Below are 131301 nucleotides of genomic sequence, written 5' to 3'. Positions count from 1 at the left end.
TTGAAATTTTAAGATGCTATGTTGAAATTTTAAGATGCTATGTTGAAATTTCAAGTTAATAAGTTGAAATTTTAACATACCACTAACGTAATATCTTGAAACTTCAAGATTTTTTACGCTATCATTGTTTGACATTCAAGTAAAATAACTTGAAATTTCAACTTAATAACTTGAATTTTTAAGATCGACATCTTGAAATCTCAACTTTCAAGCCAATCTTGAAATTTCAAGAAAAAACAACAAAAACAGATGGCCCCATTATTCCACCGTAACTTAGCATCTTAAAATATTAAGAAAAAAAATACGTTGTACGGAAGCCTTTCGGTCATGAGTTTTAAAGAAAATTCTTGAAATTTCAAGATACCAATTTGAAATTTCAAGATAATGATGTTGGAATTTCAAGATAATTAACTTCAAATATATTTTCATGTCGTATGATAACACCACATTATCTTGAAATTCAAGAAAAAAGGAAAAAGCATGGCCCTAAAACGCTTCCGAAGGTAACGGTGTAAACCGATCGCAAATGAATATCAAGGAAACCAGTAAGTTTTCCCGTTACAAATACTTTCTGTGGAGTAATGATCTCCTTTGCTCTAATTTCACTTTTTGGAGGTGGACCTTGGTAGGCGCCACATCAATTCGCATACATCAAATGTTATGACGGCTCGAACATTAACCTGTATTCATTACCGCCATGTGACGTACGACAAGGGAACGTCAACTGTATGTTAAACTGGCACTACATGTTGTCAAAGTTTCAGATCAAGTTTTGAGTGCCACATAAATCTCTAAATAAAAGTTCTAATAATAGTTCTAGTTGACAAAGTGTTGAGAGATCTGAATGAATTTTTTTCACTATGAGTGAGTTTAGTTTTACGCAGCTTTTAGCAATATTTCAGCAATAACACAGCTGGGGGCACTAGAAATGGGCTCCGCACATTGTATCCATGCGGGGAATCGAACCATGGCCTGTTGCATGAAGAACTATCGCTTTAACTACTAGGCTACCCCACCAGCCCTTTTTGCTGTGAACCATTACCCGTAAAAGGTATAAGTTTAACAGAGTTTGTATCAAATAATGTTCACCTCCTTTTTGTCTTTCACTTGCAAACGTAATCCAGATCGGCGGATAAGGGAGAATGGCCATACATTCATGCACAACCACATGTCTAATAACCTCTGTCTTCATCAAAAACCCAATTGCGTAGATTGATGCTCATACTGTTGACCACAGGAATGTCTGGTCCAGACTCACTATTTACAGACCGCCGCCATATAGCTGGAATATTGCTGCGTGCGGCGTAAAACTAAACTCACTCACTCACTTCATCAAACACCCACGTCGTGGTAGAACAATGTGGGGAGAAACAATAAACAACAATAAAACAACCCCAAAACCAATGTCCCTACCCTCCCCAAAAAGATAACCCAACAAAAAAACAAACAAAACAACCCCCCAAAAAACCAAAACCAAACAAAACCAAAACAACCTCAACAAAACCACCGAACACCTCAACACAACAGCTGTGAAAGAAAAAACAAATCAAGACAAAGAAAATCCTGACCACCATGTATATGTGTATATATATACATATATATATTATATATGCATATATATATACACACACACACACACACACACAAACACACACACATTACATAAATATTCTGAAGGTGTATAAGCAATAAATATTTAAAATATGAGTCCAGGTATTTCTTCTTGCCAAAAGTCCCTTATCTAAACAAGAACTTTCGCCTTTCAACGGCTCCTCAGGTGTACAGGTGTCGTCATAGGCGGCGCATTACGGTATACAATATGAAAACATGCTCAGCTAATAATCTGTACATATTGAATGATATGGATATTAGCAAAGCAATATATTCATATACAGACCTTGGACTTCCTGTAGCGCCAGGCATACGACAATCGCTGCTGGGATTATAATAGAAACTGCGTGTTTCAGCATGGTGTTAGGCAAGGTTGTATTTTCCTAGCCTGCGTCTTGCTCTCCAGCTCTGCCTCCGCTCCCTACACCCGCAGGACTGTTCTGTGATGATGCTGTGGTGGCTGGCTGTTACGTCTCCTTATAATACGTAGGTATCCTCAGTGACCTGCTGATCGTGTTCATTAAAAGTCCGCAAGCTTAACGCTATTTGACAAGGTATTAGTGCGGAAAACGCCCGGAGCGCGTCGAGGGCTTGCCGATTTGTTTGTTTTATCTACGTCATCCGTGACATCCGTCTTTACTATCCATCAACTTACACGCGTGCATCCGGGTGCAAACGTGTTTGTGTACACCCATAGGTCATGATGCCTTTCTGGTCACTGTACCCGTAGAGATCCGGGTTAGAAGTGGTCTTCAGTAACCCATGCTTGTCGAAGAGGCAACTAACGGGATCGGGTGGTATGGCTGGCTGACTTGGTTGACACATGCCATCGTATTCCAGTTGCGTAGATCGATGCTCATGATGTTGATCACGTGATTATCTGGTCCAGGGTTGATAATTTACAGACTGCCGCCATATAACTGGAATATTGCTGAGTGCGGCATTAAACAACAAGCGAACAAACAAATCTGGTTATTGTGATCTGGATGTCATTTGCCGCAAAAGTCACAGCAAGCATGATCATTTTTAAGTCATCTTTTTCACACCAGAAAACATGTTATGTAAAGAACTCGTCATTACGAGTGAAGGCATAACATTAAGCTGTCAACGTGTGGTTTGCTTGATCAGCAGTTTTCTGTATTATCTAAATTGCTGATTGGTATTTGTGATTAAAGTCTCTGGTCCAGTGTTGTGACTACTATATGTCATATATGAGTTACAATCAATGTATATGCTCAGTATTGGAGTGAGTTAAATTTTAAGTCGCATCGGCGCTACATCAGCCATATATCGACGAGGCAAAGAACAGGAAACATACTGGCAAACAAGGATAAGTTGAGCACCGACCTGACAATTGACCTGTATTAGCATGTATGAATGTCGCCCACTGGCGCTTGCTATTGTCAGCGAAGGGGCCCCAGGTTGTCCGCGACTTGCTACACCGACCACGTGAGAGTCTTATGAGCAAAGGCGTGGCAGCTACGCGCGGAATCAGTTTCATCGTCTAGCCTACATCTGCTCTACCTTTCACAAACCAAATGGGTTTGCTCATTGCCGTGCGCCGCCTACTTCTCGTAAACGTGTTTTCAGCGCCGGTCCAACTTATCCTTGTTTGCCAGTAAGGTGTATATATGGTGAGTGTTTAATAACCTGATAATGCATTAAGGTTATTGTTGTACACATAAATACTACTCATAAATGCTCTGTTTACCTCGTTATTACAGTCAGCTGTTTAAGTAAGTTGTCTGTATATAGTTAGGTCAACGTGAGATATAGGTTGAAATATATATATAGTAAGATTCGACAGACAGATTATGAGATTAAGGTATCATCAGAAATGATTTGCCGTCTTCTATTCCACCCCTTTGATCTTTGAGTATGGTCTTAATATATTCAAATAAAAATTTCGCAGAGTTCGGTGGAATATGATAATGTTTCAGTGAGCCGATATTGTGGTTAGGTTTTCTTATTTTGCCAACTCAGCTCTTAAAGTATCGTCTCAATAAATTAAGGGAAATGCGCAGAATAGGCTGGAATATACCATTTTACTGAGCAGTTAATGTGGAGAAAAAAGTTATTGTAAAAAATCGCTTTTTTATTCATTAATGTGATGTGGTTTTGGGGAGGACATTTCTAAGTTGTGGTATTTTGTGCACGATTCGTATAAACTCCAAAGACAAGAAAATAATTTATGTAGTAAGTATAAAGATACTTGTTGGAATGTGTGTGTGAAAATTACACTGTTACGATGATGTTGTGTCCAAAGACACATGCCAATTAGATTTTATTTAGAATGTTGACATTTCGTTAAACATGATCCCGATTCTAAGATACATATTCAAAATACAGAATTGATCTGCAATAAAATATATCAGTTACAATTCATTTTGCATAGGCTGTACCCTTACACTTTGTGAACTTCCTTTGAATTTATTCTGTAAGAAATGTTCAACTGGTGGCTCAGATTGTCACTTATGATTCATTTAGCACTGAATTTATCATTCATGAATCTCACAATGATATGTATGTGTAACAGCGTCACTGATGAGCCGGGGCGGTGGGTAGCCTAATGGTTAAAGCGTTCGCTCGTCACGCTGAAGACCCGGGTTCGATTCCCCACGTGGGTACGCTGTGTGAAGCCCATTTCTCGTATCCCCTGCCGTGATATTGCTGGAGTATTGCTAAAAGCGGCGTAAAACTAAACTCACCCACTCACTCACTCACATTGCTGAGTTGACGTTTTCCTATAGCAGAGGTAGGTCAACCTACAGCAACACTGTACGTCACATACAAACGTTACTGATGAATTCATCCTGAATCACACAGAGTTGAGCTGTCACGACAAATTAGGCTATTGTTCCATGTTTCGTGGCCGTCAGTCAAATAGAGGGAAATCCGGTCCGATGTTAACTTTCCCATCCGAACATTCGGATCCTCCTAGTGACAGTCCCTGGTGGTTGTCTGTAGCCATAGTAACCGTCAATCAAAAAGAGGGAAATCCGGTTGGTGTTAGCTTTCCTCTCCAACACCGAACCTCCTGGTGACAGTTCCTGGTTGTTGTCTGTACCCATGGTAACCGTCAGCACGTTCTCTTCATGTCTGACTTGCCCCAAGGCGACGTAAGTATATGTACATATAGACAGGTGTCAGGCAGGTTACCACGTCGACAAGAGATGGCGTGGGTTGACACAGAGCTGTATACATGTATATATGTTACAGAGAATGTGTGAAACCAGGGATTTCACGTAATCCCTAAAAGATTAATTGATTTCGTGAAATCACTGCGACCCTCGGGGATTTCATGTATTCCCTAAAATTTCAAGGGATTTCATGAAATTACTGATTTTCATGGTGTTCCATTGCACACATTCCCTGTTTGGATATCAGTGAATGTGTGAAATTAATGTATGTAGCTTTAAACTTTACTGTTGAGTCTCATTTCATCCCTTAGTTCTCTGGAGCTGAAAACTTTGACAATTTACCGATGACACTTTTGGCTTATTACTACCCTAAGTCGTGGTACCAAGTTAATTTACTCACGGCTTTACTGTTTAGTCTCATTTCATCCCTTAGGTCTTTGGAGTCGAAAACTTTACTATTTACTGATGGCACTAAGTCAAGCTAAGAGAGGGAAATCACCGGGTTTCGATACTATTCCAGTTGATGTTTTGACAAATGACATCTGTATAGATTATCTTCATAACTGTTTTCTACATGTTATGAGACTGGTCATGTACCCTCCAACTGGGCCCAGGGGATCATTACGACTATCCCTAAGTCTAGAGATGACAGCCCGAGAGACCCAATGTCTTATCGAGGCATCACACTTGCTACTGCATCTTATTGTTATGATTAATAATTTATCGTTGGATGTTGATACAAGGATATCAACGTTGTGTATCAATATTCCTTTTGTCTGACTGACCTAGTATGGTTTTACGCCGCTTTTAGCTATATTCCAGCAACAGCACGGCCGGGGGCACCAGAAATGGGCTTCACACATCATACCCCTGTGGGGATTCGAACCCGGGATCTTCGGCGTGACGAGCCAACGATTAGGATATCAGTTTTAATAAAAAAAGAAACGATTTGAAAAAATGACATTAAATGAAATGAAAAGATGAAATCAAATGAAATCAAATGAAGAGATGAAATGAAATGAATTGGAGAAATGATTTGAAATGAACTAATGAGATTAACTGAAATGAACTAAAGATTTGAATTGTAATGAATTGTAGAAATGAAAAGAAATCAAATGGAGAGATGAAATTAATTAATGAAATGAATTGAAATGAATTTAATGAATTGTAGAAATTAAATGAAATGAAATCAAATGAAAAATAAAATAAAAGAGATGAAAAGAAAAGAAATGAAATGACGAGAAATGACCCGTAAATGAAATCAAATTAAAATAAGGGAGGAGACAAACAAACAAATAAATAAGGGTGGGTTGATAAAAATTAAACGTCACTGGTAACGTAACGATAACACGGCTGCATGCACACGCTTAGGATATGTAAAGATATAAAAAGGAAACTGCACACAATGCTATTCAACCACTGCACCTAGTGACGCTTTGTCGTGACCTTTGATATCGCTGTAGTCATTGTTTGATCGGCATTCTAGAAGTTGGTGAGTCAACAAATGAAACATACAACTTAATGGATGACAACTTCTGGTTTATTTGCGTTGAGCGACGTTTCGATGTAGATTCTTACATCGTTATCAAGCTAAAAGTGAGTACAACCAAATGGTGAGGAGCCTATATACATGGTATGTTGTGACAAGCAGCAGATTAACATTAACAACAGCATGTGATAGAAATAACAAGTGGTATATAATTTGCAGAGGCCAGTAGGGAGAAAAAGAACACTAGTGATGAAGCCAATGAACAGGGGGATTAAGTAGTAACAACAAATAGACAGGGTGCTATTGATGGTCTATAGTTTGATTAATTCTTCAGAGGCTGATGGGATGTAGTATCCTTGGTCACGGTTGATCAAAGGTTTGTGGCGGCGGATTTCGATGGCTTCCAACAGTTTTCTTTTCGTGAAGTCCTGATTATTGGTTGATAGGATTTCGATTTCGTCAAACTTGATTTGATGGGTAGGTAACTTTTGCTGGTGATCTGAGAGGGCTTGTACAACCCCAGTATGTAACAACTAATGCAATATGTAAAACCTTAACGCAATAACGGAATATGTAAAATATTAACGCAATATGCAAAATATGTCTTTAACGCAAAAAGTTTAACACCTAACGCAAAATGTAATAATTAGTTTTAACTTAATATGTAAAAAAATAACGCAATATGTAAAATCCAGTTTTAGGTTTGAATATTAGGGGTAGCAATCGAAATCCACTTTAAGTTGGAAAACATTGACTTAATGTACAAAAACTAAGCTATCGCAATGTTTCTTACAAAATATACACCAAAATTTACCTAGTTCAGTATACATATAAGCATAGTCGATAAACATATCATTTAATTGTATATAGGGATATTTTAATCGATCTTTTAGTCTATTTTCGAAAGTTTTAAAGGATTAATTTTATTCTTCAAACTTGTTTTCATAAATGGTATTTTGAGTTATATTCATTATGTCTTATTCAAGAAGGTTTTATCTTTCCTTCAAACTGTCCATTCCTTTGTTGACAATCTGTGATTAGCGAATTGGGTTTTTAAAGAAAACCACTTATTGATCCTTCTTAATTTGGTTTGAAATAACATGCATGTTGTAGTAATGTTTCCAATTTTAAATCATTGTGTATGGGGCTTCGAATTAATTGCAAATGGTACTTAGCATCGAGATGGTAGCTCTGACCATTGGACTTCGGTCCTAGCAACTGATCTAGGAGAGAGTGCCAATAGTTATGATTTGACTATGTACATGAACGATGGGTGGTTTAAGGGAATACCAGAATATTTCCTAGATGCGTGCATCTTGAACCGCCACAGCTTCTTTTGCGGGTGGGAAAGAACTTAAAGTAAATCAACTGAGAATATGAAACCAGCTATTCAAATGTGTATATTTGGTGTAAACATATTTTATTCAAAATAAATTGAACTAGGATTGGTAAACAAGCCGTAAGGGCTTATTTGAATACCTCTCCATTTCATTGATACATGAATAAAACAAATATTAAATAATATATATACGTGTATATTTATTAAATGACTCTCATTTTCAGAAAAGTAGCCAAGATATATCACTGGACTCTGTCCGGGTAGAATCTCTTTTGGGTGAACTTGTGTCACTGTTCCGTTTATATCAAAGATTCTGGCCTCTATCATAAGATTCTTAATACAACCGTGAGCACCAGGTGACCACCATATGTCCCGCGAGTGAGTGAGTGAGTGAGTGAGTTAATGAGATAATAAGGTTAAACACCCCTTCAGCAATTTTTCGGATATTGAAAACTTTAATTACACTTAGATGTCTCCATTTAGATAAACAATAGAATAACTGGTTCCATTTGTACTAATGTTTGATACTAAGTCCAATATTCACAGGAATATCACATAATACACAGCGAATGGCAATCTATGTGATCAAATGGTGAATTACGATTATAATTTCTCAGGTGTGGTTTGTGATTTGGCATTGGCATGTTTGATGGATTCAGTTTTCTGAAACCTTGAACAACAAGTCATGTTACCCTTTTACATCAATTGTCCATGTTACTTAAATTGCATCAAATACAATAACTTTATTTCATTAGATTTGAGCGATTCACATCGGGATCCAATCTCAAATGTGTCTGGTATTACTCGATTTCACTGACAGCAATATTACCTGTGACTTGATTGAAGGAAATCAGATATGACTGGAATGGGAATACCCGAATCACTGCGATGCATCTTGCATGTCCATTATACCTGAAACTTCAAGATGGATTTACCATTTCTAAATCAAAGATGTTTGTATATATCCACACATTTACACTGAAACAGTAAATTTCACATTTTGGAGTACTATAATATTTGCTAATACATCATCATAAATATGATATTTTCTCCAAAATTCATTAAAAGTGTTTCTGAAACAAATTACCAAGTCTCTCGTAATTCTTATGGAATGGCTCACACTTTTATCGGGATTTGTTGCATTTCATTTGTGCATTTTGAGGTGAGATTAAAAAACACACTACCAGGAAAAGTAACTAACACATCAATTCTATAAAGGAAACTGTTTTGCAATTAATTCACCACTACATAGGACAAATCTGAAAACAATGACTGGACTCTCAACAAAAACAATAAAAAGAAAAAGAAAAAAAATACACAAAAAAAATATATCTGCAGAATTCCAAGTTGAACCTTGGTAACCGTACTCAATGCGGAGGGTAATTTTATGTCCCCAACTTTGCGCTACATGCGCGTTGTGGGGTAAAAAAGGCCAAAAGGTAAAACCTCCTTGAATAGGACATAATGAATACAACCCATATGACCATTTATGTAAAAATACCACGGAGAATAAAATGATTTCCTTGGATACTGCCGAATATCGATTATGATATCATGTATCAGTACACATGTATATTACACAATTATCGGCTTTACTTTGATGTTAAACGACCCAAAAGATTAGATATCAATTAAGTTAGAAATGAGGTTAATTTTGTCAGAAATATTGCAATAGCTTAGCTATTTTTGAAACAAAATAAAGTAAAGTTTCTAAAAAAATAATTTCAGTGGCCAAAACAATAAACAACAATAAAGCTGCATTTTACAGATTCCGTTAATCTTTTACAAATTGCGTTAAATATTGTTTTTACATTTTACGATAGGTGTTCACACATTGCGTTAAAGACATCTTTTACATTTGGTGTTAATCTTTTACATATTGCGTTATATTTTACATTTTGCGTTAATTTTTACATATTGCGTTTGTTTTAACATGTTGACTTGATTTTACATATTGGGGTTGTACAGATCTGATTTGCTGTCTGTCTTAGCTGTAGAAGTTTTATGTTAAACCTCTACAGTTCAGGCAGACAGTCCTGATTATTGGTTGATAGGACTTCGACTTGATTTGATGGGTAGGGAACTTTTGCTGGTGATCTGAGAGGGCCGATTTGACGTGTTTACTTGCCGTCCATTGAAAGTGCCCATGTTATTCCGTAACTTGTACTGATTTGTAAACTTAGGAAATTTTACAAACGGCAAATATATAACATTTCTTTCACACGTGGATGTCTCGGTCACCTTGTTTAAACAGAGGCGGTGGGGTAGCCTAGTGGTTAAAGCGTCTGATCATTACGCCGAAGACCCGGGTTCGATTCCCCATCTGGGTACAGTGCGTTAAGCCCATTTCTTGGGTCCCCCATCGTGATATTGCTGGAATATTGCAGAAAGCAATAAAACTCAACTCACTCACTCACTCTTGTTTTAACTTGGAAATGGACAGGTAACAAAGCACTGGAAATGAGGCGAAACCATTTATTCACTGACAATCTCAAATACATAAAGTTGAACATACTACCTAAACCATTAGCTTACAGTAAACGTATGACACAAACGACAGTTGAAATAGAGTCAGAGAACATGACATATGGTGATGTTATTGTTGCAGTAGAATATGGTCACATCTATATGCTGGTGAAATGACTGAAAAATAAAATGTTCAGTCTCATCAATATGCTAGTGAAATGAGTGAAAATAAAATAAAATGTTCAGTCACATCAATATGCTAGTGAAATGATTGAAAAATAGAATAAAATGTTCAGTCTCATCAATATGCTAGTGAAATGATTGAAAAATAAAATAAAATGTTCAGTCTCATCAATATGCTAGTGAGATGATTGAAAAGTAGAATACAATGTTCAGTCTCATCAAAATGCTAGTGAAATGATTGAAAAATGGAATAAAATGTTCAGTCTCATCAATATGCTAGTGAAATGATTGAAAAATAGAATAAAATGTTCAGTCTCATCAATATGCTAGTGAAATGACTGAAAAATAAAATGTTCAGTCACATCAATTGATATGCTAGGGTAATGGTTGAAAACTAAAATACAATGTTCAGTCACGCCAATATGCTAGTGAAATGGATGAAAAATACAATATAATTCTCAGGGTACATACAAACAATAATCAATTACATAAACTACCGGCAAAGAGCGTATACATCCAGGTATGATGGTGGCTACAAATCAAACAGATATAAAATGCTTATTCGACAGTGATAAATTTTATCACAGGTATCATAGTTAAGATTTAGACCTTAGATTTGTAGTGCTTCGGCGACTGTTCTCAGCCGAGTAAATCAAATATAAGGTTGTGGTGAAATCCAATTTTCTAGGGTATACATTTTTTTGCTTGTAGTTTTTGTAGGGTAGTATTGAGTACAGGCAGAGTATCAAACCGTGGAATATGTAACATTATGCTATTAAAAAGTGGTTACACTTTACGTAAATAATACAACTAACAATATATTCATAGGATCAGTACTTCCTTCATATGAGTACAACATTTCATAAAGACTGGCAAAATATACTTTGCGAATCTCTTCAATACATTAGAAACAACATTTGAAGCTTTTCATAGCTGGAAAACATATAACCAATAGCCTTTGAATCAAGAAGAATAATATTTCTTGAACTAGAAAAAAGATGGCATCCAAGACAGCTTTGATATACAGAATCAACACATAGTATTATTCAACATGGTCAGATTCATTTTCATGTGTATACTCTCCTTGACTCTGTTGTGTGTTGGGGGTAGTATTGAGTACATCTGACTATCAAACAGTGGCACATGTAACGCACATTATTATGTATAAAATGATTACACTATATATAACAAACAATGCATTCGTAGTTTCAACACTTTCCGAGATGGGTGCTCACATTGTACCCGTGTAAGGAAACGAACCCATGTTTTCTGTTTTAACCACTAGGCTACCCCATCAGTAAGGTAACACTTTGTGGTCAACCGATCCTCACTTGAGTCAGCTCTCACAATGAACAGGTGTTGAGGTCCAACTCTGGCTAAGGATTCTGGCACTGGTACATCATACATGATTTCTGTATCACACTTTTTGGTTTTCGTGGACGACATCACACTCGTGAAATGGTCAGTCATGGATGATATTATCGGGTAGCTGTAAACATTTCTTGGAACCATATTTGAGTTAGTCAGTGAGTGAGTGTATAACACACACTTACTACTCTAGACTTTAGACAAAATCTTCTTTCTTGAACGAATGAACAAAATCCTCAAACATCCACTTTAACGAAAATCTCGGGTTCCTAAGAATACTAAAGTCAGGCCAGAAATGCTTTGAAAATGCTTTTTGGCAATTATTTAATAATGGTTGATATTTCAGATTCAAAACTCATATATAATCATTCATACCACCTCGACCTAATATGGCATGTGAGTAATCACGATGTACCATTCCCTAATCATAATGATTACTCGTAAAATATCGAAAAACTATACTGTGACCCACCTGGCAGGCATACCGGGTGACAGTGTTATGTAAACACACGGGCAGTGCATGTCAGTATCACTGCTGGTGGAGGACTCTAGTGGAATTACGACATGACATTTATTGTATCTTTGATATCATCTTGTATTTTAGCACACGTCGGTGGGATTTTGCGTTCATACAGTTTACAAACTGCACGGCATATGACACCCTTGTCAAAGCTATCCAGTATGTGTTTCCTACCTGGTTTTGATTTCGACACGACCCCTGAGGTAACTGATTTGTTTACAACTTTGTAAATCTGACTATCTGTCAAATTCCGGGCTTTACACATTTTATAGTAAACCCTGTCATTGCTGACGAGGGGTTTCTCCCTTTGTTTCTCCAGTATGAAATACTGGTATAAATTTGAAATTAATTGTTCTGCAGGGGTATCAAGTCGCATGTTGCCAGTTCAATGCTCATACATGAAGTGAAACTTCTATGGGTAAACAAGATTATCTATTTGATTTGAATTAAGACTTTTTTACGTAATTATTTTGAATATAACTACTACAAGAGTTCCATCATTTTCACATATAGATGTTAAAAAAAACACCAAAACGTTTTACAATCATTTATGTAATTTTATTAGTTGAGGCAATATGAATAATTATAGTCTGTATTTCAAAACTACAGTTGTACTTAGAATATTTGCAAATGTTGTTAAAACGTCAAAAATCCCTCCTGTGAAGTCACCCCTCAAGTGCATTTTTTCACCTGAGCTTTAATATCCAACTAGGTAGAGTCGTACATGTATCATATATGTGCTTTTATCTTGTGTCAATTTCATCATATTGATAATCAAACCATAAAGCATTTTCCAAGAATTTCTGGCCTTATTTTAGGTCGTCGATTCCTCACTGTCGCGTTCACTCAAAGGCTTCCTCAATCCATTTTCTAAAGGGCAGTCGAACACATTTGTCCCCTTCAATTGTATACGATTCGGGTCCTTCAGGGTCGTAGAACACACAGCCATTGACATGTCCCACAGCGATCTCTATAATGCAGCCTCCAGTTTCCGTATCTTTGGATAATTCTATGTAAAACACATCAGAGACTTGAAGTAAATGCTTTGAATGTTTGTTTTTCTGAATACGGAACTTCTCCATCATTGCTTGCATCAGATGATCCTTTATACGCTTTTGTAGATCCAGAGGAATCTCATCAAACTTGAGCTCGGAGTAAACAACGTGTATTGTTCCGCCGTTCTTTTTCTTTGAGAGGGCCGATACATGTTCAGGAACAGATAGTCTAGTCATCTCACTCACTAGGGTATGTAAGAGCCCAGGTTGCATAGGAGACACGGCATAGTCTTTCTGACAGTTCAACCTCAAAGCTCCTCGATTTTGATGCTGGGAGAAAATACCCCTCAAATCAGCATTTGAACTCTCTGATATACGCGAAGAAAACAGGCGGCGCCGGACTTTCTCGTTTGAGGCATTTCTCAATTTGTCCTCAGAAAACTTTGTTTTGTAATCAAGCGTGAGAAAAATATCTGATGGCTCGACGTCTATTCTCAACATATACTTATACTTTCCGATCTTTTGTGTTTTAAATACTTCACATTGATCTATTTCCTGCGTGAAGATTGAACCAATAATTCGATTAATATACTCCTGAAAATCCAAGGAACCAGGTATGTTGGACCCATGAAGTATAAGAACACCACCATGGGAATTTCCAATAGCAGTCAGTATCTTAGAGAATTGAAGCTTGAAAGTGCTCCCAGTCATGGGTGTCTTAGGATGGTCCACATGAGTGAAGAATACGTTTTCCAACCTTGACAGGTCATCTTCACAATCATGACGCACACCCAAGCATATTTTACAGTCAGCTGGGGAAAATATAAACAAAATATCAAAACTACATATAATGTAAATAAGCAGCCTCTAATTTTACATTTTCTGTTTTGCCAGAACCATTTAGTCACATGACATATGCCAAACCACTCGGAATGAATAATATATCTAATAATATGTTAATCAGATTCAATATTTACAATTATTATTATTATTGGTTTTACGTTATCTGGATTGATTTGATAGGATTTTCTTAAAGAGTTTACCTGATAATAGCGCACTAAGAGTAAATAATCATATCATGTTTTTTCTTCTTCTGAGAAGTGAAGTTGAAATAAGATTAACAAAACTTTCTGCATGATCTATTAAACGATTCCAAAGAGTCACACCCGTGTATCCAATTATGAGAATGCGTTTGAGCATTAAACAAAAATGTTATCTCGTACACTTAAACCTTGCTTATCCGGACAATTGCATGTTCTGAAATATTGCCCGGATTAACGAATATCCAGTAGACTGAATGACTTACGCCTAAGCTTCGCTAACACAATTCAATGGAGAATAGATATCAGAAACTAAGACTAATAATATAATTAGAATTTCATCTGTAAGCACTTACAAAACTCCATCACTCTCATTACTCAAAGGTCTTTATAATACAAAGCATTACACAACATGGCAAAGCTGTAAGCATGATAAACGTTACCACAAACATGATATAAATTTACATTGACATAACCCTGCATAAAGTTAAAGTTTTAACAGTCATGTATCCGTTTACCAGAAACGGTCTGAAAGCACTCCAGGTACTCTACCAGTTTGCATCCTGAACGTTTCTGGCCTGGATACCGTCCGGGTATTTTTTATCAACGTAAAATGTTTGGAAGTGAATGTTTTGGAAGTGAAACACCACATATAAAACATCTGAAAATTGGCATGAATCATTTCACAAATACCATAGGTCTGTCTCACTCACAATAGTTTAGCCTATCAACTTGTGATAGCGGAACTGGGACAGGAACTGCAAATGTGTAAAACATAACATATTATTTATAGATTGTGTATACTATAGGAAACAGTTAGTTTCATTCATACCAGTTATGTCTCAGAATGAATTGGACTGTTTCCGGTCACATTTCAAATATAGTTATGTCATGTTGTAAAATGGAACGATCTTGGCTTGTCACTCTGTCGTGTCAAATGACAATATCAATCCCCTTAAATCTAATTGTTGCTCTATTGCCTAATGACATAAGAAAAGGCAGCCTCCAGCCTCAACAACATTCTCTATGCCAATGGAAGAAAACAGGCCACCGTAAAAAACAACCACCCGACACGTGTCATCTACAAAATTAACTGTGATTGTTGATTTAACATCTTCACATGCATCTAAAAGACAACACGAGAGCATGTGTTCGACAGGCTTTACTCAGCAAAATTCATGCGAGATCTAGGTCATGTCTAAAAATAGAACATACTATTTTCGTGAGGGTTGAACATAATGTCTGCACCTAATCTAAAGAACTTCTGTTGGATATTACATATCCCCCCTTTTGCTTGAGATAATCTCTAAAATATAAAAGTTTTCAAATAAATGAAACATTAATAAAAATTCTTGAATTATTAAATAACTAAAATGTTCATTATCGCCCTGAAACTTAAAAACTAAAAATAATCTTATCTGAAACTACCAGATATAGATTCAATCAATTTACTTATAAAATGTTCATTTCAAATTGTCTCTATTGTGTACTATTTTAAACTTATAAAGTCTTTGTCTCTGGTGAGTATCATTTTACACTTTGACTAGATAAACAGTGATTCACATTTTATATCTCTGGTTTCACAGTTCATAGTCTTTCAAGTAGCCTGGTATTTTTCTGTCTCTGTGCGGTCTCACTCTGGTACTACAGTTCGGTGATGTGTGTTTAGTGGTTGTAGTAGATTCTCGATTCACAACTCTGGTTTGCTCAAGTTTCTGTAGATTCTCTCCTGGTGAATCTTGTGTTGTATTTACCTCTTCACAGCCTGCAGATGATAACACAGTTTTTCTCATCAGACCCACTCTCATGTTTGATTCCTTGTAGAATATCTGTGACTTTAGATCTTAACTCACTCACTTGTAGAATATCACACAGCTTGTATTCTAGCACATTGTTGATGCACTTGAAGTGAGTAGAATTTCTTGTCACTTTTCTCCCATCGGTCACCCTGGCTGCTGTTACAGCTGATCCACAGATGTCTCTAACTTTGTAACACCCTCGTTCATAAGCAGTTGGCCATTTGTTTGTTTTCTTCTGTTTGGATAAAACATAGTCTCCTACCTTTAAGTCATATTTCATAGTCTGATTGTTTTCTGCTAGGATTTTTATTCTTTCTTTGTATTGTCGGTCTCCTTCGTTCATTGAAATGTCTCTTTCTTTCCTTTGTTCTGTTCTGTTTCAGTTCCTGGATGATCCAACCTATTTCCCACTTGTCTGTTCATCAGAGGATATACCTGTAGCTGGATGTGGTGTAGCTCTATATCCCACTAACATATCTGACAGAGCTAAACTGTTATCTCTACCTTCCAGGTGAGCGATCTGTTCCACCTTATTCAAGACCTTCATGGAACTCTCAGCCTCTCCGTTGGCTCTTGGATGCGCTGGTGTCACACGGTGATGATAGAATCCCTCTTTGTTTGCAAACAGCTGGAACTCATAGGAGTTAAATGGGGGTCCATTGTCACTTTCAGTTCTTCTTGGCGTCCCATGATTGGCAAACGTTTTCTTCAGTTTGTCTCTAATAGGTTTGAATGCTGTGGAATCTACTCTCTCGACTTCTGGGTATCTTGTTCTCTTGTCTGCTGCAACAAGATCACAGTGTCCATTTGGATACGGTCCAACAAAATCTATGGCGATAGTTTCCCATGGTTTGTCAAGTATTTCCGTCATTTCTACAGGTTCTCGTCGATATTCTTTTGTCCTTACTTGACAATCAAAACATTTCCCGATGATGTCTTCTACTACTTGATTCATCCTTGTAAACCAATACTTCTCTCTCAGCATGTTTTTGGTTCTGGTGATGCCGAAGTGTCCTGGACTGTGTGCAGCTTTCACAACCTTTCTCTATAGTGATGTCGGAATCACAATTCTATGCAGTCTGAAAATCAGTCCTGGTATGATACTTAAGTCTTCCCTCACCAGATAGAATGGATTGATTTCTTCATCTTTTCTGCAGGATTCCCAATCTCCTTTTCGCACTCTCTCCTCAACTTTTCTCAGCTGTTCATCACATCTGGTTTCTCTTTTGATGTCATCGAGAAAAACGGCATGCTCATTCGGGACAACATATTTCACAACTCTTTCGGCAGGATCATAACCAATTGTTGGTGATGGGTGTCTCCAGAGAAAGTCGAATGGATCTACTTCATCTTTCCCTGATTCATATACCAACTCGAAATCCACATTCTGCATTTCTATTACCCACTTTTCTATCCTTGGTGGCAACGGTGCTGTAGCACGGTTGAATAGGGGTAACAATGGTTTGTGAGCCGTAATTATCTTGAAGTTTGGTGCACCCAGCAAGTAGATACTGAATCTTTTCTTGACCCATGCAAAAGACAATGCATATTTTTCTGTGTTGCTGTACCGTTTCTCTGTTTCTGTCATGGTACGGCATATGAAATGAACTGGTTGTAGTCCCTTCTGCGTTTTCTGGAATAATCCTGCTGATAGTCCCTCGTTGAAACTGGCTTCTGTTCGACAGATGATTGGTTTGGTAGGGTCAACATATGCAATAGTGTCTTGACTTGTGATACTGTTTTTCAGGATTCTTAAAGTGTCTTCCTCAGTCTTCCTCCATCTGAACTTTACATCTTTCTTGGTCAATTCTCTCAACGGTGCAGTCAATGAAGCGTAGCGAGGAATGAACTTGGACAGGTATCCGATCATTCCCAGAAAACTTCTCACAGCTGTTTTGGATTTTGGTGCTTGACTTTCTTTCACGGCTCTGAACTTTTCTTCAGTCGGTCTGAGTCCATCTTTTTGTGAAGAGATATCCATAGAATTCCAATTCTTTCACTCCAAACTTACATTTCTCTCTTGCTCTTTGTAGAACAGTTTCTAACACTTGGTTGTGTTCCTCTAGATTTCCTCCTCCAATCAGAATATCATCTCTCTGGTTTAGACACTTTGAGATATCTCCAAATATTTTGTATATCACCTCATCAAAAAGATCTTGAGATGCTTTTGCTCCAGACACTATTCTTTTTGGTGTCATGTTTCCCCATGGAGTTGAGAAAGTGGCAGTCTCTCTGGATTTCTGATCTAATTCTGATCTGATTTGATCTGGATTTCTGATCTGATTGATGATATCCTTGTCTCATGTCCATCTTCGAAAAGATTTTGCAGTCTCTGAATTTGTAAGTAAAATGTTCCACCACTGTAGCTTGCATTATTCGGCTTCTTTCCATATATTTGTTGGGAACTTTCAGATCTACATATGCTCTGACCATGTTGGACTCCAGCTTCTTGCCTTCCACGTCGTGAATCTTGGCTTTGCTTGAACTACTAAAGGTGAGCACCATGTGACAAGTTCACCTTGCGGTACTTCTTCAAAGATATCTTCTTTCCGACCCACCTTGAGCCATTTCTTCAATGGTCCTTGTAAGTAATGAGGAACATGACGACCCTTCTGTGCCACTGGAATGAAATCTTCTTCCATATATAATGTAACATATCTCTCTCCGTAGTTCTTTATGTCTCTGATATAACCGATCCCTTCGAAAACTTGGTCATACTTGTGTAGGATTGCAGCAATCTGTTTCTTCTCTGTGGTGTGATTCTGGACAGCTGTTATTTCTAATTCTTCTTCTTTGATCCTGAGGTTGTTCTTCTGAGCTAAAGATCCGTCTTTCCTTATGTCCAGCATTCCTAACTCTGTAAGTGATGTTCTGTTCAAAAGTGGAGGTGACTTCATTCTGCCTCTTAACACAACAAACTTAGTGTGGATTCCTTGAGTTTGATTCCCAACAACTGTATTGAATTCTTCTTTCACGTCAATTCACTTTGAATCTGGTGTTTGTCCATCACGTTTACATCAGTACCACTGTCTGCTTCAACCAGAACATCAACACCCAGCTTTACAGGAATTGTTTCACCTGGTCCTCCAGTGTTCTTGACTGAGCTGGTCTGCCTTCCACCGTTTTCTTTATCTCTCTATGATTTTCTCCTTTCTTTCCCATTTTTCTTTCTCTTTTCCCGCTGGGTTTTTCTCTTCTCTTGTATTTGATCTTCGGCCTTCTCTACGTCCTCTGCACATGTTCTTGAAATGATTCTGGCAATGGCACTTTTCACATGTTTTCCCGTATGCGGAACAGTTCTTTCTTGGGGGGTGTCGTCCATATTGTTCACAGTATGTACACAATGTCTTTCTCTGATAGGAATTCGGATTTCTTTTCACTGCCGTCACTGTATCATGTTGATTTCCCTCTGTTCTCATAGCTTTTAATTGTAAAGCTACATTTGAGACGCCTCATTGTCCCAGATTCCAGTTTTTGTTAATTGCTTTATGGATTAAAGTCTTACTTTCTACTGATTGGATTAGTTGTTCCAAAATTCTCGCCTCTAAGTTTTCGCATTCATTCACTTTCTCTCTGAGTCTTGCAGCGAATGCAACCGTTGATTCTCCCGTATTGGGTTTCAGTTTTAAGAAAATATAATTGACATGATGTTTATTCTTCTATGGTAGGAAGTAGACATTGAGTTTCCTCTTCAGTTTATCGTAATCCGACAAACCAGCGTATCTTGGGTTGCCTAGATTTTTTTTCCAGTCTTGCAATCTCTCAGCCACCATAAATAATAAGAATATCTTTCTTGTCAGTGTCGTTTGTAATCCGAAAGTATCTAAATTCCCTTTCGATTCCTTCTAACCACTCCTCCCATTCTTTACCAGCGAGAATTGAATCACCCGATGGTGAAAATGGTTTCGACTTCAAGTTTCCGCTTTCCGTGATAACGACGGTTGGGACGTCTCCGACCGCCATGCTAGCTGACAGAGTAGCTCACACGTGTGTGGAATTCTGATTAATTCCTCTAAAAGACTTGATGACAGTCCAAATCTTCTGAATGAAAGTGTCCTCTGACAACCTTGTATCTTGTCTTTTATCCTCGTCGCCAATTTAACATCTTCACGTGGATCTAAAAAGACAACACGAGAGCATATGTTCCACAGACTTTACTCTCTCAGCAAAACTCATACAGAAGTGACATGCTTGATCTAGGTCATGTCTAAAATAAGACCATACTATTTTCGTTAGGACTGATCATAATGTCTGCAACTAATCTAAAGAACTTCTGTTGGATATTACAGTGGACAGAGCTAGATAGGCGAAACGTCCCGACCCATCAACACCCGAGTAAAAGAACATCAGACCTCTGGCACCAATTCCGACAGCAAATCAGCCATCTCTGACCACATCAAAGCAAGCCCCAATCATCAAATAGAGTTGTCTGACATCACCATTCTTCACTAAACGCAAGCTCACCGAAGCCATCCACATCAAACGCCAAAAGACCAACATCAACCGAGACTAAGGCTACTTCCTAACTTCTGAAATGCCACCCAAAGAAGATGGAAAATATCTATTTATCATATCTGTCGTGTACGATACTTGGAATTCGTTGTTCAGTGATACACTACAGCCGTGTAAGAAGTTGTCTAAGAAGTTTGAAATATTGTTTATCTCGGAAAACTCTAAATACTTTATATAACTCCTTTATCTTACCACTTTTCGATCACTGCTATCATATGGGTACAGGCGTTTTTACTGGAAAATGTACATTTAGACGCATTAAGAACTATATGCGGTGCGGTTCGTGGCACCAGCCACGGTAAAATATAAAAGGAACCCAGCTATAGCACACTGAAAGAAAGACGGTATCATTGCCCGATGGAGCTGTTAACGCTATTTCCCTGAATCAATTCAAAAGCATAATTAACCCAACAGAGACTCGCAATTACTTTGATCTAAATTTTGGGACTAGATTTTGTCAAATCATCCATTGTCACCTCACGCTCGGCTGTAGTGATCTAAATGCTGACAGATAGAATCGACATATATTGGAAACCGCTGAGTGTTCATGTGGTCATTATAACGAAGACGTCATTCACTACCTTTTTACATTTAAGAACATCGATGTATTTTATATTCAAGGATACGATGTGAAAACTACTTTATACGGTAACGGCGCATTGAATAACTCAACAAATAGTGACATTCTGAACTCATTACACCAGTTTCTTTCTAAAAGTAACCGCTTCCAGTTATTATCAAACAAATCAGATTCAACGTGGACTTTCTAGACAAGCGTGATGTGTGTGGAGGCATCCAAATATATGTTATTCGAAATTCAGACAGATTTCAATGTGGGTGTGTAATGATATTGGACGGGATCACTATGGTTGCCAGAATTTTATTGTATGTTGTATGTGGGCGAGTCCCAGAACAGTACTACAGAGACAACAACACTAGTACAGTACTTTCCCCCATACAGTGCGTCTGAGACGTGATATGAAGACGTACGCAGATACAGAAAGCTACCCAGTAGGTTGGTAGTACTGGGCCTGAATGAGGAGTGGACAAGTTAAGACTCCCTTAAATAGCCATTAGGAGATTGATTCGGACCAAACAAGACCATATAAATGAAGGTTTGATCAGAGGATCATTTTATTGATTCAGTTATCTCATAGGTTTACTTATGTACAACACGTCCCTCTCGAGTTTCTTGATCCTCGTTGTTTGCACCTTCGGATTACACGGGGTCTTTCCTTTTTGTTGTCCACCCATTACCATTATTTGATACATCTTTGTATTTCTGTAAAATTTAGTTTTTGATAAATGTTTGCGCATCATCATTGCATCTGCATTGTTTGATTATCTACAATCAAATTGTTAGAAAACAATACATGCATATACACTATTCCAAAAAGAAACGCATAAGCCAGAAATCGGTTGTGATAGTGGTTTTATTCATATGCGTCTAATTGTTTAACACAGATACATCGGAGCATGACATTTCTCATCCATAATGCAAAAACATCAGTGCATAAAATGTCAGTATCTGTTATGCCCGCCACGCACACGAATAACCGACACGCCTTGTCATGGACTGGATCAGGCGCCGTATAGTCGTCTGGGGGATAATTCTCCACTCCTCGTGCAGAAATGGAGCTAGCTCCCGGATGGTTTGAGGTTGACGTTGACGCTGACGGAGACGTCGATCCAGTACATCCAAAGATGTTCTATGGGGTTAAGATCAGGTGCACTAGAAGGCCAAGGCAACAGATTAACGTTGACCTGCTGAAAGATTTCACGTCGAACGTCAATGACTGGAAGGAGATGGGGTTGCAGAATATCGTCTCTGTATCGAACGGCCGTCAAGTTCCCCTGCACGTGGATAAGGTCCGTCCGTTTGGTATAGGATATCCCACCCCCCCCACATCATTACACTTCCCCCCCCAACCCATCCCTCACCTAATCTATCCACTTGACGTACACAGTGTGGGGCGTAACGTTCATGAAAAGGTCCATACACTCTGTTTCCTGCAGCTCGCCTTTACTGCAGAAACCTGGATTCGTCGTTAAATCAAATACGCCTCCAGTTTCGTAAGTTCCAGCCCACCACGTTGTTGCACCACCGGAGACGTCGGGCAGGTGATGACGTCGTAAAACGTTGCCAAGGTAAGGTCTCCTGGCTATCAGACCGACGTCTCTCAACCTATTCAATTCTTCAATTTCTTTTATTCAGGGTACTGCAGAGGCCACAGGCCTATAGTACAATACAAGTGTGTACAGTCACATGGTATTTAAAGCAAATTTTCTACTGTTGAACCCATGATAGATGTACACTGATAGATTTTTAACAATGTGTAGTTTGTTGCTTTCAACAATAACCGTGGTGTAGTGGTTAGAGCGTCCGCCCGGAGAGCGGAAGGTCGCGAGTTCGATCCCCGACCGCGGCATACCAAAAGAAGTTAAAATATGGTACTTGTTGGTCCCTGCCTGGCGCTCGGCATTAATGGGTACAACAAGGACTTGTCGGCTCGGAGTCAGTATAAAGTGTCTGAGTGGGGTATTCATGATTCACTGCGGCATGGTATCTCAGTGGGCTAGCACCATAAAACCAGCTTAAGTCTCGGCTAGTACAAGCAGCCGCACCTACACATACACATGCATGCACGTCGTCATATGAGCGCAATATTCTCAAGCACGACGTTAAACCCTATTTCACCTCACCTCCTTCCGTGTGTTAAGACTCGCTTGTTACATAAGACGGTAGAGTTGAACCATCCGTTCATCAGCTTATTTTCAAAATAAGCAAACTGACTTGTTAACCATGAGTAACGGTAAGGCTTACGTCTATTTCAGTCCTTTCATGTGTCAAAACCTTTTACTGCATAAATAGTAATTATCATCAGAAGTACTGACCATAACACCTAAAAATCTTTTACATGCATAAAGATGAACCCTTTCTAAAGCATTACAATGTGTAAAACCCCAAACCTCTGAGTCATATAATAGAATAGGTTTAATTTTGGAGTCAAATATTTTAATATCTGGGGATTTATCTTGGGATTTAGCGGGCCAAGAAAGGACGTTAACATTGTCCTGTTGGAAGATCATTCCTGGGCCATTCTGCTGGAGAAACGGAATGACGACTGGATTAACAATTTCGTCTCTGTACTAGTGACGCGTTAAAATTCCATTGATGACCATTGACCCATCACTCCACCACTGCCGCAAAAAGGGTCGGCCTCAAGGGCACAGTTCCTAACATAACGCTCACCACGTCGCCGGTAAACGCGGGTTCGGCCATCAGTGTGGTGCAAGAGGAACCTCATCTTGTCAGTGAAGAGAACATGTCTCCACTCACGTACTCTCCACTAACGTTGTCTGCACCACTGCAGTCGTAGACGTTGGTGGCGTGATGTTAAAATGTGTTGTCTGGCAGGACGTCTAGCACGTATCCCGTATAGCCGACGAGTGGTCCTTGGCGATATCCTGTTGACACCAGGAACTGTTCCGGCTGTCAGTGTGGCTGGTTGGAATCTTTGGCGCAGATGGGTGGTTCGAATCCAATGATCGTCGTGTGGCGTGGTTACAGGGGAACGGTGACTTCGGGGACAGTATGCAACGACGGTGTTTTGTTGATAACGTCTCCACAAGTGGCGTATGGTGCTTCTGTGCACGTAAAACTGCTGTACAAAGTTGCGTTGGGGTTTTACGGTTTCAAGCATTCCAGTGGCTCGCCATCTTTCATTTTCAGTTAGCTGTGGCATAGAGAAATGCAAGCTGCTTCTTCCAAATTTGTGATTTCGGACCCGTCGACGTCTAAACAATCATTTGTTGTGACAAAGATTCGAGGTTTAAAGCCACAATTTTAAAGGGCACGTTTTATGCCTTTTTTCCCAGGGACTTCTTGAAAGTAAAACAAAAACTACCGACAGGGCCCTGTTTGGGTTATATACTCAACGCTGTTATTGAAGGGTCACCCATATGAATGACTGGTAGAAATTTAAGATGCTTTAATCATATTTAGAGTTGAAAGTACGACAAACCACAGAAAACAATGAAAAAAGTAGGCAAACAGTGATAATTAGTCCAACAATTGACGATTTTAATGCACGAACACAGATCGTTAGAATCGAACGCAAACCTATCACACGATTTGCACGTGCAAATCGGGGTATGGGCAAGTGCACATCGGGGGACAAACACATGCTTTCAAGCTTGGTTGACAGTAAAAATCCACTTGAAAGAATGCGACGTTTTTTTGAGAATTGAAAATCGAGGTCGTGCTATCGGCATGCTCCATCCGGGTGGTAGCCAACGTCAGGTTGCTGCAAACGTTAACGTCACTCAGACTGTGATTGGGGGACTCTGGCAGCGGCATCAGGCGACTGGACCTGTTGTTTAGGCCCAAAGACATGGGCGTCCTAGGGTTACCACACAGAGACAGAACCATTACTACGTCAACCTTGCTCTACCGGTTTCTGACGTCACGACAGTTGAGAGATGAACTCTTTAACGCCACCAACGTCCGCATTAGTCAGACAACAGTAAGAAGCAGATTACGTTCAGCTGGTCTCCGTTCCCGACGTCCAGCTGTTCGTCCACCACTGACAGCACGTCACCGCCAAGCATGTTTACTATGGCGCACACTTCATCAGCGCTGGAATCAACATCAATGGTCCTAAGTCTTGTTTACTGATAAAAGCAGGATTAATGTTTCATTTCATGATGGCCGTATGAGAATCTACAGACGGCGTCGGGAACGTTTTGGGGATGATGCTGTTGTGGCCCATAATCGATTCGGTGGTGGTTCCACAATGGTCTGGGTTGGAATTACAGCTACAGCAAGATGACAATTACACGTTATTGTGGGAAATCTCACTGCTCCGGGCTACAGAGATGAGATAGGTGCTCCAATTGTGGCACCATTCATGAGGACCATGCGTCACTACAGGATGATAACGCTCGACCGCACCCTGGACACGTCGTCAACGACTTCATTCAGCAACAGGGCTTTAGGAGAATGGACATGCCTTCTTGTTCCTCCCTTTGAACATTTATGGGATGAGCTGGGGCTCCGCGTTTACCGAAGACACTATGTGCCAGATGATCTGAGGACACTGCAGAGAGCTCTGCTCCACGAGTGGGATGCCATACCCAAAGCCTTCATAATGAACGTGGTAAGGAGGTGCACAGATTGGATCAACAGCAGGGACGGTTACACCAGATACTGACTCTGGTCTGGAACCAGGAGTTTTGACTACTGTGTGTGAACTTGCTTATGAAGGGTACCCTTTAAACTGTGCTATTCGCAAGGGCCCTTTTTCATTTACGCGATTTCTTTTGCTATCACTGTTCAAATATAACTCAATACAATCATTATAAGTCACCATGTCTCTCATATTTGTTTTAATTTCTTTGCAGATCAATGTAATATAGGTGACTCTTGAATACTTGCGCTGAGCATACATTAAGTGTATTATAGAGAATATCCCAACGCATTATAAACAATTTCTCATTTGTATAAACCAATGTGTTGATGACACTAACCTAAACCTTTGAGTATATATACATGTATACACATATACTGTTTTGTCAATACTTTTGTCTCCTTCACATTTACTTCCTCGACAGTCGCATATCCAACGGTAGTTCTAATCACACTAATCACTCACTCACGAATATTATAATGTTTATGGAACCTAATCAAATAGCGATAAAAACCGTTCACTAACGACAAGGTGGAAATATCGTGAAACACGTTTGGAACCTGTCACAAACACATGCAAAGGCAGTGATATATCTAATAGCGGCATAAACACCTACTTAACACTTCGACTCTGTGACTCTCAATACTTACATCTGTCGCCGAGCTCAATGAATGTCCCTGGAAAGAACACGGATTTTGTTACTGTTACATATACACATAATCGATTAATTCATGCGTATTGAAGAAATATGACAGCAATGTACGACATATATTATGCACAAGCTCACAGCTAATAAATTACATAACATTAAACTTGAGGTAAATTTGAAGTTATTTACAGTAAAACTCTTGGCTTTGTAATGTTTAGTCTGACATATATTTGTTTCAGATATAAGTTGTTAGCTAGTAGAAATGTCACAATGGAAAGTACTTAAACACAGAATTTAAAATGATAATCATAAATGACACTGCAAAACACAAACCATGTTTAAAACAATGTTAAATAGACAGCTTCATTAACACATACACAGGTGAGCTATTTCTTAACTGTGAGGCAAAGAATTTATGAATGTCAGCTATATATATTACGCCTGACGGAGGAGTAACCATTTATTCATATCTGCGTCACCCTTTATGTTGATCCATGCATCCATCAATCAATAAATTCTCTTGTGATACTAAAACTTGCCATACGCAATGCGAAGAGAAACAAACAAGCCGTTTTCCACACAGAAGTGATCTCAATGTTTTTCACCCACATGGACGAAAAACGGCTTTGGAACCAATTGTTAAAATTCTTTCTAAAACCTAAATATAACAACAACGAAAAGTTTCCATGCAACCTTAATAGGTGAAGTCATAGAAAGACGGCAAAACAGCATGTTTGGTGTCCACGACATTGACGTTAAGAGTCCAAATGTGGGCATGTGTCACAAAATCAGTAAAGGGTACGCACACCGAGAACAGAGAGCAGACGCATACTGTCTTTCAAATGGACATGGAAGGCTTGTGGAATGGCTTATCATATTCTCTGCAACTCTGCTGGCAAGTCACGAACATTATCTGGTGGATTTGGTACACAGCATACACGTCGCTCTATTTCATCCAGCACATGTTCTATTGGGGAGAGAGGACTTGAATACTGTGATGTTGAAGATAAGCAATCCTAGCCGTTTGTGGCCATTACCATTAACTTAAAATGTTGAATGTCAGAATGATGTTGAAGAAACGGAATTGCCACTATTTCTTTTAACAATCAACCGTCAAGCAATTAAGCTTCCCAAATCGACAACAGTTTATGCCATCCATGTGGTCCATCCAGTTTATCGTAATGCACACACACAAACGTGTTGCACGTGCCGTCATTGAACATAGCACATGTGCCTTTGTTCCATTGAATTCACTAATTACTGTGTTTACATCTGTATTATTGTACACATGAAGTTCCAATGTATATTTTGATTTTCCGTGTGTACAGTTTCTTTCTTTTTGTTGCTTGTGTATGCGCTTTACTTACCGTGCTTTATCACACCAGTTAAAAAAAGGTCAGCACCAAAAAATACATACTCTCGATTATCCCCATAACCAGATTCCATTTGGAGTAAAAGGGCAAATGTACTGAAAAAAACTGTATGGATGAACCACGCAAATCAGTGATGACACCAGGTGTTCACTTATTTTGTGCAGGTATGTCCAAATAGAATGTCTTTTTGAGCCACTGCGTCCACAACATGAAGAGTAATTCTTTAATATTTTTTCGCAAATAATACCATAACCATAAGCATGGAAAGCATCCTCTTTTTCGTGGATCTGCCTGATGACATAAGCCGTTATCAATACCAAGTTCGTAACAAGAAAAACTACGTTTCTGTTTTTTATAAGCCTTTAGAAAACCTGCATACCTTTCCATTTTGGATTTTTGAGATTTGCGGGTTAATTTCCTTCCGGATCCCTTCAGGCGGTTTTGTAAGTGTTTATGCAACACAAAACCATTCCGGATCCAAAATGGGAAGGTATTTAGAAAGTATGTCAGTCATGTTACTGATGTACTTCTTGCCACAAAAATTAGTTTAGTTAGCTGCTCCATTCATTATGAATAACCTAGTAATATGCTTTTGATATATATCTCATTTTGAGTGATACTACAACAGCTAGCACGCCCTTGATACAATTCTGACTATATCATAAGCATATATTTATGAATCGTAATCAAATAGAAATGATAAGATTTACTCGCACAAACAGTGAGCATATGATGCTACACGTCACAAACGCATGCAGAGGCAAGGCGATTGTTCAGAAGATAAAGCCAGGGAGCATACGGTACAAAACTGAAATTCGTTACGTTTCGTCCCTGAACCTTTCTGCCAGTAGAAAGGAACCACTTACTATCAATTGCTGCCTGTTGCAATCTCAAGCCAAAATAGACGAGAAGAATATGCCCCTTTCTTGAAATATTTTTTCAATATTCATAGGAATATGTCCATGTTTATAGTATGTTTTACTATATCACGCGCATGTGTTCATGAAACATTATCATATAGTAATGGAATCCGTCACAAACACTTGCAAAGCAAAGTCAACTGTTTAGTCAATGGTCCAGTTACTTACATTGGTACAACGTATGCCACCCATTTCTTATGTAAGCTGCCCTGATATTGCTAAAAGCGGAGTAAACCCTAACTCAGCACGTTTCCTGAGAATGTGCCTTTCCATACCTACTTTTCATATCTCCTGTGACTGGAAAACCCGTTTCTCCTGTTAATATACACACAATCTATTGACATATGCCTACATAGACACATGAAATGTGGGCATATGGCAGTCTACGAAATAAGCCAAAAACCCAGCCAGACATCAGACAAAGTGGATTTTACCAGACCAGACAATCCAAAGACTATAACTCAAGCTTTAGTTACAGTGAATAATTTAATGAACCTGAGACAGGTATTTCCTGCAGAACTCCGCGCATCGATAGGGTCGCTGTTTTTAGCGATAATATATGTTAACGCAGTGCTTTGAGCTTGCAATACGCTAGTTCAATGTTCAAACAGTAATTATCAAGTCTAAATGTAACGCTCAATTTGAAAAGTAGATTTTAAGATATGGTGAATTTACTCAGATGTATGGGACATACTACCTAAAAATATTTACAATACCATCGGGCTAGCTAGCTGTAAATTTAGACGTCCCAAAAACTAGTCTGACTTTCATACACTGCATATGGTAAATTATGCACAGGGGTTTCGGGTTGGAGTGAGTGAATGAGTTTGGTTTTACGCCGCATCTAGCAATATTTCAGCTATATCACGGCAAGGGACACCAGAAATGGGCTTCACACAATGTATATGGGGAAGGTTCGGGTTGAAACTGGTGTCCTCAGTAAAACTCTTGGATTTGCATCGAAAGTATGTAGCCACAATATTCAAAATGTTGGAACTGGCATGGTCCCAGTAAAACTCTTAGATTTGCACTGTTATTTCTTTATATAGTTGTCTCAGATATAAGTCTCAGATAACAACTGCTAAGTAGATATGAAACTAATACTGATATAAAAGCGTCAAAACTTTTATTTTTATAATCATAAGACATCTCTGGTAAAGACAGTGTCGACTGTAGGGTTCAGACAACATCATGATGTTTCCCTATGTAATTACGAAGTACTATCAAACAGTGATGATACCAAGTGTTAGTGAAAAGCTCCCGGTAAAGTACATATGTCCTTTGCTTTACACTAAATATATCAACGGATAATTTTAGCTTTTCCGAGTAGTGGTAGTATATAGGATGGGACCAGGACCTGCTTTATCGGAGGATACGCATGGCTAACCAGAGGGAAGGTTAGGAGAAATTCATTGGCTCATCCAAGTCACGTGGTCATAGTAAGGACAACTGATGCATATGCAGGACGTCACAGGTCAGGAAAGGTTAATGGAAGGTGTGTGTCTGAATGCATTCTTAAAAGAAATCCTTTCATGAAACAAAACAAAGCACGGTTGGTATGGTGCGCGCAATGACACCCTGAATGGATTATAACGCTAAATGCAGCCAGATTAAATAAAGCCAGTGCTCGACAGAGCGTGCGACCTACTAAGGTATTTACCGAACTGTTTATGTAAGACTGTGTAAGCAGGACCTGCTCCGACCCTATATACTACTGATGGTATGATTAATTTTGCAATTTTCGAAATATTCAAATTCAAACATACCTCTGTCCGTCTCCTCTGCACTGCATAATAAAACAAACAAAATGTACATTAGTTGAATATACAATGCATTTTCCGTGGGGTTAAAGGAACTGATAGTTATCGAGTCACAAACAATACTGGAAAATCCAACGTCAAACTAGCGTGTATATGCACTACCTTTCTTTCCACGCCAGATAATAGCACCCCCACCTCAAAATAACCAAACAATCAATTGAATTTAGCGGGCATACGTGGTTCCTTTGTCTGAGGCGCCATAACACCCAATGGAGAGTTGAGTCCCTTTCGCACACCAGAACCCGATGATAGGAACTTCGCATCGATCATGTTCTCACTGTTTGTCAGCATTATACCCGTGCTGGATGGTTCACCAAATTGCTTTACTGCCTCATACATTAGTGCTGGATACCAGCATGATTGCTCAACAATGGTCTTGGTATGAATGGGAAGGCGCTTGTTAATGTTCCAATCATACCTTGGGAAAACATTGCATTTTTAGTTTTATAACTTTCCGAATAATTCCGCCCACAACCAAAAGTTACTTGATTAGACTCACAGCATTAGAGGCTTAGGTAGCTATGAGGACGTTTATCGCACAGGTAGTTTTGAAAGTTGAATACTTGATAAGTTCAAGCAAGCATGTTACATGCAAGTCAAGATATCAAGGACATTAATGACAGTTGATAGTACACGGTCCTCCAGTGCCAAGTGATGCATAAATTGCAAATTATGGATCTGCAAAAGCCAAAATAGTTTTGTGCCCTGCTCTTCCGGTAGCATCCGCCATTTACACAATTTGCATGCAAAAGAATGTGTCTGCTACCTAGCACCACGCAATATGTACTAGGCGTCATTAATAAAGAGTCAAATAATATATAGCACATGTACGTATACAGTTGTATAAACCAATCCACCCAAATGAAAATGACAAACATGAAGCACTCTGTCCTTCAATATCTTGTGTACCCTTCTCGCGCGTCCAAGACACGGGTGCACCTTGTTCTCATGCTCCTTATCAAGTTCATAAAGAAAGCTTTCGGAATCGGTTTCCATTCCATAGAGCTGGGAGTTCCACTGGTGCTGCGTGACGTGTGTACACAGATCGGCCGAGTTCATCCCAGGCATGCTCAACTGAGTAGGGGTCTGGCGAGCATGTTGGGCACTCCATCCGCTCTACGCCCAGCTGCCTAAGGAATTCCGTGACAATCCTGGTCATATGAGGCCTAGCGTTGTCGTCTTGCAGTAAAGAGGGTCAACCATAAAAGCCATGCCTTGCTTAAAGAATTGTACTGCTATAGGAGCCAGAATATCGTCCCGATAATGCTGTCCGGTAAGGTTACCGTCGACCACGTGCAGTGGAGTTCGTCCAGCAGGAGTTACCCCTGCCCAAACCATGACCGAGCCCCAGCCAAATCAGTTATGCGTGGCCACAGTTGCATCTGTGATTCAGTGGTGTCAGTGGTGGACGAACTGCAGTTCGCCGACAGCGGAGTCCGGCTACCGATAAAAGTCGACGCACGGTGCTCCTGGATATCCTTACATTGTTAAAATTGTTCTGTCCGAATATCTGCTGCGTTAAGAAATCTGTTACGTAACGCAGTGTGAATCATGGGCTTATCATCTCGGAACTTGGTCGACGTGCATATTCCACGGACCCATTGGCTTGAAATCTCTGCCACAGTCTACCAATAGTACTCTGACTCACATTAAAGCGGACAGCAACCTGCCGCTGAGTTTGACCAGATTCCAAAAGGCCTTTAGCCTGACCCCTTTCAGCAAGTGTCAAAAACGTCCCATTTTAAGCTGCAAATATTATTTCAAACACGTACTTGAACAGTGAACGACAGTGAAAAGGCATCAATGCATGTGTTTTGTCCTCCACGTTCCATGGATAGAGCGACTTGCACATGCAAATCATTGACATTAATTTATGGATTTCCATATTGACAGTTTGAATAAAAAATGTGCCATTTGTAACAGAATATGTCGGACGTTAAAGAACGTATTAATGAGATTTCAGCGGCCTGATGTGTTTTTCCACACTGTTAAGAAAGTTTGTAAAACAATCAGTTGTATATGTTATGAACAAAAACGAAGACTTTACAACTTTTAAGAAATAGTGTTACCAATAGCTTAACCCTTCATCAATAACGCCAAGTATAAAACGTCGACGTGTAATGAGTTTCCAGCTGCAGCAATCACTTCTACTTCCAAATATAACATTTCTGAAAGTATCCCGTTCATATGGCGACGTTCATCATACATGTTCGTTGATCAGAATACATACAATGACAAGCTCTCTGCTAACAACTAAGATACAAACAGAAAAACATACTTACTCAAACTGTTCTTTCTTAAAGAACGTTTCAGGTATCATCCACTGTTTTCGAGGTTGTTTGCTTGCATATGTTAAGGACACCCTGACGCCTTGCCCAGTTTGCTCTGAAGCAGAATCTGGTTTGTCACTATAAAGTTGTGTTTACGAATCACTATGAAGCCACATGTTAAAGGCCGTCGCTAAGGTACATATGCTCTTTGCTTTCCACTAAATATATCATCAGGTGGTTATACCTGTTTCGAAAGGTTTTTAATTTCCAAAAGTAATAACATTATGTCATCCACAGAATATCCCAGTGAAACAAGTATGTATTGTATTTATTACTTACTTTCTTGTGTGTTTTAAAAGAATCAACATATCGAGAAGTACTCAAATCCAAACCTACCTGGGTGCGTTTTCTCTCTCCTGCGCAATAAAGCAAACATAATGTAAATTAGCTGAATATATAACGTATTTTCATTGGGGCTAATAGAGCTGAGTCGCCAACAATACAACACCACTGTCCTCTCTGATTACGGTTTGTCAGCAATATGCCTGTGCTCGATGATTCACTAAAATGGTAGAGGTCTAAATGCATTGTCAAAGACAGTAATTGGAAGCGTTTGCTAATGTACCGATCATCCCTTGGGAAAACATTGCATTTTCAGTTTTATAACTATCGTAATAACTTCGCCAACAACCAAACCCAAAAGCTGCTTGATTAGACTCACAGCATTAAAGAGTCAGGGTAGTTTTGAAGACGTTTTAGGGTAGACTTTTATAGAAGAGATAATTTGGAACGTTGAATACTTGATACATTCAAGCAAACACGTGACATGCAAGTCAGGATATCAATTATTGACACTTGATAGTACAGAGTCCTCTAGATAGTACGGATTCTTTTGGGTGTAGAAAGCAAATTAGTGATGAAAATGTTATGATCCGCAAGAAAGAAAAGAAATTGCCATGCTCTTCTGGTAGCATCCGCCAATTACGCAAATCTGCTTGCTAAAGAAAGTATCCGTTGCCAAGCACCGAACTCTGCAAAACACATACCGCACAAACACATCCTAGAAACAATCGACTCTGGAGCAGACACTTTATTTTACACCTAAAAACGATAAGTTGTCTTTGAATTACTTCTGCTGTGCTCAAATACAGAGATTCGGAAGTGAATAAATTAACCAAGTTGTTTTGCACCACACCAGTGAGCAGTTGTAAGGTTTTGTGCCAAACTGATGTTTCGTAGCTGACTTGGCGACATTGATATTAGACATATCATAGAACTGGTCTTCATTTCACTTGCAGAATCGTCGAGCCAGTTCAAATGACGTCAACGCAAGAAACAGTCCATCTTCAATTAACGTTGAAAGTTTCCATCAGGGGAAACTTTTACAGGAGATTGTCAAAATGGTATTGCAGCTTTTGTTCATAATAAAGGGTTTTCTTTTCAAAGGAACTTTATTGAAGAGATTATACATCTGCCTCTCTAGAAGTAACTTCGTAGTTGATCATTTACCATAATACTTTGGTTGTATTTCACGTAATATGCATGCTTGGTAGAATGGATCCATGAGAAATATGAAAACATATTGAGAGGAATATCCCTTATTCACTTCAATTTCTATTTACAATGACTACGTTGTGAGTGACGGGTGCTATCGATAGAGCGACATACCCGCTGTCTTCATTGATTATCAGTGATCGGTTGACAGATATTAGTGTTGTACATTTTGTGGATTCTGTTTCAGCAGATACAGTTTCTGACATTAACGCTCTGAATGTACAGAATATTGTGGATGCAAGGAGAAGTCTAGTCTTTTTAGCTCTGATCGTTTGATCCCCGCGTTTAAGTGTATAAAGGTTTCAGCAATCATATGCTTCAAAATAAAACATTTCTGAAAGCATTTCTTTCATATTGCGACTTTTATCATACACGTTCGATGATCAGAGCGCAGGCAATGGCATGCACACTGCTAACAAATATGGTACACGCAGAAATATATACAAATGTACTTACAGAAGATAGGATTCGAATTCAGACATCTGTTCTTCCTCTATCTCTGGTGATCGAGCTTGTGGGCGTGATGGTGTTGAATCCAAGCTGACGTCATGCCCAGTATATTTTGAAGCGGTATCTGGTTTGGCACTTAAAGTTGGAGTTTCTATTCCTTTCACTTCCAAAGTACAGACTGGGGCATTTGGTTCAACGCTTTCCAAAAACTTTTGAAACATTTGTCTCACTGTGTCTTGTTCTTTGATCATTTTGTTTCTGCCTTCTTCTGTTTCATGTAGAAATTCTATGACGAGACATCTCTTGTAAACTTTGTACAACAGACAGCCATAACGTTTCATCAACTTTGCAGTTAGGTCGAAGAAAGCATCACCGGTTTCTCCATTGATAATGGGTGCTTTGAAACCGTCGAAAATATTTCCAAAGGTCCATATTGACGCGAAAGCTTTTTCGATGTCGACATTTTGACAGTAGTACCAGTCACGAAATGTAGCGTTGGAACAATCAACTGTTGAAAAAACCCAACAACAACACATGAGACCTCCATTTGCTATTATTCTCTATTTCATTACATCAATAATTGGTACTATTTCCAGAAATGCCTTATCTATGTGTTTTCTACAGTCACTGTAAAGATTTCACATTCATTAGAAAGACACCAGGTGACAAACGAATTTTGACTCTGGTGCATTCCCGTATATGTTTTAAGCTCGCTATTATTCTGTATACCATGTGGGATAAAACACCAATAATAATTTCCTATGGGGTGAATTTTATATTTTGGTTTTTCAATTGTTATGAAATAGGCATTGAAAAGGCTTAAATGTTTCATTACTGCCAAAATAAGAGGGAATATTCGACTTGTGAAGCTACACATGGAGATACCTTATACAAAAAGAAGAGTTTTGGGATCACAAAATATTTATCAAACCTCTTACTGTGATAGAAAGTTGCCCGAGGTTTATGAAGCACACAATGCCATCTACAATTATTATCTTACAGATATTCGACTTGATATGAATACAACTCACCGTAAATTAATGTTCCTCCATCTTGTGCGGGAACTGAAACATGTTGTTGCAACTTGAAATAGTTCATTGAAATAACTATCAAAACAAAACACATTTTTGCAGGAATAGCGACACAATGTTTAATCTTTATCAGGGCAAATCTAAACTGTCTAAATTTATAATGTGACAATTTACCTGATATCTTAAGTTTTGGATTCGCACCCTCAGTGATGATACAGGACAGTCTTTCCTTTTGTTTCTCTGCAACAATGATTTAAGCTCGTTCAGATAAACAAAAACCTTTCTCAATCATATCAATCTGAGTAGAGTATAACCAACACGACAGGCAGCTTGGTATAACTTTTGATATTTACGTATTGGCGTAAGATTTCATATTTTTACTGTGGGTTGATGCAGTCAGCATACACACATATATTAAACATATCAGGATAATAGATAATCTGCGGGTGGATGATAATACATTTTCTTGATACTTGACAAGAGTATCGAGAGACAGGAAAGAGACTGACCTTCGTGTAACCCAGCTACATTAAATCCCAAAACAGAAACTAAAAAAATGTCTTTAGAATATTTCTCAAACTGAACATTCGTGCTGTCATGCCCCAAGTGGAATTTTAAATGAATTCGCTGAAAACTATATGAGTGACCCCCAAAACCGTCAGACTAAAATATTCCCAGAGATGTGAAATATATGTCCAATGTTAAAGATTAAAGTTGATTAGTTACATACAGATACAATAAATGTTATTGTCTTGAAACTCGTAGCGATTTATAATTACATTTCCTAAAACTACAAAATTCTGTTAGCTATGTTCTTAGTACTTTCAATATGACGATATATATTTTTCATGATTTTTTAAACAATAACATAATTACGATTTAAGTAGTCGGGATTATTTTTATCAAAGCACTGCAATGATTACGCGCGTTCTGATTGGTTTGTCGTACTTTCGCACATACCCAGACGGGGACGAGTCTTCTTGGAGGTTACGGAAAGGGGCGAGTGGTGACGAATGATAACCTAGATATGAAAGGGGAACTCGTCTTGCATCCTATAAATATACATGTAGGTATATATAGAACAAAACAGTTTCATATAATACAATAAACATACACACCGCCCTGATTAAATGTGCAGCCATGTGCAGCTCCAATTACGGTGCTGTCTGTAACTGTGCTGTTCTCCGATCCTTTCACAGTGGTGGTGGTGTAAGAGGTATCTGGAACCAATTACAACTTTTCATTAACCAGACAAGGTTTCTTGTTTCACAGATCCGTTACCCGATCTCACTCCAAGACACCCTCAAGAATTTATTGTTTGATGAAATATTTCAAAACGTGACAACCCATCCAAAGTCCCTGCTAACAATCAGTTGAATTTGTCTGGATTGCATGACCTACTTTAACCCACCCACCCCCCACCCCCAAAAAATAAATTGATGTATAAAACAAATGCATTTAGCATGTGTATTTCGTTTCGTGACTAAGATGAATTCAGTTTTACATTCGTGAAAATCCTGTCAACATCAACATTCATTAGTCAGAAAATGTTACTGAAGAACTTGTAATGACTGATTTTGACTGATCACAGCGTGCAAACTTTTGTTTTAATGAATGGGAATATCAGCCTACCGAATACTGATTATAGATAACATAATTACTATATTTATGAATTAGAAGAAGAAAACCCAACAATCTAGAGGCACGTGCACAAGTGCCGACATAGTTATTGATTCATTAACTGTGCTGTGCCGTCTCCATCCTTTCTCGGACACCTGGCTGTCCCTTTCTGTACACACCTCCCCTCGTAACAAATTGTGAACTGTGTCAATAGTTTAATGATAGTTTGTTAAACAACATTTTTAGTTTTAGGACATAGTATCAAAGAGTTGGTCTGATGTTTTGATTATGATCACAGTTTCATTGAACATGATATGTTTATTAGTTTTCGAGTTAGATTGCAATTCATCGCTCCGCTTTTGAGCCAAACGTATTATAGTAGGCACACCGAAACGTCGCTCATATCAATAATAAAGAAGCTGTATATTCATGCTCTCCCCGTTGTTAATGATACAATAGTCAACGTAGTAGAGTTAGATAATCCTATGTTGGTAAAGGAAAAGCATGAATGAATGTATGATTGAATGTAATATGAATGAATGAATGTGTAAGATTTTGGGTTCATTGACGTACGAATGGAAATTCAAAAACCGATGTGAACACTGTATGAACCCCTGAATGGGTTGCTTGATTTGTTGGGACATTTTACGTGCGTTTTCCGACATAATGCGCACTTTGCACACTGAAAAAAAACCTCGATTCGAATTCGGACATCGCAGCAGCGAAAGTAGTCCCATGCTAACTTTTGAGTTCCTTAATTGGGAAATGAATGCAATAGCACTTCACATATCAATCAACCAACCAACCAACCAATCAATCAGCCAGCCAGCCAGCCAACCAACCAACCAACGAACAAGCCCAACCAACCAACCAGCCAGCCAACCAACCAACCAACCAACCAACCAACCAACCAACCAACCAACCGGCCAGCCAGCCAGCCAGCCAGCCAACCAGCCAACCAACCAACCAATAAATCAATCAATAAATCAAATGAGAAATCTTAGTGGAGGATAACAATTGCTGGGCATTATATGCATGCATGTTTATGTATGTATACTCTCCCAAAAAAAGAAACCCATCATGAAAATAGCAATTTCATGTAGCAATGAATTAAAACGTGATTCATTTTACAAATGGTTTTGCTCTGTTTATGAGTCCTATGGTGTTATGTTTTGAAACATCACAACAAAACGCACCATCCGTAAAATACCCGTATTTAACAGCATGATTTTCAATTTCGGCGTGTAGTGTCAGAGAATAAACAATTCACATGCAATGCACGTGAAAGTTGGGGATCAGATAGTCTCAATGCTGGGTATAGAAGGTTGATCGCTGTCTGTCGATTACTCACTGTATTTGGAATATTGTTGACGAACGCAAAATGCCATGTCTAAATGGTTTGCTTTAAGCTGGCCAGTCTCAACGTGCAGCTGCCCGACGCATGAATGTTCACCAAAGCACCATTACACGGCTCTGGGAGAGATATGGCCGGCAAAATGCGGTAGCAGATGCCCCTCGAAGTGGGCGACCTCAAGCGACCACTGCGGCGCAGGATCGCTACATCTGGGTACATAACCTGCGTCATCGAACAGCTACGGCGACCAGTACCGCTCGACAAATACCCGGATTGAGGAGGCTTTCTGCACAGACCGTCAGGAACAGGTTGAGAGAGGCTGGTTTACATGAAAGAAAGACCTTATTTTGGCCCTGTGCTTCGACAACAACATCGTCGACATCGAGTTCCATGGTGCACCAACGTTCAGGCCTGGAGCCTACCGAATTGGCGTAGAATCTGGCTCAGTGATGAATCACGATTTCTATTGGAACGACGCGTTGGAAGAATGCGGGTGTACAGACGTCGACGTGAACCTTTCGCCGACGCTTGCGCTCCCCAGGTGGACATATTCGGCCGGGACAGTGTTATGATGTGGGGAGCCATGACATGCCGTAGGAGAAGTGATTTGGTGATGATCCAGGGCAACCTGACAGCTCAACGGTACTGTGACGAAATTCTAAGGCCACACCTCCTTCCAATCATTGATCGCCAGAGGGAGTTGTTTCAACAAGACAATGCCAGGCCCCACACAGCACGTCACACTACAGAATTTCTCCAGAACCACAACATCAATGTGCTCCCCTGGCCCTCAAGATCACCGGACTTAACATCCGATCGAACATCTGTGGGATGCCCTGGACAGACGGGTGCGACGCCGTAACCCTCAGCCGCAGACACTTCAGCAACTCGCACACGCACTACAGGCAGAGTGGGCTGCGATTGGGCAACACGAGATTCTGAAATTTATTCGTTCGAGGCGATGCCGTGCAGTTCTGGATGCCCGCGGTGGTCACACGATGTATTGACTTCAGCGCCACCACACGTCTCTAAGTGACACTCAAACTGACTTTCCTCGAGTTGGTGCCAAAGACGGATAAGTCTGCATTTCCCAGTGTGCAATTTCGCTATATTTCATTGACTACAAGATGTATCAAAATAAACATAAAAATATAGTTGAAATTCCTATATGCTTTTCTATTTTGGGAGAGTATATATATACATAGATATGTTTGGATATGAATATGCATACACTTGTCTGTGTGCATCACAATACAAAATTTCAGCAATAAAAAGGATTGTAATGATAATATGGCATTTGATTGATGAAGTAACTTTTCGGTATCGCCAAAAGTGAATAGGCCATGCCCTCTAGCGGACAACTATTTTCTGAATGGCTGATATCCAAGTGGGTGGGGCGTGTTTCATTGTGATTAGAGATGTCGATTGAGTTATTCGTGCTAATGATTGAATAACCAGTCTGTGAAATGTTATTGATGACCTATTTATTTTCAGAATCAATATTCCCTTGCCGTCAGGAGAGAATAAACGGTTTTATGTGAATGAAACCTCGGATTGACACATTGTCCATATCGGACTTTACCTCCATATATTAAGCAAACCAATATTGGGACTATGTTTTTTATGAAGTGAAATCTTCATTCCTTTTCATTTGTTTTCAAGTATTCTAGTGCTCAACATAATCTGTCACTTTCTTTACTTACTCTTTCCCACTTTCGATATTGCCGTCTCAGGGCTTCGATCATCTGTCGTCTCTGTGTCACTTCCAGATGACTGGGGCGTGTCCATGGAGACCACGCCATCCTTATTGCCTGGCAAACTGCCCATCATTGTCGCCAAATATACGTCGGAGCGTCTGACATTAAAAATTGTGAGTGAGTTTAGTTTTTCCCGCTTTTAGCAATATTCCCGCAATATCACGGCGGGGGGACATCAGAAATGGCCTTCACACATTGTGCCCATGTGGGGAATCGAACCCGAGTCTTCGGCGTAACGAGCGAACACCTTAACCACTAGACTACCCCCGCCCCTTAAAAATTGTGAGTGAATGAGGGACTGACTGAGCTTGGTTTAACGCCACTTTTAGCAATATTCCAGCAACATCACGGCGGGGGACACCAAAAATGGTCTTCACACATTGTACCCCTTTTGGGATTCGAACCCGGGTCTTTGGCGTGACGAGCCAACGCTTTAACCACTAGGCTACCCCACCGGCCTGTGAGTGAATGAGGGAGTGAGCATGGTTTTCGCAATATTCCAGCAATATCACGACTGCGACACAAGCAAATGGGCTTCAAACGTTGCAGCCATGAGGGGAATCAAACCAGGTCCTTGATGGAATAATTTAACCACCAAGCTACTCCATCGCCTCACAAAGGGAAAAGGTGTATTTGAAATATATATTCAACACAAACAAAATCCATATTCAAAATTATTGACATTAGCAGTGATATAAAATCGGTCATATTCACTGTTGTTGTTAATCATAATTAGGTGCATCAATAAAACGCATGTATACTGTGAATACGATCATGATTTTGTTATGTGATATTTAAACATTTTATCACAAATACACGTTATTGGATAATTCCACTGTTAACCATCATTGATAGGTCCCACTTGCTGTTCTAACTTTTAGTGTTTACAACACTAGAATACTACGTTCATTTAAATGATTAAAATCTGTAACAGTGTTTAAGCAAATACGACTATAAATGCTGTGATAATGTCTAGACTGATTTATCAGCTACGAAATGAAGTCTGTATATGAATATCTTGATTTGAGTTGTCATCTGTTTTTGTATAATCGTCGTCTTTGGAGAAAACAGCAGTGACACCATTCCTAGGAAGGTGGATGTGAATGTCACTGATAATCATTTACTGAGCGGATCACAGATATACAAGTTACGGATCACGAATATGTTTATATGAAATTGCATGGTCTGTCAAAAAAAAAGAAACATGCCCAAAATTGTCATGACCCTAAGGGTTCTTTTTGCAAGTATGGGTGCGAATAGTACTTATTTTACCTACTTTAAACCGAACACCATATATACCGAACAAACCAAGTCATTGGTGGTGGTGTGTGTGTGTGTGTTTCGGGTTGGGGTTGGGGTTGGTGTTGTTATTGCATCGGAAGTTGCGAGCTCAGTATAAAGTTCTGTATGTACCCAACTTTCCCCATCCCTAACCGTTTTGATCAGTATAGGTTTTAATTCATCCGAACAGTCCTTCATGTCGATCAGCAGCATTCAGGGCAATATCAATTCCCACGCTGAATTTTACATATGTTGCTGTTGTTTTCAATAAGTACACTACTATTTACCACCCATAACACTAAATACAAATATAGTTGCAGGCAACGATGAGGTCTGATTGGCTTTGCTTTCTATCTATTGTATCTGAGGGCCAGATATCATCGTCCAAAACGGAGCCAGAACACGTGTTTTGACAGGCGAGCGGATCTCCCAAATACGGCCTGGGTCGCGGGGGTCATGTATCTTTAAGAAGTTCCGGAGAAGAAATAGTTCCCTCTTTAAAGGGCTGTATCTCAGTTGTTCTTGGGTCTACGGTCAAAACAATTAGTGTTTTCGAATCACCAAGACATCATCTACCATACTGGAACTTTTTGTGCAGAATGTGCACATTTTGGGAGCAAACTACTCAAAAAACTGCTGAAAAACATGGCCAAACACTGAAAACCAAAATAACTGCCAAACGGTACGTTTTAGCGACTTGACTCGTCCAGGCAAAATTGTTGGGAATTCGATTGTGCATCTGTACAAGAAATTTGGAAGTGTTGAAACAATTAGTTCATGAGATATTTGCTGTCAAACGTTGAAATTGTGGAATTAATTTTAAATTATCTCCCTTTTGCTATTGGGCCTAGAGATTTTTAAGGGGAATATCTACACCTCGGTGCGCATCTGTGTGATTTGGTAAGCGATTCGGAGCATTGGTTTAGGAGTTATATTTGGTACAAAAGTCGGCGGAATAATAAATAATGATAATAATAATAATCCAACGATTACAATAGGTCTCCTGCCTAGAGGCAAGGAGCCCTAAATATATTTTAATTGGTCATAATGCACTTCACAGATACTCACCGCACATGGTGTGCTAATAACACAAACAGTTTACAATGACACATGTCGATAGAGCTGGTGTAAAGTATTTAAGAATCGCAAGCACATGCAAGCTGATGACAATGTGATAAAGGCAGGTTGTCGATATCCATAGACAACAAATTTCCGTAGACACCGGTTAGGGGAATCCCCTATTTTCAGTTTCCATTGCGTAATATCCTCTGGTACCTGACAAGACGTTATTCGAGAAAAAACAACCCCAAAGCACGCCGATTTTCACATTTGGAGCAAATAGTTACCACACATCTGAACAAACGTTATCTAAAAATACATATGACTCATATCAAGGTGCGAATGTGTTCATTACAATAAACATGTAATTAAAGGTGAGACGTGTACCAGGAAGTAAAATCAATGATATGTCAGTGTGTTATGTTTGTTAAAATATTGGATCACCTAGTTTGTGATCTGACATAAAGTCACAACCTATCATCAAATCATATCATACTATGTCTTATTGTCGTTTTATTTCAATTAGATCTGTATTAAAAATCCCGTTGCAATTATGAGCTTGATCTGTATTTGTGAAATCGTTACGTATCTACAACATACCATGCATGATATATATACTCTCCCAAAAAAGAAACTCATCATGAAAATAGCAATTTCACCTAGCAATGAATTAAAACGTGATTCATTTTACAAAAGGTTTTGCTCTGTTTATGAGTCCTATGGTGTTTATGTTTTGAAACATCACAACAAAACGCACCATCCGTAAAATACCCGTATTTAACAGCATGATTTTCAATTTCGGCGTGTAGTGTCACAGAATACACAATTCACATGCAATTGCAATGCACGTGAAAGTTGGTGATCAGATGGTCTCAGTGATGGGTATAGAAGGTTGAACGCTGTCTGTCGACTATTCACTGTATTTGGAATATTGTTGAAAATGCCACATCTAAGTGAAGCCAACCGTCATATCGCCATTGGTTTGCTTTAAGCTGGCCAGTCTCAACGTGCAGTTGCCCAACGCATGAATGTTCACCAAAGCACCAGCTGTTCACGGCTCTGGGAGAGATATCCCGGCAGAATGCGGTAGCAGATGCCCCTCGAAGTGGGCGACCTCAAGCGACCACTGCGGCGCAGGATCGCTACATCTGGGTACCTCACCTGCGTCATCGAACAGCTACGGCGACCAGTACCGCTCGACAAATACCCGGATTGAGGAGGCTTTCTGCACAGACCGTCAGAACAGGTTGAGAGAGGCTGGTTTACGTGAAAGAAGACCTTATTTTGGCCCTGTGCTTCGACAACAACATCGTCGACATCGAGTTCAATGGTGCACCAACGTTTAGGCCTGGAACCTACCAAATTGGCGTAGAATCTGGTTCGGTGATGAATCACGATTTCTATTGGAACGACGCGTTGGAAGAATGCGGGTGTACAGATGTCGACGTGAACGTTTCCCCGACGCTTGCGTTCCCCAGGTGGACATATTCGGCCAGGGCAATGTTATGATGTGGGGGGCGATCACCTGCCGTAGGAGAAGTGATTTGGTGATGATCCAGGGCAACCTGACAGCTCAACGGTACTGTGACGAAATCCTACGCCCAATAGATTGATGGAACTAGATGAATTAGTGGAGCGGGAGGACATTCCATCGGATGAACTTATTGACACACGGAAGTATGTTGAGAGTATGAAAAATGGAAACACGATACAGACGTATTCGACGCCCGGTAATCGACAGCAACATCGACGAGGAATGAACGTGTGCAAAAGACATTCCACAGTTGTTGAATTAGTGTTGAATACAATCTGGTAGAGGCGATTCTTGAGTGTTTGAGTGAAATATGTAGTGTATAAAAGTGTGTTTTTTTAAATGATAGATTCTTGCTTGGTTAGTATTAAGTGATAAAAATATTATCACCCTCCCTTTTCCATATCTTGCCCCTAATGGCCTCTGTCAGATATCGGCGTCTCGGGATGATATCGGGCAAGATATGGAAAAGGCAGGGTGATAATCTGTACAGATCATAGATGCCCACAGCTCCCTTTTATTATATTATTAGGTTTTACAGATTAAGATGAAAAATGCAGCAGCGAGGGTTCGGTTTATCCTGGCACAGTCAGGGTGATAATGCTCATCATCAGCTCAGGGCCCTTGCCCCCTCTATACGCAGCCCAGACAGCGAATGGGACTTCTCTCAGGAAACACTGCCGAGTCGAACCCACCAAGAACTTTCCGGAGAATATGTAGACTCCCCAACACTGCAGCCTTCTGCATTACCTAGAGTGTCAATAGGGTTGTGCTTCGGCCGGTGGAGAACCAGGGCACTCTCCTGATCTGCGCCAAGTGATCAGGAGGTACCAAACCAAGGGCACCAAAAACAATGGGGAGCCTGACGACAGTGTACTTGGGATGCAAGCGAGACATTTCAAAGGGGAGGTCCGCATACTTATCATGCTTTTACTGAATCTTCCGAATCACGTTTCTGTCAAAAGGGGCAGAAACATCAATGATATAAATATATTCATTGGCTTTATCAAAAAGGACAAGATCAGGTTTGTTGGCTGGAATTCTCCTGAGGCTGTATATGGGCCTATTCCAAAGAAGTTTTAAAGAATCATTTTCGATGACGCCCTGGACATGTGCAGGGTCGTACCATGGATGGACCTCAGAAACAACGAGCCATGCCATCATGTCGTTTAAGGAATGCTGTTTGTGCCAATGAAGGGCATCTACTGACAAGGTGTTGGACAGTCTCTGTAAATTCCTTAGACAGTCGACATTTAATACTGATATTTTCTTAAGAATCACATTTTGGCGATTACGAGTGGGAAGTGGCTGGTCCTGAGCAGCAAATAGGAAGCCCTCAGTTTCACATTTAAGACCAGCCTACTTCATCCAGGCGAAGGAGTCGCTTGGATTGCTATTCTGGTCCACACACTGCATGTACACACGATGCAATGGCTTCTGAGAAAGCTTCTCCACAAAAGACCGACTCTGAGCAGACTTGGTGAAGGACTTCACCTGGTTTACTCCCATCGCTGTACCGTCCAGCAGTACCTTGCCATCAGCAAAATCAACATCAAATTTTAGATTCTGTCCAACAACCTTGGCACGCTTCAAATAGCTGTGGAAGTCCTTGCTTTCTTCACGAGTCTTCACATCCGATAAACAGACATGTGCAAAAGTACACAAAGAATTCTGTCATGAAGAGCCTCCCCATTAACCAAACCCCGACCTCCAGAATTGATTGGCATATATAAACGGTTAAGAGAGGGACGAGGGTGGTGGGCTCTGTTATCAGACATAATCCTTCTGGTCAGGCGGTCAAGACTCTGGATGTCTGTTTTTGTCCAATCAACTACTCCAAAGGAATAGGAAAGGACTGGCACAGCAAAAGTATTGGTGGCTTTGACCTTGTTTCGAACATGTAGCTCTGAGCTCCAGATTTTCTTTAAGCGAGATTTATACTCGGCCGTAAGTTTGTTTTGAATTTGGGCACACTGGAGCTTGTTCGAACTTGCATTTCAAGATGGGTGAAGGCCTGATTTTCCACAAGATGCTCAATAACCACACCCAGCCCCCCCCCACCCCCTTGTAACCTGACTGATCCATCATTAATTACTTTGCCACGTTTCAAACGAAGTGTATTACAAAAGACTTGAGTAAATCATGTAGTCGCCCAGGGAGGTCAATAAAATGAAGAGATTTCAGAATCCATTCATGAGGGACAGAGTCGTATGCCTTCTTGTAGTCAATCCAGCACATGGAGGGGTTGTGATGACATGTTTTAGCCTCTTCAAAAAGCAATGGTGTAATGGTTTTTGGATACAGGGGAACAGTTTCCAGTACCAGTTTCGAATGCTATCAGGCCCTGGAGCTGTATTAGATTTGGACTTTTTGATAACACTTTTCAGGCAATCTGGTGAGATGTAACAGACAAACGACCTAGTTATTTTCTCATGGATTGCATGGTCATAATCACGGACCCATGGTGTCTCAAGGTTACAGTCGCCGGGTACAGACCACAACTGTTTCCAGAACCTTTTATTGGCATCCATGGGAGACCGTTTATCATGCTCACCATCACCGTTTGTTTTCAGTTGCCCGAAGAAGTGTTTTTCATTATTTCTTTCAGTCCAAACCTTTATTTTGGCCTTAAGGGAATAGACAATTTGGAGAAGTACCTTTTCTTTGGTTGTCTTATACTGTAATTTTAATTTTCTCCAAATTGACTTTTGTCGTTTAGAGATTGGATTCCCTGATGATCTTATTTTAAGGCACAGCTCTATCCAGGAAATGTTTCTTCTTAAGTTTTACTAGAAACCAGTGTTTCTTTGTTTTGTTGTTGTTATCATAAGATGAGTTTCTTTTGAAACTGTGTGAAGTTTCTCCAAAGTTCGAGCAGCAGCATAAACACAGCAATTCACTTCATGTAACAAACCGTCCACAGAAAGTTTCAGGGAATAGGTTCATTAAGTAAATCAATTTCATTTTGGGGAAAAGACACGTTTAGTTGTTTAATTGGCTATATAAAGGTTCTACATTATATTTTCAATATGTACACCCCGGGAGTGTTTTATCCTAAAAGTAATAACGTAAGCGCTGCCAATCTCATGCAACCGATGCAATTTTGGCAAAATCAATTCAAGTTTGCCGTGTGGTGCACGACAACAGGGTGTGGCGCGACCTTGACCGACTCTCATCACGACCAACTAAGTCAGTCTTTTCTCTCGTTTCACGTTTTCTACCAGATCAGACGCATCCTGAAAGAAATCAGCGCACCGCCCTAGCAGGACAAGGCGTGGGATGCAGAGTATGATGGGCGTGCGTACGAACGTAGTTGTGACGAATTTCAAATAAATCCGAATACGGATTGGCGCTTGCCGATTGTGAATCACGGTTCAGGCATTCCCCTAGTAGAAGCCAACAAACTGCAAAAAGAATGAGGTGATAAGACGTATGGAAAATGTTACGTCACGAATAATGAGTGGAGGCATGATCTTATGGCTTTTGACAACGGCAAGGATTACCTTGTTTGGAGGTTTCAGCAGGGACCATTTTCGATAACAGACCTAATAACCAGATGACGATGCTGCTTCTGATACCTGGAAGGGCTTCCACAGCTTTACCAGCCAGTCTCCCGAGGGCTTCCCCTGGAGATTTCAAATGTTTTTTAATCCATTCTTTCACACCTTTCTTGTCGCTTGGCTGTGTTGGGACCACCACCAGTCAGAGAGACGGTTAAAGTTGATATAATGAACTCCAGCACAGTTAAAATGCTAGCTATGGTGATCCCCTGTCCTCTGAATAACGTTCTGATCCTTTCGGCTAACGTTGTTTCGTTGTTCAGGAATTGGTTGATGGTTTCGCAAATGCAACTGATTTGAGATTGAAGTGCTTTTCGGTTGGTGGAAGCCACTTCTAATTGGACAAATGTTTCATCTTTAAAGTTACGTAATCTTTCTTCGATGCAACGTCTGCTGATCTCATCATCGTCATCACCCGCTGGTTCGAGTTTTGTTTTCTCGTAAGCGATACAATCCTCGAGCAAGTTCAGTTTAGCTATGTTATTCACGAGCGATCCACGCATGGTTTGCAGGGCCTTGTCTAGACCACACAGTTCCCGAATGCTATAATTCAGCTCTGGTGTTTCTAATTCACTATTGTTGATCATGTCGTCTAGTCCGTTCGAAGCTTCTTGAGTGCATTGCAGTACTTCTCTCAAATCGTCTCGATCGAGTGCACTCGCCGTGGCACCGGGCTTGGTTTGCGCAGTTTGTATCCTGGAGAAAGTCAACACTATGGAGATCAGCAAGTGTGGACAATGCGAGGGGTTTTCCCGTATGGACATTTACGAGAGCGGCATTCGGAGCAGCTTTCAGTCGCAGTTTCCCTCTTTTAACGATTTCAAACTTAGAATAATGTAGGTGGAATGTAATTTTTATCTTGCGTTAAGGCATCGTAGTATTAATTCACAGTTGTTTTTAAAAGTTCATCGCTGAGGCCGTTACCCATGACTGGGGTTTCATCTTCATCATCCTCCAAGGGCCTTTCATCACCTAAATCGTCCATTTCGATGTCATCACCTTGAAATTCATCAGCCAGTTTTTGGTTATATTAAACATAAAAACATACTTTCCAAATAACAATGTCTGCGTTGCAATACAGACAAAAACTAGACCCTTTTAGGAAATTGAAGGAGCCCTTGGGAGTCATAGCCATTTGTCAATCCATGACGATACCGAATATTCTGAGTTCGATCGATCAAAACCAGATGCTGTTGGTTTGATTTCCTAATCTGGGCATGAATGACATCATCGTCCCCGGGACAGGGCACCTGACTTTCAGATCACTTTGGATTCCTCAGATGATGAAAGAGAACTTGTGTCCAACATCAACCAAGCAATAATCAAGAAAATGACTATTAATATCAGTGGAAACGACGTGCCGAGTATCGACGACAGCAATGTGTTTTTCAGTTACACGGACGTCTGGAGAACCACGAGCGAATGCCAGAACATGAAATATCAGGGCATTTGTCCAAATGGCTGTGATTTGACTAGGTGGCGCGTTGGATGTACTTTTTCGCCAGCGAGCTCAGCGCCGCGATGCTGGAAGATAAAGCTATAGCCAATGCATTCAGGAACCGGTTTTGCATTCAGGTAGACTTTGAGCTGCTCGAGGGGCACACACGCTTCTATCAAGCCACGCTGGGCGATAGGCTGGAATACGAACTCACGTTTAATGACTATGGTAAAGTCGTGAGCGACTGGGACAGCAGCTATACCATCGACAACATTTTGCTAGAGTTCAATATGGTCATGAATACGGAACTAACCGGCAATTTGCAACCAGTACTTGGGACCGTTAGCCATCTTGTACGATCGCTTACTACAACATCGTTTGATCGCCAGGGATAAAAGTGATATGCTGTGGAATATCAATCTTAATCTACCGCTCGATTGATGAAGGGTATTTTGATCATTCCAGTGGAAGAATACACATTGTTTTGAAGAGAAAACGAAAAGTATTGGGACCCCGAGATCACCAAAGTGGAAGTGACCGTCGAGGGCGTACCCAATCAGCTTTTCAGCCAAGGAATGAGATCCCACCAACAGTGGGACGAAATAAAAAAACTACTGGCGATCAAGCGCGTGCCGGAAATAAATGCGGTCATCAAGGATCTCAGTCTCGCCGATGTGACCACAGGGCCGCTCAGGGAATACCTGACGAGCAAGTATGCAATGTCGATGGATACGTGATTAACGAACGACGATCGACTCCACGACAGCGGTCAGGGCATCGAAAATAGAAACGAGGGGTTCACCATTCAAATCACCAAGAAGGCACAAGATGAAGGTAAATTAAACCTATATTTGTATGTAATTATGGATGTGCAACTCAATGTACAAGACGGATGATTCGTGCAAGCCATCTATTGAACTATCCCTGGAGCCGCATTGCGCCATAATATACGGTCAGACTAGTTGCTGGAAGACAGTGTTCGTGCTGGATATGTTAGAAGGTTATTTGAGAGATGTTTCGGATCATATCGTCAGTCTTTACTTTACTTTACTCGTCAATAACACGTATATGGAGAAAGCCTGGGTGATGAGCGACCCTGAGGTACATAAAATCGATCCGGGAGTATGTTTCTAGGACTGCTTGCATATTTTTGACGACAATTCAAGAGAGAGTACATGCTGTTTATCCTAGATGATTGCAGTGCGAATACAGAAATCGGTAACAAGAGAGATATTCTATCATATTTAGCCTTCTCGGGTCGTCATATGGACACAGTATCTGGGTACTCACGCAAAAATTCAACTCGGAACTGAAAGAGCTCAGGGAACAGGTGAGATTGGTTGCCTTATTTCACTCCAAGGAGAGGGATTCGTTCGAGGAATGTTTACAGGAAAACGACGCAATTCCCAACAAAACCGAGCGAGAACGAGTGAAAACATTGTTATCCAAAACGAAACACGCAAAACTTGTGCTAAAAACAGACCAACCCGTGGCATATACGGTGTGTTAGCTTAGCAAATGCTTAGCAAAATCACTCTACCATCACACTTGCTGTGCCTAAGCTGGTGCATTGAAGCTATATATTACTCATACATCTCCCCGCTTCGATTCTCAAATTATTTACTACGACCTCCTGAAATGTATGCTAGACATATTAAGCAGGTAGTTACCACTAGTTGAGACCACCTATTTGTATTGTGTTACTATTCAGTCTGTATAATAATTTAAGGCTGCCAAACGTTGACGAGCTGCTCCAACAAAGCTGCAAGGTGGAGGTATTTATAACATGACTGAGATGGGTGACTGAAGAATACAGCCGAGTTGAAACAGAGCTCTCACCCGATTGGTTGACGGAAACCTACAAACAGCACCCGATTGGTTGACGGAAATATCAAGATAAACTTGTTAAATTTAACACCTAGCTATCTGATCCCCGGTAGCCGAAGGGTGAAGGCTTGCATTGTGAGTTCGAATCCCTCAAGTTAGATACCTTGGCAACTTTCAAAAAAGGTGTCTGATGAGGATAAAAGGAGAGACCTTCGCTAAGGTATCTGTTGAAGGTAAATAGGCACTCTCTGTGAGAGAACAATACAGTCGACTAACAATCTAGGGACAAAGAAAAAATAAAAAAATCTCCTAGTGGGTTGTGGCTACCGGGTAATTTTCCTTTTTTTAAATTTAATTTTTAATGTTGAACATGTAACGCCAATAAACTTACATCAAACCATGATATTTGAATTACCCGTTCTTGTTAACCTGACATTCATATCGGTATGTTTTGGTTATTTTATATTTTGTTATATTAAAAAATGTCCTCCGAAGAAGTCGACAAACTGTACGCGAGATACGAATCCAGTCTCGGCGCTAAAAAGACGAAAACCATAGGGTTGTCTATGACGCAAATATCCAGCGGTATAGCTTTGTATTTCCTGCCCATTCCACCGGAACGTCGACCGTAGCTGTGTGAAGATCTTGCTGCAGATCCGTTCATCGGCCACGCCTTGATTACAATCAGTTGCGAACTTTATCTCAACTATGGTATGTTCTTAGCTCCCATCACAGCAGCGATCATTGCCGCGAAACATTGTCAATTTAAATATAAGTGTCCACCTAACCATATAGAATATGACGGATGTGGTCGAAACAACACCGACACCTGCAGAGAAGGAGACCCCTAAAGTGATCGATATTGTAATGAAAAACCCAAGAATCTTACAAAAGTAGCCGCTGGTAATAAAGGTGGTTTAGCTAGGAATAAACAAATAAATAACCAATGGATTCCATACGTCATTGCTGTGTCATTTTAGTCACAGTTGTGCGGTCGTATAAACCATGGTTATACAAAACGAAACCAAACGAAAAGGCACCTTCCCCGCCAGTGTTTAAAGAAGCAATTAAAGAAAAACCCACATATTATGTTATAAAGATGTCTCCCACAGATGGAAAAACGTTTGTCAATGATGCGTATCATGCTGCCATGGTCAGTGGCTTGGCTATAGGTTATGTGCGTTTAAGTAAAAAAAGGGTCACCAAACCGCAACCACAAAAACTTGATTTTAATGTTCACGATATGGGTATGCTTTAGTACTGGGAATTGGTTAAAATATCATAATTGATGATTGATTCATTACGACCGACCAATCATCGAAAAAAATTGGTTTGAGTCATTTATCACTTTTTTTCTATGTTTGTTAATACACAAAAAATAAAGATAAAACATGCAGTTCTTTCTGGGTTTTTTATTAAATTGCACAAAATGCATTTACAAATTTCACGTCTTTAAAGGATGACTAGTATGTGACGAACCTAAATTTCAAGGAGTCTTTAAGATCAATTCAACCATGACTTGGAACGACGTTGCAGTGCTTATGAAATGTAACAGACAAAACCAACCTTGTGAATAATATTTTTAATGCAAGCAAGCATAAAATATTGAAAGTCTGAGCAGACTATTTAGAGACCAATCAAAACATAATGAAAAGAAACACTTCTGCGAAATATGTTGAGGTTTTGGGCAGACTGCTATCAGGATTGAATTCGTCAGCCATAAAAATCAAATGCCCGTGCCATACGTCATCTACACCGACTTCAATAGTATTTTGTCGGACTCGAACAAGGTTACATACTCGAAGTCCACCTGGAATACCCTAGAGAATTACACGAGTCGCACAACAGTTATCCGCTTGCTCCGAACGATTAATGGTTGACAAAGACTGGATGTGCGATTTATCACCAAAACTTATTAGGAAACAATAAACTGGCTAACGTGGAAGTGAGTGAGTGAGTTAATATTTAACGTCACATCGGCAATATTTCAGCCATATCGTGACGAGAACATTTTACATTGTAATGGAATATGTATATATTATAAAACCTGTCATCGAAGGACAGTAAAGCAACTAGAGTATCACAGATATATATATGTAAAACTAGTAATTGAATCTAAAACATTTTAACCATAGGGGACAACACAATCTTAAAATGGGCAATAGATCGCTAACAACTGAAGGTAGATCACCATACTAGGGACCATGGGGACTTACAGTACATTTGCTTCCTGCATGGGCCCTAGCTGGATTTATATCATCCCCTCAGCCGTTAGCAAGTAAGACATATCTAGCCATACATTAAAATTACAAATATTCTACGATTAAAAAACGGAAAGTTGAAATTGACTTTGAATGTTTTGGGACTTACGTACCCTCTCAGGAGGAAAATAATTTTACAGTACTTTAACCCCCCTCGAGGATACAGCCACTAACAATCTATGTTACTAATTCAAACTTCCAATCATAAAATATTTAGCTATTTACAAATCTGTTAACAAATCTAATTCTTTTAAAAAGGCAATAACTAAATGAGAACTAACATTATTAAAAAGATCCTTCAATGTTTTGACATTAAAATACTTATCCCTTGTGATGGAATATTCAATGCAGTCAAGCAAGACATGCTTGACTGTGATCCTTTCATCACAAGGGATACAAAACGGAGGATCTTCGCCTTTCAATAAATATTCATGAGTATATCTGGTATGGCCAATGCGACATCGTCGCATAATGACCTCTTCAAATCTGGACTGACAACCCAAGTAGGTGTAACCAATATAGGATTTTATTGCATGTAACTTATTAATACCTACTTGGGCGTCCCACTTCTTCTGCATTAGATCGCGGATGTATGCTCTAATGCTGGCTTTATAATCAGAGTAAGGAATAAGAAGTGGTGTCACAGATTTGTTGAGTGCTGCCTTAGCAGCAAGATCGGCCATTGTATTCCCAGAAATGCCAACGTGGCTGGGTAACCAACAAAAGACGATGTCGCACTGGCCAGTAGCAAGCTCATTATACAATTCAATAATGTCTAATAAAAGTGGATGTTTACAAGAAATATTTTTAATAGCCTGAAGACATGAAAGGGAATCGGAAAAGATTATGTACTGTTTATGTTTAGGATGTCGTTGAATATATTTAAGAGCCGTTAATATGGCGTTTGCTTCTGCTGTAAATATAGAGCTGTTATCGGGTATTCTAGAAGATATTGTTCTGGATCCAATGACAGTGGCACATGCCACTGCGCCACCATCCTTGGACCCATCTGTAAATAAGGATTTGTATGTATTATATTTATTTCTTAATTGACTAAATTCTTGTTTATTCTGTAATTCATTTGTTTCTGATTTTTAAATGTAGTTAATGTTAGGTCAACTTGTGGCCTAACCAATTGCCAAGGCGGAGAAAAGAAAGAAGACGGGAAGGAGCTATATTTTCCAGCTCAATGCCGGCAGCAGAAAAAATGGTTTAATTCGTAAACCAAGAGGCGGAACAAGAGAAGGCTTTTGTTGCACAACTCCTCATAAGAAAGGATTGAAAACACAGTTAAATGCAGGATTAGACTCGTTAGAATAGAGTTTTGTTATATACTGTAAAGAGAGTTTGATACGACGTTGGGTAAGTGATGGCTCATCAGCCTCAACATAGACACTATCAATAGGAGAAGTTCTTAAAGACCCAAGACAAAGTCTCAGACCTTGATGGTGGACTGAATCTAAGAGTTTTAAGTTGCTTTTACAGGCTCCACCATATACGATGGAGCCATAATCAAGCTTCGAGCGGACCAGTGATCTGTAAAGGTGTAGGAGCGTAGCTTGATCCCCTCCCCACCTTGAATTAGACACGACTTTCAATAAATCGAGTGCCTTCAGGCATTTAGTTTTTAGGATTTGATATGCGGAAGAAAAGTTAAATGGGAGTCGAAAATGAGACCTAAGAACTTGGCCTCTTTACAACCTTGATGGGAGTGCCATTTAAAAACAGTTCCGGGTCTTTATGTGGTTTTATATTTACGGCAGAAATGTATGCAATTAGTTTTTGATTTAGAAAATTTAAAGCCGTTTTCAAGACACCATTTATTTATTTTGTTTAAACACAACTGTAGTTGTCGTTCAATGGTATGCATATTCTTACATGACAAGAAATATTAAAATCATCCACAAAAGTGATCCATCGATAGAATCATTTAAAACCTTGGATAAACTGTTGATCTTAATGCTAAACAATGTGACAGACAAAATACTGCCTTGTGGGACACCCCTGATCCTGATTATAATGGTCAGACAGGGTAGAACCCACTCGGACTTGAAATTGCCTGTCTTTTAAAAAAACTGTGATATAAAAGAGGTAAACGACCCTTAAACCAAAATCATGTAAATCCTTTAAAATGCCATGCTTCCAGGTGGTATCATACGCTTTCTCGAGATCAAAGAATATCGATACTGCATGTTGTTTATTGACTATAGCATTTTTGATAAAGGATTCTAATCGTACCAAATGATCAATGGTACTACGATTTTTCCTGAAACCACATTGAATATTTGTTATGAGATTATTGGTTTCAAGATACCATGTTAATCGATTATTTACTATTCGTTCCATGGTTTTACAGACACAACTCGTTAAAGAGATGGGTCTGTAATTAGACGGATCAGTATGATCCCGGCCAGGCTTTTGGCATAGGGACTACTACGGCTTTACGCCACGAGGTTAGGAAGTTCCCTGAAGTCCATATTGTATCAAAATATTTAGAAGTGTTTCCAAACATGAATCAGGTAAGTGTTTCAAGAGCTGATAGTGTATATTATCAGCCCTGTTGCTAATATCATGAGCTTGCTCAAGGGCAGTACGTAACTCATGCATTGAAAATAATTCATTATAGTCTTCTCCATTGTCTGATGTAAAATTTATTCTTTTCTTCTCCTGTTGTTTCTGATGTTTCTGAAAACTCAGGGACGTAATTGGATGAAGACGAATGTTTGGCGAGAGTTTCACCAAGCTTATTGGCAATGTCAGCCTTATCAGTTAACAAATTATCACCTTCCTTCAAATGATGAACTGTAGATTTGGAACCTTTGCCCTTTATTCTTTGTATCATGTTCCACACCTTTGACATCGATTGTTCGAGAATTTATTTTTGAAACATAGTTTCGCCAAGACTGACGCTTATTCTGTTTTAAAACTGCGTCGCGCCTTGGCATTTAACATTTTAAATTTATCTAAATTATGGACAGTAGGATGTCGGCGAAAATATTTTTCTGCTTTCTTCCTACACTTTCTGGCCTGTTTACATTCGTTATTGAACCATGGTTTACGAATATGTGGAACCGCAGAGGACTGAGGAATTGTTTTGTCAGCAATGCCATTAAGGATATCAGAAAACGACTGAATAGGATCTTCACTGTTCCTAAAACGATCATGAGCTAATTGTTCAGCACACAGAGTCTCATATAATGACCAGTCAGCCCTGGCAAAGTTCCTTCTCGATAAAGGTAGATCATCCCCAGGGCTGACTGTTTTGAGAATGGTGGGGAAGTGATCACTCCCACATAGGTCATCATGGACCACCCATTCAAATTCATTATACAGGCTGGAGTCAGCAATTGACAAATCCAGGGAAGAATATGTTCCCGTAGCTGGATGTAGATAAGTGGGAGAATCATCGTTATATAGACACAGGTGATTATCGGAAATAAATTCCTCAAGGATTTTACCTTTAGTATTAATATGGTCACTTCCCCAAAGCGGATTGTGACCGTTCAGATCGCCATGATGAGACATGGCTTCGGAAGTTGATCAAACAGATTTTGAAGATCTGATTGTTGAATATTTGAAGAAGGGAGGTATATACAAGCTGCACAATGTCAGAGCAATGTGCAGAGTGAGACGCACAGCAACAGTTTGAAGATCCGTATTTAAAGTGACAGGACTGTGAATGACACTCTGGTGCACCAAAATAGAGGCGCCACCAGTGGCTTTATTGCCTGGAGGGGAGAAGGAATGATAATCACTAAACCGTCTTAAATTAAAAGTATCAGTATTTTTAAGGTATGTCTCTTGAAGACATAATGCTGAAGGTTGAAGATCTTGAATGAGTAATTGTATTTCATTGAAGTTATTCTTCAGTCCTCTGCAATTCCACTGAATTACAGTAGACAATTGAGTCATGATGGTGGCTCAATCGGAGATCTCTCTCGTGAATGGGAAGATGAGCTATTCCTCCGCTTGTCCTGTGAGGACATTGTGACCTCCATGTCGAGAGGTCCAAAGGGGTTCTCCAGAGGGAGCTCTGAAGGTAAAGGGACAGAAGGTGTCCCTTTTCTGTTTAATTTGTTTCCTTTTCCTCTTGCTGAACTGGCTGAGTGGGGCTGTTTGGTTACCGATTTTGACTGTAGCTCAGGTTGACTAACAGTCTGAGAAGAAGAAGTAGTCTGTGTAGCTGGTGACATAGGTTCAGTAACTGGGGACTTTTGTGGACTGGCTGAAACAGGTCTTTCTGACTTGATCCATGTCAAGTCAGTCTGGCTGAACAATAGATGATGTTGCTACAGCACACGCGTGACTGCAGCGGGAATAAGTTATACTCAAAGGAGTTGAGTTCTGAGTTGCATACATTTTTTTTGCATCTAAGTATGAAATACTTTTTTCACACTTTAGTTTCATAATTGTCGCTTCCCTTTGCCACACAGGGCAGGATCTGGATGATGGAGGATGAGGACCTTCACAATTTGCGCATTTATACTCTTTTTTGACAGTCTGGATCAGCATGATGGTCTCCACAGCGGTGACACACCACAGAGTGCGACATGATTTCGACCCATGGCCAAAACGTTGACATGTATAACACCGAGTGGATTGGGGACATACACCTCCACTCCCGATGTTTAAGTATCCAGCTTTAATTGATTGGGGAATGGTTGCAAGAGCAAATGTCAGGAGATAGGTGTTGGTGTTAATGACGACACCCTCTCTCTTGATGGTGAAACGTTTCACCGCTGTCACAGCCTGCTCCTTAAGCTCTGTTGCAATGTCCTCCTCGGACATATCCAGAAAGACTACGAGCCCTGTCCCGAACAATACCGCGACAAGAATTTAAAGTTCTGTGCACAGACACAACAACCTCAATATTTGCAAACATTTTGATTGACAAAAGATTTAGAGATTGCTGTTTCCGTGCACACTCGAGAAGCGAGCAGCTATGAAGGCGGGGTGACGTTAAGCACTTCTCCACAAATTCCAGATATTGCTTTGGAGATCGCAAAGGATTAAGTTTGATAGGTAAATTTATCTTTGCCCTATATAACCAGAAATCTAGCCCATGACTCAGCACTTGAAGAGATATTTCTTGTAGTTTGGTCAAGTTCATCCAAACGCCTTTTCTTTTCATTTCTCAGTGAACCAGATTGTTGTGACGCCATAGTGAAAGGAAAAATATTCGGCACCCCTGCTCCCCATCCACCACGGAATGTCAACAAGGACAGTGTCGAATAGCACCGGATCTCCAAGATGCTGACACCAAAGATACAGGGGTGTTATACTCAAGTGAATACGACATGAATAGCTGCATTTATCTACCAATTTAATGCCAGACTGGTTCGGCCCTTGACAAGAAATTCGAGACATGCATTATTCAGAGGTCAACATCACCAGATTGGCCCATGAGCCACCGCCTTCTGGCATAGGACTCTAGGCAATTTCAGATATAAATAATTTGTACATTGAAAATCAAAATGTCCAAGGCCCAATAATAAAAACGTGCAAATAAAATAACTATGCACAGGGCTTGGCGTGACCAGCCGATTGATAGAACCGGGCCAGTTCTACCACCCGTCTAGGTGAAGTAAGGGCCAAAGTGGTGTGTTGGGCAACAGGAACACGGTTCCAGGATCCTATTGCCCTCAACCACCAGAATCCCGTCCTCCACCGACACAGGGGCGCAACCCACGGCAAACGGGTTGGTGGACCTAATATTCCCCCGGGTCCACAACGGGGGTTGAAGGGCGCTTAGCGTTACCCAGCACCCACCACGAGGAGGTGGCCCTTCATGGGTGCCCTAACGTGGAAAAACTCGTACCGAACTTAATAAATAAAACTATATACCTTGTGCACTATCGTAACCTGCAGCTGTACTTATCGTTGGGTATGAAGTTAAAGAAAATACATAGGTACTCGAGTTCGATCAAGTCCTTGGATGGAACCTTACATAAGACTGAACACGGATTAAAGAAAACGGGCCACCAGTGATTTCGAAAAGAATCTATTTAAGCTTATGAACAACTCGGTATTCGGTAAAACGATGGAGAATTTAAGAAAGCGAGTGAACGTGAAGTTAGTTAGATTTCACGAGGAAGAAAATCTTAGAAAACTGATAGCGAGCCTGGCATTCAACAGAAGTAAACTATTCAACGATGACTTTGTAGCGTTGCACATGGCCAAGAGTCATCTCAAGTTCAACAGACCAGTGTACGTTGGTATGCGTAGTCTCGATCTCTCCAAACACTTGATGTACGACTTTTACTGCAACGAACTCAAGAAGCAATACGGTAATAGATGCAAGGTGTTGTATATTCATTGTTGATGGAAATTCAAACCGAGGACATGGCGAAAAAGATAAACATGTACGATATGAGTGACTACCCAAACGACCACGCCCTACACAGTATGATAAATAAAAAGCTACTCGGAAAGATGAAAGACGACTATGCCGGGACCCTGATTTTCGAGTACATAGGATTAAGGCCTAAAATGTATACCATAAAAAAAGCTGACCGTGGTGAGATAAGAAAGGCTAAGGATGTGAAGAAATATGTCGTGAAATAGCAAATCAAACAGGAATAATTCAAAGAGGCCTTGTTCTATAGACGAACGTTCAAACACGAAATGAATACTCTGAGAAGTGACAAGCACAGGATATACGGTTTGAGAATGAACAAAACATGGTTGTCACCAATGGATACAAAAAGGATTGCCAATGATGGAGTCACTACTCACGAATATGGACACAGTTGTTTTAAAAGGGAAATATAATAAAAAAGATAATGGAAAAAATCTACTGCAGCCCATGAGGACATTGGAAAGGCATAGGCGCTATTTGTAAGCTTGCGGAAGCCGCGAAGGTCTCCGAAGATGTTGGCTAAGAATTGACTGACTGACTGACTGAGTTTAGTTTTACGCCGCTTTTAGCAATATTCCAGGAATATCACGGCAGGGGGCACCAGAAATAGGCTTAACACATTGTGCCCATGTGGGGAATCGAACCTGGGTCTTTGGCGTGACGAGCCAACGCTTTAACCAATAGGCTACCCCACCGCCCCGGCTAAGAATTGGTTGGAGAAACAAGCTCTTTAGGAAATCTGCTTGTCGGCTCCACGATATATACCAAGGAAAAAGTTAGATATTTCAACACCCAGTCAAGCACATCAAGACAACCTATTGTTTCTCCCACGCAATAGGGTGAGACACAAAATGTACAAGTGTGCCCTAACTGTTGTGGATGTCGCCAGTCGATACAAAGAGGCCGAGCCGTTAACACCGAAAGATTCGACTCAAGTCGCCAAGGCACTACAAACCAAGTCCTTTGGCTTGGTCTACCGAATTGCAAGTCGACCCAGGATGAGAGTTCATGGGTTCTGTGTCGCAGCTGCTGGCAAAACACAAGGTCATTGTCAGGCGCGGTACAGTGGGGGCCCATCATAGTCAAGCCATCGTTGATAGATTTAATCGCACCTTAGCCGAACGCTTTTTCGGATATCTGTACGCACGTGAAATGAAGATACCCGATAAATGATCAACCGAATGTGTCACGCATTTACCTAAAGTTGTGTCGGCGATCAACAGCGAAGTGACACGACTCATCAACAAGAAAACCTCCGACGCTATTAAAATGAAATCGGTGACTTTTGAATTGTCTGTGATGCGCAGGGGTAAAGAGAAAAAGCATCGGGTCATCGTGCGGTATTTATACCAGCCCGGTGAACTTGAGAGAGGAAGTCAACGACGTATCACAGACCCCGTGTGGTCAATCAAAACGTACCACATCGACCGGGTGGATATCAAAGAAGACGGCCCTATTTGTATTATCTGGCAGGGGATTCGTGCGCGAGGTATTGCTCATCGTACCCCACTATTACCCAGTATTACCTCAATCACTATAAGATATAAAATAGTAAGTAAATTTAAGTGTGGATTCGTAATTTTAAAAATTCTCACCAATTGTAAAAGTTGTAAACAAGAACCTCTTTTTGATTCCGGAATCCAGGTATTATACCAAACGGATGTTATCTCAAATCAAGTGTCAACTTCGGAAATCTAATATTTGGCTGTTTTCCAGAAATGAAGGTGTGTTGTGATTAGCAATGATATCATGGAAATGTAAAGATTCAATGCGTTTCGTATTATAAGTATGCACATGGGAAAAAGTAAAGCAACACCACTCATTTTCATACCCATGAAGGTCCGGGTTCGAATATTGATCTTCAGTAACCCATGCTTGTCGTAAGAGGCGACTAACGGGATCGGGTGGTGAGACTCGCTGACTTGGTTGACACATGTCATCGGTTCCATTGCGCAGATCGATGCTCATGCTGTCGATCACTGGATTGCCTGGTCCAGACTCGATTATTTACAGACCGCCACCACATAGCTGGAATATTGCCGAGTGCGGCGTTAAACAACAACCAAACCAAACCAAAAATTAATCCTTGAGGGTCAGTTGATCCTGTTAAATGGGGCGGTGGGGTAGCCTTGTGGTTAAAGCGTTTTCTCGTGACGACGAAGGCCCGGTTCGATTCCCCACATGGGTACAATTTTGAAGCCTATTACTGGTGTCCCCCGCCGTGATATTGCTTGAATATTGCTAAAAACGGCGTAAAACCGTACTGTCAGTCAGTCAGTAACTTAAATTGAGGATTGGATTTGATTGGTTAATGGTTACTATGAACAATATAATGTTTCGATATTTGTTTTCTATATATGAGTATCTATCTGTGGTTTAGAAAGTTAAGTGAGAAATGGCCCGCGCACCAATGCCAATTTAAAAAAAACCCCTTTCATGTAACAGTTAATTTGCTGTGTAGTTCAACTGTCAAGTGAAATATTATTTATTAAAAAGGTCACATATCGGTTTGAAGAACTGTATTTGGAATATACACATGACGTTATCAATGCTATGTGTAACACTCTTTGAAGCTCTATGGACATACATTGTGAAAAGGAAAAAATACCAGAACAAACAAGTAGGATAAAATACCAGCACAAACAAATATGATGAAGTACCAGCACAAACAAACAACAGGATAAAATACAAAACAAACAAATAGGATGAAATATCAGAACAAACCAATAGGATAAAATATCAGAACAAACAAATAGGATAAAATAGCAGAACAAACAAAAAGCATAAAATACAGAACAAACAAACAGGATAAAATATCAGAAGAAACAAATAGGATGAAATATCAGAAGAAACAAATAGGATGAAATATCAGAACAAACAAGTAGGATAAATACCAGCACAAACAAATATGATGAAGTACCAGCACAAACAAACAACAGGATAAAATACAAAACAAACAAATAGGATGAAATATCAGAACAAACCAATAGGATAAAATATCAGAACAAACAAATAGGATAAAATAGCAGAACAAACAAAAAGCATAAAATACAGAACAAACAAACAGGATAAAATATCAGAAGAAACAAATAGGATGAAATATCAGAAGAAACAAATAGGATGAAATATCAGAACAAATAAATAAGATAAAATACAGAACAAACAAATGATATTTACTATTGGAAACTCACGTGCTGTCGGTGCCGACATTGTAGATACCTGTCACAACATCAGAGTAACTGGTTCTCGTGGTTGAGTGTTTATGTATTACTGTAGTCACCAAGGCCGTCACCAACGAAACGGGGTAATTCGAAGCTTTAACTACGACCACGTCCACAAAGAAATAATCAGTGATACCGATCGGCATACTGTTAAACACGATCATGTGCGTAGTCTTTTGAATTGGAGAATAATGTCACTGTGACCTGTTTATCCTCAGTTTTCCTTATTTAGAATGTTGAACGGAGCATAAATGGCTTGGCAGTTTGTGGGTTCTGATGTCAGATTCTCCCTGATTGTGGCGTGTCGTTTGTGATCACCTGGTGTCAAACGTTTGTCTTACCTCTGACATTGAGTGTTTGGGTTGAAATACTGCTCAAAATGATATTAAACAAAGCCTATTCACTTGATTCACATTTTATACCGTTATACATTTTTTACATAATAGATATATCATTTGACAGGCAGACAGATAGATAGACGTCACCATGGACAGGTAGATAGATAGATAGATAGATAGATAGATTTATTACTTGTGCGCTTCTGCAAATAATCCAGCCAACTGTTGTACGGTGTGTCTAGGTGTTGCTTTTATGACATTTGTGACATTTTATGGTAACGACGTAAGGCGAACGTCGGGGTATACGTGACTGGTGTAATGAGACGAGCTATTACAACAAGCTGATCTTTGTTGGTTGCCTGGTTACTGTCACGTGTCCACACACGACCATGGCCCGTTATCGAAACTAATTTTAAAGTGAGTTACGTAATGTGAGCTATCTGCAAACACCCCTACATTTTAGGGTTCTGTTTTGTCATCAACAGTGAGTGAGTTTTGTTTTACGTCGCTTTTATCAATATTCCAGCAAGATCACGGCGGGGGACACCAGAAATGGGCTCAACACATTGTACTCATGTGGGGAATCGAACCGGGTCATCGGCGTGACGAGCAAACTCTTTAACCACTAGCTTACCCCACTGGCCCTTGTCATCAACACCTCGTCTAATGTTGAAAATAATATTCCAAATTATAATGAATTAAAAGTTAACAATATATGTTTCAAGTCTATTTGTTATAGTATTCCTTGAAAGTATGTAGGAGTTACGAGTAACAGAATACACAACAATGCCCTTCTGGTTTTTTAAAACAATTGTTATATACATACAATTATCATTAAGTTGAGAAGACATAGTTGCTCAAAATGGCGTCTTTTTGCAAGAGTGTCAGGATCACAATTAGTATAATGCATGTTTTGTTTATGTTTGTAGTGTAATAGGTTTGGAGTGGGGACGTGCGAACTAGAGCGGGGCTGTAAGCAGTGAACGATTGTCTGTGTGGGAGGTGTGTAGTATGAGAGACCATTGTATGTATATGGGGCGTAAACTCGGGGGTCAATCAAGTCGGTAATGTAGCTTGGGGGTATATCAGATCTGATTGGAAGGGTGAGAGATTGCAACCAACTGGAAAGTGTGTGTGCGTGTCGAGTTGGCTCGTTTTCCTTTACATTCAACTAGTGTCAGTATTATAATATTATGTAAGGTTTGTTTTATTTAGAATATGTCAATGAATTGTTCATATACATACTGAGATTTCGTGCTATTTCACCTAAAGTATGTAGCTTTAACTCAGGTGAAATATGTTCAATATTATTGATGATGTCAGTGATTATATGGTAATACAATTTATATCAAATCATGTTATTGTGTCACTAAGGTACATGCAGTATACAGGCGTAATGATAATATTCAGTCAACAGGTCACTTGTATTGTATAGGTGTCGGGTGGTCAGGCGCGCTGACTTGGTTGACACGTGTCATCGTATCCCAATTGCGATGTCCATGCTGTTGATCACTGGATTGTCTGGTCCAGACTCGACTCCAGACCGCCGCCATATAGCTGGAATATTGCTGAGTGCGGCGTAAAACTAAATTCACTCACTTGTAGGGCATTTCAGGGCATGAACAGAAGTCATTGTATATAAAATAAGTGGTATAGGAATGTACGTAGTGCCATTCGATTGACACCAGACTGAGGTAGAGAAATCTTTAAGTGGAGTATAGTGGAGCTGAATGGAGCTGAGATAAGTACAGTACAGTGAATTGGATGGGAGTTGAGAGGAGCGGAGTGAAGTGGAGTGAAGAAGAGCGGAGTTGAGTGGAGTAGGATGGAGGGGAGCGGAGAGTACTGTAGCAGAGTATAATCGAGGGGAATAGAGAGTGTGGAGTGGAGTTGTGTTGAGTGGACTGGAGTGGAGTGGAGCGGAGAAGAATGAAGTGGAGTATAGTATTGGGGAGCGGACAGGAGCGGAATAGAGTGGCGTGGATGTTACATTACCCAACACTATTATTGACATCGAAGTCATACTTTTCTGGGCACCCGTGAAGAGCCACCTCCTTGTGGTGGGTACTCGGTAACGCTAAGAGCTCTTCAACCCCCAGTGTGGACCCGGGGGCATATTTGGTCCACAGCACCCCAATTCTGGCCTTAGGCCGAATTGGGCAACCTGTTTGCCGTGGGTTGCTCCCTGTGTCGGTGGAGGACGGGATTCTGGTGGTTGAGGGCACAGGAGCCTGGAACCGTGTTTCTATTGCCCAACACACTACTTTGGCCCTTACTTCACCTAGACGGTTGGTTGAAATGGCCCGGTTCAATCAATCGGCTGGTCATGTCGAGCCCTGTGCATGGTGAATATTATTGCACATATTTGATATCCTATTTGGTCTTGGCTTTTCTAAATTCCAATTGTTCATGATAATATATTGCGAGTCCTGTGCCAGAAGGCGGTGGCTCATGGGCCAATCTGGTGATGTTGACCTCTAAATAATGTATATCTCCAATTTCTTGTCTTGGGCCGATCCAGTCTGGCATAAAATTTGTAGGTAAATACAGCTATTTGTGTCCTATTCCCCCGGAGTATAACACCCCTGTATCCCTGGTCTCAGCATCTTGGATATCCGATGCTATTTGACACTCTCCTTGTTATAATAATAATAAGAGTACTTATATTGCGCAATACTTCACACCACAAAGGGGCATGCTCAAAGCGCGCACAAATGTTTAAAAAACAAACACATCAAAAGTTACATGAATCAGTATTGTAGAAGATAGTGTAAATATGAGCTTGGAGAGAGTTACTGTTTGTATCGACTGAAAAGGTGTGTTTTGAGGTTACGCTTGAACTCTTAAAGCTGTACGTAATTTAAGTGGAAGTAAGTTCCATAGTGCGGTTGCAACTGAAGCAAAAGAACGGGCACCAAATGTCTTGAGGTTGAATGATGGAAGATCCAGCAGGTGTTGGTTACTGGATCTGGGGGCACGTGCAGGAGTGTATGATGTGAGAAGATCACACAAGTATGAGGGAGCCGTGGAGTTAACACACTGGTAAGCGAGAGTGAGTACCTTGAAATCAATTCTTTCATGGATCCGTAATCAGTGTAAGGAATCCGAAATGAACTGTACGTCACAGGACGGCTTGGAACGGGGAACAAGACGAGCAGCTTTACTTTGGAGAGATTGTAGGCGCTTTATCTGGGTTTTGGAGGCACGTGTGAGCAGACTGTTGCAACAGTCCAGTCTTGACAGAATGAGGGAGCGAACAAGCAGAGCGGTGGTGTCTTGGGTCAGTAGGTGGCGAATGCTGGATATGTTACAGAGGTGATAGTGAATAGTTTTGCACAGCTGATTTATATGAGTTTCCATGGAGAGACTGCTATCCAAGTAGACTCCCAGATTTTTCACAACAGTGGAGAAAGGGATCGAAGAGTCCCCAATCTGAAGATGATGAAAGGGACACTTTTTCAACCTAGCAGGTGGACCAAACAGTATTGCCTCTGTTTTACTGTCATTCATTTTCAGCATATTTGCTGTCATCCAGGACTTGACGTCACTGAGGCAAAGCTCCAAGTTGTGTATGGTGGAGGCTTGGTTAGTCTCTGACAGATCCTATTTATCAAGTAATTGCGAATCATCAGCATAGAAGTGACTAATGACCCGGTACTGTACTATAAGGTGACCCAAGGATTTGGTATACATCGTGAAGAGGACTGGTTGACACTCCATGGTGGGTGGGGAGCAGGGGTGTCGAATCCTTTTCCTTTCACCATGCTAACCCAACACGCTGGTTCAACTCATTATGAAAAAAAGGAGAAGACTAGATGAAATAGATCTTTCAAATGATAAAAATTCTTCCAACGTTGATTCATGGCCACGGTTTATCGTGATTGAAGCTACAGACTTTCTACCAATCAAATTATACCCGATTGTCATCTCAAAGGCTATTTCCGGAATTTGTGGAGAGGTGAAAAATGTTACCCGTCTCCATAGTGGCTCGCTTCTCGTGGTGTGTGCACGGAGGCAGCAATCTCTTAATCTGTTGTCGACCAAGACATATGCAAATATAGAGGTTGCTGTGTCTGTGCACAGGACACTAAACTCTTGTCGTGGCATCATCCGCGACAGAACACGTTGCCTTGAGAATATGTCAGAAGAGGACATAGCTGGAGAGCTTGAAAGTCAGGGTGTCACAGCAGGAAAGAGGGCATCATCACTAAAACGTACACCCATCTGGTGACGTTTTGTCGATCTTCCATTCCACAAACAATTAAGGCAGGCTATTTTAACATCGCATGTGGATGTGTATGTCCCCAATCCGCTCCGATGTTACAAATGTCAACATTTTGGTCATGGAGCGCAGTCTTGTCGAAACTCTGTGGTGTGTCACCGTTGTGGTGAACATCATGGGAATACCGACTGTCAGAGTGAGTGAGTGAGTTAAGATTTTAAGTCACATCGGCAATATTTCAGCCATATCGTGACTAAAGCAAGTTATAAATATATCAACAATTTAAGGTAAATTATAAAATTCTGCCGACGAAGGACAGTAAAACAACTAGAATATCACAATTTGAAGTAAAACTAGCGTAGAAAGTTAAAAAAAATAGCACTTATTGGACAAAACAATATGAAAAAGTGGCTAGAGATCGCCAACAACTGAAGGGAGATCACCATACTAGGGGCCATGGGGACTTACAGTACTTTTGCTACCTGCATGGACCCTAGCTGGATTTACACCATCCCTTCAGACATTGGCGTCGATGCTGACATTAAGCCATACATTAAAAACACAACAATACTACGATTAAAAACCTGGAACACTTAAATTGACTTCAAATGTTTTGGGACTTACATACCCTCGCAGGAGGACAATAATTTTACGCTACGTCAAGCCCCTTTGAGGGTACAGCCACTAACAATCTCAGTAACTAATTCAAACTACCAATAATAAAACAAATATCTATTTACAAATCACTTAACAAATCTAATTCCTTTAAAAATGCAATAATTAAATGAGAACTGACATTATTAAAAAGATCCTTCAATGTTTTGACCTTGAAATACTTATCCTTTGTGATGGAATATTCAACACAGTCAAGCAGGACATGCTTGACTGTGATCCTTTCATCACACCGACTGTCAGAATGATTACAAAAGTGTCAACTGTGACGCTCCACATTCTGCGTCACCCAAGTCCTGCCCTATGTTTCAAAGGGAATCTCAAATCATGAAAAAGGAATCTGAAAAAAAACCACATTTCTTATCTCGATGCCAAAAAGCTATTCACGAATCAGACTTTAACTCCGTTGACTATCACATATTCCGATGCAGTCACCCGCTCTGCAGAAATGTCCTCTAATGCATGTCAGACTGACTTGACTTGGGTCGTCAGCTCAACCTTTTTCATCAACGTCAGCCATGACACCAACTACCCCAGTCACTCAATCTACGTCTGCAGCTGGTTCCCAGACAGATGAAATTGATTCCGTGATCCCATCTCAAAAGTCTATTTCAAAACCAGCCAGCGACCAACTTAAATAAAAGAGAAAGGAAAACAATTAACAAAAACAAACCACCTTCTGTCCCTTTACCTTTAGTGGTTCCAACTCAGAATGCATTTGGACTTCTAGATATGGAGGTTACTCTGTCCTCAAAGGACATGCGAAGGAACAGTTCCCCCTCACACTCCCGTCAACAATCGCCAATTGAACCACCATGACTCAATTGCCGACTTTAATTCAATGAAATTGCAGAGGACTAAGAAATAACTTTAATGACAAACAATTATTAATACAAGACTTTAAACCGTCAGCATATGTGTACAAGAGACATATCTCAAAATACAGATAACTTTAATCTACGACAGTACAGTGATTATCACTCTTTTTCTCCTATAGGAGATAAAGCAACAGGAGGTGAGTCCATTTTGGTACGACAGGGTATAATACATAGCCATGTCCCTCTTAATACAAATCTTCCAACTGTATGATTATGGCTCCATCGTCTATGGTGGGGCCTGCAAAAGCAACCTACAACTTCTTGATTCTGTCCACCACCAAGGCCTAAGACTCTGTCTTGGGTCTTTTAGAACTTCTCCTGTTGACGTCTCTATGTTGAGGCAGATGAGCCATCTCTTACTCAACGCCATATAAAACTACAATATATTACCAAACTATACTCTAACGAGTCTAATCCTGCTTTTAACTGTGTCTTTAATCCTCTCTATGGGGATTTTGTACAAGACATCTTCTCTTGTTCCGCCTCTTGGGCTCAGAATTAAGCCATTCATTATTGCTGCCCGGCATTGAGCTGGTGAATATATCTCCTCCCCGTCTTCTTTTTTCTCCTCCTTGGCAATTGGTTAGGCCACAAGTCGACCTAACATTAACTACATTAATAAAATCAGGAAGTAATGAATTACAATATAAACAAGAATATAATCAATGAAAAAGGAAATATAGTAATTACAAATCCTTATTTACAGATGGGTTCAAGGATGGCGGCGCAGTAGCTTGTGCCGCTGTCATTGGATCCAGAACAATATCTTTTAGAATACCGGATAACAGCTCTATTTTTACAGCAGAAGCAAACGCCATATTAACGGCTCTTAAATATATTCAAAGACACCCTAAACATAAACAATATATAATTTATTCAGACTCTCTTTCTTGCCTTCAGGCCATTAAAAAACGTATCGTGTAAACATCAACTTTTAATAGAATTATTGAACTATATAATGATCTTGCTACTGGCAAATACGACATCGTCTTTAGTTGGTTACCCAGCCACGTTGGCATTTCCGGGAACACAATGGCTGATCTTGCTGCCAAGGCAGCACTCAACAAATCTGTGACAGCACTTCTTATTCCATACACTGATTATAATTAGATCTTATATCCGTGATCTGATGCAAAAGAAGTGGGACATCCAAGAAGGTATCAATAAATTACATGCAATAAACCCTTCTATTGGCTATACCTACTTGGGTTGTCAGTCCAGACTGAAGAGGTCATCATGCGACGATGTCGTATTGGCCACACACCATATGTTCATGAATACCTATTAAAAGGTGAGGATCCTCCGTTTTGCATACCTTGTGATGAAAGAATCACAGTCAAGCCATCACAAGGGATAACTACTTTAAATCACGACCTGTGAAGGATCTTTTTGATAATAGCAGCTCTCATTTAATTATGGCATTTTAAAAAGAAATAGATTGATTAAATGATTTGTAAATAGATAAATATTTTATGATTGGAAGTTTGAATTAGTAACTGTATGTTAGTGGCTGTATCCTCGAGGGGTTAAAGTACTGCAAAAATATTGTCCTCCTGAGAGGGTACGTAAGTCCCAAAACATTCACAGTAAATTTAAACTTTCCATTTTTTTATATCGTAAAATATGTGTATTTTTAATGTATGGCTAGATGTATCTAACAGCTGAAGGGATGATGTGAATCCAGCTAGGGCCGATGCAGGAAGCGAATGTACTGTAAGTCCCCATGGTCCTTAGTATAGTCATCTACCTTCAGCTGTTGGCAATCTATAGCCTGTTTTTATATTGTATTGTCATTTATAGGTAAAATATTTTAGATATAATTACTAGTCTTAAATGTATTCCTGTGATAATCTAGTTTTTGACTGAGCTGTTCTGTGATGGTGCTGTGGTGGTATCCCCGATGACCTGTTTATCACGTTCATTAAAAGTCCGTAAGATTAACACTATTTGGTAAGGTACTAGTGCATAAAACGCCCGTTGCGCGTCGAGGGCTTGCCGATTGGTTTGTTTTATGTACGCCATCCGTTACATCCGTGTTTACTATCAATCAAATTTCACACGTGGATCAGGGGAAACGCGTTTGTGTACACCCATAGGTCAGAATTGTTTCAGCGTGACCCGTAGAGATCCGGGTTTGAACTGGTCTTCAGTAACCCATGCTTGTCGTAAGAGGCAACTAACGGGACCAGGTGGTCAGGCTCGCTGACTTGGTTGACACGTGTCATCGTATCCCAATTGTGTAGATCATGCTGTTGATCACTTGCTTGTCTGGTCCAGACTCGATTATTTACAGACCGCCGCATATAGCTGGAATATTGCTGAGTGCGGCGTTTACATTCTCTAATGACACACTTGTATATATGAATATGTATGTACATGTATATTGTATTGTACATTATCCTCCCTCAATTATATCTCTCCGATGCCATCTTGGTGTATATGTGTATATAACGTTTTTTTCCAGTTCACTCATGTACCACCGTTGGTGGAAGTTGAGAAAATAAAAACCCTACAACAAGCTAATCAACCAATCTGTTCATTTTGATCTGGATGTCATTTGGCGCGGCAAGCAAGTCCATTGTTCAGTCTTCTGTTTCACATCAGAATACGGTTGATGTAAAGACCTCGTCAGTACCGGCAAAAGCCTAATAGTCAGCAGTCAACGTGTCAGTGATTTGCTTGCTCATCACGTTTCTGTATTATCTAAATTCATGCTCAGTGTTAGAGTTAAAGATTAATGTCGCATCGGCGGTATATCAGCCATGTATCGACTAGGCACAGAATAGGAAACATAATATATATGATAAGTGTTTAATAATAATGATAATGCATTAAGGTTATTGTAGTACATATAAATACTCACTTTGTAATTAAAGTCAACTGTTTCAGCATTGTCTGTATGTATACTAACCAAGAAAAAGAAACGCATATGCATTTTGTATTTTAAAAAATCTATTAATTACCTATTGTGTTCAAACAATCATCAAAATATGTAACAAAAGTGTTGATAACACGATTTTACACAATTGCACAAGTTAAAAAACTGACTTTACCTGAAAATGTTGATTTTGATGAAATTTCTCACAAAGATCAAAAAGGCATCTCCACAACGCAACAGAAATCACCTTCCAGTTGAAATTGTGCAGCAAAGAGCATGCACTGTCTGGCTATAAAAATCCAGATTACTTTCGGAAATCGGCATTCGTTTTGAAGGGGTTTCAAGGTCAAATCACTACACCACGTCTTGACGCTGCGAAACGGAACATCCATTGAAAGAATTTACCCACTCTCTTTCCACAGAGATTACTTATCTTCCTACGAACCTCTGTTCTAATACGGCCATATTTCCCGGTTCCCGTAAAATCCCCTAGCGGCAAAAAATCGCAACACGACTTATCTCCCTTCTTTCTATCCAATCAGAACATCGACATGATACATCGACTTAGATCCAACTTGACTTATGCAAGTGAAAATGGGGCCACAAATATCCTTGTTGATGTGACACACAAGACATTTAATGACAACCTTGTCCGTTGTCAACGAGGGCGACACATGGGCACAATGTGTTAAGCCCATTTCTGGTGTCCCCCCGCCGTGATATTGCTGGAATATTGCTAAAAGCGGCGTAAAACTAAACTCAGTCAGTCAGTCAGTCAGTCAACGAGGGCGATGGAAAAGCCATTGATCCGGCATTACATGACAAGTCAAAACATCGATTGCACAACAGTCTCGAGTCCTGTTGAAGTACAATAACCAGTCCAGAATTCTCAGACCAATTCATTTAACCGGATACATAAATATTAATCAGTATTATCTGATACATCTAAGCACTTGTATATTGCAACACTACGCTCCTTATAAGCCTTGCAAACATGTGCATCGTGCTCTGTCGTACAGCGAGCACTGATGAACAGAAACCTGGAAATCGTGGAAATCTCAAAACGAGGCTCTGCCGCTAGAAATGTTTGGTACGGATTTGATATTTTTTCAAACACATTGTGCGTTACTGAACTACACTGAATAAACGCAACAAAAAATCATAACACGTGTAACCAGTGAGCCAGATGCATTATGAATCATTTTAAGACCTCATCAAACAGGGGCAGTCTGTGACGTCCAAGTTAAGGTCATGCTGCCTACACCTCGCCATAAAATATAGAAATACGATGTTCTTAAAGTTTAAAATTAAAATTCAGTTGTAAATACCATTTTCTTATGAAGCAAGGAATTGGAAATTAGTGTAACCATAGTTGTTTGTGATGTGTATTTTCACTTTCACACAAGAAAATTCGGATCGGCTGAAAAGTAGGTCATTGTCTGAATAGGTTAATAAGACTCATGTTTCGGTTTGTGAGTTCGGTCTAGACGTTTGCGCATCTCGCAGGGGAAGATGTTATAGTTTACCCGAAGCATACGGACATTACCGAGGCCTTGCGAATGATCACTTCTGAAACAACGTCGCTGATTGCACAACTAAATCTGATTGCAACCAATCACGAATCCCGAACACTCGCACCATGAAAGGGCCGTTTTAGAACAGAGGTTCGTAGGAAGATATTACTTGTAAGTAACCTCTGTGAGGAGATAATGGAATTCACTATGGAGCTTACCAATCTTCTGTTGCCAGGCGTCTCAATGTTAGTCTGAGCACGATATCACCGTTTGCAGCTCGTTACAACCATACAGGCATTACAAATGACCGTCCCTGTACAGGCAGACCTCGAGTCACCACTGCAACCGAAGATGGGTACTACATTTGCGTGATCGTACTGCCACGGGTGAGAGCACAGCAGCCAGCGTGCCTGGACTTCGGAGGATATCCGGTCAACCGGTACGGAACAGGTTGAGATAGATTGGACTGAGAGCCAGGAGACCCGACGTCGGGACCATGTTAAGTAGTCACCATCGCGCTCAACGTCTCCGTTATCTACAATTATCCACTTGGTTGAAAAGACATTTCCTTCTTCTAAACTGATGTAAAACTACATGTACTAAAGTCTGTTTGTGGAAAATACAATATTTTCGCAACAGATTTCTGGGTTATGCGTTTCTTCTTTGGAATATATGTTAATGTTTCATTGAGCTGATATTGTGGTTAGGTTTTCGTATTTTGCCCAAACTCGGCTCTTTAGGTATAAAGTAAGGGAGATGCGCAGAATAGGCTGGGATATACCATTTTATGTGAAGAAAAAAATTATTGTAAAACAATCTCTTATTTATTCATTAATGTGATGTGGTTTGGAGAGGACATTTCTAAGTTGTGGTATTTTGTGCACGATTCGTATAAACTCCAAAGACAAGAAAAAGATTTATGTAGTAAATATATAAAGATACTTGTTGGACTGTTAGTGAAAATGACACTGTTACGATGATGTTGTGTCCAAAGACGAGGCCAGTTTGATTTAGATAGGTTGACATATCGTTAAACATCATCCAGATTCTAAGATACATAGTCAAAATACAGAATTGATCTTCAATAACATATACCAGATACAAGTCATTTTGCATAGGCTGTACCCTTACACTTTGTAAACTTCTTTGAATTTCTTCTGTAAAAAAAGTTCAACTGGTGGCTCGGATTGTCACTTATAATTCATTTAGCACTGAATTTATCATTCGTGAATTTCGCAATGACATGTATATGTAAAAGCTAAGATATAGCGTTCACTAACATGAACGCTATGCAGCACCTCCATAGGCCGCAATGGTGGAAATCCTTTGTCGCACTTTCACGCACTCGTTACGATTATTGCACACTGTTCAAAATTCGGACAAAGTAAAACGAATTTTAAAAGAACACTACTTCATAGACAAGTTCAAACCAATGTTAAACCATTGCAAGCTGTGACCTTGTCGCTCTAGAATGTAGTCCCTATTGTGACGTCACAATATATATTTAATGACGTCATACTGTAACCGCTACGATCTCCCTGAAGAGTAAAGAACGAAACATGTTGGAGAAAAAGGAATTCTGCTTTTATTGATCTATATTGCTAAGTGCTAAGTGCGGCGTTTATCAACCAACCAGGAATAAAATGAATCGAATTAATTGACTAGAAGGATTGAATGAATTGAAATTAATTGAAATTGATGGAATTTAATTAGATAATTTAAATTGAATGAGATGAAATGAAATGACTGAAGGAGATGAATTGTAATGGATTGAAGAGAGATGAGATGAAATGAAATGGAAACAAATAAAAAGGAGGCAAAAGAAAGAAAACGAAATGACTGACTGACTGACTAAGTTTAGTTTTACGCCGCTTTTAGCAATATTCCAGCAACATCACGACGGGAGACACCAGAAATGGGCTTCACACATTGTACCCATGTCGGGATTCGAACCCGGGTCTTCGGTGTGCCGAGCCAACGCTTTAACCACTAGGCTACCCCACCGCCCCGAAAACGAAATGAAAAAATTAAATAAAAAAAGAAATGACTTGTAAAATTGAAATTAATTGTAGAAATGAAATCAAGTACATAAAAGAATTAGAGATAGTAATTGAAACGGATTAATGAGATTATTTTAAATGAATAAAAGAGATGAGATTGTAATAAATTGTAGAAATGGAATGAGATCAAATGCAAAAAAAATGACGTGACATGACCTGAGATGAAGAAAAACAGATGTGTAGACTACAGTAAATTGTACTATATTGTTTCAGTGGAATTTCATAACACTGTGTTTTAACATGAGTTGTCACTACTTGTCAGGAATGTATTACTGTTTAAGGTGAGCAACGATGTGGAAGTCGCCAAATTTAGATGCTCTGGGGGTGGGGTAGGGGTGTGTGTCAATCGTGATTCAGAAGCTAAGATTAATCCTGCCCTGTGAACACACCTGGATATCCAACCTAGGCCAAATTGGACGCTTGACCACAGCTACTGCAAGGTGAATGTTATCACTGGCCTTATTGCTGCTACAACACCTAAATCTATACTGCCTATAATCCCATTGACGTGTTTACTTGCCGTCCAATGTGTAGTGCCCATGTTATGCCGTAACTTGTACTGATTTGTATTTAGTACATTTTACAAACAGCAAATAGATAACATTTCTTTAACACGTACAGATGTTTTGGTTATCTTCTGGTTTCAACAGGGGCGGTGGGGTAGCCTAGTGGTTAAAGCGTTCGCTCATCACGCCGAAGACCCGGGTTCGATTCCCCATGTGGTTACAGTGTGTGAAGCCCATTTCTTGGGTCCCCCACCTTGATATTGCTTGAATATTGCTGAAGTGGCGTAAAACTAAATTCAATCACTCTTGTTTCCATTTGGAAATCGACAGATAACAATCCACTGAAAATGAGGCGAAACCATTTATTCACTGACAATCTCAAATAGAGTTAAACTACAGAACAACCCTCTAAAACTATCAGCTTACACTAAACGTATGACACCAACTACAGTTGAAATAGAGTTAGAGTACATGACATATGGTGATGTTACTGTTGCAGAAAATATGGTCACATATAAAACTCAGTCACATTAATATGCTAGTGAAATAATTGAAACACAAGTAGATTCTTCAGTCACATGAATATGCTAGACTAAGTGAAATTATTGAAAAATGGAATGTTCAGTCACATAAATATGCTAGACTAAGTGAAATTATTGAAAAATAGAATGTTCAGTCACATAAATATGCTAGACTAAGTGAAATTATTGAAAAATAAAATAGAATCTTCAGTTAAATTAATATGCTAGTGAAATTATTGAAACATAAATAGATTCTTCAGTCACATGAATATGCTAGACTAAGTTAAATTATTGAAAAATAAAATAGAAATGTTCAGTTACATGAATATGCTAGACTAGAAATTATTGAAAAATAAATTAGAAATGTTCAGTTACATGAATATGCTAGTGAAATGATTGGAAAACAAAATATAATGTTCAGTCACATTGATATGCCAGTAAAATGATTGGAAAATATATGTTCAGTCACATGAATATGCTGGTGAAATTATTGAAAAATAAAACTGACTGTTCAGTCAAAAAAATGTGCTAGTGACATTTTTGAAAAATAAAATAGAATTCTCAGTCACATGAATATGCTAGTGAAATGATATAATATTAAGTCACATCAATATGCTAGTGAAATTATTGAAAAATAAAATAAAATGTTCAGTCACATCAATATGCTAGTGAAATGGTGGGAAAATAAAATATAATGTTCAGTCACATGAATATGGTAGTGAAATTATTGAAAACTAAAATAAAATGTTCAGTCACATCAATATGCTAGTGAAATGGTTGAAAAATACAATATAATTCTCAGGGTACATACAAACAATAATCAATTATATAAACTACCGGCAAAAGGGCGTATACACCCAGGTATGATGGTGGCTACAAATCAAACAGCTATAAAATGTTTATTCGACAGGTAACATAGTTAAGATTTAGACCTTAGATTTGTAGTGCTTCAGCGACTGTTTTGAGCAAAGTAAATTAAATGCAAGTTTGGGGTGAAATCCAATTTTCAAGGGTATACATTTTTTGCTTGTAGTTTTTTTAGGGTAGTATTGAGTACAGGCAGAGTATCCACCTGTGGAATATGTAACATTATGCTGTTAAAAAAGTGGTTACACAATATTTTTCAAAACACGATAAACAGTGGACAAAGGGATGCCTGTTCTACTTGAAATCGCTTTAGCTGATCTGATGTCCTTGATATAATACTCTATAATCAACTTCCTCTTCTCTAAATCATCCGTACTGAGGATCACTGAAAACGTTGTCTGCTAGCAGGTAAACAAATGGAAATAACTCTTCACAAACTAATGAAAAAGGATTAACGGAGTTATCTCTCTTGAATGAAACCAAGCACTTGATAGCTGGTCAATGATGTTTATACTAGAATTCCAATAAATCATATTCCTAAAATTCTCATTAATTTCTGGTCATACTATACTTTACGTAAATAATACAACTAACCATATATTCATAGGATCAGTACTTCCTTCATATGAGTACAACATTTCATAAAGGCTTGCAAAATATATTTAGCGAATCTCTTCATTACATTAGAAACAGCATTTGAAGCTTTTCATAGCTGGAACACATATAACCAATGGCCTTTGAATAAAGAAGAATAATATTTCTTGAACTAGAACAAAGATGGCATCCAAGACAGCTTGATACTCAGAATAAACACATAGTAACAATCAACATGGTCAGATTCATTTTCATGTGTATACCCTCCTTGACTCTGTAGTGTGTTGGGGGTAGTATTGAGTACATCTGACTATCAAATAGTGGAACATGTAACGCACATTATTATGTATAAAATGATTACACTATATAAAAATAACTAACAATGCATTCATAGTTTCAACACTTCCTGAAATGGGCTTCTCACATTGTACCCGTGTAAGGAAACGAACCCGGGGTTTCCGTTTTAACCACTAGGCTACCCCATCAGCAAGGTAACACTTTGTGGCCAACCGATCTTCAGTTGAGTCAGCTCTCACAATGAACAGGTGTTGAGGTCCAACTCTGGCTAAGGATTCAGGCACTGGTACATCATACATGATTTCTGTATCACACTTTCTGGTTTTCGTGGACGACATCACACTCGTGAAATGGTCAGTCATGGATGATATTATCGGGTAGCTGTAAACATTTCTTGGAACCATATTTGAGTAAGTCAGTGAGTGAGTGTATAACACACACTTACTGCTCTAGACTTTAGACAGAATCTTCTTTCTTGAACGAATGAACAAAATCCTCAAACATCCACTTTAACGAAAATCTCGGGTTCATAAGAATACTAAAGTAAGGCCAGAAATGCTTTGAAAATGCTTTTTGGCCATTATTTAATAATGGTTGATATTTCAGATTCAAAACTCATATATAATCATTCATACCACCTCGACCTAATATGGCATGTGAGTAATCACGATGTACCATTCCCTAATCATAATGATTACTCGTAAAATATCGAAAAACTTAGAAAAAATTCCATGGTAGAAACACTTCTAAGAAACAAACTATACTGTGACCCACCTGGCAGGCATACCGGGTGACAGATTTATGTAAACACACGGGCAGTGCATGTCAGTATCACTACTGGTGGAGGACTCTAGTGGAATTACAACAGGACATTTATTGTATCTTTGATCTCATCTTGTATTTTAGCACACGTCGGTGGGATTTTGCGTTCATACAGGTTACAAACTGCACGGCATATGACACCCTTGTCAAAGCTATCCAGTATGTGTTTCCTACCTGGTTTTGATTTCGACACGACCCCTGAGGTAACTGATTTGTTTACAACTTCGTAAACCTGACTATATGTCAAATTACGGGCTTTACACATTCTATAGTTAACCCTGTCATTGCTGACGAGGGGTTTCTCCCTTTGTTTCTCCAGTATGAAATACTGGTATAAATTTGAAATTAATTGTTCTGCAGGGATATTAAGTCGCATGTTGCCAGTTCAATGCTCATACATGAAGTGAAACTTCTATGGGTAAACAAGACTATCTATTTGATTTGAATTAAGACTTTTACGTAATTATTTTGAATATAACTACTACAAGAGTTCCATCATTTTCTCATATAGATGTTAAAAAAAACCCAAAACGTTTTACAATCATTTATGTAATTTTATTAGTTGAGGCTATATGAATAATTATAGTCTGTATTTCAAAACAACAGTTGTACTTAGAATATTTGCAAATTTTGTTAAAACGTCAAAAATCCCTCCTGTGAAGTCACCCCTCAAGTGCATTTTTTCACCTGAGCTTTAATATCCAACTAGGTAGAGTCGTACATGTATCATATATGTGCTTTTATCTTGTGTCAATTTCATCATATTGATAATCAAACCATAAAGCATTTTCCAATAATTTCTGGCCTTATTTTAGGTCGTCGATTCCTCACTGTCGTTCACTCAAAGGCTTCCTCAATCCATTTCCTAAAGGGCAGTCGAACACATTTGTCCCCTTCAATGGTATATGATTCGGGTCCTTCAGGGTCGTAGAACACACAGCCATTGACATGTCCCACAGCGATCTCTATAATGCAGCCTCCAGTTTCCGTATCTTTGGATAATGCTATGTAAAAAACATCAGAGGCTTGAAGTGAATGCCTTGAATGTTTGTTTTTCTGAAAACGGAACTTCTCCATCAGTGCTTGCACCAGATGATCCTTTATACGCTTTTGTAGATCCAGAGGAATCTCATCAAACTTGAGCTCGGAGTAAACAACGTGTATTGTTCCGCTGTTCTTTTTCTTTGAGAGGGCTGATACATGTTCAGGGACAGATAGTCTAGTCATCTCACTCACTAGGGCATGTAAGAGCCCACGTGCCATAGGAGACACGGCATAGTCTATCTGACAGTTCAACCTCAAAGCTCCTCGATTTTGATGCTGGGAGAAAATACCCCTCAAATCAGCATTTGAACTCTCTGTTATACGCGAAGAAAACAGGCGGCGCCGGACTTTCTCGTTTGAGGCATTTCTCAATTTGTCCTCAGACAAAGACGGGAACTTTGTTTTGTAATCAAGCGTGAGAAAAATATCTGATGGCTCGACGTCTATTCTCAACATATATTTATACTTTCCGATCTTTTGTGTTTTAAATACTTCACATGGATCGATATCCTGCGTGAGGATTGAACCAATTATTCGATTAATGGACTCATGAAAATCCACGGAATGAGGTATGTTGAACCCATGAAGTATAAGAACACCACCATGGGAATTTCCAATAGCAGTCAGTATCTTAGAGAATTGAAGCTTGCTAGTGCTCTCAGACATGGGTGTCAAATGATGGTTCAAATGAATGAAGAATACGTTTTCCAACGTTGACAGGTCATATTCACAATCATGACGCACACCCAAGCAACTTTTACAGTCAACTGGGGAAAATATAAACAAAATATCAAAACTACATATAATGTAAATGAGCAGCCTCTAATTTTACATGTTCTGCTTTGCCAGAACCATTTAGTCACATGACATATGCCAAACCACTCGGAACGAATAATAAATCTGCCGTGTTAATCAGATTCAATATTTACAATTATTATTATTATTGGTTTTACGTTATCTGGATTGATTTGATAGGATTTGTTTAAAGTGCTTACCTGATAATAGCGCACTAAGAGTAAATAATCATTTCAGGTTGTTTTTTCTTCTGAGAAGTGAAGTTGAAATAAGATTAACAAAACTTTCATCATGATCTATTAAACGATTCCAAAGAGTCACATCCGTGTATCCATTTATGATTTTGAGCATTAAACAAAAATGTTATCTCGTACACTTAAACCTTGCTTATCCGGACAGTTGCATGTTCTGAAATATTGCCCGGATTAACGAATTTCCAGAAGAATGAATGACTTACGTCTAAGCTTCGCTTACACAATTCAGTGGAGAATAGATATTAGAAACTAAGACATAGTTATAATATAATTAGAATTTCATCTGTAAGCACTTACGAAACACGAGCAACTCCATCACTCTCATTACTCAAAGGTCTTTATAATATAAAGCATTACACAACATGGAAAAGCTGTAAGCATGATAAACGTTACCACAAACATGATAAATTTACATTGACATAACCCTGCATAAAGTTAAAGCTTGAACAGTCATGTTTCCGTTTACCAGAAACGGTCTGAAAGCACTCCGGGTACTCTACCATTTTGCATGCTGAATGTTTCTGGCCTGGATGCCGTCCGGGTATTTTTTATCAACGTCATATTTTTGGAAGTGAATGTCTTGGAATCACCACATATAAAACGTTTCAAAATTGACATGACTCATTTCACAAATACCATAGGTCTCACTCACAATACTTACGCAGATCAACTTGTGGTAGCGGAACTGGGTCCGAAACTGCAAATGTGTAAAACATAACATATTATTTATAGATTGCGTATACTATAGGAAACAGTTACTTTCATTCATACCAGTTATGTCTCAGAATGAATTGGTCTGCTTCCGGCCACATTTCAAATATAGTTGTGTCATGTTGTAAAATGGAACGATCTTGATTTGTCACTCTGACGTGTCAAATGACAATATCACTCCCCCTAAATCTAATGGTTGCTTTATTGCCTTTATCCACCGTCCAAAACAACAACCCGAAATGTGTCATCTACAAAATTAACTGTGATTGTGGATTTTAACATCTTCACATGCATCTAAAAGAAAACACGAGAGCATGTATTCTCAGGCTTTACTCTCTCAGCCAAACTCATACAGAAGTGACATGCGAGATCTAGGTCATGTCTAAAAATAGAACATACTATTTTCGTTAGGACTGATCATAAGAGTAAATAATACATTTTATGTTTTTCTTTCTTCTTTGAAGTGAAGTTGAAATAATATTAACAAAAATTCCTTCTGCTTGATCTATTAAACGATTCTAAAGAGTCACATCCGTGTAACCATTTATGAGAATGCTTTGAGCATTGAACAAAAATGTTATCTCGTACACTTAAACCTTGCTTATCCGGACAGTTGCATGTTCTGAAATATTGCCCGGATTAACGAATTTCCAGAAGAATGAATGACTTACGTCTAAGCTTCGCTTACACAATTCAGTGGAGAATAGATATTAGAAACTAAGACATAGTTATAATATAATTAGAATTTCATCTGTAAGCACTTACGAAACACGAGCAACTCCATCACTCTCATTACTCAAAGGTCTTTATAATACAAAGCATTACACAACATGGAAGAAAGCTGTAAAGCAAGATAAACGTTACTACAAACATGACAAATTACATTGACATAACCCTGCATAAAGTTAAAGTATTAATAGTCATGTTTCTGTTTACCAGAAATGGTCTGAAAGCACTCCAGGGACTCTACCATTTTGCATCCTGAACGTCTCTGGCCTGGATGCCGTCCGGGTATTTTTTATCAACGTCATATTTTTGGAAGTGAATGTCTTGGAATCACCACATATAAAACGTTTCAAAATTGACATGAATCATTTCACAAATACCATAGGTCTCACTCACAAGACTGACGCAGATCAACTTGTAGAACTGGGTCCGAAACTGCAAATGTGTAAAACATAACATATTATTTAAAGATTGCGTATACTATAGGAAACAGTTACTTTCATTCATACCAGTTATGTCTCAGAATGAATTGGACTGCTTCCGGCCACATTTCAAATATAGTTGTGTCATGTTGTAAAATGGAACGATCTTGATTTGTCACTCTGACGTGTCAAATAACAATATCACTACCCTAAATCTAATGGTTGCTTTATTGCCTTTATCCACCGTCCAAAACAACAACCCGAAATGTGTCATCTACAAAATTAACTGTGATTGTGGATTTAACATCTTCACATTCATCTAAAAGAAAACACGAGAGCATGTATTCTCAGGCTTTACTCTCTCAGCCAAACTCATACAGAGTGACATGCGAGATCTAGGTCATGTCTAAAAAATAGAACATACTATTTTCGTTAGGACTGATCATAAGAGTAAATAATAAATTTGATGTTTTTCTTTTCTTCTGAGAAGTGAAGTTGAAGTTGAAATAGTATTAACAAACTTTCTTCTGCTTGATCTATTAAACGATTCCAAAGAGTCACATCCGTGTAACCATTTATGAGAATGCTTTGAGCATTAAACAAAAATGTTATCTCGTACACTTAAACCTTGCTTATCCGGACAGTTGCATGTTCTGGAAATATTGCCCGGATTAACGAATTTCCAGAAGAATGAATGACTTACGTCTAAGCTTCGCTTACACATTCAGTGGAGAATAGATATTAGAAACTAAGACATAGTTATAATATAATTAGAATTTCATCTGTAAGCACTTACGAAACACGAGCAACTCCATCACTCTCATTACTCAAAGGTGTTTATAATACAAAGCATTACACAACATGGAAAAGCTGGGCAAGATAAACGTTACTACAAACATGACAAATTACATTGACATAACCCTGCATAAAGTTAAAGTATTAATAGTCATGTTTCTGTTTACCAGAAATGGTCTGAAAGCACTCCAGGTACTCTACCATTTTGCATCCTGAACGTCTCTGGCCTGGATGCCGTCCGGGTATTTTTTATCAACGTCATATTTTTGGAAGTGAATGTCTTGGAATCACCACATATAAAACGTTTCAAAATTGACATGAATCATTTCACAAATACCATAGGTCTCACTCACAATACTGACGCAGATCAACTTGTGGAACTGGTTCCGAAACTGCAAATGTGTAAAACATAACATATTATTTAAAGATTGCGTATACTATAGGAAACAGTTACTTTCATTCATACCAGTTATGTCTCAGAATGAATTGGACTGCTTCCGGCCACATTTCAAATATAGTTGTGTCATGTTGTAAAATGGAACGATCTTGATTTGTCACTCTGACGTGTCAAATAACAATATCACTCCCTAAATCTAATGGTTGCTTTATTGCCTTTATCCACCGTCCAAAACAACAACCCCGAAATGTGTCATCTACAAAATTAACTGTGATTGTGGATTTAACATCTTCACATTCATCTAAAAGAAAACACGAGTGCATGTATTCTCAGGCTTTACTCTCTCTCTCAGCCAAACTCATACAAAAGTGACATGCGAGATCTAGGTCATGTCTAAAAATAGAACATACTATTTTCGTTAGGACTGATCATAAGAGTAAATAATAAATTTGATGTTTTTTCTTTCTTCTGAGAAGTGAAGTTGAAATAGTATTAACAAACTTTCTTCTGCTTGATCTATTAAACAATTCCAAAGAGTCACATCCGTGTAACCATTTATGAGAATGCTTTGAGCATTAAACAAAAATGTTATCTCGTACACTTAAACCTTGCTTATCCGGACAGTTGCATGTTCACAAATATTGCCCGGATTAACGAATTTCCAGAAGAATGAATGACTTACGTCTAAGCTTCGCTTACACAATTCAGTGGAGAATAGATATTAGAAACTAAGACATAATAATAACATAATTAGAATTTCATCTGTAAGCACTTACGAAACACGAGCAACTCCATCACTCTCATTACTCAAAGGTCTTTATAATACAAAGCATTACACAACATGGAAAAGCTGTAAGCAAGATAAACGTTACCACAAACATGATAAATTTACATTGACATAACCCTGCATAAAGTTAAAGCTTGAACAGTCATGTTTCCGTTTACCAGAAACGGTCTGAAAGCACTCCGGGTACTCTACCATTTTGCATGCTGAATGTTTCTGGCCTGGATGCCGTCCGGGTATTTTTTATCAACGTCATATTTTTGGAAGTGAATGTCTTGGAATCACCACATATAAAACGTTTCAAAATTGACATGACTCATTTCACAAATACCATAGGTCTCACTCACAATACTTACGCAGATCAACTTGTGGTAGCGGAACTGGTTCCGAAACTGCAAATGTGTAAAACATAACATATTATTCATAGATTGCGTATACTATAGGAAACAGTTACTTTCATTCATACCAGTTATGTCTCAGAATGAATTGGACTGCTTCTGGCCACATTTCAAATATAGTTGTGTCATGTTGTAAAATGGAACGATCTTGATTTGTCACTCTGACGTGTCAAATGACAACATCACTCCCTAAATCTAATGGTTGCTTTTATTGCCTTTATCCACCGTCCAAAACAACAACCCGAAATGTGTCATCTACAAAATTAACTGTGATTGTGGATTTTAACATCTTCACATGCATCTAAAAGAAAACACGAGAGCATGTATTCTCAGGCTTTACTCTCTCAGCCAAACTCATACAGAAGTGACATGCGAGATCTAGGTCATGTCTAAAAATAGAACATACTATTTTCGTTAGGACTGATCATAAGAGTAAATAATAAATTTGATGTTTTTTCTTTCTTCTGAGAAGTGAAGTTGAAATAATATTAACAAAATTCCTTCTGCTTGATCTATTAAACGATTCTAAAGAGTCACATCCGTGTAACCATTTATGAGAATGCTTTGAGCATTGAACAAAAATGTTATCTCGTACACTTAAACCTTGCTATCCGGACAGTTGCATGTTCTGGAAATATTGCCCGGATTAACGAATTTCCAGAAGAATGAATGACTTACGTCTAAGCTTCGCTTACAATTCAATTCAGTGGAGAATAGATATTAGAAACTAAGACATAGTTATAATATAATTAGAATTTCATCTGTAAGCACTTACGAAACACGAGCAACTCCATCACTCTCATTACTCAAAGGTCTGCGTATAATACAAAAGCATTACACAACATGGAAAAGCTGTAAGCAAGATAAACGTTACTACAAACATGACAAATTACATTGACATAACCCTGCATAAAGTTAAAGTATTAATAGTCATGTTTCTGTTTACCAGAAATGGTCTGAAAGCACTCCAGGTACTCTACCATTTTGCATCCTGAACGTCTCTGGCCTGGATGCCGTCCGGGTATTTTTTATCAACGTCATATTTTTGGAAGTGAATGTCTTGGAATCACCACATATAAAACGTTTCAAAATTGACATGAATCATTTCACAAATACCATAGGTCTCACTCACAAGACTTACGCAGATCAACTTGTAGAACTGGGTCCGAAACTGCAAATGTGTAAAACATAACATATTATTTAAAGATTGCGTATACTATAGGAAACAGTTACTTTCATTCATACCAGTTATGTCTCAGAATGAATTGGACTGCTTCCGGCCACATTTCAAATATAGTTGTGTCATGTTGTAAAATGGAACGATCTTGATTTGTCACTCTGACGTGTCAAATAACAATATCACTCCCCTAAATCTAATGGTTGCTTTATTGCCTTTATCCAATCGTCCAAAACAACAACCCGAAATGTGTCATCTACAAAATTAACTGTGATTGTGGATTTAACATCTTCACATTCATCTAAAAGAAAACACGAGAGCATGTATTCTCAGGCTTTACTCTCTCAGCCAAACTCATACAGAAGTGACATGCGAGATCTAGGTCATGTCTAAAAATAGAACATACTATTTTCGTTAGGACTGATCATAAGAGTAAATAATACATTTGATGTTTTTTCTTTCTTCTGAGAAGTGAAGTTGAAATAGTATTAACAAACTTTCTTCTGCTTGATCTATTAAACGATTCCAAAGAGTCACATCCGTGTAACCATTTATGAGAATGCTTTGAGCATTTAACAAAAATGTTATCTCGTACACTTAAACCTTGCTTATCCGGACAGTTGCATGTTCTGAAATATTGCCCGGATTAACGAATTTCCAGAAGAATGAATGACTTACGTCTAAGCTTCGCTTACACAATTCAGTGGAGAATAGATATTAGAAACTAAGACATAGTTATAATATAATTAGAATTTCATCTGTAAGCACTTACGAAACACGAGCAACTCCATCACTCTCATTACTCAAAGGTCTTTATAATACAAAGCATTACACAACATGGAAAAGCCGTAAGCAAGGTAACGTTACTACAAACATGACAAATTACATTGACATAACCCTGCATAAAGTTAAAGTATTAATAGTCATGTTTCTGTTTACCAGAAATGGTCTGAAAGCACTCCAGGTACTCTACCATTTTGCATCCTGAATGTCTCTGGCCTGGATGCCGTCCGGTATTTTTTATCAACGTCATATTTTTGGAAGTGAATGTCTTGGAATCACCACATATAAAACGTTTCAAAATTGACATGAATCATTTCACAAATACCATAGGTCTCACTCACAATACTGACGCAGAACAACTTGTGGAACTGGTTCCGAAACTGCAAATGTGTAAAACATAACATATTATTTAAAGATTGCGTATACTATAGGAAACAGTTACTTTCATTCATACCAGTTATGTCTCAGAATGAATTGGACTGCTTCCGGCCACATTTCAAATATAGTTGTGTCATGTTGTAAAATGGAACGATCTTGATTTGTCACTCTGACGTGTCAAATAACAATATCACTCCCCTAAATCTAATGGTTGCTTTATTGCCTTTATCCACCGTCCAAAACAACAACCCGAATGTGTCATCTACAAAATTAACTGTGATTGTGGATTTAACATCTTCACATTCATCTAAAAGAAAACACGAGAGCATGTATTCTCAGGCTTTACTCTCTCAGCCAAACTCATACAGAAGTGACATGCGAGATCTAGGTCATGTCTAAAAATAGAACATACTATTTTCGTTAGGACTGATCATAAGAGTAAATAATAAATTTGATGTTTTTTCTTTCTTCTGAGAAGTGAAGTTGAAATAGTATTAACAAACTTTCTTCTGCTTGATCTATTAAACAATTCCAAAGAGTCACATCCGTGTAACCATTTATGAGAATGCTTTGAGCATTAAACAAAAATGTTATCTCGTACACTTAAACCTTGCTTATCCGGACAGTTGCATGTTCTGAAATATTGCCCGGATTAACGAATTTCCAGAAGAATGAATGACTTACGTCTAAGCTTCGCTTACACAATTCAGTGGAGAATAGATATTAGAAACTAAGACATAGTAATAACATAATTAGAATTTCATCTGTAAGCACTTACGAAACACGAGCAACTCCATCACTCTCATTACTCAAAGGTCTTTATAATACAAAGCATTACACAACATGGAAAAGCTGTAAGCAAGATAAACGTTACTACAAACATGATAAATTTACATTGACATAACCCTGCATAAAGTTAAAGTATTAATAGTCATGTTTCTGTTTACCAGAAATGGTCTGAAAGCACTCCGGGTACTCTACCATTTTGCATGCTGAATGTTTCTGGCCTGGATGCCGTCCGGGTATTTTTTATCAACGTCATATTTTTGGAAGTGAATGTCTTGGAATCACCACATATAAAACGTTTCAAAATTGACATGACTCATTTCACAAATACCATAGGTCTCACTCACAATACTTACGCAGATCAACTTGTTGAACTGGGTCCGAAACTGCAAATGTGTAAAACATAACATATTATTTATAGATTACGTATACTATAGGAAACAGTTACTTTCATTCATACCAGTTATGTCTCAGAATGAATTGGACTGCTTCCGGCCACATTTCAAATATAGTTGTGTCATGTTGTAAAATGGAACGATCTTGATTTGTCACTCTGACGTGTCAAATGACAATATCACTCCCCTAAATCTAATGGTTGCTTTATTGCCTTTATCCACCGTCCAAAACAACAACCCGAAATGTGTCATCTACAAAATTAACTGTGATTGTGGATTTTAACATCTTCACATGCATCTAAAAGAAAACACGAGAGCATGTATTCTCAGGCTTTACTCTCTCAGCCAAACTCATACAGAAGTGACATGCGAGATCTAGGTCATGTCTAAAAATAGAACATACTATTTTCGTTAGGACTGATCATAAGAGTAAATAATAAATTTGATGTTTTTTCTTTCTTCTGAGAAGTGAAGTTGAAATAATATTAACAAACTTCCTTCTGCTTGATCTATTAAACGATTCTAAAGAGTCACATCCGTGTAACCATTTATGAGAATGCTTTGAGCATTGAACAAAAATGTTATCTCGTACACTTAAACCTTGCTTATCCGGACAGTTGCATGTTCTGAAATATTGCCCGGATTAACGAATTTCCAGAAGAATGAATGACTTACGTCTAAGCTTCGCTTACACAATTCAGTGGAGAATAGATATTAGAAACTAAGACATAGTTATAATATAATTAGAATTTCATCTGTAAGCACTTACGAAACACGAGCAACTCCATCACTCTCATTGCTCAAAGGTCTTTATAATACAAAGCATTACACAACATGGAAAAGCTGTAAGCAAGATAAACGTTACTACAAACATGACAAATTACATTGACATAACCCTGCATAAAGTTAAAGTATTAATAGTCATGTTTCTGTTTACCAGAAATGGTCTGAAAGCACTCCAGGTACTCTACCATTTTGCATCCTGAACGTCTCTGGCCTGGATGCCGTCCGGGTATTTTTTATCAATGTCATATTTTTGGAAGTGAATGTCTTGGAATCACCACATATAAAACGTTTCAAAATTGACATGAATCATTTCACAAATACCATAGGTCTCACTCACAAGACTGACGCAGATCATCTTGTCGAAATGGGTCCGAAACTGCAAATGTGTAAAACATAACATATTATTTAAAGATTGCGTATACTATAGGAAACAGTTACTTTCATTCATACCAGTTATGTCTCAGAATGAATTGGACTGCTTCCGGCCACATTTCAAATATAGTTGTGTCATGTTGTAAAATGGAACTATCTTGATTTGTCACTCTGACGTGTCAAATAACAATATCACTCCCCTAAATCTAATGGTTGCTTTATTGCCTTTATCCACCGTCCAAAACAACAACCCGAAATGTGTCATCTACAAAATTAACTGTGATTGTGGATTTAACATCTTCACATTCATCTAAAAGAAAACACGAGAGCATGTATTCTCAGGCTTTACTCTCTCAGCCAAACTCATACAGAAGTGACATGCGAGATCTAGGTCATGTCTAAAAATAGAACATACTATTTTCGTTAGGACTGACCATAAGAGTAAATAATAAATTGTATGTTTTTTCTTTCTTCTGAGAAGTGAAGTTGAAATAGTATTAACAAACTTTCTTCTGCTTGATCTATTAAACGATTCCAAAGAGTCACATCCGTGTAACCATTTATGAGAATGCTTTGAGCATTAAACAAAAATGTTATCTCGTACACTTAAACCTTGCTTATCCGGACAGTTGCATGTTCTGAAATATTGCCCGGATTAACGAATTTCCAGAAGAATGAATGACTTACGTCTAAGCTTCGCTTACACAATTCAGTGGAGAATAGATATTAGAAACTAAGACATAGTTATAATATAATTAGAATTTCATCTGTAAGCACTTACGAAACACGAGCAACTCCATCACTCTCATTACTCAAAGGTCTTTATAATACAAAGCATTACACAACATGGAAAAGCTGTAAGCAAGATAAACGTTACTACAAACATGACAAATTACATTGACATAACCCTGCATAAAGTTAAAGTATTAATAGTCATGTTTCTGTTTACCAGAAATGGTCTGAAAGCACTCCAGGTACTCTACCATGTTGCATCCTGAACGTCTCTGGCCTGGATGCCGTCCGGGTATTTTTTATCAACGTCATATTTTTGGAAGTGAATATCTTGGAATCACCACATATAAAACGTCTCAAAATTGACATGAATCATTTCACAAATACCATAGGTCTCACTCACAATACTTACGCAGATCAACTTGTCGAAATGGGACCGAAACTGCAAATGTGTAAAACATAACATATTATTTAAAGATTGCGTATACTATAGGAAACAGTTACTTTCATTCATACCAGTTATGTCTCAGAATGAATTGGACTGCTTCCGGCCACATTTCAAATATAGTTGTGTCATGTTGTAAAATGGAACGATCTTGATTTGTCACTCTGACGTGTCAAATAACAATATCACTCCCCTAAATCTAATGGTTGCTTTATTGCCTTTATCCACCGTCCAAAACAACAACCCGAAATGTGTCATCTACAAAATTAACTGTGATTGTGGATTTAACATCTTCACATTCATCTAAAAGAAAACACGAGAGCATGTATTCTCAGGCTTTACTCTCTCAGCCAAACTCATACAGAAGTGACATGCGAGATCTAGGTCATGTCTAAAAATAGAACATACTATTTTCGTTAGGACTGATCATAAGAGTAAATAATAAATTGTATGTTTTTTCTTTCTTCTGAGAAGTGAAGTTGAAATAGTATTAACAAACTTTCTTCTGCTTGATCTATTAAACGATTCCAAAGAGTCACATCCGTGTAACCATTTATGAGAATGCTTTGAGCATTTAACAAAAATGTTATCTCGTACACTTAAACCTTGCTTATCCGGACAGTTGCATGTTCTGAAATATTGCCCGGATTAACGAATTTCCAGAAGAATGAATGACTTACGTCTAAGCTTCGCTTACACAATTCAGTGGAGAATAGATATTAGAAACTAAGACATAGTTATAATATAATTAGAATTTCATCTGTAAGCACTTACGAAACACAAGCAACTCCATCACTCTCATTACTCAAAGGTCTTTATAATACAAAGCATTACACAACATGGAAAAGCTGTAAGCAAGATAAACGTTACTACAAACATGACAAATTACATTGACATAACCCTGCATAAAGTTAAAGTATTAATAGTCATGTTTCTGTTTACCAGAAATGGTCTGAAAGCACTCCAGGTACTCTACCATTTTGCATCCTGAACGTCTCTGGCCTGGATGCCGTCCGGGTATTTTTTATCAATGTCATATTTTTGGAAGTGAATGTCTTGGAATCACCACATATAAAACGTTTCAAAATTGACATGAATCATTTCACAAATACCATAGGTCTCACTCACAATTATTACGCCAATCATCTTGTGGAACTGGGTCCGAAACTGCAAATGTGTAAAACATAACATATTATTTAAAGATTGCGTATACTATAGGAAACAGTTACTTTCATTAATACCAGTTATGTCTCAGAATGTATTGGACTGCTTCCGGCCACATTTCAAATATAGTTGTGTCATGTTGTAAAATGGAACGATCTTGATTTGTCACTCTGACGTGTCAAATAACAATATCACTCCCCTAAATCTAATGGTTGCTTTATTGCCTTTATCCACCGTCCAAAACAACAACCCGAAATGTGTCATCTACAAAATTAACTGTGATTGTGGATTTAACATCTTCACATTCATCTAAAAGAAAACACGAGAGCATATATTCTCAGGCTTTACTCTCTCAGCCAAACTCATACAGAAGTGACATGCGAGATCTAGGTCATGTCTAAAAATAGAACATACTATTTTCGTTAGGACTGATCATAAGAGTAAATAATAAATTTTATGTTTTTTCTTTCTTCTGAGAAGTGATGTTGAAATAGTATTAACAAACTTTCTTCTGCTTGATCTATTAAACGATTCCAAAGAGTCACATCCGTGTAACCATTTATGAGAATGCTTTGAGCATTAAACAAAAATGTTATCTCGTACACTTAAACCTTGCTTTTCCGGACAATTGCATGTTCTGAAATATTGCCCGGATTAACGAATTTCCAGAAGAATGAATGACTTACGTCTAAGCTTCGCTTACACAATTCAGTGGAGAATAGATATTAGAAACTAAGACATAGTTATAATATAATTAGAATTTCATCTGTAAGCACTTACGAAACACAAGCAACTCCATCACTCTCATTACTCAAAGGTCTTTATAATACAAAGCATTACACAACATGGAAAAGCTGTAAGCAAGATAAACGTTACTACAAACATGACAAATTACATTGACATAACCCTGCATAAAGTTAAAGTATTAATAGTCATGTTTCTGTTTACCAGAAATGGTCTGAATGCACTCCAGGTACTCTACCATTTTGCATCCTGAACGTCTCTGGCCTGGATGCCGTCCGGGTATTTTTTATCAACGTCATATTTTTGGAAGTGAATGTCTTGGAATCACCACATATAAAACGTTTCAAAATTGACATGAATCATTTCACAAATACCATAGGTCTCACTCACAATACTTACGCAGATCAACTTGTGGAACTTGTTCCGAAACTGCAAATGTGTAAAACATAACATATTATTTATAGATTGCGTATACTATAGGAAACAGTTACTTTCATTAATACCAGTTATGTCTCAGAATGAATTGGACTGCTTCCGGCCACATTTCAAATATAGTTGTGTCATGTTGTAAAATGGAACGATCTTGATTTGTCACTCTGACGTGTCAAATGACAATATCACTCCCCTAAATCTAATGGTTGCTTTATTGCCCTATGAGATGAGGAAAGGCAACCTTCAGTCTCAACAACATTCTCTATGCCAGTGGAAGAAAACGAGCCACCGTCAAAAACAACAACCCGAAAAGTGTCATCTACAAAATTATCTGTGATTGTGGATTTAACATCTTCACATGCACCCAAAAGACAACACGAGAGCATGTGTTCTCAGGCTTTACTCTCTCAGCAAAACTCATACAGAAGTGACATGCAAGATGTAAGTCATGTCTAAAAATAGACCATACTATTTTCGTTAGGACTGATCATAATGTCTGCAACTAATCTAAAGAACTTCTGTTGGATATTACATATCTCCCCTTTTCTTGAGAGAATCTCTAAAATATTAAACTTTTCAATTAAATGAAACATTTATCAAAATTCTTGAACTACTAAATAACTAAAATGTTAATTATCTTCTTGAAACTTGAAAACTAAAAATGATCTTATCTGAAACTACCAGATATAGATTGAATCAATTTACTTATAAAATGTTCATTTCAATTGTCTCTTTTGTGTTCTACTTGAAACTTATAAAGTCTTTGTCTCTGGTGAGTAGCATTTTACACTTTGACTAGATAAATAGTGATTCACATTCCATATCTCTGGTTTCACAGTTCATAGTCTTTCAAGTAGCCTGGTATTTTTCTGTCTCTTTGCGGTCTCACTCTGGTACTACAGTTCGGTGATGTGTGTTTAGTGGTTGTAGTAGATTCTCCATTCACAACTCTGTCTTGCTCAAGTTTCTGTAGATTCTCTCCTGGTAAATATGATGTATTTACCTCTTCACAGCCTGCAGATGATAACACAGTTTTTCTCAGCAGACTCATTCTCATGTTTGATTCCTTGTAGAATATCACACAGCTTGTCTTCTAGCACATTGTTGATGCACTTGAAGCGAGAAGAATTCATTGTCACGTTTCTCCCATCGGTCACCCTGGTTGCTGTTACAGCTGATCCACAGATGTCTCTAACTTTGTAACACACTGGTTCATAACCTGTTGACCATTTGTTTGTTTTCTTCTGTTCAAGTAGAACATAGTCTCCTACCTTTAAGTCATATTTCCTTGTCTGCTTGTTTTCTGTTAGGTTTTTTATTCTTTCTTTGTATTGTTGGTCTCCTTCGTTCATTGAAATGTCTCTTTCTTTCCTTTGTTCTGTCATTTCAGTTCCTGGATGATCCAACTTATTTCTCACTTGTCTGTTCATCATGGCTTCATAAGGTGATATACCTGTAGCAGGATGTCATGTAGCTCTATATCCCACTAACATATCTGACAGAGCTATACTGTTATCTCTACCTTCCAGGTGAGTGATCTGTTTCACCTTATTCAAGACCTTCATGAAACTCTCAGCTTCTACGTTTGCTCTTGGATGCGCTGGTGTCACACGGTGATGATAGAATCCCTCTTGGTTTGAAAACTGCTGGAACTCATAGGAGTTAAATGGGGGTCCATGTCACTTTCAATTCTTCTTGGTGTCCAATGATTGGCAAACATTTTCTTCAGTTTGTCTCTGATAGGTTTGAATGTTGTAGAGTGTACTCTATTGACTTCAGGGTATCTCATTCTCTTGTCTACTGCAACAAGATTATAGTGTCCATCTGGATATGGTCCACCAAAATCTATGGCGATAGTTTCCCATGGTTTGTCAGGTATTTCCGTCATTTCTACAGGTTCTCGTCGATGTTATTTTGTCGTTACTTGACAATCATAACATTTCCCGATGATGTCTTCTACTACTTGATTCATACTTGTAAACCAATACTTCTCTCTCAGCATGTTTTTGGTTCTGGTCATGCCGAAGTGTCCTAGACTGTGTGCAGCTTTCACAACCTTTCTCTATAGTGATGTCCGAATCACAATTCTATGCAGTCTGAAAATCAGTCCTGATATGATACTTAAGTCTTCCTTCACCACATGGAATGGATTGATTTCTTCATCTTTTCTGTAGGATTCCCAATCTCCTTTTTGCACTCTCTCCTTAATTTTTCTCAACTTTTCATCACATCTGGTTTCTCTTTTGATGTCATCGAGAATAATAGCATGCTCATTCTGGACAACATTCTTCACAACTCTTTCTGCAGAATCATTACCAGTTTTACTGGGTGTCTCCAGACAAAGTCTTATGGATCTGCTTCATCTTTCCCTGATTCATACACTAACCCGAAATCCACATTCTGCATTTCCATTACCCACTTTTCTATCCTTGGTGGCAATGGTGCTGTAGCACGGTTGAATAGGGGTAACAATGGTTTGTGAGCCGTAATTATCTTGAAGTGTGGTGCACCAAGCAAGTAGATACTGAATCTTTTCTTGGCCCATGCAATAGACAATGCATCTTTTTCTGTTTTGCTGTAGCGTTTCTCTGTTTCTGTCATGGTATGGCATATGAAATGAACTGGTTGTAGTCCCTTCTGCGTTTTCTGGAATAATCTTGCTGATAGTTCCTCGTTGAAATTGGCTTCTATTTGAACGATGATTGGTTTAGTAGGGTCAAAATATGCAATAGTGTCTTGACTTGTGATACTGTTTTTCAGGATTCTGAAAGCTTCTTCCTCAGTCTTCCTCCATCTGAACTTAACATCTTTCTGGGTCAATTCTCTCAACGGTGCAATCAATGAATCGTAGTGAGGAATGAACTTGGACAAGTATCCGATCATGCCCAGAAAACTTCTCACAGCTGTTTTGGATTTTGGTGCTTGACTTTCTTTCATGGCTCTGAACTTCTCTAGAGTCCATCTTTTGTGAAGAGATATCCATAGAATTCCGATTCTTCCACTCCAAACTTACATTTCTCTCTGGCCCTTTGTAGAACAGTTTTTAACACTTGGTTGTGTTCCTCTAGATTTCTTCCTCCTGTCAGAATATCATCTCTCTGGTTTAGACACTTTGAGATATCTCCAAATATTTTGTATATCACTCATCAAAAATATCTTGAGATGCTTTTGTTCCAAACACGAGTCTTTTTGGTCTCATGTTTCCCCATAGAGTTGAGAAAGTGGCAATCTCTCTGGATTTCTGATCTAATTCTGATCTGATCTGATCTGGATTTTTGATCTGATTGATGATATCCTTGTCTCATGTCCATCTTCGAAAAGATTTTGCAGTCTCTGAATTTGTAAGTAAAATGTTCCACCACTGTAGCTTGCATTATTCGGCTTCTTTTCCTATATTGGTTGGGAACTTTCAGATCTACATATGCTCTGACCATGTTGGACTCCAGCTTCTTAGCTTCCACGTTGCTGAATATTGGCTTTGCTTGAACTACTAAAGGTGAGCACCATGTGACAGGTTCACCTTGCCGTACTTCTTTAAAGATATATTCTTTCAGACGCACCTCGAGCCATTTCTTCAATGGTCCTTGTAAGTAATGAGGAACATGATGAGCCTTCTGTGCCACTGGAATGATATCTTCTTCCATATATAATGTTCCATATATCTCTCCGTCATTCTTTATGTCCCTGATACAACCGATCCCTTCGAAAACCTGGTCATACTTGTGTATGATTGCATCAATCTGTTTCTTCTCTGTGGTGTGATTCTGGACAGCTGTTATTTCTAATTCTTCTTCTTTGATCCTGAGGTTGTTCTTCTGAGCTAAAGATCCGTCTTTCCTTATCTCCAGCATTCCTAACTCTGTAAGTGTTGTTCTGCTCAAAAGTGGAGGTGAGTTCCTTCTGCCTCTTAACACAACAAACTTAGTGTGGATTCCTCGAGTTTGATTCCCGAAAACTGTAATGAATTCTTCTTTCACTGTCAATTCACTTTGAATCGTGTTCAATTTCACTCTGCTCTCAGTCAGTTTGACTTCTTGATCTGCGCTATGAATGAATTAAACTGGTGTTTGTCCATCAGTTCTACATCAGCTTCAACCAGAACATCAACATTTACCAGCTTTACAGGAATTGTTTCACCTGGTCCTCCAGTCTTCTTGACTGAGCTGGTCGAATCTCTGTTTTCCACCGTTTTCTTTATCTCTCTATGTCTTTCTCCTTTCTTTCCCTTTTTTCTTTCTCTTTTCCCCCTGGGTTTTCTCTTCTCTTGTACTTGATCTTTGGTCTTCTCTACGTCCTCTGCACATGTTCTTGAAATGATTCTGGCGATGGCACTTTTCACATGTTTTCAAGTATGCGGGACAGTTCTTTCCTGGGGGGTGTCGTCCATATTGTCCACAGTATGTACACAATGTCTTCCTCTGATAGGAATTCGGATTTCTTTTCACTGCCGTCGCTGTATCATGTTGATTTCCCTCTGTTCTCATAGCTTGTAATTGTAAAGCTACATTTGAGACGCCTCATTGTCCCAGATTCCACTTTTTGTTAATTGTTTTATGGATTGAAGTCTTATTGTCTACTGATTGGATTAGATGTTCCAAAATTCTCTCCTCTAAGTTTTCACCGAATTCATATTCATTCGCTTTCTCTCTGAGTTTTGCAGCGAATGCAACCGTTGATTCTCCCGTATTGGGTTTTAGTTTCAAAGTTTTAAGAAAAGATACCTGACATGATGTTTATTCTTCTGTGGTAGGAAGTAGTCATTGAGTTTTCTCTTCAGTTTATTGTAATCTGACAAACCAGCGTATCTTGGGTTGGGTACACTTTTCTCCAGTCTTGCAATCTCTCAGCCACCATAATATATAATGATCAGTCATTGGGGATCATTTAATTGATCCAGTTATCTCAAAGGTTTACTTATGTACAACACGTCCCTCTCAAGTTTCTTGATCCTCGTTGTTTGCACCTTCAGATTACATGGGGGTCTTTCCTTTTTGTTGTCCACCCCTTACCATTATTTGATACATCTTTGTATTTCTGTAAAATTTAGTTTTTGATAAATGTTTGCGCATCATCATTGTATCTGCATTGTTTGATTATCTCCAATCAAATTGTCAGAAAACAATACATGCATAATATATACTATTCCAAAAAGAAACGCATAAGCCAGAAATCGGTTGTGAAAGTGGTATTATTCATATGCGTCTAATTGTTTTCCACAGATACATCGGAGCATGACATTTCTTTCACACCCATAATGCAGAAACATCAGTGCATAAAATCATATACAGCAATATGTATATGGCAGTCTCGTTTTCGACCAGGGTCAACAGAAATGTCAGTATCTGTTATGCCCGCCACGCACACGAATAACTGACGCGCCTTGTCATGGCCTGGATCAGGCGCCGTATAGTCGTCTGGGGGATAATTCTCCGCTCCTCCTGCAGAAATTGAGCTAGCTCCCGGGTTTTTTGAGGTTGACGTTGACGCTGACGGAGACGTCGATCCAGTACATCCCAAAGATGTTCTATGGGGATAAGATCAGGTGCACGAGAAGGCCAAGGCAACAGATTAACGTTGAGATGCTGAAAGATTTCACGTCGAAGGTCAATGACTGGAAGGAGATGGAGTTGCTGAATATCGACTCTGTATCGAAGTTCCCCTACACGTGGATAAGGTCCGTCCGTTTGGTATATGATATATATGAAAGGAGAGATAAGGAAAGAGAGATAAGAAAAGATGAAAGAGTGCGGCCTAGAAAACCTCACTATGTATCCAGTTTCGTAAGTTCTCGCCCACCACGTTGTTGCACCACCGGAGACGTCGGGCGCGGTGATGACGTCGTAAAACGTTGCCAAGGTAAGGTCTCCTGGCACTCAGAGCGACGTCACTCAACCTATTCAATTCTTCAATTTCTTTTATTCAGGGTACTGAAGAGGCCACAGGCCTATAGTACAATACAAGTGTGTACAGTCACATGGTATTTAAAACAAATTTTCACAGTGATTGATGCGGTAAAATAGGGGTATATATAACATTCTTAAATTGTGAAAATACGGACAGGACAGACTAATATAAAATGATACTCATCTTCTATCACCCCAAAATCACATAACATACACAGAATATTTTCTCGTGGAACATTATGATATCTGCCCTTTTCCATATTTAATTCATGGGATGTACATCTTTGTCGTGCAATTGCTATCCTTAACTATTTAATTTTAACATCAAGGAGGTAATGCTCTGCTATAAGATCTGATTTAAAAGTGCTATATAATGAGGTTTTGGGTGATAGAGTTAGCGAGGCAGCCCAGAGTTGCATATCTTTTAACCTTTGAGTTAAGATCTAATAAAAACATTTGGGAAGCTAATACAATCAAGTTTAAAAGCATATCCGATTCCACATGTTTCAAGCATATTTCTCACATTTGTTACCCAATTTATCTTACCATTTCTATCATACATACACATCATATTGTAACATTTTTTTGGATAACGTGATTGTGGCATATTTACTAACCTTATCCAATATCTAAAAATTTGCTTATATCCTTCAATATATAAGGACCGCCTCCGTGGTGTAGTTGTTAGAGCGTCTGCCCGGAGAGCGGAAGGTCGCGGGTTCGATCCCCGAACGCGTTATACCAAAAGACGTTAAAATATGGTCCTTGTTCGTCCCTGCCTGGCGCTCGGCATTAATGGGTACAACAAGGACTGGTCGGCTCGGAGTCAGTATAATGTGTCTGAGTGGGGTATTCATGCTTCACTGCGGCATGGTATCTCAGTGGACTAACACTATAAAACCAGCTTAAGTCTCGGCTAGTACAAGCAGCCGCGCATACACATGCGTGCATGTCGTCATATGAGCGAAATATTCTCAAGCACGACGTAAAACCCAATTTCATCTCACCTTCAATATATAAAGGGTAACGTCCACATTCTCCATAAACCATGCAATCAGAAGTACTGTCCTTAACACCTAAAAATCTTTTACATGCATAAAGATGAACCCTTTCTAAAGCATTAAAATGTGTAAAACCCCAAACCTCTGAGCCACATAACAGAATAGGTTTAATTTTGGAGTCAAATATTTTAAAGAATGTATTATTATTTACTTCACCAACCTTCTTGAATTATGAAATATTCCCATAAGTATTTTCTTACCCTGTAGGGACGCATTATTTACATGTATGTTCCATGATAAAGTTTTTGAAAAATATACACCTAAATATTTATAACCCTTGGCTACTTCTAAATAATTGTCATTTAGTGTCCATTTCTCAAACTTGGATAATTTCCACCATTCTTAAAAAACACTATCTTAGTCTTATTCCGTATGTTTTGTCCGGATATTCATCGAAGATCTGGGACCCTGGCTGCTGTCACCTCAGCCGTAGCGGTACGGTCACGTGAATGAAGTACCCGGATGTATTGATCCTGATCGGCTGTAATGACTCTAGGTCTTCCGGTGCGTGGACGGTCGTTTGTGTATCCGTTTGGTTGTTACCCGTTGTTTCACAAAAAATGTAATCAATTTGATGAAACACATCATTTTCAGGGTGGTCATGTTTTTATGCATGGAATTGTGTAAAAAGTTGCCATTAAGAGATTTATGACATATTGGGACGTATGTGTAGAGCTAGGTGTTGAACAGTGCATTTCATAAAACTCCAAAACATCTATGCGCTTCTTCTTTGAGTAGTATATACTCAAAGGCAAAGGTTAGTGTAATTGACGTGAAGTTAGATATGTATTATAACAACTGATAATTTTAAGATGAGACATTTGTAATATTGCAAGAAAATCATCCACAATAGAATTGCATATGGCAGACACATGCTACTGAGGTCACAGTGAGAGAACGGTCAAAATGAAATTCACAGTCAATAACGTGTATGTCCACCATAAACATTGATGCATGCTTGACACCTGAGCCTCCTAGAGCCAATCAAACGTCGCAAGAAGTCTTGTGGAATGGCATCCCATATGTGTGGAAGCACCTGGCGTAAATCTTGAAGCTCGAGTGGGGGATTTGGCCAACGTCTCAATGTTCTCTCGATTTCGTCCCAGACGTGTTTGACTGGGGAATTAGCCGGCCAGGGAAGGACGTTAACATTGTCCTGTTGGAAGATCATTCCTGGACCATTATGCTTGAGAAACGGAACGACGACTGGATTAACAATTTCGTCTCTGTACTAATGCCTTGTTAAATTTCCATTGATGACCACTGATCAGCACTCGTTACCCCATCCCAAACCATCACTCCACCGCCGCCGCTAAAAAGGTCGTTCTCAAGGACACAGTTCCTAACATAACGCTCACCACGTGCACGTCGCCGGTCAACGCGGGTTCGGTGCAAGAGGAATCTCATCTCGTCAGTGAAGAGAACATGTCTCCACTCACGTACTCTCCACCGCAGATGTTGTCTGCACCACTGGAGTCGTAGATGTTGGTGGCGTAATGTCAAAATATGTTGTCTGGCAGGACGTCTAGCACGTATCCCGTATAACCGACGAGTGGTCCTTGGCGATATCCTGCTGACACCAGGAACTGTTCCGGCTGTCAGTGTGGCTGGTTGGAATCTTTGGCGCACATGGGCAGTTCGAATCCGAATCGTTGAGTGGCGTGGTTACAGGTGAACGGTAACTTCCGGGACGGTCTGCAACGACGGCGTTTTGTTGATAACGTCCCCTCAAGTGGCCTATGGTGTTCCTGTGCACGGAAAACTGCTGTACAAAGTTGCGCTGGGTGCTACGGTTTCAAGCATTCCAGTGGCTCGCCACCTTTCATTTTCAGTAAGCCGTGGCATAGAAAAACGCAAACTGCTTCTTCCAAATTTGTGATTTTGAAACCCGTCGACGTCTAAACAATCATTTGTTGTGACAAAGATTCGAAGCTTAAAGCCACACTTTTTAAAGGGCACGTTTATGCATTTTTTGCCAGGGACTACTTGAAAACTACCGACAGGGCCCTGTTTGGGTTATATACTCAACGTAATTACCCATATGAATGACTGGTAGAAATTAAAGCTGCTTTAATCATATTTAGAGTTGACAGTACGACAAACTTTAGTTGTTAGAGGTTACAATCATGATACACGATTATGACTTTAGTACTGGGAACAACATTTAAACCACCGAAAATAATAAAAAAGTAAGCAAACATTTTAATGCATGAACAAAGATCGTTATAATCGAACGCAAACCTGTCACACGATTTGCACGTGCAAATCGGGGTATGGGCATGTGCAAATCGGAGGACACACACATGCTTTCAGGCCTCGTTGAAAAAATCCACTTGAAAGAATGCGACGTTTTTTGAGAATTGAAAATTTGAGGTCGTGCTGTTGGTATGCGCCAGCCGGGTGGTAGCCAACGTAAGGTTGCTGCACATTTTAACGACACTCAGAGTGTGACTGGGGGGACTCTGGCAGCGGCATCAGGCGACTGGACCTGTTGCTTAGGCCCAAAGACCTGGGCGTCCTAGGGTTACCACACAGAGACAGGACCATTACCACGTCAACCTTGCTCTACCGATTTCTGACGTCACGCCAATTGAGAGATGAACTCTTTAACGCCACCAACTTCCGCATTAGTCAGACAACAGTAAGAAGCAGATTACGTTCAGCTGGTCTCCGTTCCCCACGTCCAGCTGTTCGTCCACCACTGACAGCACGTCACCACCAAGCACGTTTACTATGGCGCACACTTCATCAGCGCTGGAATCAACGTCAGTGGTCCTCAGTCTTGTTTACTGATGAAAGCCGGTTTTATGTCTCATTTCATGATGCCCGTATGAGAATCTACAGACGACGTCGGGAACGTTTAGGAGATGATGCTGTTGTGACGCTTAATCGATTAGGTGGTGGTTCCATAATGGTCTGGGGTGGAATTACAGCTACAGCAAGGTCACAATTACACGTTTTTGTGGGAAATCTCACTGCACTGCTCTACAGAGATGAGATAGGGGCTCCAATTGTGATACCATTCATGAGGACCATGCGTCACTGCAGAGGTCCCCAATCCTCCAGGATGATAACGTTGGACCGCAAAGTGGACACGTCGTCAACGACTTCAATCAGCAAGAGGGCATTAGGAGAATGAACAGGCCTTCTTGCTCCCCCGACTTTAATCACTTTGAACATTTATGGGATTAGCTTGGGCCCGCGTTTACCGGAGACACTCTGTACCACATGATCTGAGGACACTGCAGAGAGCTCTGCTCCAGGGGGGGATGCCATACCACAAGCCTTGTAGCAACCCACTATGTAATAATAACGCACTATGTAATAAAATCTTCAAAGTCCAAAAACATTTCGGACTTAGACAATTTTTTTACAAAGCACGTTCTTGCTTTTGCGTAAGCCTGGAAAATGACTGAAAATCAAAGTTGAAGATATTCCTTCCGGTGATGACAATATGTGTCCTACATCCTTAATTAAGTGTAAACTCCAGCTTAAAATCTTTCCATGATATGAACTATTAACATTTTTGAATTTCTGATAGTTTATTACAAAACGCATTGGTATTACATACTGGGTTAAGTAGCGAAATGCTATAAGATTTTGCACATCTTAACGCATTATGTAATGAAACTAATAAAGTGTCTGACGTCACCCGTAAGCCTGGAAAATGACTGAAAATCAAAGTTGAAGATATTCCTTCAGGTAAAGATAATACGTGACATACACCCTTGAAAAAGTGTAAACTTAAAGGTCACATGCAACGTAAAACACAACTTTGCACATTCTGATACCTTTCGGTATGGACTTACCGAAACACATCGTCAAAAATGCAAATTCATCTTATAAAGTTGAAAAATAACGCAATGAAAAAAAACCTCGCGAAATCGGAGTTCAAACGTTTCACTAATTTTCCCCCCACTTTTCGGGGGAAAACTGGTTTCAACAGCTGGGCAGCGCTCATAGCATGTGCGCAGTGAAATAGGTTCGCGCAGCTTGGAAGCGGGTTGTCCGGTGAATACTCGGTGAAGGCTTTGGTGTGAGCTAATTTTCTAATGTTTTGTTGATATCTCACAGGCGCGAGCTTTTTATATGTTATGATAGTAAATTAGCTGTTTATATAATTTCATTTGTCTATTTCACCACAAGTTCTTCTTACCGAGTCACTTTCTCAGTTCGATACTTAAAAGCAATGTCATTATTTAGAGTTGACAGAATTTCTAACTGTGATATAGATATGTCGTTGTCACAGACAAAACTCAATGTCTTGTTTTATTGACACCTGTGTGTCTGCCTGCCTGTCTGCTAATGACAATATTCAATACACAGCTGCTATCACTGACCACATGCAATTTGAACTTAACACCAATCAGGCTATACACCATAAACAAAATGCATTGATTTATGGCCCGAGTTCGGTCTCTGTCACATTATGTAATTACACAGACAAGCAGGTTTTGTATAAAAATGACTGGAATAATGAGGATAAGTCAGAAGAATGCAAGGAAAGTTGAAATTGTGGACAAGTGGACATACGTGAAAAGTTGGTCCCCCTTGGTTCGCCTTTTACGATCCTGCAAGTGCCATCCTACCCTGTAACAGCGTTATCCGCCTATTGTGACAGGTACGACACGTGGGGGTTGTCGTGGATCCATTCTATCCCGTATCCACTCGGGTATGCTGGTGTGTTTGTGGGTGCCTGTGTGTATGCAGGTTTGTTTACAGTGTTGAAGAATGTTGGCCATATATATGTTGTGACTCATCCGTAAAGTGACTCAACACAAATATGTTCACCTCCGCAACACGTCGCTCAAGGTCTTCTTCATAGTGGAGGAAAGCTGAATTTGAACAAAAATTAAATGATCATAGTTATGGAAGACTAGTGCGTTCAATAATTTGACTAGTACATAATTCTGAAAATGGGACTTGCTCAATTGCTTGAATGATCGAGTTGGTTTTTTCGGCGCCTCGACTCAAAAGGGACATCTAGCGCCAATAAACAGTGATTTGTGATAAAAATAAATTAAATTGAAAGTCAGAAAATGAAAGGAAAATTGGAAATGTGAAAACGTGGACATATGTGAAAAGCTCGCCCCCTTTTTGTCACCTTTTACGACCCGTCAAGTCCAGTCACGGCGGTAATTGCCTATTATGACAGGTACGACAAGTGGGGTTTGCCGTGGATCCATTCCACCCCGTATCCACTCGGGTATGTTGGTGGGTTTGTGTATAAGTACCTGTGTGTATGCATTTGTGTTACGTGTTGAATAATGTTGGCCATATATGTGTTGTGGCTCACCCGTAAAGTTCCCTAAACCCATACTGCTATAATAGAACTTACTAGCTTGCAATGTTCTCCGTTAGTATAGGCCTACCAACCACGGCAAGGCCGAGAACTGTGTGACAGGTTTTTTTTGGTTTTTGTTGTTGTTGTTGTTGTTTTATTCATTTTTTTCTTTTCTTTTCTTATTTATTTATTTATTTTAAAAAAGGAAAACACGTGTGCCTAACAGTAAGATATGACATATTCTATAACTGTACATGTGTTTCATGTAATGGATATGTAGGTTATTATAAGTAATATATATTTGTATTGTTTAATCCAATTCAATGTGGTAAAGTTATGTGTACATTGTTCAAAGTGATATCTTTTATTGTATGCTGAGCATTGATATGAATACCTTATAATAGCAGCTACGGATATGTTTTCAAGAAATGTCATAAAGGATCTGATTTAATGTTAAATGCTTGCATGACATTCGGGACAGGTCTGTTTAAATAACATCTTCCTTCATTTTATTTCTCATATTCCTTTATTTATTTCTATCTTTATTGCAGTTAACGCCCTTTCCAACGGGATTTAAGTTACATAAAGGCGATCAGATATCCTGACACTGTTCCTGGAATTCCTAATCAGTGCAATGCCATTCTTTCCCACATATACGAGAGGTGGAAGGCGAAAATTATGTCTTTGTTTGTTGAATTTTGCGGCGCACCGACACCCAAAAGGTCATATAGCGCCAATTGTGTTTTATAAATGATCTTATCAGTTGTTCGGGAAAGAGACAAACTTTAAAATTATGTCATCGTATAGAACATACAAATAACGTTTATCACAAACGTATTAATGTTAAAATACAAGCATAATATAATATCTATGAATTTTAAATAGCACACATATACCGATATTGATTTTGCAACATCTAATCAAGCATACTCGACAAAAGGTGCTGTTGTTTTATGTAACTTTGAAAGTTTTCATCCAGGCATCGCATTGTTTGGGCAGATTTATTAACTTCATTTTCAAGAATGTAGGAGATTTGTCTTTTGTCCAGACACAGCTTTCTTCACAGCAGTCAGCATGGTGATGTCTTCCACTGTTTAAATACTTGGTGTCATTTGAAAATATGAATAAGACTTCTAAAGTCAAGCTGAATAATTACCAAAATATGTTTTGCTTTTCAACAGTACAAGTGCGTGTTATATGGAAAAAACCGAGTCAGCGAAATTTAATGTACATGTTCATGTGTGAAAGTTGTTTCCACAATACAGAGTATTTCAAATGTTAATCTACATCAAGGGTCTCTACTGTTGCTGCCTTGCAACAAAACTAAGATCCCAAACACAAATTCCCATGAATGTAGTCGTCTAGTCTGTAAGTAAGTTTCATTGTCTCGAGTGAATGCAATCAGCGCCAATGAATTGCCGTTATTTCGTACCAGTCATGGTTAGGCTCGTGAAGTGTCAGCCATGCATGAATCCAATGGTCTATTTGAACCAGAGCAGACACTTCTTATATACAAGACTAATCCACTTCCTCTGCCATATCTGACGGACAATCTACGTACATTTATACACGAGACTATATTAAGGTGGGATTCAAGTGGATCATTGGGTATCCTATTGCTTCTAGTGTATTTCTGAAGAAAGTGCACACTTGCCTCAATGTAAATACCATGAAAGGATACCTTTGAACAGTTGTCCTGATAATTCTATCTAGAACTAAATCAGGAAGAAAAGGATTATCCTCTCCACTGTTTCCATTACCTGAATCCATTGAATCTACTTCATCTACTTGTCTTGCGCCGTTCGTATCTGCTCGATCGTGTGCGCTGTCGCTGTTTGAATCTCTACCTTCGTCGCCCATCGTTTTCATCCGCATTTCGATATTTGCCTTTATTTTCGCCTGTTTATTTGCTCTGAGTCTCTTTCTTCATCAGGTTTTCGATCAGTGTATCTATCTTCGTCTATATTTCGATCTGCAACTTTATATTTGCCCGTGTTTTGATCTGAGTCTCTGTCGTCATCTGTACCTTGATCTACGTCTCTATCTTCATCTGTACCTTGATCTACGTCTCTATCTTCATCTGTATCTTGATCTGAGTCTCTAATCTGTCTCATCTGTACTTTGATATATATCTCTATCTTTATCTGTACCTTGATCTATTTCACTGTCCTCATCTGTACTTTGATCTGTGTCTCTATCTTCATCTGTATTTTGATCCAAGTCGCTGTTTTCCTCTGTATTCCGATCTATGTCTCTATCTTCATCAGATTTTCGAACCGAGTCTGAACTTTTATCTTTGTCTTCATCATCATCTGTATCTCGATCTATGTCTCTAGCTTTGTCTGTTTTCAGTTATGTCTCTATTTTGACTTATGTCTCTATCTCCATATGAGCTTTGACCTGTCTCTCTATCTTCATCTGTATTTCCATCTGTATTTGTTTCGTGATCAGTCTGCCTGTGTCTGTCTATATTTCGTCCAGCATTTCTTTTGCTACATCTTTCGGTGTCTCAATCACTGTACTCGCCTGCACGTGCGTCATCATCCCATTCAATTTTTGATGATCCAGCTCGTTGTCCGAGGCTATCTCTCAAATATTCTCTATCCTCATTGTTGTCTGTGTACCTTGCTTCTCCATTACTGCTCTGTACATGTTTCCCCGTGCCATCAGTTTTGCAACTGGCTTCAGATTCACTGGACAACGTTTGTAGAAAGGTTCGCAATAAGCAAGCGAGATAATCGTGTTGTATTTCGACAGACACATAGTGTTCACCTTGCTCCTCTGGAAAGTATCCTTAAGTGAGTAAGGGAACATTTTCGTCGTAAGTGTTAGTGTTCGAAACCACACAGTGGTGGAGATCTCCTTGTGCGTGAAATACCAAAAAACTGGCAATTGTATGTCCGCGAAAGAGCTTGCAAGTTAATGTTTCAACCATAAGTTGATTCTTTTCTCATGTTTCTTACGTAAATGTTGACATCTTGAGGAACAAAGTTTTGATAATGTTCAGAGTGTTGTTGTATATGCTCACAAGCCATTGTTCGTAGAGTTTTAGGATCCTGGCAAATTCCATTTTTTATAATTGGTCTGCGACTGCCTCGAATTGACAATTGCCAGATCCTTTTGGGTCTTTTGAGACCATTACATTTCTGGTCTCGCAGAAGAACCGCTGTGCAGATTTCTTCAGATCACTTCACTTTGTTGATTGTTTTTACATCTCGTCGAGTCTCGAGTATCTCATTCTGCAATATATAATACTTGTCTCGGTGCATTCTCTCAAACCTGCGTTTTGAATTTTCTTCGACAGTCCTACTTGTTATGGACTGCACGCCTATCCACTGTTTCACCTAGTCCCCATTGCATTTTCTCACATGTACAAGATGCCTGTCAAAAAGTTTGCTCCCTTTCAGCACTGTCCCTTTCAGCACTTGCCTTTTGTGTGGCATTCTATCCTTGTCTGGGTATTTCACAAGGACCCTGTCACCCTTCTTATAAATCGAACAGCCATGTCGTTTTGCAAATTGAAGCGATGCTCTGAGAACACATCTCTCAGATGACAGCATAGCTTTTCATCTTATCTTACTGGACCTCGACCACCGATGTAAACGCACAATGGTGACTGGTATGCAAGTACTTTTTTCGGTTGTTTGTTGAGGGATCTGGCTATGCTGGGTAAGGCCTCCACCCAGTTGTAACCGCGTCTATCCTTCCTTAGTGAATCATATCTTACTTTACTTTTGACAAGGCGGTTTTGCCTCTCAACCTTGCCCTGTGACTGGGGGTGGTAGGGTCTTCCCTTCACAACAACCTTTGAACCTCCCCTCTGAATTCCGGTCCATTGTCCGACTGTACTATCCTGGAAAACCTGTGTTCTATGAAGATAGACTGTAATGCTTTAGCGACATCAGCCGCAGTTTTACGTTCTAATGCCCGTAAGAACAGAAACCTTGAAAATACACCCACAACCGTTAAAATGTACCTGTACGTTTTCGAATTGTTTACAACAACTTGTTCCTTCATCGTAATCAGATCGATCTGAATCGATCTATCAAATATGCATTTGGTAGTAACAGCTTTAATCGTTGCCCGGTTTGTAAACCAGGCATGTAAATGGCCATGGTTTTTGTCTATTTCAGAACATTCAAGACCTTCCGTTCTCTACATCCTCCGAATTTTCTCTTTAGAACATATGCTACTACTCTGGCCCCTGCACCCTTTGTCTGTCGAACCTTTTTTTTAACCTGTTTTTCAAAACTGCCCTTTGTCAATACACGTTTTTTTTCGTGAAACAAAACATCTTCTCCTTTTACAGTCTTCAAAGTAAGCCTCTCTCGGTTTCGCCAAAAACGAAAAATTGCACCTCATCTCTCTTTCAGCGGCTTTTGATAAGTACCCTTTACAAGCTGTGCAATTACACTGTACGTGTCGATATCTAGAGGCCTCATTTCTCACTGTTGTTGTGTACCTACATAAAAACCAGCGAGTCAAGCATCAACAAATGTACAGTGTAGCTTCAACTTGAACAAATTACGAAAGTACGCCAGAATTAACAAAAATGTAAACTTTGATAAAATGCATATTTTCTGAGCCAAATTCAGTCGAATAAGACGTGTTCAACAAAGAGGTTACTTATTACTCACGTTTTTCACTCGGACATTTTATGTCTATGTTATAGAACGGACTCAACCATCGATTTAAACTAAACAGCAAACAACATTCAGTGTAGCCTCTGTTAGAACCTACTTAAACAAGTACCAAGTACGTCTGCATTAAGAAAAAGTAAACATTCGACAACAGGTATATTTACTTACTCTAAATAAAGTCTATTAAGACGAGTTGTTACACAAGGAGCTCACTTATGACATACGTTTTATACTCGGCTATACTGGGCCCCTGAAGCAGCGAGAAATTAGCACACTACAAAAACCAAAGTAAGCATTTCCCTGAAGAAACAAGCTGTGTTAAAACACTATCCCCCTGTCAGGGTAAAAAATCAAACAAAGGGCAATAACTCTTGGTTGAAGGTCCCAGAGTTATCCCCATGACATGCCCTGAAAGGTCTTGACTCAAGGAAAATGCATGCCAAATGTAAACTTTCTACCTTGAGTTTGTGAAAAGCTATAGCTAATGTTAAAGTTTAGTATGGACGGACTGACGGACGGACAGGCACTCCCGGACGGGACAAAAACAATGTATGGCGCCTTGATCTTCGATAAGGGGGCATAACACACAAACACGTATTCTGGAGTTCAAGTATGGTCCGCTAGGTTTATAGGAGAGAGGGTGCACGTCTGGAACGGTGGCCGCCCCAGTCGACCCTAGGCAGTCTTTTCCGGTGTACAGGCAGGGCCGCGGGCCAGCGACAGCAGCGTAACATGCTGGTTACAGATGTGTTACGGAAACCAAAGGTAGATGTACAAACACTCGCCATGGTCTATTTTGAAATGCAGGGGTTGTAAGTTTTAAGTGGGTCTCAGGCGATCGTAACGGTTCCTGTTGGGGGTCCGCGACAAGGCCCTTACTGGGGGTGCACGTAGGGCAGTTCAATAACCCCCGGAAACAGAGAGAAATTGACATGTAACGAAGACAAAAACAAGCGATCCAATAAAGATAAACACCTGTAAGTCCAAGTATGGTTCGGGTCATTTTATGGTCGGGTTAAATAAATGATCTTATCAATTGTTCGGAAAGAGGTAAGCTCTAAATGAGATGAAAACATCTAGTGAGTGAGTGAGTTTAATTTTAAGCCGCCCTCAGCAATATTCCAGCTATATGGCGGGAAAACATCTAGAATTCTTCAAGTACTGTATATAAAATAACTAGATACATTTAATAGGAGGGACATAAGTTAATAGCTGGGCTAAAACGGTCGCTAGGGACCCAGAGAGCCCCGCGCCAAGGCCTTTTCCGGGGACCAAGGGGTCCGTATACAGCTCATTCCTGAAAGATGATAATGATGATAATGTTGACGACGACGGTGATCGACACTGCCGCCACAGCCACCGCCACCACAACGACGACGACCTCCACCACCATCACCAACAACCAACAACCACCATCTCCACCCGCAACTAACCACAATCCACCACCACGACTACTTCTAATACTACTACTACTACAGCAACTACAACTTCTACCACTTAGATTACCACTACGGCCACCACTAAGACCACCGAGACTTCTACCACGACTACCAAAGACCACGGCGACTACAACCACGACTACCACTACGACATCCACTTCCATTTCGACTACCACTACGACTACTAGACGATTACGACTACCACTACGACTACTCTACGATGACCACTACGACTACTACTACGATGACCACTACGACTACCACTACGACTACTACTACTACGATGAAGACCCCCAGCCAACACCACCACCACTACTGCTACCAGTGCTGCTAATACTGCTGCAACTTCTACTGCTACAGCTACTGCTGTTGCTGCTGCTGCTCTACTACTGTTATGGCTATCACGTCTACTACAGTTACTGTTACTGCCATTATATATTCTTTTACTACTGGTACGATACTGTTCACCCACGATGTGAGCTCTATACGTTAAGACAAAAGACATATCTAAAAATATATGTATATATCCAACATATAGGGCTTACGTAAGCTGTACAGTGTGTCCCAAAATATATGTCCCACTAATAAAGAAAAATATTGCAATAGTTAGGAATTAATGTATCATGTCCTATATATCAGTTTGAAGCTGAAAGGTTACAGTTTTGTGTAATGTATATCAGAAATCGATGTGACGTTAACGTAACGTCTTATGACGTCATCTATGACATTATATTGTATGTTTCTCTACTTGAGAATGGCTGATTATGCTGAAATGATATACACTTTGACGTCATTTATGATGTCATTAGGCGTTACGTGAACCTAGACTGACGTTCTGGTATGCATTTTCAACCAACGAATATAGCTCACCGAAAGCTCTATACGACGTAGGCTCTATGCAGCGTAACAACGCCCACAAAGAAAAATAAACACCACTGTTATGTACGGTATGTTTTTTTCATTGGCCGGGCAGCAAGTGCGCCCTCTCCCACCAATAAACTATCAGAAAACTTAGAAATGTTCACAGTTCATATCATGGAACGGGTTTAAGCTTAAGTTTACACTTAGTTAAGGGTGTAGAACACATATTGTATTCACCTGAAGGAATATCTTTAACTTTGATTTCAATCATTCTCCAGGCTTACGGGTGACGTTCCACACTTTATAAGTTTTATTACATAATGCGTTAAGATGTGCAAAATTTCTTTACATTTCGCTACTCAACCCAGTATGTAATACCAACGCGTTTTGTAATAAACTATCAGAAAACTCAAAAATGCTAACAGTTCATATCATCGATCGAGTTTAAGCTGAAGTTTACACTTGATTAAGGGTGTAGAACACATATTGTCATCACCGGAAGGAATATCTTCAACTTTGATTTTCCGTCATTTTCCAGGCTCACGCAAAAGTACAACGCGCTTTGTAATGAAATCGCCTAAGTCCGAAATGTTTTTGTACTTTGACGATTTTATTACATGGTCCGTTGTTATAACATAGTGGGTTGCTACAAAGCCTTCATAATGAACCTGGTAAGGAGTATGAGGTTAAGGTGCACAGAATGGATCAACAGCAGGGGCGGTTACACCAGATACTCAGTCTGTACTGCAACCAGGAGTTTGGACTATTGCGTGTGAACTTGCTTATGAAGTGCACCCTTTAAACTGTGCTATTCGCAAGGACCCTTTTGCATTAATGCGATTTGTTTTGTTACCACTGTTGAAATGAAACAGAATACAATCATTATAAGTCACTGTATCTCTCATATCTGTTTCAATTTCTTTATCCATCCATATAATATAGGTGACCCTTGAATACTTGCGCTGAGTATACATTAAGTGTATTATATGGAATATCCAAATGCATTATAAACAAATTCTCATTTATATAAACCAATGTGTTGATTACACTAACCTAAACCTTTGAGTATATATATAGGTATACACATATACTTTTTTGTCAATACCTTTGTCTCCTTCACATTTACTTCCTCGACAGTCGCATACCCAACGGTAGTTCTAATCACACTAATTACTCACTCATGAATATTATAATGTTTATGGAACCTTATCAAATAGTGATGAAACCGACAGCAATGTACGACATATATTATGCACAAGCTCACAGTTAATAAATTACATAACTTTAAGCTTGGGGTAAATTTGAAGTTATCTTCAATAAAACTCCTGGCTTTGTAATGTTTAGTCTGACAAATATTTGTTTCAGATATACGCTGTTAGCTAGTAGAAATGTCACAATGGAAAGTACTTAAACACAGAATATATAATGATAATCATACATGACCCTGCAAAACACAAACCATGTTTAAAACCATAAAGGGAATTAACAAAAGGCCAGCTTCATTAATACATACACAGGTGATCTATTTGTTAACTGTGAGGCAAAGAATTTATGAATGTCAGCTATATATACTCTCCCAAAAGAGAAACGCATCATGAAAATAGCAATTTCATGTAGCAATGAATTAAAACGTGATTCATTTTACAAAAAGAGTCCTATGGTGTTTATGTTTTGAAACATCACAACAAAACGGACCATCCGTAAAATACCCGTATTTAACAGCATGATTTTCGGCGTGTAGTGTCACAGAATACACAATTCACATGCAATGCACGTGAAAGTTGGGGATCAGCTAGTCTCAATGATGGGTATAAAAGGTTGATTACTGTCTGTCGATTATTCACTGTATTTAGAATATTGTTGACGAACGCAAAATGCCACATCTAAGTGAAGCCAACCGTCATATCGCCATTGGTTTGCTTGAAGCTGGCCAGTCTCAACCTGCAGTTGCCCGACGCATGAATATTCACCAAAGCACCATTTCACGGCTCTTGGAGAGATATGGCCGGCAGAATGCGGTAGCCTCGTAGTGGGAGACCTCGGACGACCACTGCGGCGCAGGATCGCTACATTTGGGTACCTCACCTGCGTCATCGAACAGCTACGGCGACCAGTACCGCTCGACAAATATCCGGATTGAGGAGGCTTTCTGCACAGACCGTCAGGAACAGGTTGAGAGAGGCTGGTTTACGTGCAAGAAGACCTTATTTTGGCCCTGTGCGTCGACAACAACATCGTCGACATCGAGTCCAATGGTGCACCAACGTTTTGGCCTTGAACCTACCAAATTGGCGTAGAATCTGGTTCAGTGATGAATAACGATTTCTATTGAAATGACGCGATGGAAGAATGCGGGTGTACAGACGTCGACGTGAACGTTTCGCCGACGCTTGCGTTCCCCAGATGGACAGATTCGGCCGGGACAGTGTTATGATGTGGGGAGCGATCACCTGCCGTAGGAGAAGTGATTTGGTGATGATCCAGGGCAACCTGACATCTCAACGGTACTGTGACGTAATCCTACGCCCACACCTCCTTCCAATCATTGATCGCCAGAGGGAGTTGTTTCAACAGGACAATGCCAGGCCCCACACAGCACATCACACTAGAGACTTCCTTCAGAACCACAACATCAATGTGCTCCCCTGGCCCTCAAAATCACCGGGCTTAAACCCGATAGAACATCTGTTGGATGCCCTGGACAGACGGGTGCGACGCAGTAACCCTCAGCCCCAAACACTTCAGCAACTCGCACAGGCACTACAGGCAGAGTGGGCTGCGATTGGGCAACACGAGATTCTGAGACTTATTCGTTCGATGCCGAGGCGATGCCGTACAGTTCTGGATGTCCACGGTGGTCACACGAGGTATTGACTTCAGCGCCACCACACGTCTCCATGTGACACTCAAACTGACTTTCCTCGAGTTGGTGCCAAAGACGGATAAGTCTGCATTCCCAGTGTGCAATTCCGCTATATTTCATTGACTCATAAAGCCTACAAGATGTTTCAAAATAAACATAAAAATACAGTTGAAATTCCTATATGCGTTTCTTTTATGGGAGAGTATATATTACGCATGACAGAGGATTAACCATTTATTCCTATCTGCATCTCTCTTAATGTTGATCCACTCATCCATCTATCAATAAATTCTCTTGTGATACTAGAACTTGCCAAACGCAGTGAGGAAACAAACAAGCTGTTTACCACACAGAAGTGATCTCAATGTTTTTCCACCACATGGACGAAAAACGGTTGTGGAACCGATTGTTAAAATTCATTCTAAAACCTAAATATAACAACAACGAAAAGTTTCCATGTAAACCTTAATGGGTGAAGTCATAGAAAGACGGCAAAACAGCATGTTTAGTGTCCACGACATTGACGTTAAAGTCCAAACGTGGGCATGTGTCACAATACCAATAACGGGAACGCGCGAAAAACAGAGAGCAGACGCATACTGTCTTTCAAATGGACATGGAAGGCTTGTGGAATGGCTTATCACATTCTCTTAAACTCTGCTGTCACGAACAATATCTGGCGGATTTGGTACACAGCATACACGTCGCTCTACTTCATCCAGCACATGTTCTATTGGGGAGAGATCCGATAAATTTGCAAGGCAGGGCAGGACTTGAATATTGTGATGTTGAAGATAAGCAATCCTAGCCGTTTGTGGCCATTACCATTAACTTAGAATGTTGAATGTCAGAATGATGTTGAAGAAACGGAATTGCCACTGATACCATAAGTTTGATCTGTGTCTATTTTTTTTAACAATCAACCGTCAAGCAATTCAGCTTCCCTAATCGACAACAGTTTATGCCATCCATGTGGTCCATCCAGTTTATCGTAATGCACACACACAAATGCGTTGCACGTGTCGTCATTGAACGTAGCACATGTGCCTTTGTTCCATTGAATTCACTAATTACTGTGTTTACATCTGTATTATTGTACAAATAAAGTTGAAATGTTTTATTTTAATTTTCTCTGTGCACAGTTTCTTTCTTTTTGTAGCTTGTATATGCACATGACTAACCGTTTCGATGTTTACAGTTTACATGTATATAATTAATGTCACACCAGTTAAAAAAAAGGTCAGCACCGAAAAATACCTTCTCTCGATTATCCCTAGAAACAGATTCCATTTGGAGTAAAAGGCAAATTTACTGAAGAAACTGTATTGATGGCCCATCGCAAATTAGCAATGACACCAGGTGTTCACTTATTCTGTGCAGGTATGTCCAAATAGAATGTCTTTTTGAGCCACTGCGTCCACAACATGAAAAGTATTTTTTTAAATATTTCTTCGAACATAATACCATAACCATGAACATGAAAAAGCATCCTCTTTTTCGTGGATCTGCCTGATGACATAAGCCGTTATTAATACCCAGTTCGTAACAAGAAAAACTACGTTTCTGTTTTTTGTAAGCCTTTAGAAAACCTGCATACCTTTCCATTTTGGATATTTGAGATTTGCGGGTTAATTACCTTCCGGGCCCCTTCAGCAATTTTTTATATTCTTGGCATGATTCAGACGGTTTTGTAAGTGTTTATGCAACACAAACCCTTCCAGATCCAAAATAGGAAGGTATTTAGAAAGTATGTCAGTCATGTTACTGATGTACTTCTTGCCACAAAAATTAGTTTAGATAGCTGCTCCATTCATTATGAATAATCAAGTAATATGCTTTTGATATATATATCTCACTTTGAGTGATACTACAACAGCTAGCATTAGAAAATGGGAGCAGATATTCGATAAGCGTAAAACATATTGTGAATATTTATTGGAATACATTTATATAATCATAATTCAGCTTTTCGATATGTTGAAGTCCCGACATTGATCTGTTTTCCTGTTGCAAATTCAAGTAAAACTATACGACGTGAATATGTCATTTTAAAATTAACATTTCATTAATCCAAAGATATATTTGCAGAAAAACATGCCCTTGCTACAATTCTGACTCTGTCATAAACATATATTTATGAATCGTAATCAAGTAGTGATGATAAGATTTACTCGCACAAACAGTGAGCATATGACGCTACACATCACAAACGTATGCAGAGGCAAATCGATTATTCAGAAGATAAAGCCCGGGGAGTAAACAATACAAAACCGACATTCATCACGTTTTGTCCCTAAACCGTTTGGAATGCGATTACATTATAAATGTAATGTAAGCGTTATATATAATCTACAGGGGTTTCAGGGATGAAACTGGTCTCGTGTAAAAATATTGCATTTGCAACGTTCTTAAACGAGTAGAAAGGTCACTGACGTTCTGATACAATACTATGGTTAAGAACTAAAATAAATATAACATCTATCATGCTCAGGAGTTTCTCCAATCTCTATGATCAAAACGTGAAATATAGGACGGTCCAGCTCAACACCACAAGCACACGGTCGATAAAATCAAGCTCAACACATCGCTGATCCCAAACGCCAGGTTGCCGGAATGTAGCCTACTGACCTGACAATTAGAAATCATCTACATGCTCAGCGACCATGTATTGCTTTGTTGTGCACATTTTGGTCTCACTTCAATGTTATATGGACTTTCTTGAATCAACGCTACGGTGACATAATAGGGCCATCTTTTTTGTTTGTTTTTTCTTGAAATGTCAAGTAGTGACTTGAAATTTCAAGATTGTAAGTTGAAATTTCAAGATGTCGATTTTCAAATTTCAACTTAATGATCGAGTAAAAAAATGAAAATTCAAGATACTATGTTGAAATTTCAAGTTAATAAGTTGAAATTTCAAGATAAAAGTAAGTTGAAATGTTAACATGCCACCAACGTAAAATCTTGAAATTTGTACGCGATCATTAAGTTGAAATTTCAAGTAAAATATCTTGAAATTTCAACTTATTATCTTGAAATTTCAAGAAAGAAAAACAGATGGCACTATTATGCCACCGTACAAGGCTAATGAAACAGTTGAATATTACTGTTGCCTTGCCCACAGTGATTCAGGAGAGTCAGTTGCAATTATGTCAAAAACAAGACGTAATAGAAAAACATCAGTAAAACGTTGCTCGGAATATATACTATCCAAAGAAGAAACGCATAGCCCAGAAATCTGTTGCGAAAATGTTGTATTTTCAACATTCATTTTTACACCAGGTTAGAAGAAGGTAATGTCTATACAACCAAGTGGATATTTTTAGATAACGGAGATGTTGAGAGCGATAGTGACGACGTAGCACGGTCCCGACGTCGGGTCTCCTGGCTCTCAGACCAATCTCTTTCAGCCTGTTCCGTACAGTTTGACCGGATATCCTCCGAAGTGCTCTCACCCGTGGCAGTACGATCACGCAAATGTAGTACCCAAATGTACCGATCTTGGGCTGCAGTGGTGACTCGATGTCTGCCTGTACAGCGACGGTCATTTGTTATACCTGTTTGGTTGTAACGAGCTGCAAGCCGTGATATCGTGCTCAGACTAACATTCAGACGCCTGGCAACAGAAGATGGGTAATCTCCAGCGTGCATTCTTTCAATGGCGATGTTCCGTGTCACAGAGTCAAGACGTGGTGATTTGACCTTGAAACTCCTTCAAAACGAATGCCAATTTCTGAAAGTAATCTGGATTTGTATTGCCAGACAGTGCATGCTCTTTGCTGCACAATTTCAACTGGAAGGTGTTTTTTTTTGTTGCGTTGTGGCGATGCTTTTTAAATCTTTGTAAAGAAATCTCATCAAAGTCAACATTTTCAGGTAAACTCGGTTTTTTGTCCGTGCAATTGTTTATTTAATCATGTTATCAACACTTTTGTTACATATTTTGACGATTGTTGGAACACAATTGGTAATTAATAGATTTTAAAAAATGCAAATCGCCTATGCATATCGTTTTTTTGGATAGTATATTTACAATTGTTGCAAAACCCAGAAGATATAAATGATTTTGTAGAACCTTAGAGGTTCCTATGGACACATAATGATATAATCGGTGATGCTCAACAATGATCATCGTAGATTTTACTCATTCACTCACTGAGCAGGTATGATGTCAAGAAAATAATGTCTTTTTAGTTTGTCCAACCACAATATGAAAAGTAAATTTTACGCTTTTATCGCAAATACTCATGAACTGAATCACGGGAAAGCATCCTCGTGTACACTGGACTGCATTATGCACAGCATGAAAACCGACGTTTCCGTTTTCTGTGAACACTCGAAAACCATCTTTCCACTTTGGATGTGGAAGGTTTCAGGATTGTTCAACTTCCGGATCCTGTCCGCAATCTTCATGTGATTGGCAGTATTCAGATGGTTTTGTATGTGATAATCAACGCAAAATGCAACACAAAACCTTCCGGTTCCAAAATGGGAAATCTCTTAATCATGGAACTGATATACTTCTAACGACAAAATTGGTTCAGTTTGCAGTTGAGATGTATAAAGATATATTGTGATGATAAGCAACTATTATTTAGAAACGAGAACACATATAGTATTACAAACATTAATATTATGATTACAGTAACATAATTAATATTGAGTTCACCGGTATAACGAAGTCCCAAATCCTGACACAATACTAATTAACTGGGCGGTGGGGTAGCCTAGTGGTTAAAGCGTTGGATCGTCACGCCGAAGACCCGGGTTCGATTCCCCAGATGGGCACAATGTGTTAAGCCCATTTCTGGTGTCCCCCGCCGTGATATTGCTGGAATATTGCTAAAAGCGGCGTAAAACTAAACTCACTCAGTCAGTCAGTACTTATTAACTGCCAGTAGAAAGGAAACACTTACTATCTACATGAAACAACATTGCTGCCTGTTGCAATCTCAAGTCAAAATAAACGAGAAGAATATGCCTCTTTCTTGAATTATTTGTTCAATATTCATAGGAAACATCGTCCATGTTTATAGTCTGTTTTTCTATATTACACGCATGTGTTCATGAAGCATCATCATATAAGAGTGACATCCGTCAAAAACACTTGCAAAGCAAAGTCAACTGTTCTGTCCATAGTCCAATTACTTACATTGGTAGAATGTATGTAGCCCATTTCTGATGCACCCTGCCCTGATATTGCTAAAGGCGGAGTAAAGTCTCCATAAATCCTGTGAGAATGTGTCGTTCCATACCTACTGTTTATATCTCCTGTGACTGGAAACCCCTTGAGGTGTCTTACTGTTAATATACACATAATCTGTTGACCTATGTTTATATGGACACATGAAATATGGGCATGGATTTAATCAGGCCAAACAATTCAAAGAAAATAACTCAATTATTAGTTACAATGAATAATTAAATGGATCGGCGACAGGTATTTACTGCAGAACTCCGCGCATCGATAGGTGTCGCTGTTTCAGCGATGGTATATGTCAACGCAGTGCTTTGAACTTGCAACACGCTAGTTCAATGTTCAAACAGTAATTGTCAAGTCTAAATGTAACGCTCAGTTTGAAAAATGAATGCTAAGATATCGTGTATTTGCTCAGATGAATAGAACATACTATCTAATAAAAAAATATCAGACCATCAGGATGTCTAGCTGTAAATTTTGTCTGTCCGTCAGAAATCTAGCCCGTCTCGGGCGGTCGGACAGGCCTTATTTCACACACTGCATATTGTAAATTATGTACAGGGGTTTCGGGATGGAACTGGTCCTAGTACAACTATTGGATTTGCATCGAAAGTGTGCAGCTGCAACATTCCAACTCTTGGATTTGAACTGTTTTGTTTGATATATTTGTCTCAGATATAATGAGTGAGTGAGTGAGTGAGTTGAGTTTTACGCCGCACTCAGCAATATTCTAGCTATATGGCGGCGGTCTGTAAATAATCGAGTCTGCACCAGACAATCCAGTGATCAACAGCATGAGCATCGGTCTGCGCAATTGGGAACCGATGACATGTTTAAGTCAGCGAGCCGGACCACCCAATCCCGTTAGTCGCCTCTTACGACAAGCATGGATTACTGAAGGCCAATATTCTAACCCGGACCTTCCCGGGTCTCTCAGATATAAGTTTAAAAAACCCGGCTTAGTAGATATGAAACAAATGCTAATATAAAAGCGACAAAACTAGTTCTATTGTCATAAGACATCTCTGGCAAAGGCAGTGTCGACTGTACGGTTCAGACATCATCATGATGTTTCCCTATGTAATTACGAATTATTATCAAGGAGTGATGATGCCAAGTGTTCGTGAAAAGCTGTCGGTAAGATACATACGTCTTTTTCTTTTCACAAAATATATCAACGGATAATTTTAACTGTTCCGTACGATTTGCAATTTCAGAAGGTAATACATGTAATATTATGTCATAGCTAGAGAGTCCGAATGAAACAAGTATGTATTGTACTTACTTTATAGTATCAATGTATTACTATATTGTAAAGTATACAAATTCAAACTTACCTGGGTCGAACAAACGTTCCCTGTAAAATAAAACAAACATAATGCAGATTAGATAAATATGCAACGTATTTTCTGCGGTGCTAATGGAGCTGATAGGTATCGAGTTACCAACAATACTGGAAAATCCAACGTCAAACGTTGCATGTAAGTGCACTGCCTTTACGTCCACGTCAACAGTTAAAGATGATTGCACCCCACCTTAAAATAACCAAACAATCAATTGAACTGTATGTAGCGGGCATACGTGGTTCCTTTGTTTGAGACGCCATAATACCCCAGAGTTGAGTCCCTTTCGTACGCCAGAACCCGATGTTTGGGACTTCGCATCGATCACTTTTCTTACTTTCTATTTTTTGTCAGCATTATACCCATGCTAGATGATTCACCAAAGTGCTAAGGGTCTGACCACATCAAACTGACATACCATCATTTACCTGGAATATTCTTAAAATGGGATCAATACGCAGCTCACTCACTTCTTCTGATTAAACCTTGATCAGTGACCTATATATTGGTTGTGTCATAGTCTTAAAATCACTATGATATTTCAGTAATACGTTGCGTATTCACATCAATATTTTATTAAACAATCAGCAAAACATTCATATATTTCTTAAGATAAAGTAAACGACTTGCTGTCCACGTAGCTCACCGTCACATAACATTCACTCTGAATTATGCAACTCAGTCAAGCTGCATCTGCTAGGGTTATGCCCCAGGCTGTACCATGCTGTGCGTGGCCGGGCGCTTCGTCATTGTAAACAGAAAATGTCAGATACGCAGTGATATCAATGATTTTAAGTGGTCAGTGCACACGACGACACAGACAGAATTGCAATTGATACACAAAAAGTTAGATTTTAGGGACAACACTAGGTAACTGAGAATTTCCACAGAAGGCCTGAGTCCCTATATATATTGAGTCTAGTAGCAGACACTTCACTCTGCAACGAACAAAGAATCTAAGGGCCTCAGCAGCCTTCTCTCTGTTTTTAAGGTGATGGCCGAGTAGTCAGCTCTGCCAAGTTAGCCTTCCACACACACACACATACACCTGGCAAACAAGCTCCGTCAGTAATACTTCTTGATACCTTGTCACATGCTTACTGGCAATTTGTTGGAGCAGAACCAGTATAGAGTTGCTAGCATGAATACTCAACAATGGGTCCTGGTATGCATTGTTAAAAACTGGCTTGGGTGGCGTTTGCTAATGTCCCGATCCTCCCCTGGGAAAACATTGCATTTTTAGTTTTATAACTTTCTCATTAACTTCGCCCACAACCAAAACCAGAGGCTGCTTCATCAGACTCAGCATTAACGGGTTCGGGTAGAAGAGTTAATTTTGAAAGTTGAATACTTGATACATTCAAGCAAGCTTGTGATATGCAAGTCAGGATATCAGTTATTGGCATTTGATAGTACAGGGTCCCCTAGATAGTACGGATTCTTTTGGTTGTAGAAAGCAAATTAGTGAAGATAATGTTATGATCCGCAAAAGCCAAAAAAACCCCGATTTGTTCCTGCTCTACCGGTAGCATCCGCCAATTACACAAATTGCTTGCTAAAGAAAATTCTGTTGCCATGCAACGAACTCGGCGAAACACAAACACAGTCTGGACACAATCGACTCTGGACCACACAATCCTTTGGCACCATATCATGTTTATCGATATTGTTATCGATAAGTTGACTTTGAATTCAATAATCAAATGCAAGGATTCTGAAGTGGAAAAAGTAACCAAGTGTGGTTGTTTTACACCACATCAGAGAGCAGTTATAACGTTTTGTGCCAAACTGATGTTGTACTTGGAAAAATTGATATTATGCTTTTCATGGAACTAGACTTCATTTCACTTGCAGAAACTTCGACCCAGTTAATATTTATATAACGTCAACGCAAGAGACAATCCAGCTTCAATTAACGTCAAAAGTTTCCATCGGGGAGAAGTCTAGTCTTTTTTAGCTCTGGTCGTTTGATCCCCGCTTTTGGGTGTATAAAGGTTTCAGCAATCATATGCTTCAAAATAAAACATTTCTGAATGCATTTCCTTCATATTGCGACTTTTATCATACACGTTCGATGATCAGAGAGCAGGCAAAGACATGCATATGGTACACGCAGAAATATATACTTACAGAAGAAAGGATTCGAATTCAGACGGCTGTTCTTCCTCTATCTCTGGTGATCGAGCTTGTGCACTTGATGGTATTGAAGCCAAGCTGACGTTTTGACCAGTATATTTTGAAGCGGTATCTGGTTTGCCACTTAAAGTTTCTATTTCTTTCACTTCCAAAGTACAGACCGGGGCATTTGGTTTAACGCTTTCCATAAACTTTTGAAACATTTGTCTCACTGTGTCTTGTTCTTTGATCATTTTGTTTCTGCCTTCTTCTGTTTCATGTAGAAATTCTATGACGAGACATTTCTTGTAAACTTTGTACAGCTGACAGCCATAACGTTCCATCAACTTTCCAGTTAGGTCGAAGAAAGCATCACCGGTTTCTCCATTGATAATGGCTGCCATGAAACCGTCGAAAATATTTCCAAAGGTCCATATTGACCCGAAAGGTTTTTCAATGTCGACATTTCGACGGTAGAACCAGTCACGAACTTTGGCGTTGGAACAATCAACTGTTGAAAAAAACAACAACAACACATGAGACCTCAATTTGCTATTATTCTCTATTTCATTACATCAATAATTGGTACTATTTCTAGAAATGCCTTATCTATGTGTTTTCTACAGTCACTGTAAGGATTCCACATTCATTAGAAAGACACCAGGTGACAAACGAATTTTGACTCTGGTGCAGTCCCGTATATGTTTTAAACTCGCTATTATTCTGTATAGCATGTGTGATAAAACACCAATAATAATTTCCTATGGGGTGAATTTTATGTTTTGGCTTTTCAATTGTTATGAAATAGGCATTGAAAAGGCTTAAATGTTTCATTACTGCCAAAATAAGGGAATATTCGACTTGTGAAGCTACACATGGAGATACCTTATACAAAAAGAAGAGTTTTGGGATCACAACATATTTATCAAACCTTTAACTGTGATAGAAAGTTGCCCGAGGTTTATGAAGCACACAATCCCATCTACAATTATTATCCTAGAGATATTTGACTTGATATGAATACAACTCACCGTAAATCAATGTTCCTCCATCTTGTGCGGGAACTGAAACATGTTGTTGCAACTTGAAATAGTTCATTGAAATAACTATCAAAACAAAACACATTTTTGCAGGAATAGCGACACAATGTTTAATCTTTATCGGGGCAACTCTAAACTGTCTAAATTTATAATGTGACAATTTACCTGATATCTTAAGTTTTGGATTCGCACCCTCAGTGATGATACAGGACAGTCCTTCCTGTTGTTTCTCTGCAACAATGATTTAAGCTCGTTCAGATAAACAAAAACCTTTCTCAATCATCTCAATCTGAGTAGAGTATAACCAACACGACAGGCAGCTAGGTCTAACTTTTGATATTTACGTAAGATTTCATTATTTGACTGTGGGTTGATGCAGTCAGCATACACACATATATTAAACATATCAGGATAACAGATAATCTGTGGGTGGATGATAATACATTTTCTTGATACTGGACAAGAGTATCGAGAGGCAGGAAAGAGACCGACCTTCATGTAACCCAGCTACATTAAATCCCAAAACAGAAACTAAAAAATGTCTTTAGAATATTTCTCAAACTGCACATTCGTGCTGTCATACCCCAAGTCGAATTTTAAATGAATTCGTTGAAAACTTTATGAATGACCCCGTAAACCCTCAGACTAAAATATTCCCAGAGATGTGAAATATATGTCCAATGTTAAAGATTAAAGTTGATTAGTTACATACAGATATAATAAATATTATTGTCTTGAAACTCGTAGCGATTTATAATTACATTTCCTAAAACTGCAAAATTCTGTTCTTAGTACTTTCAATATGACTATATATATTTTTCATGATTTTTTAAACAATAACATAATTACGATTTAAGTAGTCTGGATTATTTTTATCAAAGCACCGCAATCATTACCCGCGTTCTGATTGGTTTGTCGTACTTTCGCACATACCGAGACGGGGGCGAGTCTTCTTGGAGGTTACGGAAAGGAGCGAGTGGTGACGAATGATAATCTAGATATGAAAGGGGAACTCGTCTTGCATCCTATAAATATACATGTAGGTATATATAGAACAAAACAGTTTCATATACTACAATAAACATACACACCGCCCTGATTAATTGTGCAGCCTTCTGCTTTTCCAATTACGATGCTGTCTGTAACTGTGCTGTTCTCCGATCCTTTCACAGTGGTGGTATTGCACGAGGTATCTGGAACCAATTACAACTTTTCACTAACCAGTCAAGGTTTCTTGTTTCACAGATCCGTTACCCGATCTCACTCACCCCAAGACACCCTCAAGAATTTATTCTTTGATGAAATATTTCAAAACGTGACAACCCATCCAAAGTCCCTGCTAACAATCAGTTGAATTTGTCTGGATTGCATGACCTAATTTAGAAAAAAAATTAATTTGATGTATAAAACAAATGGATTAGGCATGTGTATTTCGTTTCGTAACTAAGATGAATTCAGTTTTACATTCGTGAAAATCCTGTCAACATCAACATTCATTAGTCAGAAAATGTTACTGAAGAATTTGTATTGACTGATCTTGACTGATCACGCTATTGACTGACAACGTGCTTGTGTTTTAATGAATGGGAATATCAGCTTACCGAATACTGATTATAGATAACATAATTACTATATTTATAAATTAGAACAAGAAAACCAAACAATCTACAAAAAACAATTTTTTTGACACAGTTCACTATTTGCTACGAGGGAGGAGTGCAGATTTAGAGACACCCAGGTGAGAAACCGTGCACAAGTGCCGACAACGTTATTGATTCATTAACCTGTGCTGTGCCATCTCCATCCATTTTTTATCGGATACCTGGCTGTCCCTTTCTTTACACACCTCCCTCGTAACAAATAGTGAACTGTGTCAATATTTTAATGATAGTTTGTTAAACATCTTTTTTAGTTTTAGGACATAAATTCTGCAAATAAATCACAGAGTTGGTCTGATGTTTTGATTATGATCACCGTTTCATTGAACATTATATATGTTTATTAGTTTTCGAGTTAGATTGCAATTCATCATAAGCACACCGAAACGTCGCTCATATCAATAATAAAGAAGCTGTATATTCGTACTCTCCCCGTTGTTAATGATACAATAGTCAACGTAGTAGAGTTAGATAATCCTATGTTGGTAAAAGAAAAGCATGAATGAATGTAAGATTGGATGTAATATGAATGAATGAATGTGTAAGATTTTGGGTTCATTGACGTACGAATGGAAATTCAAAAACCGATGTGAACACTGTATGAACCCCTGGATGGGTTGTTTGATTTTTGGGACATTTTACGTGCGTTTTCCGACATAATGCGCACTTTGCACACTGACAAAAAAACTCGATTCGAATTCGGACATCGCAGCAGCGAAAGTAGTCCCATGCTAACTTTTGAGTTCCTGAATTGGGAAATGAATGCAATAGCACTTCACATATCAACCAACCAACCAACCAACCAACCAGCCAGCCAGCTAGCCAGCCAGCCAGCCAGCCAGCCAGCCAGCCAGCCAGCCAACCAACCAACCAACCAAACAACCAACCAACCAGCCAGCCAGCCAACCTGCCAACCAACCAATAAATCAATAAATCAATCAAATGAGAAACCTTAGTGGAGGATGACAAATGCTGGGCATTATATGCATGCATGTTTATGTATGTATATATACATATATATGTTTGTATATGAATATGCATACACTTGTCTGTGTGCATCACAATACAAAATTTCTGCAATACACTTGATTGTAATGATAATATGGCATTTGATTGATGAAGTAACTTTTCGGTACCGCCCCAAGTGATTAGGCCATGCCTCTAGCGGACAACTATTTTCTGAATGTCTGATATCCAAGTGGATTGGGCGTGTTTCATTGTGATGAGCGATGTCGATTGAGTTATTGGTGCTAATGTTTGAATAACCAGTCTGTGAAAGTTATTGATGACATATTTATTTTCAGAATCAATATTACCTTGCCGTCAGGAGAGAACAAACGGTTTTGTGTGAATGAAACCTCGGATTGACACATTGTCCATATCGGTCTTTACCTCCATAAATTAAGCAAACCAATATTGGGGCTACGTTTTACATGAAGTGAAATCTTCATTCCTGTTCATTCGTTTTCAAGTATTCTAGTGCTTAATATATCCTGTCACTTTCTTTACTTACTCTTTCCCACTTTCGATGTTGCGGTGTCAGGGCTTCGATCATCTGTCGTCTCTGTGTCACTTCCAGATGACTGGGGCGTGTCCATGGAGACCGCGCCATCCTTATTGCCTGGCAAACTGCCCATCCTTGTCGCCAGATATACGTCGGAGTGTCTGACATTAAAAATTGTGAGTGAGTTTAGTTTTATCCCGCTTTTAGCAATATCCCCGCAATCTCACGTCGGGGGACACCAGAAATGGCCTTCACACATTGTGCCCATGTGGGGAATCGAACCGGGGTCTTCGGCGTGACGAGCGAAAACCTTAACCACTAGACTACCCTCGCCCCATAAAAATTGTGAGTGAATGAGGGACTGACTGAGTTTGGTTTCACGCCGCTTTTAGCAATATTCCAGCAACATCACGGCGGGGGCCACCAGAAATGGCCTTCACACATTGTACCCATATGGGGATTCGAACCCGGGTCTTCGGCGTGACAAGCGAACACCTTAACCACTAGACTACCCCCGCCCCTGAAAAATTGTGAACGAATGAGGGACTGACTGAGTTTGGTTTTACGCCGCTTTTAGCAATATTCCAACAACATCACGGCGGGGGCCACCAGAAATGGGCTTCACACATTGTACCCATGAGCCAACGCTTTAACCACTAGGCTACCTCATCGCCCTGTGAGTGAATGAGGGAGTGAGTATGGTTTTCGCAATATTCCAGCAATATCACAACTGGGGCACAAGCAAATGGGCTTCAAACGTTGCAGCCATGAGGGGAATCAAACCCGGTCCTTGAGGGAATAATTTTTAACCCCAAAACTTTTCCATCGCCTAACACAGGGAAATTATAAGCTCCCGGTCGTGGTGTATTTGAAATATATATTCAACACAAACAAAATCCATATTCAAAATGATTGACATTAACAATGATAAAAAAATATCATAAAACACATGTATACATTGAATACGATCATGATTTTGTTATGCGATATTTTAACATTATCTCAAGAGTGGTGCTGTTATTGCATCTGTAGTTGCGAGCCCAGTATAAAGTTCTGTATGTACCCAACTATCCTCATCCCTAATCGTTTTGATCATCCGAACAGTCCTTCATGCCGAGCATCAGCATTCAGGGCAACATCAAGTCCCACGCTGAATGTTACATATGTTGCTGTTGTTTTCAATAAGTGTACTACTATATTTACCACCCATAACACTAAATACAAATATATTTTAATTGGTCATAATGCACTTCACAGATACTCACCGCACATGGTGTGCTAATAACACAAACAGTTTACAATGGAACATGTAGATACAGCTGGTGTAAAGTCTTTAAGAATCGCAAGCACAGGCAAGCTGATGACAATGTGATAAAGGCAGGTAGTCGAAATCCATAGACTCCAAATTACCGTGGACACCGGTTAGGGGAATCCCCTATTTTCAGTTTCCATTGCGTGATATCCTGTGTTGCCTGACAAGACGTTATTCGAGACAAAAAAAAAACCCAAAGCACGCCGATTTTCACATTTTGAGCAAATAGTTACCATGCATCTGAACAAACGTTATCTAAAAATACATATGACTCATATCAAGGTGCGAATGTGTTCATTACAATAAACATGTAAGTTAAGGTGAGACGTGTACCAGGAAGTAAAATCAATGATATGTCAGTGTGTTGTGTTTGTTAAAATATTTGATCACCAAGTTTGTGATCTGACATAAAGTCACAACCTATCATCAAATCATATCATACTATTTCTTATTGTTGTTTTATTTAAATTAGATCTGTATTAAAAATCACGTTGCAATTATCAGCTTGATCTGTATTTGTGAAATCGTTATGTATCTACAACATACCATGCATGATATATACGACAATCTGCGAAGACTACCGCTAAATTTACCGTTAAATACCGCGGTTGCTCTGATCTTGTCTCAGCCTTCCTTCGATATGATCCAGGTGTTGTCTGATTACAGTCGTAGACGATGTATAGTGAGTGTGGAAGTGTTGCCAACTCAGCCTTCCGTGTCCCAACGCGTCTAAGCGGTCACGTGATACAACCGGTGTTGTACAGAAAATGTCCCACATCAACAGTAAGGGCAGCATTTATATTTTGTGTTTCTCATCGCCCGACCGACCCTTGTAATTTTATTGCCGACCTCGCCCCCACCCTAATTGTAATATGAATTGCAATAAATAAGAATCAAGAACTCATTCAGATAATTGTGTCTTTATTAAGGTGTTTTGTTTAAGGTGTTTTTTTCCCGACCGACCGACCAATGTTCAGACTTTGGTGGCTACGTGAAAGACATAAAACCGATGCCCTAACCAGGCGTACGGGCTAGAGGGAAACCCCAAGCTCATGTTTAAATTTGAATACGTAAATTCTACGTAACGTTTTATCCCTGTCAATGTTTTCACCCATCCACCCTTGTGTAAATTTAATCGACTGATGTGTAATGCTACCCCTCTTGTGTTAAGACATCTTGCCATGTTTATCTTTTAATGCTAACAATCGTCGTCGCTACAGCTTGAAGGCTGCCAATGTATAACGCTGTATCATGGGCCGATGGCCTACATTCACATGAATAAAGACTTGACTTGAAATTTGAATATGCACCGTCATGGATTTAATCCAATCTGTATAGTTTACTGTGCATCTGTGTTAAATAAGATGCTTGTATAAATAGGCATTGTATATCAACGTGTAACCT

General features: G+C 39.2%; 2 protein-coding genes and 1 long non-coding RNA gene across 8 annotated transcripts; 1 reads left to right on the top strand and 2 right to left on the bottom strand.

Moving 5' to 3' along the window:
- Positions 1 to 12801: 12801 nt before the first annotated feature.
- Positions 12802 to 130627, bottom strand: LOC124277023. Of its 6 annotated transcripts, none has more exons than XM_046712689.1 (11): positions 130491 to 130627; positions 128595 to 128746; positions 126515 to 126616; positions 125589 to 125654; positions 125415 to 125447; positions 124399 to 124894; positions 33080 to 33099; positions 32696 to 32798; positions 30360 to 30379; positions 26302 to 26328; positions 12802 to 13923 (listed from the first exon to the last, which is right to left on the bottom strand). In XM_046712689.1, the coding sequence occupies exons 2-11, from the start codon at positions 128716 to 128718 to the stop codon at positions 12959 to 12961; spliced, it is 1956 nt and encodes a 651-aa protein (XP_046568645.1). In that variant the 5' UTR covers positions 128719 to 128746; positions 130491 to 130627; the 3' UTR covers positions 12802 to 12958. The 6 variants fall into 6 exon arrangements, with proteins under 6 accessions (XP_046568645.1, XP_046568634.1, XP_046568652.1 ...); XM_046712678.1 differs by lacking the exons at positions 124399 to 124894; positions 125415 to 125447; positions 125589 to 125654; positions 126515 to 126616 and adding exons at positions 34694 to 35195; positions 35719 to 35751; positions 35893 to 35958; positions 36837 to 36938; XM_046712696.1 differs by lacking the exons at positions 124399 to 124894; positions 125415 to 125447; positions 125589 to 125654; positions 126515 to 126616 and adding exons at positions 34694 to 35195; positions 35719 to 35751; positions 35893 to 35958; positions 36837 to 36938 and having other exon boundaries at positions 32702 to 32798.
- Positions 66353 to 81831, top strand: LOC124277073. Its single transcript, XR_006898740.1, has 3 exons — positions 66353 to 66365; positions 73992 to 73993; positions 81689 to 81831. It is a non-coding gene; the product is annotated as an uncharacterized LOC124277073 (long non-coding RNA).
- On the bottom strand, positions 76463 to 82128 carry LOC124277062. Its single transcript, XM_046712715.1, has 3 exons — positions 81909 to 82128; positions 79967 to 80965; positions 76463 to 78871 (listed from the first exon to the last, which is right to left on the bottom strand). The coding sequence occupies exons 1-2, from the start codon at positions 81961 to 81963 to the stop codon at positions 79992 to 79994; spliced, it is 1029 nt and encodes a 342-aa protein (XP_046568671.1). The 5' UTR covers positions 81964 to 82128; the 3' UTR covers positions 76463 to 78871; positions 79967 to 79991.
- Positions 130628 to 131301: the final 674 nt, after the last annotated feature.

The sequence above is a fragment of the Haliotis rubra genome, unplaced genomic scaffold (assembly GCF_003918875.1).
Source record: "Haliotis rubra isolate DU_JTF1 unplaced genomic scaffold, ASM391887v1 Scf1055, whole genome shotgun sequence".
NCBI lineage: Eukaryota > Metazoa > Mollusca > Gastropoda > Lepetellida > Haliotidae > Haliotis > Haliotis rubra.
The sequence above is the reverse complement of the archived record's forward strand: the minus strand, read 5'-3'. Positions and strand labels throughout refer to the sequence as shown.

Bases quoted from the DNA above. Each gene is read 5' to 3' on its own strand.
- LOC124277062 (XM_046712715.1), bottom strand. From the start codon at position 81,963: ATGTTTTACACATTTGCAGTTTCGGACCCAGTTCCGCTACCACAAGTT. The intron at 80,966-81,908 runs GTAAGTATTGTG...TATTTTCCCCAG, and splicing joins GCTACCACAAGTTGATCTGC to TTGACTGTAAAAGTTGCTTG.
- LOC124277023 (XM_046712678.1), bottom strand. From the start codon at position 128,718: ATGGGCAGTTTGCCAGGCAATAAGGATGGCGCGGTCTCCATGGACACG. The intron at 33,100-34,693 runs GTAAGTACATTT...TTTATTGCGCAG, and splicing joins GAATTCGAATCCTATCTTCT to GAGAGAGAAAACGCACCCAG. The intron at 32,799-33,079 runs GTAGGTTTGGAT...ATTCTGCTTCAG, and splicing joins GAGAGAGAAAACGCACCCAG to AGCAAACTGGGCAAGGCGTC.